Consider the following 123,092-nt stretch of genomic DNA (forward strand, 5'->3'; position numbering starts at 1 on the left):
GAATCAGGAATCGGGAGTGGTGGCCATGGGTGTGGCAAAAGTGCACAGACAAGCAAAGAGAAACTGAGTGCATGCAGAACTGCCAAGGCCAAAAGCTGCTGTTAGACATAAATTTCCCTTGGCATCCCCATCCGAAGCCACAAACGCAGGATTCTGTCTCTGCTCTAACACCTAACCATGGTGGTGACCACAGCTAGCAAGAAAAAGGCCAGCTGCCAGCTAAGGCTCACATAAAAGTGGTCAGCCCTGAGGGCTATTGCTACTGAGAACTATTTTCAGTCCCACCCAAACCAGAGCTCTGTCTTTAACACCTATGATCACTATCAGCCTGTTGAAAGGCTACAAAGTCAAGATGAAGAACCTAAATGCACCATGACACTCTGCAGCTCTCCCCAAGTACTGATCCAAAATTGAAAATATCTGGCAAGTGCTCCCACAGAAAGATGCCAGAAAGGTCCTACTGGCTTTCACCTTTCCCCCTGTAGCTTTTCAGCAGCAGCACCAACACTGCAGGCTATATGCTTGCCTAGCCAGCTAAGTGTACAGTCACACTCCCAGAGTTTAACAGAGATAGAGCTCCAAAACTGAAAATGCCTAGCGACTGCTCCAACACAAAAGGTGCCAGAGCAAAAAGCTGTTCCTGGCCTTATCCTTCCCCATGTAACCTTTCAACAGTGCATCCAGATGGGAATATGAACTTGTCTAGGCAGCTAAATGCACCGCCACAGTAAAATAAGCTCAGATACTCAGAACACCTGATGACGACTCCAAAACAATAGGTGACAGAGCAGAAAGGTGTTGTTGGCCTTTACCTTCTTGCTGTAGCCTATTCTTTCCCTGTGCATCCTACAAATTGCAGCACTGGCACTGGGGCTATGCACTTGCCTTCCCAATTTAAGTGTACAATCACATTTTTTTCACTGTTTCAAATGGCTCATGGTACTGGATGTGTTCACCGGGGATCTTAGCCTGTGCTGGTAGTGCAGTTTACCAAAAATTATAGCAGTTTACAGGCTGCAATAGGAGAGTGAAGGCCAGCAAGAGTTTTCTGTCCTGGCACTTTTCTGTTGGAGCAATCCACGAATGTTTACTGTTTTCAAGCTTAGTTGCTGGCTATTAAAAAAACAGGATTGCACTTTTAAGTGAGAAGGAAAGCACATAGCCTCACTGTTTCTGATGTAGTTTACAGCCTGCATGAGGAAAGAAAAAGCATGCAACAGCTTTGTGGCCTGGCACCTTTTCTTTGGGAACAGACTCTGGACATTTTCAATTCTGGAGCTAGAATCTGATGCGAGTAAATAATGTTATGTACATTTAGGTGGGAAGGAGAACACATAGGGCCAGAGTTGGTGGAGCAGTTTATCGGCTGCGATGGGAAAGTGAAGGTCTGCACTGCGTTCTGCCTGGATGTTTTCTGCGGAAGCAACGTGTGATGTGTTCAGTTTTGGAGCTGCCCTTGGGGTCCATGCGGGAACATCACGGTGTTTTGAGTTTGTTAGGTGAGTGCCTTGCCCCATCTGGTGGTTATGTCGAGCGGCGCCGAGGGAAAGAGAAAAGCCAGCAACAGCTTTCCATCCTGCTGCAGTTCGTGGGGCTGCGCTGCAGTTCCTGAACACAATAGCAGCGGAGGCACCAGGGACACCAAGAACGCCTGGCAAAGGCAGGGTTTCCATTCTCACTCAAGCAGCTACTATAGCTGCTAGGACAGTACAGGTAGCTGTACAAGACCTTCCAGTGTCTTCCAGTACCTAAAAGGGACTTCCAAGAAGGCTGAAGAGAGACTTTTCACAAGGGCAAATACTGATGGGACAAGCGGAAGTGGTCTTAAGCTGAAGGAGGGTAGGTTCAGATTACATTACATTCCCCACCTGCCCTAAACCTTCTCACTGAACCTTTTTGGGAAATTCTGCCAAAATCTGGGGTAAATTCAGAGATGAATGAGATAATACTCATTTTCCCATTTCAGTTCCTGTAGTACATAATCATAGAATCAGAATCACAGGATGGTTTGGGTTGAAAGGGACCCTAAAGATGGTCTAGTTCCAACCCCTTGCCTTTGGTAGGCATGCCACTCACTAGACTACATTGCTTGAACCCCCATCTGACCTGGCCTTAAACATTTCCAGGGATAAAACAGACACAGCTTCTCTCAGAGACACATGCCAGTGCCTCACCACCCTCATAGGAAAGAATTTATTGCTGATACCTAATCTAAACCTTCTCTCTGTCAGTCTGAAGCTGATGCCCCTTGTCCTGTCACTCCATGTCCTTGTCAAAAACCCCATGCCAACACTCTTGGAGCCCCCTTAGGTACTCAAAGGGTCTCTAAGGTCTCCCTGGAGCTTTCTCTTCTCCAGGCTGAACAACCCCAACTCTCTCAGCCTGTCTCTATAGCAGAGGTGCTCCAGCCCTCTGATCATCTTCATGCCCTCCTCCAGCAGGTCCATGTCCTTCTCATGATGGGGGCACCAGAACTGAACAGATCAGTTTTATGTGATTCTTAGAGTATCACATCTTCTTGTGCAGTTCAGAACAAGGTAAGTCCTTCCCAAGATCTATGATGAGTGTTTTGGAGGAACTTCTCTTTTCAAATCTCCTGTCCTTTGCAAAGATTTTTTTTGTACAGATATAAGATTGATCCTATCACAGACTGGTGTGCTCCCTGATGGTGTCAAGAGCTATTTTTTTGTTTCCTCTCTCTGACTGCAGCTCTGTGTTTCTAACAAACGAGCTATTATAATTCACACAGGTTTATTCAGCACACTGTCAGACCTGAGTGCTGTCAGGCTTGTTTATTTTTTTATGTCTTTCAGGCCTTTTGTAGGAAGGCACAAAGAGCCTCACTTTCAGCACGTACACCTCTTGTATCAACAAAGTGCTGAGTAACACTGTTGTCCTTCCTCTGGCTGATGGCTTGTTAAATAAAACTCATGTCTTGCTCTTGTTTCTGAAGAATTGGTTTTACCTCCATAGATGAGGAAGACCCAGACAAGCTGACACATTTCTATAATATGTTCAATGCTAAAATATGTTAATTTGCATGGTATTTCTCAAATTTGGGTAAGCAGAGAATCAACAAAAAGTGATTTGTAAAGAAAAAGTTTTCTATATAGCCTTTTAAAATTTTTCCTGCTAGTCAAGTGTTTACTCTGTTTGAGTAAATTCTTCTGAGGAATTTCAGTAATCGCTTCAGCTTTTGAGTGTTGCTCTTTCTTGAAATAGGCAGTGTTGAGATAAAATAAAGATTTATTTTCTCAGCGGGCCTGCAGGGCCTTTCCTGAGGCTTACAGCCAGATTTGTGCAGCTCCTTGATCTAAAGTGGAAACACACTCCTCACCCCTGCACAAGTCCTCCCATCACTTGCAGTGGTGACCTTTGAAAAGTGAGTTTGAAGAAGGACAGTTTGGAGGTTTGGCAGCACATCTCTGCTGACCTTTACCGAAATGCTTCTTGCTGTCGAGCTGTCATCACCGTGCATGTTCCTGCTCTCAGTGTACCTCAACTGCGCTGGGAGATGCTTGTGCTTAAATCTCTCCTCCGCCGCTCGTGTCAAAGTGGAGTTGTGCTCTTGCACATTAAGAACGTGCACAAACCAAGTACCAGAGCTCAGCTGACAAGCTGTAACTTCTTAACCACCCACTTGAATATATATAGCTGTTTGCCTAAGGGCTTTCATTTAGGTTTTGACCCCCTGTGCTTGTGAAAGTATTCATGCACTTATTTAACTTTGTGTACACAAGTGTCTGGTGTCAATTAGCCCACTCTGATAAATGAAGTGTAGAATATATGTAAATGTTTGCAGGAAGAAGCTTAGATCCTGTTTATATCTTTCATATCTGTAAAGGAAAATAATCTATTGCCTCGTAAATCAGTCTCTATGAAAAACTCGTTGCATCATTTTACTATTGTGCAACAATATTGCTGTTGCTGTGGCAAGAGGACACAGTCTGAGGGCTTGAACCAGCCAGTCCTCAGTAGAATTCATTCCACAACATTTAAAACTGGGTCAAAAATGTCCAGAGTGAGGAAAAAGTTTCCTAAGTTCAGACACTGGGGAAAACTTCAGTGCCATTCAAATTAAAACTTAGCAATGCCAGAATTTTACCGCTGCATTTGGTTTTGAGCCTGCTAGAAAAATATATGTCAAGTTGCAAACGTTGTGTAGAGTTAATATGTCATCATACGTAGAAATGAGGTGGAATAGGGGTTAGATTTCTTCTTGAACTGTGTTGAAATGCTCTTCCTAGAAATGTCTGGGATTTGTAACCCAAGAGGTACCATGAACCTGAAACTGTGGTCACTCATTTTCTGATGGGTCTGACATGGTCCATCCCTGCTCCTTTTGCAGTGGCCCATTTAGCATAATGTTGTGAAGAACAGAGAGAGAAGTATTTTGCTGTATTAATCCCTGATCTGGCATTTTGGCGAGTGGGTCAGGGTTATAATTCCTTTTCCATACACATAGGGAGAAATCTTTGCCTTCTCCAAAGACTAATTCTATGAATTGCTTAGACTTTTATGTGCTGCACTTGTTTATCCATTCAACTTCATTGTAACAATATGGTAGAAGGGGATCGTCAATTGATTTTTAAATTCATTCTACCTTAAAATTCAAATAAAGTTGCTTTCGTCCCACTAGTTTATTAACTACTGTCTGTCAAAGCCAGATCACAACTATTCTCACTGCTATGAATTTCCATTTTGACGGAGGGCATACATGGAATTCTCTCCTGGGGCAGCTTGAAGAAGCCCTTATGTGATTTATAGTCACATAAGATTCTGAAGAATGTGTAATCTTCAGTTCTACATTATCATCCTGCCCTCACACCTTCCACCTACTCAGTGCTAATCATCTTCTTGCTAAAACATCTGGTCTCTAGACACCCAGAAATTGTACTGAAATATAAACTGTGAGGTTGCTCTTCAACCTCTCACATTATCACTCAATAACAGATATCAGAGAGACTTTACGTTAAGTATTGTATGCATTGCAATGGCTTTGGAAATCTTTGTCCTTTGCTAGGAAGTAGGAGATACCCAGCTGCAATATCAAAACTGTAAATATTTGAGACTAAATTGCACAAGATGTGCTTTCTATTTGAACCATAATGTTGGGATTTGCCAGATTAAATATAAAAGTATTTGATGGTGATGTTTGTGTCTGAGCTCACTTTTTTTTTGCTACTGGAGAGAAAGAGGCACTTTTAGAGACTGTTTGTAGAGGACTCTGATCCAGCAATTGATCTTTATTCCATACAATATAGAGGTGCAGGCTGGGAAGATCTGGAAGAGGTTACCTGAGCCTCCATTCAGTCTCCTAGGCTGAATCAAGCGCTCCTGGACCTTCCTTTGAAAAAGTATGTCTGAGCTGTTACTAATAAAAGGGAAAGACCAGGTTCTGGGTTGACTTCAGTAGAAAAGACATGCACAGATGGCCTCAAAACCTGATGATTATTTGTATCTAACACTTCATTTCAGCTTCTGTAAAGTTATGTACCTGCTTGAAGTTGTTCTACTATTGGCCATGGAGAGAGAAAAGAATCTCTGAAGATCATCCTTTCTGCCCCAAAATATGTAAAATCATTTCTTGGTGATGTGACTCCTCTGGAGGTACCTCTGTCTCTCTGTTGGTTTTAGATCAACACCTCAAATCATCTGCCCATCTTTAAGCAAGAGGGAGTGAGATGCGATTAATTTGAACATTATCAGGGCAGAACTCAAAGCTGGTATCTGAAAAAAGATTTTCATAAGATGATCCTGAAAATGATCAGATTCCAGACTTAATTTGTGACCAGTTAAAAAAAAAAAAAAAAAAAGAAAGAAAAAGAAAGTAGCCTCTACCAAAATAAAGACTTAAAACATGCTCCTGGACAATGTGAGCCCATGTACCTTAGGTGGAAGAGATTATCTATATATAAGAAAAAATGCCTGCCAGTGACAAGCTAAGATCAGATCTCCTTAAATGGCTAATTTGATTCAAAATTGACATAAAAATTCTTGCAAGGTAGAGACCAAATGGGAAGAGCTAAATGACCAGAAGATAACCAGTCTTCTCTCCCACCTGCTATTATTATTTTTCCATCAGAGCCTGATGGATAAAGTGCATCTTAAAAATTCAGCACTCCACTCTGATGGCAATAGGAAGAATTTTTCTGTCGTTGGCAGTGTACACCAGGATATTACCTTGACTCTCAGGATTGTAAATGCTGCTGCTGTCATATCACAGCTTTAATGGGCAGTTAAAGGCACTACTTGGGTAAGCTGAATTCTGTGTTTGAAAGGCCCTTCTGAGTTCTGGTTATGTCACTAACTATGCAAAATGCATAAGAAAGTAAATATTGTGGAAAGGAGTAAGAGGGCAACCATTGTGCAAATAAGGGAATTCCTTATGTGTCTAGAACAGGATTTCAGATGACTGATTGTTAAGCATTACATTATTATGCAATTTCTATATAACATTAACAGTCTCCCTTTGTAATCTGCATATTTTTCTAATATAAGATTCCTTTGATGATAGTCCATTTTATTATGCTTGGTGATTTGTCTAATTACCAGAGTCAGTGCATCATTATTTTTGCTGTTATTACACTCATTAATGATCTGTGAAGATTTTTTCCTTTTGGATGTTTTCCCCAGCACAACACAACACATTGCTGTAATGGGAAGTATTATTTTGAGAACAAAACTAATTTTCCCAATAACTGTTTCCTGATTATTTCCCATTTTCTGGTGAAGCCCAGACACAAGTTTGTAGTCTCTCTTGGTGTCAGAAGGCTGTTTACATGGTCTGGAAATGCTGAGACCAAACACATTCTCCAATAGCAGTGGTGCAATGATTTATACTGGATCCTTTTAAGACTGACTCTTGGTGCTTTTCATGTGCTTAACCAGTTGTACTTGAGCTTGGGTGAGTCCCAGGTCTCCTTGATATCTCAAGCAACGATTTAGAAGTAAATGAGATACTTCAAGTATAAAATGGCGCATCTTGAGACTGGAATACCAAAACTAGAATGCAATAAATCTGAATTCATTCAGGAAAATATCTGCTAGGAGTCAAAACTGAGAACAAACATTCCCAAGCACAGACAATAAGAGAAAAGAGAAGAGATTATAAGGAACAATGAGTATGGATTTTACATTGTTGTCCTGGGTTGCAGTGTATTCTATTACCATCCTCACGAGCTGTTGAAACCAGGAAGGGCAGTGTTTCCTTGCCTCCTCCCCCCGGACTATCTTCTGTTAATGGCCCATCAATGCCATGCCGCATGAGTCATTATCCCATTGTGAGATGCTCCACCCAGAGGGAGGAACCAAGCATCCCATCCTGGATATAAGCTGAGATTCTGAACACCACAGACCCCCTTTCCACTGGATTCTCAGAGGACAAGAGCTACACAGCCACCACTGGACCCTCTGAGGAAGAGCAGACCCTTTTTCTACAGGATCACCTCTTCAGGAGGACTGCAGCCACCATTCTACCAGACTGCTACCACCACCCTGACTAACAGGGTGTCAGGTTGTAGCCTGACTCTGTCAGTTTAACCCAGTGTTATCCGCCTTTTTTTTTTTTCCCTCTTTTTATTTCCCTATTAAATTGTTATTCTGACTTGGTGTCTCCCACTAGTTTGTTTTCAAACCAGTACAATTGTTTATAAGAAAACAAGTCCAAATATAATGCTTTGGATACGTCCTTTATGAAAGAAGCACAAACCAAGTTTGGAAGCACAGATCCACTCTCAGTTCAGTCTTTGAAATATGGATCAAAGTTGTCTGCTCCATGGAGGCGTCAGTCAGCTCTGCTCTGCTTATGTTTCTTGAAGGCATCTGCTTTGTATCTCATTGGACTACTGCATAATTGTTTTCTGCTGTAAATTTTGAGTAACTTTTTTTTACCCCTGAAAATGAAAGACATAAGTGGCATCTTACTAGGAAATCAATACTTCCTGGGTCCGGCTAAGGCTGTGTGTGCTGCTCTGAAGTGTGACTGCCTCTGTCTAGAATAGAGCTGGTGGAGCTGTGGTTGATAAACATTAATCCCATCACACATATTGCTGGTTCAATTACCAAACTAGAAACTAAGCAGATAAGTTATATCAACTTGAAATGAAATTTTTAAGCCATTTTCTGTTGAGGTAGACAAATAAAATAGTTGGGTTGAACTGTACAATTTGATCTATATAGATCAGAAAGCAGCAGAAACCAAGGCAAGGATTATGTGCCATTCATGAAATGGAAGATTAGGAACAGGTCAATATCAGCCCCAGGGAAAAAGAATATCTCTGGGATAGAGAACAATGATTCAAATACCTCCAAGTCGCTCCAAAGTTTCGGATGTGTCCTCAGTGCTGAGTGCCATTCACTGCACTGAGCTGGATGGAGGACACAGGCAGCACCACAATCTCTTCCCCATCAGTTAACCATGGTTAAGAGGTTCATGGGTTAAGTGCCTCTGGAATTCAAGTACAGCTCCAAGGTTTAAATATTATTTGTGTGTCCTGTTTTTGCTTCATAAGCCTCCTTCAGAGATCTTTTCCTCAGGATCATCCTTCTTCTTCCCTGGTGTGCACAGCAGTCTGGGTTCATGCTTGGAGATGAGAGATGGGCATCAAGATGCTGTGTCTGACTTCCTGTGCCCTCCTTTGGCATGAGATCTGGATCCCTGGACCAGGCTGCCCCATGACAGTACATCCATCAGTAGCATCTGGAAAGCTGTCAAGTGAGTCATCATCAGTCATCAGTGATATCAGCAGCGTCCTGCTGGTTTCCTACTGTTATTCATGCAAATTTTCATGTTGAAATTTGGCAGGACATGCAGCAGAGGTGCAGCCATGGTTTCAAGGCAACGTGATGTGTTTTTTTAGAAAAAAAATAAGGTCTCTTCAACCATGTGTCTGTGCAGTGAGGCTCCTCAAGTCCACAAACTGTGTGATCAAAGCTACATTCTGCTCCCTCTTGTCCCAGCTGAGTGGGATAATGTACAGTGACCTTTCCCTTGATTTTGCTGAATGACACACATGTGAAGCCACATAAGTGGTTCTGGGATCATGCTGGCACATTGGGTTAAGTCAGTGGAACTGAGGACTGAGGCTGTTATTTCTCCTCATCTCCATGGCAACCTCTCACAAACTGCTATTTTACTCCTATGCAAACGCTTAACAAAGAGCATATGCTCTTTAGTAGTATAGGATGTTATGTTAAAAAACCTCCTATGCAATAAAATGCTGTTCCACTGTAAACTACACTCCACAGCTGGAGTTCAGGCTGATAAGCTTTTGAAATCTTTTAAAACTGTAATTTTCTATCTCAGGTGAAATGGGCTAAAAATATCTATCTGTTTCCCCTGGTTTCCATAACAGCTTGTCAACACACTGGAGGAAAGGGATGTCATCCTGGTCAGATTGAAGAGGTGGACCTTTGTGAGCCTCGTGAATTCAACAAGGCCAAGTGCAAGGTCCTGGGCCTGGGTGGGGGCAATTCCGTAGCACAAACACAGGCTAGGTAGAAAATGGATTGGGAGCAGCCCTGAGGAGAAGGACTTGGTGGCACTGATGAACAAGAAGCATGACATGAGCCAGCAATATGCATTCACAGCACAGAAAGCCAAGCACATCCTGGTCTGCATCCAAAGGGAGGGGATTCTGCCCCTCTACTCTGCCCTCATGACACCCCACCTGGAGAGCTGCATCCAGCTCTGGGGTTCCCAGCACAAGGATGTGGACATGCTGAAGCAAGTCCAGAGGAGGGCACGAAGATGTTCAGAGGGCTGGAGCACCTCTATTACAAAGGCTCAGAAAGCTGGAATTGTTGAGCCTGGAGAAGGGAAGCCTCTGGGGAGACCTTAGAGCTCTTTCCAATGCCTAAAGGGGCTGCAAGAGAGCTGGAGAGGGACTTCTGAGAAAGGCATGGAGTGACAGGACAAGGGACAATGACTTAATATTGAAAGAGGGAAAGTTTAGATTAGAAATTAGGAAGAAATTCTTTCATTGTGAAGGTGGTGAGGGACTGGCACATGTCTCTCAAAGAAACTGTGTCTGGTCCATCTCTGGAAGTGTTTAAGGACAGTTTGGATGGGGCTTTGAACAACCTGGTCTAGTGGAACGTGTTGAAACTTTAAGGTCTTTAAGGTCTCTTTCAACCCAAAACATTCTATGATGTATTTTTGTGCCTTATCAGAGATCTTAAGTATTGTGTGTGTGCAAGCACTCTTCTTCCCCCTTCTGCAGCAATAGCGTTCTATTGTCTGGTTTTAATTTGTAGTTCCCTTTGAGCTCCTTTAGGTTCCTCAATGAGTTCTCAAATTTCCTGTCTTGGCAGTGGTGCCCTGGCTGGAGTCTTGCCACCCTCTGCCAACCAAAACCCTGCATGGCCCTTTTTTGGTTATGCCATCAGTTAACCTTGTCATGAAAAGCAACCTCTCCAACAAGCAGAACCTTTCAAACTCGGGATGTCAGGTAACTGCTAGTTGTAGGTATTGGTTTGTCATTAGGCTATTTACTTCTCTGATGTTAATAGTAGATTGCTGTTTATTTCTACTGGCCTGGCTAAAGCTGCCAGTTTTCAGAAACTGAAGGTCTGAAAACAGTACAAGCAGTGCAAACAATACAGGGAAACAAGAAATTGACTGTGACTCACAGCTTCTACATTCAGTTTCCACCTACACTGCTACAGTCAATTAACTCATTCATGGCTCAGTTTCAATACTCTACAAGAGCCCAGTAGTGACACAGGAGTGTGATGGTCTGGGCAACCTTAAAAGAAAGGGGCTTAGATATTCAGACACTGATAATTAATTTAAATACTGTAAATAAATGAAAAATGTTGATTAGCTGTTGATTTCTATTCTTACCTAGTGATGACAACTGCTTGCTCTCCTCCAGACCTCTGCCCTCCCAGCAATACAATTCGTGTGAACTGTGATTCAAGCCAGAATTTATGGGAAAAATTTACAAAGGCTATCTCTGCAGTGAGAGCCACCTGAATGGGTGAGCAAGGACACAGGAGAAGGGAAGCTATGCCAGAAGGAAGGGTGTTTAGTTTACCTTGCAATCACTGCAAATGAATGTGTAGAGAAAAAAATGGTGACAACAGAAAAAAAAATAAACAAAATGTCCTGTGCCCTCTGTCCACATGCACCCCAGTCTGCACTGCCTGGAACTTTTCAAGTAGAGGCTGAAGACCTAAAGCTATCCCAGGAAAAGAGAGTCTCCTACCTTACATGATCTTTGGCTGTACTCCAGCCAGTTTCTCATGCCCATTTGGGCATTTTCCAAGCCACCCCAATAGGGACAATCCTCCCACTGTGAGAAAAATGTAATATTTGGCTTGTTAAATTGACTATTACTTCTGCAGCTGATAATCAGGGAACTACTTATCTGTTAATCATCCCAGTCAGGATCAGGCAGCCAAATATTCTGCATGAGTTACATTGCTGAATCAGGCAAAAAACCCCTCCTCTGGGCTGCTCTATGGCCCCTTTTCACCCCTCCCAGCCTATCTTCCCTCTCCAGGACAGAGCAAAGGGCTTTGTTCTGCTCCCAGGGTCTGCTTAAACCTATCCCGTCTATCTCTGCGCTTTGCCGGAGTCTAACCACGATGTTGCAGAGACAACAAAAAGCCTGGTGAGGCCTGGGTAACTCTTTCTCACTGGGAAGGAATGGACTGCACCTAACACAGTCCTTAGCCTGCAAAACTACTTCCATCCTTACTTGATTCTTCATCCTCAGGCACCAAATATAGCTCTCTCCAGAGCACTGCTATCCTGCAAGTGCCACAGCTTTCTCCAGAGCCCCAAAAATGGGGCTGCTTGTGTTGACTAATCATGGGTGATATATAACAAGTCCTTATCTCTCACATCCCAGGGGCCCATCAGCCCAGCTATCCTGGTTTTGTGACGTTAGCAGCAATCTTGGGACCATTTTGCAAACCACATGTTGTGAGACGTTCTAGCACACTGTGCTGCCCTTACTGGGACAGCTTCCTTACACTGGATAAAAGCAGCACTGGCCATCAGAGATACTGTCTGGCTACTGAGTCATTGCTGCCAGCCCAAGGGGACCAAGTGGCTGGATAGCTAATTCCTAATTTAATAGAGTGGAGTGCCGTAGGACAGCTTCATCACCTCCTGGCTCTTCAGCCTTTGACTTCACTTTGAGCTTCTCGATGTAGAGACTCGGTAGGGCAAGAGCTGACCCTGGCTGGGGCTGTGCCCATGACAGCTGTGAGCTTTCAGTTCCTTGGTGAAAGCTGTAAGCTCAGGCACATGAAGCCCTGCAGATCCCAAACAGAGCTGGCATAAGGCCGACCAGCTCAGCACCAGGGCAGAGCAGATATACAGCTCTCTGCACCCATCCGGGCGGGGTACCATCGGGGAGGTCAAAGGGAACTGCTGGCAAGGGTTGTCCAATGCCTTTTCCCAGAAGCATTTTCCCCAGCACAAGATTTGTCTGGAGTGACCCTCCCCAAGGGGCTGTTTCCTTAATGGAGGAATGTACTCATGGCCTGATGAAATGTTGAGTTACAAAGACATGATTTATGACACATTTTGCTGCATGAAAGGAAAACAGTAGCACCAAGTAGGCGGGGTCTGGGGAGAGCATGGTTTATTCCCTACAACTGTACCCAAAAGCATCCCTAAGAGGCAGCAAGTCTGCTGATAAGCCCCTGGGTAAGTTTTCACTGCTCCCCCCCTCTCTCCTTCCCTCCATGGCAATGGGGAGCTGCACTTCAGCGTTACATAGGTATTGCTAAACAATGGAAAGCTGCTTTCTCTCACAACCTCCTAGGGTCCAGCTCTCTTCTGGCAGCAACATGTGTGCTTTCCCAACCTAAAGGAGGGAGGAAGGAAACCAACCATCTGGACAGCAGAACAATATGGGGAAGCCTCATTCCACTGAGCTCTGGACAAGATTGTTGGTTTGGTTCCTAAACTGGAAGCCTCAAGTTTAGCTTCTACTCCAGGAGATCTCAAGAGATGAGGAATGGCTGTTAAAAGGAAACTCAGTAAAAGTGCGTTGAGATTGGTGCAGAGCCCCTGCCTTGTACACAATTGCATCCTTGGCCAGTGCCAAATGCATTTTGTTGCAAATACAGTGTGTGAGCTACTGATGCACACTGCAGGGTGGGAACTGTGTGCAAGCCGATATTTACTGCACATGGATGCTCCAAATGGAGTCACCTGGTGCAGTTTCTCTGTGTCCTTGGAAACACTTATTCAGGTCCTCCCCGTGTGTGAGAGTGCTCCTCTCCAGCCATTTTTGGTTGAGTTTGATTGGAAGCTTTTCAGACATGTTTTGATACACAGGACAGTCCTTATTCCTGCAGTCAGTGGGACTGTAAGGTGGAAAGGTTCTCACTTCAAGAATGCAAAAAAATTATTCTTCTTTCTCTACCTAGGTTCAAAGGGTGCACTGATTTATAAGTGAATTTTATGTAGGTTCTGTTGAAAAATCCTCCTTAAAAGGAAGTTCACAGGTTTATAAGTAATCTTTGCTGCTTTGAAGTCCTTTACATGTGCTATGGATAACACACTCCGCCACACGTTGGATGTAAAAATGCTTTCAGCTATGCTTGGTAATCCAGACCCCTACACTGTAGAAATCAACTGGGTCAGGAGAACATATTACAAAAGGGAAAAAAAACTCCCATGAAGATTTGACCTTCTACCTTTTCAGTAGGACTGTGGTGGTTATGCCTACACTATGAACAGTTAAGACCAGACACCATTTTCCCTTGGTCAGAAGTTTTTGAGAACAGCTGCATTTTTGACACAGTGCCAGCCCACAATTCATGTTTGCCTGCACCCTTTGCAGCACAGACTTGGTTGGTACTATGGTATTTTGACACATTGAACAGACTGTTCCATTTAGAGTAGATTTGTTTCTAGTCAATAATATTATTTCCAAAAATGTAAATGTTCTAGAAATAATAAACAAGGAAGAGAGGTCTCACTCCTTGATGAAATATGGGTGCACGAATTCCCCTGACCTAATTTCCGGTACACTCAAATATGATACAGTTCAAAAGTTCAGCTTGGGTTTAAATTTTGTTGAGTTTATGTTCTGTTTGAGACAGATGGCCTGAAATAGACAGGAGGAGCCCAGTGAAGAGCAGAGGGAGAGGAGGTCACTGGTCAGGGTGGAGTTTACAGAACAGCTGGGGAAGAAAAAGCAAGAAATGCATTAAAAGAATGAATATTTTGTACAAAGCCTCACTTTTGATGGGGTTTTCACCTTGGTATCACCAGCTTTCACCTCGGTTGTCCTCTGAGCACAGTTCAAGAAGTTGCTGGATACATGGAACCTGATGAGCACCACCTGATGTCATCAGCTGTCCCATGCATGTTGTTGGTAAACCAAAAAGTGGGCACCAGTGGCAGCAGGGCCTTCACTGGTGTGACTGAAGCTGTCTTGCCGAAGGGTTTCCCCCGGTCAGGAACCTGGATACGCTGGTTTAATTGTTCTGGGACAATTTTCATTCACTGAACAAGAAGGATTCAGGCACTCAGGCTGGTATGAAAACCATCCAAGGCAATTAGAGTTGTCATAGAAGTCCTGAATAATTTACATTTCAACATCTCTAAGTCCAAACTGATGAGAAAGCACCCACTCCTTTCCCCATGCAAAAAGCCTCTTCCAGGAGGCAGACTCTGCTGCATTCCCCAGGTTCAGGATTGACCCCAACATACATTTACATCTATGCCACCACTGAGACTGTTAAACTCCACCCAACATTTGACTTACATTTTCTGTATGTTTCTTCCTTCTTCCCCTCTGATTCAGAATTTCCCTTTCTGTTTATGCACTTTAATTGTCTCCCTTCCTCTGGGAATCAGCTCTCACAACCTTTTTGTAAAGGTCCCATTTTTCAAACCTTTCCCAGTTGCTCCTGGATCCTCTCTGAACTCTCTCAGAGTGTCTGGCTGGAAAACTTTGCCAAGATTTTTAACCTTATTCTTGAGACCATGGTTCTTGAGGAGCAAACCTGGGAGCTCTGCAAAGCCAGACAGCACAAGGCAGATACGAGCAGCTGCGACAGAGTTGTGTCCTAAGAAATTATCCCTAATCAGGATGTTAATGAATCTGCAGATGGTCTTAGCCTGTCCCATTTGTCAAGTAAAACATGAAAATGTTTTAAACTACTTCACAAGCAAGGAGAGGTGTAGAGAACTGTGAGGTCTTGGCTGGTAAACAGATTGTAACTTGACCTCATTCATTTACAGGTGAGACATCTTCAAAAACTGCGCTGGTTTAACCAGAAAAATAATTTTCATGACTTCCCAATGAGGATAGCATGTTGTTGCAAATACAGTGTGTGAGCACTAACTTGTGGGATGTCTGAAACAGCACAGTGGAAGAGCAAGAGACGTTTGGATGTTTTTGTAGGAAACTCAGCTATGTGCTAGGCATGTCTTTTAGGCTTTATTAATTGAATAAAGCATTTTTTTTATTATTGGAGGAGAAAAGAGAAGATCTGCTCATTTTATTTAATCCAAATAAAGCAAGATCTTTCTTTGAGATAAGAGTTTATTCCCATAACAACTCTTGCACTAGACCAAAATCACAACAAGCAAGTTGTGAAAGAAGTGGTAAGAAAAAAACACCCTTTGGTCTACGAGATGCTGACAGCATTTCTCCACAGACAGCAGTCAGTGATTTGTTTAAATGTGCATCAGCTGGATACTCTGATAGGAAACATCAGAGAATGCTTTGTGTGGGTGAATCAAGAGGCCTACTGAAAAGCAGTTGGAAGTACGTGCTGCAAACCAAATGCAGTGACACATTGTCTAGTGCACAAACATGTGATGTCATTGCACTTCTATTGCATCTACCGGAAAGTCTCCTCATGAGCAGTCTAAGGAAGCAGGAGGCTGGAAAAGTAAACAAAGAAGACAACATGACATTGGGTGTGCACAGGCAGAGAGCTGTGCAAAACTTTCCTTGATGAAAGTTTATCCTGATTTCTAGTTTTGCTTACTTTTTAAGAGAATAAGCTGACATTAGACTTCAGAGATCAGGTTTAACATACCAACATGTTAAGGCAGACCACTTGGAGCCTCTGGTTTTTGAACTAATTCTGACTTCTTATCCAACAGTGAGCTTGACTGGATACCCACAAACGGGGGTTCAGTTGCCTTTCAGATACCCTGGGGTATGCTGATGTCATACTCCTTCATGGTGGCACCATTGTTTTATCCTTCCCCAGTGACTTAAATGCCTCAGTATCTGGGCTAGAGAGGGAGACAAAACTGGTGGTTCACATCCATAGACCTCCCACATGAAACACCATGACTGAAAGTTGTGGTGACTTTTCTTTCCCTTCTGTCATACAGCCTGGTGTTCAGAGCACCATGCAGAGTATGGCACACTGTGGCTCAGTGTTCCTGCAGAAGGGAATTGCTTTAAGTAGTACATCAAGAAATATGGGAGGATGCTACTTTCCAACAGTCTTACTCTGGCTCTTCCCCTCTGCTTCTGCAGTCCCAGTGGCCAATTTGTTGTGTTCAGTTCTCCAGAGATTACTTAAATGCCATTTAAGGAGCATAACGTTCTATAAATGGAGACAAAAATGAGGATAAATTGATAGTGTTCCCCAAGGACTGCCAAGGAAGGCACCACTTGGGGAATAGAAAATACCCATCAGGGTAGGAAAGAGAATTGGTTTGGTCACCTAGGCATGGAGTTATCGTGGCAGGTCTATTTCCAGCTGCACTTCATTCAGAGCTTTTTCCAACAGTGATGCTTTGGCAACGTTTATCTGCTTAGGAGATGTGGTACAAGGATGCTCAACATGACAGCCCTGTTGGGGCTTGCACAGATACAAATGGTTCTGTGCTGTTTGTGGCATTTCTGAATGTGCCAATGAACAGACTGTGAAATTCATAGGTAATTTCAACATTAAACACAGTCCTCTGCAGACTTTAGGCACCAGATGGAAGAAACAGCAACTGTAGAAGGACAGTAAAGATGTATATTTTGGACTTCTATATCTAGAGAGGCAATTAAAGCACCTGGAACCTCACCTGACTGGGCATCATTCCCTTCAAACAGGAAAGGAGTTCGACTAAGGTGTGATTGGTCCAGTTCAGCAATGCAATAACTAGCTTGATGTCTATTATGAAACACAAGGGGCAGATTAGAGGAAACATATGGCCTTGAATCACATATGTAAGGCAAGAAACATATGCTAAAGTCTGTTACAAGCAGCTTTTTCCAAGAGTAAACAACAATTAATGAAGCTGAAGGTTTGAAATTCCTCAATATATGACTCTTGCCAGAAGTTTTTGTAGCAACATTTTAAAGTGAAAGGCAATGGAGTCATAAAACTTGTAAATATTATAAAAAGCACAAATTACAATGTAAGTACTCATGATGGAAAGAAGTTTTACAGCAAAAAACGTTTTTAAACTAAAATCTTACCTGACTGATTTCTTCTGGAATTTCATAAGTTTACTACCATTATTTTATTTTATGCTCTTCCTGGGTCCCAGCACAATTGAAGTGTAACAATATGAAAACATTTACATAGTTTCAAGAGCCTAATATATTTTTTTTACTTTGTTTTGTTTTATTTTGCTTTTTTTTGTTTTAGTGATAGCTGGGAGGGATGTTATTTAGGATTAGCTGATTGAGACATTTCCTCATCTACTCTTGAACAAAGATAGTAAAAGCAAACAATGTTGCAATGATTATTTTATGATAGGAGAATGTGCTTGCTAGAGTAGGAGTATCTGAATTCAAACTGAAGCTCTGGCCTTACAAAGGACACATTTCCCAATCTCACTTTTTTCAGAATTTTCATGGAAAATTTTGAAAATATTAATTTTGAGCCACAAAAAAATGAAAACAAACAAATAAAAAAGAACGATGTGAACACAGACTTCAATAATCTGACCAGCTCTGCCCACATGTGACATCATCAACCACTTCTGCTATCTCTCTGGACACTTCTACTGTCAAACCCCTTTTACTGCATTGATACAGGGAGCAGATGCTGCTTGCAGGCTGTTGCTCCAAAGTTTCTCTGCTACTCTGTTCCTCGCCTAAGTCCATGACCCACATCTGTTTTGCAAAGATTTGGAGAATAACTAAAATTGAAGGAGCCTCTGGAAAACCCAGTCCAACTTCCTGATAAAAGCAGGGCCAACTTCACTGTCAGAGTTGGTTGTTCAGGGCTTTGCGCTGAGGAGTTTTGAATGTCTGCAAGGATTTTGCAGAGTTCAGACTCTTAGTGTTAAGGATTTTTTTCCTTATGTTTAATGGGATCTTTTGCAGTTGCAACTTGTCCTTCAACCGAATCCTCCTGGGAGAAGCTGATGCTGTCTTCCTTGTAACTGCCCATTCAGTCTCCTTCTCTGGAAATATTCTAGGTGAACCTGCTCTAGCAGAGGGGCTGGACTAGATGATCTGCAGAGGTCGCTTTCAGCCAGAACCATTCTGTGATTCTGTGATTTGTATTCCAAAATCCTGGTTTAGTTATCCTTACTCCTCTTCTGCTCTCCTCATGCCACACCTCCTACCCTGCTGTCTGTCCCAAACTTTCTTCTCTTTGTTGGGTTTCCTATCTGAAAATGAAATCCTCTTCTTCTCTGGTCTTGTCTCCAGCACCCTGGACTCCCTTCTCCCCTCCATTTTTTGGGAAAGTCTGGAACTCCTCTCTAGCCACTTCCCAGAATGTTTCTTCACAAAGTATACTGCTTATGAAATGGAAAATCATAGAATTACAGAATGCTTTGGACTGGAAGAGATATTAAAGATCATCTAGTTCCAATCCCCCTGACACAGGCAGGGATGCTACCCACTAGGTCAGATTGCTCAAAGTCCCATCCAACCTGGTTTTCATAGATGGGGCATCTACACCTTCTTGGCAACTTGTGCCAATGCCTCACCTCTCCACAGGAAAGAATTTCTTCCTCATGTCTAATCCAAATCTCACCTCTTTTAGTGTAAAACTGTTCCTTCATGTCCTGCTTGAATAGCCCATTTAAAAAGATGCTCTCTTTTTTAATAAAATCCCTTTAAGTACTGAAAGGCTACAATAAAGTCTCCCATGTGTCTCCCAAACATGTGTCTTTGATGCAATGACTGCTAGACATGGACAGGAGGAGGAAATCTGTGGAACTAGCTTGGCTCTGCAATGCAGCAGGACTGCCATGAACAATAGCTTGGGAGAAAAGTGACTCTCCCAGTGTTGCAGGACTGTTCCCTCATATTTGCCAAAATTTTCATTAGTATCACGTTGCATCAGCCTCCAAATATCTTTCCTTGTGAAAGAGTGTTGCACAGTCTGACAGACCCTCCTCAGAAAATTCTTCTGTCTCTTTTTCCTCCCATTTCAGCTTCATCCCATTTCCATGTCTACTTTACACTTCTCTTTTCCACCCTGCATGAACTGATGTCCTCCTCTGTTTTCGTGCATCACACACTTGTAAGCATGTTGTCTAACCTGTGTCTCCTCCTGCTCTGCACAGCTCAGCTCTAGCTACCTTTTTGCAAAGCTTTTCCTATCTCTCTCTCTTTGATGCTCTTCAGTTTCCTGTTACACTTCTCTGTTACCCATCATGAAGACATGAATTGTACTAAAACTCTATTCTCCATTTCCCTTTCATCTTTCAGTTCTTCTATCATCCTTCATTTCTGTTCCATTATTATCTGTCTCCTAAGCTCTCTTCTTACCTTTCTTCTACAAGAGATGGGGTGAAGCTTCGCTTATCTTCTCTAAACTCTTGGGGAGAGGTGGGTAAGTACCTACCACTGCCAGTTCCTCTAGAGTATTTTCACGTCTTCACTTCTCAGAGGGAATTACACCAACACTGTTTTCTCCTTTTCCCATCACTCACTCTGAGCACTTTGATGGCTCTAAACTCCTCTCATTCCTCATTCCTCTTTTTTCTTGGCAAAATATATTTGGACCCTCACCAATCCAGGACCTGTGGGACCAAAATCTGCCCTGGCTGCATAGTTGCAGACACTACACTTAATTTTTGTTCTTTTCTTATGACTATTTTTCCTTTTTTCACTCAAACTTACCCACAACAATAGCTGAGGATGGGAGTGAATATGGAGGGATAGTTAACTTGGGTTAATATGGTCCTTGTGAGAGCAGATTACAGGGCAGAGGAAGTGTTGACAGCAGTTTTGCTGTTTTTCAGCTCTTCAGATGCTCCAAACAACTCTGGCAGAGCAGAAACTATCATTAGAAATCTCTAAGTGAAATAATTATATGTACATCTGGACGACCTCTTTTTTCCTGGGGCTTGTATAAGACATACCGCAGAGCCTTGGTTTTGAGAGGAAATGAACCCAATTTTCTGGAAAATGTGACTTGTTTCAGGGTTGGCAAGATGCAGGCTGCAAACTTAGGCATCTGAAATGAATCAGTGATCACTTTTGAAAATCTTGATCAAAATGTTTCACATGGACAGGCATGAAATAGGAATCCACAGGCAGCAGCACCACAGGCTGTTTGTTATTACAGATGATCATTTAGCACAGGCTGTTCTAATTTAGGTTAAACAAAGCTAATCCCGAAATGATCTATTTCTTGAACTAGCCTGTATGTGTCTGTGCCTTTGCACATGTGTGCACAAACAGAATATGTAACTGTTTATGGAAAATAATATGGCCAGAGGATACCTTGCATGGTTTTCTTTCTCCTGGAGATACAGGGGATCCAAGTTGTTGTGTCAGTTTTTTTCTCCCCAGGAAAGTAAGAGGGTACTGAATGACATGGGGATTAGATAGGAATAGGAAAACAAACGCTTCGGGCCCCCGAAATATTAGGAGGCATCTACTGTGTTGTATACTAACCTACTGTGGCTAGTTTAGGACTGAGTAGAGTCCCTGTAGGGATGTCTGTAGCCAGAGACCCCAGTACTCTGTTAGGGTACTGTCTTCTCTTTGCTAGAAAAGAAGCCAGTGCTTCTGGAAACTGAGACTTGATTTTCCACGGATGGCTAACATGAGTCATGACTTGATGAACTTTTAGGGCCTCTCTCTGTTTCTAGTTTTTCTAGTGTTTCTACTGTTTCCAGTACCTATATCTACCTGGTGCCAGGCATGTTTAGACTAGATGTTGTGAAGAAATTCCTTACACAGAGGGTGGTGAAACACTGGAACAGGTTGCCCCATCCCTGTGAAGTGTTCAAGACCAGGTTGGATGGGGCTCTGAGCAATCTGGTATAGTGGAAGGTGTCCCTGTCCATGGCAGGAGGGCTGGAACTAGATGGTCTTTAAGGTCCTTGACCATTCTGCGATTCTAGGTTTCTACTGTCCTATATCATGCAAACACCTGCAGACAGGAAGGCACTTGTTGCATGAAGCAATTAAAGAAACCCCAAAACATTGCATTGGCTGCGTGAGTCCCAAAGGCTTTATTACATATCCCAGAATTCAAGGATGATATTCCTGGCTTAGCAATATGAGCTTTCATTGCATCAACAAAGTCTCTTGCAAAGACTTTATGAAAAAGCAGTGAATGAGGGCGTAAATTCTTGCTTGCAAAATTCCAGTCAAAACAGCCTGTATCGTGCCTACTATCCTGGTGTCAGCTGGGACAGGGTTAATTTTCTTCTTCATTAAACCATGACACCAACCTATTAGGAAAATGGGGCTGACAGGTGGGAAGATGTGTAATGTGTGAGTAAGGTCCATGTTTGATACAGGATCAGGTACTTTGGCATTTGGGCTTCTTGCAGACACAGTAACAGACGAGAGGTGAGAGCTGGGCCTGTCAGCTACACACCCCTATTTTGTGATGAATAATATAATGCAGGGCTCACAATTCTCCCTGTTTTTCCTCTCTGCTCTTTTATTCATGTTGTGGTTTTTTTTTTTCCCTCTTGCTCCTCACCCCATCCAGAATAACAGAGTTGGCTACTTGGAGGAGCAGGGTCGTGTCACTTCTTGGTTGATTATGCTGTTAACAGAAAAATCCAAACAAGCCATGTTGCATTTTACTCCTGAGGCTTATTCTTGAGAAAACTTTCTGCTCCCAGGGAAGTCAAAGGAAACCTAATTAGTCCCAGATGTTTAGTAATAACAAGCACTTCCTTTTGGGAGAGCCAAACAAAAGCAGTGTGAAAAGTATTAATTAAATGGGTTTGACTCTGTCATCAGGTTATTAACTAATTCCAGCCATGCTAGTCAAGTTAATACTGGCTCTGAGAAGGAGATTGCCATGCTTCACACAAAAGCCATAAATTCAGAGTGTGGCAAATTAACCTGTGTCTGGACACACAACTCAGCTTGCCTTCACACCAAGGGAAAAGCTCAGTGACTTCAACATTGGACTTCCAGCTAGTTCCTGGGACTGCTGCTTGCACAATCTACTAGACTAGAGACTAGAGACTAAACACTAGACTTTATTTCCCTACTTGAATAAAGACTTGAGCCGATGATGGACTCAAGCATGGGCTTTTGTAGGTCTTAGATCAGGCCCCATTGCTGCTGATGGTTTGTACAAATTTGTAGAATCATTTAATCACAGAATGGTTTGGGTTGGAAAGGACTTGGAAGATCATTTATTTCCAACCCCATTTCCATGGGCAGGGACACCTTCCGCTAGACCAGGTTGCTCAAAGCACCATCTAACCTGGCCTTGGACACTTCCAGGGATGGGACATCCACAAGTTCTCTGAAGAACCTATTCCAAATTTTTGCCTACCGCTTCAGTAGATGTCCCTGGTCTCCAGTGGTTGCACTCTAAGGAGCAGCTGTCCTGTCTTCAGGACTGAAGGTAGAGGTCCAAGGTGGAGTCTGAACACCATAGAAAAATGGGAAAGCTTTTCTTTTCATCTGTGGAGCATTTCAAACTGGTGCTTTAATGTATTCACGACCCTGTGCTTTTTACAGAATCCAAAGATGTTTTTTATTTTACAAAATTCCACAGTGAAATCCACCAGCCAGTTTCTTTCATAGCTGCTTTTAAAAAAGAATTGTACACCTTTTTGTAGTGCGTTAATTTTTACATTCACTAGCTTGAAGAAACAGAAATGAAGCAGCAATTTGACTCTGAGTTATTTACCTGGACGGGTTTTGGTTTGACCTCTATTTCTCTTATATGCCTTAGTGCACAGTTTCTGGCATTAACAGAAGACCTGATATAGTTCCTTTTGAAGCCATTGAACCCCCTCAGCAGGTCAGGCTCACACTCTTGGTGAGCTTTTCTTCACTTCAAAAGGGTGAATTTTCTGTCAGGGTACAGAACAAAGTATCTGTCAGTGTCAACTTTCAGCATGCTAGCCATGTTAAACCCATCACAAAATGAGGATCTACATGACTTTTCTTACAGCCTATCCTCTAGACTATAATATCTTTTTAGGGTGACACAGTGAACACCTGATCTAAATAATGGCACAGGACTAGGTTCCCTGTGTATAATGACACAATGGTATCTTTCTGCAGCCTAACCTTCCATGACCTTTAAAAATAGATATATTATTCTTTTGCACTGAAATGCAACTGTATGCTGTGAATTTCCCACCATTCTCCTTAGAAACGTAAGCATTTCAGTCCAATGCTGGCTGGTTGAAATTCATTCTCCAAGATTTTTCTTTTGAAAAGTATTCACCCCAGAGATTAATTTCTTCACATTATATCCAGTTAAATAGTATTGCACATGAGAGGCAAATTTTTCCTCTTTTAGTTAAACTGTGGACCTGTGACCTTCTGAGCAGATCTGGGTAACATCAGCAGTTGTTTCATGCTTGAGATTTCTTTTACATCCCTCGTGGGTACCAAGTGCCAGAACTAATTGACCTCATCTACCTTTCATGTCTTGCCCCAGTGACTGGAGCAACAACCTAACACATAAAAGAGGTATCCAAAGAGCTTCCTACCACATGCTCTTTGGTCTCCATAGTCAGCTGTGGATTTTCTAAATAGTAGTCAGGAGCACAATGAACACTAATTATAATTTCCATTTGTGGTTTTTTTTGGTTTTAGGTTTTTTTTCTTGTTTGTTTTTTTTTTGTTTGTTTTGGTTTGTTTTTTTTGTTTTTTTGGTTTTTTTTAAGCTAAATTCTCATTGTTTTGGAACTCAAGGGGAATTTCAACCAACTACACTGAGTGAAGGTTGTGTTTTGACCCACTCTGCTATATCTTTTTATGATTTCAGTTTAAGAAGGGTTAGGAGCTAACCAGCTAGGGAAAAGCAAAGCTCAGACCAAATCAAAACATCTTGTGGAGGCACATAACTTTGGGAAGGGATTTCCTAATTGCTTGATGTCATCATCTGAGCTTAGTGAAAAGTCTCGGGTCTCAAGACCTTAGAGCTGGTTTTCTTCTGAGCTGGTTTGAATTACACATCTCTCAAAACAACAGCAGCACTTTACAGTGGCTTCTTCTAACACTGTGTAGTCTTTTAAGCAGATCTGCATGTGAATGAAGCAAGTACAAAATGGAGCAAATTCTCCTTCCAGTGCCTGCAACCCAGACCACTACAGTGGTGCAGTTCAGGGGCACTTCAAAACCATCTTAAAATCCACAGTTAAAACTCAAAGATGAGAATTTTATCCTTCATTTCTACACAGTGCCAGGGTAGCACCTGATTTCTTCAGTTTTCAAGGCATTTTGTGTTCCTATGCTTTAAACTGATGGCTAAAGTTTTGCCTGCGGAAGCAAAGAAATGAACCCACACCAATGATGAGCACAGATAAAACTAATACAAATGTTAATATAATGAGGAGGTTGATTTTCTTCAGATCCTCTTTTTCACAGTCTTCTGGTCTAATGTTCCCAATGTGCATTTCTTCCCGATACCCAAAGTTCTGAATGTACTGGCACGTTAAGTGCTCCACGTTGGGGATCTGGACATTCTTGTTCTGGATGATTGATGAAAGCCAGATGTTTCCACAGCAGTTGAGTGGGTTCCCAGAGAGATACAGGTTTTTAAGTGAATTTTCTAATGCTAAAATATTGCTGTCCTCTAATGTACTGAACCTATTGTTCCGTAGGTCTAGAACTTCTAGTGGAGAGTCACTACCCCACTTAGGCAGCCAGTTCAGCTGATTTTCGGAGAGGTTTAAATGTTTAAGGTGACTAAAACAAGGCAAGTCAATATTTAACTCTATCAGGCTATTACCATGTAAATGCAAGTATTCCAGAGACTTTTCCAGTCCTGATAGTGCTTTAAGTTCTATTTTCAGTCCAGGATTCATGGAGAGATCCAAGACAACCAGAGGAGTCTTGTAGAAGGTGTGTCCTGGTAGGATGTTCAGCATGTTGTCAGCTAGGTACAAGTACTGAAGAGTAGGAGAATTGACAAATGACACGCAGCCACTTCCCTCTGCAGCAAGTCTTTGCTTAGAGTACGTGTGGCAAAGGCTGATATTATTGCTCTGTAGATTAAGCAGTCTGAGTCTAGGAAGACTAGAAAAGATGTCGAATTGCAGGGTCTGAAGGTTGTTGTTTTGAATATGAAACTCCTTCAAATTTGGCAAAGCACCAGCATCAAGGAGAAGGCTCTGCAAAGCATTGTAGCTCAAGTCAAGGACAGTTAGGGAGATCAATGCACTGTCATACCTTACTGCAAACGCCTGAAGACAGTTTTTGCTGATATTAAGGGTCTGAAGGGACAACATTGACTCAAAGAACCCATCTGGAATGGATTTGATGTCATTATAACTTAAGTCTAAATATACAAGCTGGGACAAGTAAAGAGAACTTATATTTCTACTTCGCTTCTGATCAAGAAGATGAAAAGAAGCATCTAGCCATTCGTTATCCCTGTAGTCCATTTTATTATAAGGGGATTCAGCAGTGAGTTGGATTAAATTATTTGATAAATTCAGAGTTACCAGCTTATTTACCTGAGGGAAGACTGGGAAGTGAAGCAATTTGTTTTCACTAAGATCCAGACATCTTAAGCTGTATTCGTCATCTGACTTTGTGATACGGAAAGTCTCAATGCTGTTCCTGCTAAGGTCAAGTATCTCCAACTGCTTGAGATTGAAATCAGAGATGCAAGTAATTGAATTTGTGGAGAGATTGAGTTTGGAAAGGTTCACTAGAGTCTCAAAAGCACCTTCTTCTATGTCCATTATGATATTTCTCTGAAGATCTATCTCCATAAGACTGGGAGATCCCTGAAACATCTTGTGTGATATCATTACAAGACTGTTGTCTGCCAAGGAAAGGTACCGCAGTGTTGGAGCTTGCTTAATGAAATACTCAGCCATCCCATTGTAGAGATTGTTGTGGGACAAGTCCATTATTTCCACCTTGGGTAAAAGGCCAATCCCCTCTGTCCCATTCTGAGCAAGCTCATATAGGTTATTATTGGCTAAATTTATTTCCAGCAAACTCGTCATGTGTGCAAATACTCCAGATGTGATGAAGCTTATCTGGTTGGAGCTTAAATCCAGACACTGGAGGGAAGCGTAAAATGATAATGGCATTTCAGGGATGCTTTGAATCAGATTTCCAGACAGATCTATTTTGTTTACATTGGGATGGAGCTCATGAGGGATTTGGTGGAGGTCTTTGTTGTGGCAAAATGCCTGTGAGTTTGCCTGCCAGAAAAAGAGAGAAAAGGGGTCATCACATGACAAATGGAAAACATTTTTGCATGATATATAAGGAAAATAACATTCAACATCCAGGCAGAACCTCCTCCTGAAACACTGATCACACTACTTTCTCTGACCACTCAGACAGCTAGAGCAACAGTCCTAACACTCATTTGCAGCTAACAGCACTCTTTTCATTTTAAAGACATCTCTGACTTACAACAGTAGAGTTTTATCTCTGTATGCTACATACTAAATATTCTCCTTTTTGTACCTTTCTCCTGGACTGTTTTTAATAGTCCCAAGTGAAGGAGTTTTGTCCTTTTTCCATTGCAATCAAGCACCATTTATTCATTTTTCTTCTGATGTTTAGTTTTCTCACTTTCATCTCTGTATCAGATTTTTCAAACTCAGCTTGCAAGAGTAAGTGGTACTTGAAAATGTTTCACTCTGTTGGCAGTGTGGGTGCCAAAGCAAGGAGGTGGAAAAATATGTAAGGATCATATATCATAAAACCTGTCTCTCCTTCATGGTCACACCCTCAGATATTTGATCACGTCTTCCTTTAGCCACAGCTTAGTTTAGTAATGCACCTTTATCCAAAATGGGTCGTTTAACAACTGAAACATTTCTGATGTAAATCTTCAAACTCTTCCTGCTTTTACTATCCATGTTTACATGTTTATCCTTTTCCTAAGGTAACAGTTCCCTTCTTCTTGCATGGGGAGAGCACCTTTTGAAACTGCTCCAACAAAACACAAGTGACACAACATGGAAAAGACAAATTCTGCAGTTCCAGCTCTTGAGAGAGAAAAAAGCTTTGAGATGCAGTGAAGGTCATACTTTTTCAGGCCAGTTCTCAGCAGCAGGTAGAGAAAAAACCAAATGTCAAAATCAAATCCATCTTCCAGGTGCAAGTCTGTTTAATTGCAGCTAGGATTGAGTCTGTGTCCAGACCAAGATTTGGAGTGTGTGTTCATAAAGAAGATCAGGAACAGGAACATGAGCATCCTTGCATAAATATCAAGCTATATTTTGTTAATAAAGACAACATACAGCAGTGTGAGGAAGTGGAATGTGAAAGGTTTAGGCACCATTTAATTTACTGGAGGAAAACTCTTGTCATGAGTGTATTTGGGTGTCTGGGCCATATGATGTTTGTAGAAAGATCAGAAAGGAAATAAATAAAGAAAATATCTGTTGAATCTTAATTTTTGTGGAGAAGCAGAATCCAGATTCCATGACACAAAGCTTTTCAGATATTAAAGAAACATAAAAAGTAAAAAATATTAAAACCCATATGTCTCATGTGAAATTTGAGGTGAATGAAATGGCAGGTCTGTTTTGGAGAAGTGTGGCATTAGTCTTTCGTGAATCTCTTTTGCATCATCTGAATTTTGGAGACCACACAAAAATGTGTCATAGAAGTATAAGTGCTCATCCAAGCTCTAGATGTAGTCACATTGCTCCACAGTCCTTCCTATAATACATCTTTCCCAAAGATCCCAAGTAAATTGACTAGTAAGACCTGAACACCATTTTTTTCCCCCCTCCAATTCACTTAAATCTCCCCCAGCTAAAAATATTAGGGAGAAAGAAAGAAATTTCCTGCCTTCTTCCTGACGTTATTTTTTTCCTGCAAAGACATCGTAGAATTGCTCATTTTGAGCTAAAATATGCCTAAAGTTGGGCTTAGCTCCAAGTCATGAGAAGGAAGCCTTTTTTATTTGGTTTGTAGAAGAGGAGAAGCCAGAAGGATAAAAAAAATCCAGAGCGAAAAAGCAGCAGGTGCTTCACAGCCTAAGGCAGATGCCAGGTTTCTTCACACACTTTCAGCCAAATCTCAACAAGTGTAGAGCCCCCTCCACTCCTTCTGGCAGAAAGCATCTTAGGAAAGTCCTCATCTAACTCCTGTCCAAGCTAGCCAGCCAGTTTTCACTGAAGTCAGTGGGTGAGAGGTCCGTCCCCGATGACCATGTATCTTGCAGAATTTGGCCTTTAATCTGCATCCACAGGGGTAAAAGGGACAAATAAAATCTATACTTCCCACTGTCTGCCATTTGCTCCTATAACACTTCCCCTCCCATTTTTCTTTTTAAACTTTCATTCCTTTTCACTGACTATGTTGATCCTCACCATATTTCCTATCTTCTGCACCTTCTTTTCTCTCCTGAGGCTCAAACTGCATGCATTTCATCCTCATCAGGAATAGGAAGAAAAGATGAAGCACATCTCAGTGGGATGGAGCAAACAGCATCTGTTAGGTGTATCTCCCCTCCTCCCACCTCTTAGCCCAATGGCTTGGTAGCCTGAAACTGGAAAAGATAGTTTTGCCAGTCTCATGTTCTGACTTCATCTTTTTTGCCAGTGCTGCTATCAGTTTATTTCAAGTCCATTGTCAAGAAGTACTGCAGGGTGAGGAGCACTTGGTCCCTTCAGTGCCTGGTCCTATTCATGTGCTGGCAAAAAAATGATCCAACAGCTCAAAACCTGAGCATTATTAAGATTCTGATTTCAGTTCTTCACTGCTCAGCACTGGGAGGAAGTTGTCATCCATGTTCGTAGGAGCCCTACAAAAAAAGCACCTGGATCCAAGCCTCCACTCATGTTCTTCTTCTTCAGCTCATGAACATTTGAAACAAAGATTTTGGGCTGGGGCCAATTGGCACTGACCTGCACTAGTGTGGTGTCCATGGCCATTCTTAGAAGAGCTGCCCAGGTGGAGTCTCAGCTACACAGCCAAACCTCAGCAATTTTCCCAGGCACCCCACTTCAGCTAACCTGTGATAACTGGTTGTGCACACGTTCTTGCACCACCTCAATGCAAGGTGAGACAGAATTTCCTAAAACTCTTTCACTTCTGTAAATTATTTCAAAGCTTATCATTTGCCAGGCAACATGAATTAGCATAAATATCTTTCTTTGGGAGGTAGAACATGATCTACTTGAAGCCTTGCCTGTTCTTGGTAGGCAGCATGAGTTAGAAAGAACCTCTCAACTTTTAATCTGTACCTTGTTTTCTTGCAAATAAGTAGGTGTACCATAACTTGTATAATCAGTGCAGCTCACTCCTGTGTCAAGGGTCTGGCAGGGACTGCTTACATCCTAAAACACATCTTAGGGCTCTAGTTCAATGACAGGAGTCATTGAACTCACCAGTGGTGAGTCAGAGATGGGCACAAGCTTCTGACTCATGCCTGCTCCAGGAGACTTGGGATGGAAGTATTAATTTCTGAGTTTTAGAACTAAAGGTGTCACCACAGGGAAAATACCATGTTAAACAGTGAGGCTGTGATGAAAAATAGTAATGCAGGACTTCAGTGGACCCAGCAGCTAATCCAGTAGATCCGTCTTTCTTTACACGGTGTTTGGATTTACACGCGCCTTCCGTTGGAGCAAACATCCAGTGATCAACATCGACATCTGCAATGCTGAGTTGTTAATTTATCCGAGAGGAGCATCCCAGCCCCTGACTGCAGTTTTTGGTCAGAGCTAAATTTATCTCCACTAGCTGCTTAGAGCCTTGAGTCATTGACTTGATGAAAGCAGTTTACAGTGGAGTGCTGAAAACAAGCAAGTGTTTACTTCTCAGCAGTCAGCCCAGCCTGTGACCCATCCAAAAAGTGGGATGGGACTAATCTTCTTGGATTATTGTGTGTCTTGCCCAGCCTTTACTTGACTGTGATACATGGGACCCAAGCTTCATCAGTCTTCTCTCCAGCCAATGAGCTGAGCTACTCAGGCACCTTCCCAAGATCGTTCTATATAAACTAGGTTTTAATTTCTTTGGAATTCAGGAAGTGCAGCAACACAGCAGGGTGGGCAGGAATGGAATGAGTCCCATAAGGGAATTGTGTACAGCTAGCAAATATTTTTTTCCTATTTTGGAAATTCTTGAAGGTTTGTGCTGAGAAACTTCAATATTCAGGGAAAAAAATGCTATTTTTAAAAGCCTGTTACAGTCAGAAACACTTTGGTAGGGAAGAGAGAAAGTTCAGCTGTGAATAAAATTTATAATATTGTACCAGGTGTTTGCAAAAATCCAAGGAGAAAATTTTGTACTAGAGCAAGAGGCTTTGTCACATTTTTTTTCCTCCAGCAGAAGTCAGGTGCCACTTCCCTGGCAGCAATGCTGTGTCAGGGCAGAGGAGGTCAGTCTCCTTGCTATTACAAAAGTGCTGGTATAGATATATTTCACAGAAGATTCTTTATTTAAAGCACAAAGAACTTAGGCCTGATAGAAATGAGTTGATTTTAGGTCTAAGTCTTTTCTCTGTCTCAGTCCCAAAACCCCTCTACGGTCTTAGGGAAATCAGGTCAAATGTCTTTTACCAGCTCCCCTTTAGAAAAAAACTGAGATAATGACCCTTCTTCCCACCTCACCCCTCCTCCACCTCTTTAATATGCTGTCACTACAAAAAGGACGTAGCCTGAGAACAATCTTCTACCCATCCCATAACCCTGCAAATCCCATAACCTCTGCCACCACAGAAAGTCTGGTCCTGGGGTATTTCCCTTTTCAGGGACTACGGCTCTTTGCACAGTGCCTGTAACCAGGGGGTCCCAGACTCATTCCAGATCCCAAAGGGCCTGAGCAGAGATCCTGCCTTACCATTTCACAGGATGTTCCCTCTGTGGGGTGATAGTTAGAGGTTCCTGTGTTCACCACTGCCAGCAAGAAGACGATGTTCAGTTTCATGGTTCTGAAGGTAAAAGCAGTTATGGTCAGATTTCAAACGGAACACAGAAGTCAACACATGCAAAAGCTGGCACCAGATCATCATCTAATATGGAGATGGACACAAGCAGGGCCATAAATTAACCCATCTCTGAGCTTACTATGCTTATGACCTACCTGTGTAGCTTTACATTCCTTTGAGGCTGGTGGGAAAAGGAAGATGCAAGGCATTTAATGGGTTTGTGTGGTTCCAGCTGCTGCCTAGATGATATCCAGGCCACCCAATGAAGTCCTGGGTTCATGCTGGGCAGTGTGTCTGGCATCATGTAGAAAGAGCCCTCAAATGGAAATGGTTTCTGTTTAGATCCAATGAATTAAGCTGAAGATATTAGCCACAACAGGACAGCAGGCTGATGGACATGCTTCTGTCATGCAGAAGATGATTTCAGACGGCTTGTGAGTTCAGGATTTTACTTTACTATTTTGTGCTGCCGTCTAGGGCTGAAGCAACTGTCTAAATGCTGCTTTCCTCACTTCCTTCTGCTAATTAAGTACTGCTGCTGGAAAACTCACCTTTACACAGATTTCCCCATTGCTTTCTCACAGAGCCACAGGCCTGAACTGTTGCAATGCAGTTCCCCCATGGTTGAAATAATATGCCAAAGAGCTGGGCTCCTAACACCTCATTTGCTTTGCAATGCACCCTGAAATGAGAGGCATAAATCCCAGAATCATAGAATCACAGAATGGCTTGAGTTGGAAGGGACCTTAAAGACCCTCTGGCTCCAACACCTCTTGCACAGTTAGGGACACCTTCCTCCAGACCAGGTTGCTGGTCTAGCCATGAAAATGCTATGAAAAGATAACAAGGCAGGGCATGATTAGGTGCAATGGATAGAAAAATCTATGTTAATCTTCCAAGAACACAGTCTGTCAGTGGGATTATCACAACCCCAGATATGTTCCCCTTGACTGGGCTCTCGTCAGGTCAGACTTCTTTTGATCATCTTCCCTCAAGCACATTGTGTCTTGAGCTTCCCTTGGCCGGAGGTGGCTGCAGTGCTGATTTTGGCATGCTTCCTGGAGTCAAGCTCTCTATCTGCAACCCCCTTGGGGTGAGCAGGGAACTCATGATGAAGCTGGGGACTGCTGTGGTGTCCAGAGGTTTAAATTCCTTTTGGATGCTCTGTGTTTAGAATTTGCCTTGTCAGCAGTGTGCAATAGCACTTGCAATGCACAGACACTTTCACAAGGAAAACCTCAACCATTTGAAGCCTCCATGAGAAAACAAATATTTTTTAAAAAAGGATAATTTGATTTAATTTAGAGATGGAGTACTAATATCATGCCTGTAAGGAAGAGCAACAAGTGGCCAGGATGACTGCAGCTTCGCATTTTCTACACATGGATGTTCAGAGCACTTCGGGAAGTTTGGATTTGCAGGGATAAAAATAGCAGAGATTTTTTTGGTTGTGCTTTTTAAAAAGCCAGCTCAGTTCCTCAAGCTGTTTTACCAAGTGACCAAACAGTTGTGCCAGGTGAACTGTGAAGAAGAGCCTGGGCAGAAACAAATGCCAAAGCAGGAGGGAAGGGCATGCACTGATTCTGCTGCTCAGGACTTTGCTTCATTAAAATCACAGCCAAGTCAACTCTGCATACAAAAATAAGGACTCCTACATCTCCTGTGAACCCAACATGGCTTTTCTCCTGTCTTTTGAAGCTGTTGCCTTCCTCATTTCTCTCTCTGCCCTCTCTCCATTCTCACCTGTATCAGGTGTTTAGCCAACAACATTTCCCCACCAAAAATTAACATTTTCAATTAACTGGATACGTGGGGTTAGCCAAATTCCCTATTTATTCACCTTTTATTTTCTACTCCTCTCTCCAGGAAAGAAAAAGAAAATAAAATGACAATAGCATGAAATCCACCAGCCTGGAGACTTGCTGAGTGAGGGGGTGCATGAAGGGACAGTAGGAGGTGGGAAAATGCAAACACTTATATCAGCAGAAAGTGACATTTGCAGATTGAACTATCTGACCATGAAAGCAAACTATCTCCCTGGAAAACAAAGTTCCTGGGGAAATTCAAATTCAGGAACTAAAACATAATAATTTCTCGTATTATCTTAGTGCAGCAAAAAGAGAGAAAAATAGACTTTTAATTCAGCAATTTGTTTAAGTTGACAGTGGAGAAAAGGGAAAAGGTCTATCTGGGAAAAGGTCTATTCAATTTATGTGATTCTACAGAAGAAAAAATGAGGTGAGGATAGTTATTTCTGATAGATCTGATTGCATGATACTGATACCCCCCCCTTTGAATCCATCCATCATTATATTAGTAAAAGGTAAAGCACTGATACAGTCACTGAAATGTAAATATCTGCTTTAAAAAGAGATTACGTCTGGTGAATTTCTATTATTGAAAATTAAAGGACTTCAGCATTTTAGAGTAATAAGTTGATTTTAAAGTTGAAATGATTACATCTTAGTAAAAAAACCCAATCAAACAAACAAAAACCCCCACAAAACATATCCACTGTTGTGGAAAACCTAACTTTTGATTCTGTTTAAAGGAAACATATCTGCACTTTCATAAAAATACTTTTATCAAAATACAACAGGATTTGGCTTTATAAATTTATCTGTGACTTTTATATAAATTAGGATTTTCTAAAACTTTGTCAGTTCCAAATAATGTCTAAATGTTAATCCCCATGGTAACAGCCCAGATGCAGCAGAACCCTCTCAGTAAGTCATTGTTCACCCAAGGTGACATTCAAGCTGTCAGGATCTTAAGAGTGGCAAAATATCGCTGCCATCTCACGCCTCGTGCTCCAACAGGGAGAGCTCAATGACAGTGCTGATGGTGAGAAGAGCAGAGGAGCCAAACAGCCTTTTGCCCATTTTACCCGGGGCTGTGGGATTTGCCCAAGGCTGTGTTAAGATTCAGGGTCGGGGAGCTCGGCGAGTGGCATTTAATCAGTGAAGGCTGATCTCTGCAGCACTCCTGGTTCAGAGCACAATAATGCAGCAATTCCACAAACAAAGTCCCGTAAAGAAAGAAAAAATACCCAGACATGTCCCCATCTTCCATTACTGTAAGCAGAGAGAATAATAACGAACCCGGCGTGTGACAACTGCATTGTTGTAAACTAATCAGTGCCTCCTTAACATAAGGGATCTGACTCGCTGCAGTGCAAGTCCCTGATGGATTAAATATACAGCTGTGAGGGTAGAGCCATCTACACAGTGTGCTTAGCCACTTCCTCAGCCTATCCATAAACACGGTATATTTTATTTATACAGTACCTTCCTCATCCGCGTTACTTTTAAAGGCTGCAGCACTAAGTAACCAGAGCCCCCATCTCTCCCGCAGTCAAAAGCTCAACTTTCCAGCACACTGCCAGGTTCGCATGCATCTCCACGTACCTGCTGTGGCTGGAGGAGAAGGAGGAGCAGGATTCACCTCTGCTTGCAGCCTTCTGTCTCACAGACTCTCCCGGCAGCTTTTCCAGGGCAAGTCGAGGCAGAGTTTCCTTAGGGAAGTCGTACCTCTATCGCATGCCAGCTGACTCGAACTCTGTGAGCTCCGAGAGAAGTTTGAAGTCACAGGGAAAAAAAATGCTCCCCATAGACTGGTCCGTGAATTCATTCCTTTGCAGTCACGATCTCTTATGTATTCCCAGGCTCCCATGAGCATGTGAATACATACCTCCGTAATTGTTTTAAAATGTGTGTGTCCTCTGCGCTTCTCTTTATTTTCCATTTCGTTCATTCAGTCTTGGCTTATTTCCTGCAGTTTCTCAGCTGGTAATTACGCTCCTCTCATATTGACACATGAAATAGTCTGTAAATTCCACAAAAAGATCCCCTCTGCAGGCTTTGAGGACACATGCTTGTCTCTCTGCCTGTCCCACAGCTGTCAGCTTGCAGATTCCCAGGGGATGGAGTAAATCAGGGGCACTGAGCTAGCTGCAAACCCTAGACTCCAAGTCCATGCAGGATGGGATGCATAGCAAAAGGGTAGATGGGAGGGAAGTTTCGCAGTAGGGAGAACATATGTATTTGGCTTCCCAACAACTCAGTTGTGTCTCTGTGGCACAGCAGTGGGATGACCAAACACACCCTTGGGGGAAAGGATAAATTCAATTTAATGCTTGAATGGGAAATAATGTAAACACCTTCTAGAAAGGGCAGTGGGATGGATTTTTCTTTTTTCTCCATGGATGCGAAGCTCTCTTTTATTTCAGAAGCAATACTCTTGTGTAAACCAGTGGGGTACCTGTGCATTGCTTATGTTGTCCTTTTCTGCTTAGATGTGCCCTGGTACCTGGGCAGGGGTGCATTGGCCTCTGCATGACAATTTGCAGCAGTGCAAACCTCTGAGAGCGTTTGGCAAGCTCTTCAGTGGGTGTCTCAGGACCAAGCTGAATGTTGGGTTCAACAGCCAAGACAAGCCCTGCCTGGGCCACCCCATCAGGGAGCTCCTGCAAGCATCAGAAACCAAAGCAAACCTCCCAGGGACCACTGCAGACACCCTACCCTCTTCCCTGGATGCATGAAGAGTATGTCCACCAAGTGAACTCCTGCCTGGAGGAGATTTTTGCCTTCAGCATTGTGTGTTTTCCCCTCTTTGCACTGACATCTGCTATTACAAACAAGGATTTTGGATGGACCAAAAAACCGGGGGGGTGGGGGGGGGGGGGTACTGACTCCCTTCTCCTGGACAGCATCAATTCTGTCCAACTTTCCTGGACCTGTTTGTTAAAATCAGATAAAAACCATGTCCTTTAACACCATGGGCCAAACAGCTTTGTGGATTCTGCTAAACATATGCTGGCTCCAGGATTTGCCCTCTGCGACAGGTTACTGTTCATTCTCTTTAGCACACCAGCTCCTCACAAGGTTACTTCAGATCTGCACCATACTGGGACATTCAAGATGAAAATGTCTACAGATGTGAAAGATTTGGTTTGTTAAATGTCACAGTAAGTACATTTGTATGTGTTACTGCAATAAGAATGTAACAAGGATAATCAATTTAAAAGTAATGTGTACATTATGGCAAAGAAGTAAACAATAGTGATACATGTTTGTAATTGTATCATGTATGATAATGAACATGTATAGCTGTATATGCATATTTTTTAAAGGCCAAATGATTTAACAATTAGTAAGTGAACTATTTGTCATTGACTTGTCTTGGCAACAGAAGCAGATCTGGAGGAGTTCACTTGTGTACAGCAGCTCCAAAACCTTATTGAGGACCTGAGAATAGCACTTACACAGGACATAGGTGGTCCAAAAAATACAGCACACTATCAACGAGTGAGAATGTGGTCTGAAAACTCCAACAACCCTGTACTGTGCCTAAACTAGCAGTCCACTCTAGCTCTATCTTGTGGCACCGTACCTCATGACTATGGCCATGCTATTTGGTTTGGCATCAGCTCAACACTGATGTGTTGATGTACATCTTCCACCCAAGCTGCACCTCCCCTCAGGTGGGACTGACAGAGGGAGGTCACCAAAGAGATATTGTCTCCCCTCCTGTAATCACACCAGGGCAACCTGATGGCCAACTCGATGTCACAGCAGCCAAGCCTGGAGGATGTCTGCATCCATGCTGCTTGGAGACAGGGGCCAGTTGTATTTTCCAGGTGGTGCATGGCTAGATAAAGGAAAATAGCCTGTCACAGAAAGGATAGGAACTCTCCTGACAATGAGTTTCAGATTTATATGGAAGCAGAAGAAATTATTCACCCAGATGCTGCTGTTGTTACATCTCTATCTCTGGTGTGGGGGCTGCAGAATCCTGGGTCAACCATTGGCTGATAACCAGTGACACCTGAGTGCTGATGCTTCTCCAGTTAACATCTCTCCCACTAAAGGTATCTCTCCCAGGGAGTGATCCCTGGCTGGATCCATACAGACCTGTCCCTTCTCTAGAGCAAGTTGACTACTTCCAGGTGTGTATTACTCAGATATCTAACTCTGGGTGGTTCCCCCACAACCCTGAATTTGTTTTTTCACTGCTAGCTTTCTTTCAGAATACCTTGAATACTGTGGGGACAGCGTCCAAATCTGCTGCGGAATAGTGTGGGAGGACTGTGTGGAGCAGCAGCGACCAAAACTGATGCAGGCCCTGAAGGAAACCTCAGAACTACACCCAGCTTGGAGGGAACAAGCTGGTTTTGTGGGAAAAGGTAGCCTTGGGAGAGCTAACCCTCAGTGGGATTGAGTCTGGGCAGCTGGGTTATGTGACAGCATCGATGCACCCAAGCGTACCCCATGAAAGAACCTGAGGTTATGAGGAGGGACACCACACCCTGAACACTTGTAGGATCTTGCCACCAAAGCTGCTTACAAGCACCAGTCCTGTGACAATCTGTGCTGGTACCTGCCATGCAGAAATCCTACATGCCTCCATACTGAGGCAGCAGGATGTGGCAACCAGCAGGATGTGGCAACCAACTTTTTTTAAGTGTGTCCCACTTAAAAAAAAGTGCCACAGGTTCAGTTCTGGTCACCCAAAGTCAACCCTGGGCCCTCTCCTTCCCTTGTAAGTGTCACGCGATTCCCACTCTTCTGTGGGAGAGGGGAACAGGCTTGGTTGGTGGGGCTGGCATGGGGACAAGCAGTAGTGCAGGAACAGAAAGAAAAATTCCCAGCTCCCTAGGTGCTCCAAGACACCACTGCCAGTAAAAGCATCATTATCTTGAGCCTTATTATTATTGAGCATTATCTAGACCTTAGCCCTGTTGCTTTTTTAGAAATTACACTTAAAAAAAAAAAAAAGGAAACCAGCCAGGAAGAGAAGAACTGGCTGGTTTTAATAACTTGCAAAAGATTAGAAGTTGACCATGTGCTCACCTCACAGTTAAAATAAGTCATGTCTTGTCAACAAGATGTCCATCTTTAATTATAAATTGTATTTTCCCAGCCTGAACAAAGTTTGATATTTATGCTCCATTTCCTCCAGCTTTGATTATAGTCCCTTCTTTTTAAAAAACAGATGAGGAACTAGAGCTTTGCTCTGGCTGCTCTTTTTGTGTTTCTGCTGCTGTTGAGGGAAGTTTGTTGCTCAGATGATGCTTCACGCACTGGTGCTGATGCTGGTGGTGAGCAGAAGAGTGAAGTTGTCCTGATCACCAGGTCAGCTGTGACTCCTGTTCCAACTCAGCCCTCATCATATGGTGCCTGCAAGTCTCAGGAACTGTGACATTTTTGAACTCAAAGAAGATGTTGCTCTTGGCGTTTCCCCAGACTGGATTTGTGTCAGTCCCCTTTGGTACCAACCATAACCTTCCTCAGGACCACACGGCAGGGTGAAAATACGTGTCCAGTTCTGCTGGGACACTCCACACTCACCAAGCCAGATGTGACCAGCCACGAAGGATTTAGCTGCGACCGTGTTATGACACAGTGATCTGAAGGATGGACAAAGTTCTGGCTCATCTGGTTAATCTTGGGTGCCAGGGTCCTCAAGCACTTCTTGATATCTAGACAGACAGTGCCAGAACATTGAACAAGAAAGCAAAATGCACATAATGGTGCAAAAAGGCATTAATGGAACCCTTGAGAGATGTTATACATCACTTGGAGTCGCAGATATTGTGGAAACTCCCAGCATAAGCAGGTATCGCCACAGGATATAGATGGGGTGACTTTGGTGATAAGGGTTTTCTGCAGAGTCTTCTGAGAGAAGGTAGCACAAGTAAGTTGGGGAGAAAACAATGCTTGTTGGGGGGGAGCTGCTGGGGCTCATGGTAGTGAGGCAGTAGGAGAAAAAAGAGAGGGAAACCATGTGGGGAAACTCCAAGACAAGTAAACTGATATGACAGGAGCTACAGAGTCTCAAAATTTTGGGGGGTTAAAATGGTGCAAATAGAATTTGTGTTTATGTTATGGTGGGCCAAAACAATCTCTGGCTTTATTTTCCAGACCCCATGGTCCTCAGACATGCACCATTGTTCAGTGAGACTTTGAGGCATGGCTTGCAAGCAAAGTCAATAGGTGGCCATCTCGAGAAGACAGAAATAAAGGCAGAGACTTTCTGCCTTGCACTTGCCCTGCCAGCTCTGGTGTCTGAAGGGAGCCGGCATCCTACCCTGATTTATGAAGTGTCTCTGGGTTTTTCTTGCTGTCTGCTAACTTCTCCAGGGACATCTTCTAGCCTGTGTTTGAAACATCCCAAAGCTTTACCAACAGGTTCAGGAAACTGTGCTGCATGTGACAAATCTGATTTATCTTGAATTGCAAACCAAATGAGATTGATGTGGTTTTTCTTGCAAATATTTCCTTTATCTCTGCTCTACCACTACAAAAGCAGAACAATCTATGAATCAGGTGGTGTGGAACAAGCTTCAGAACAGTTTGCTCTGTCTTCTGTGCTAATGAGGCTAAAGATCGTGTTTCTCTCTAAATCTCCTGCTTAATTTAAAATGTGTAATAGCATCCATTCTTCTTCCTTCTCCTTGTTTTCTTTTGGTTGGAGGAATGATGAAAGCTGGTCTCTCTCCCCAGCATTTTCAGTGTCTACTATTGAATCAGACCTTACAAAAATGACCCTTATCTGTCAACCACCATTTAAATAATCAATTTTCACTTTTTGTTGTCCCTTCTTTCCACCTCTTTACTGTGTTTACTTTGGATAGGTGGTAGGTGGTGTTCTACTGTAGGGAAGCTATAATGAATGGATTACTGGCATTATCTCTGTAAGGCCTTGGAACTGATCGTGATACAGCTGATCATGATACTTTTCAGCTCTTGCAGAAAAGTATTTCACAACAGTTAATGGAGAGTATGGTCTACTCTGTGTTTTGCTCCTCCTATACTGTTTTTTAGGCAAATGCTGAAAAAAAAGAAGGTTGGAATCATAATCATAGAGAGAGAAGAAATGAGTTAGAAATGCTCTATTTTTGTCATGTTCCTTAAACCCTTTGATCCTTCCCACAGCCCCTTGATCCATCACTACGTCATCACTTACTGAAATCATGGAGGTTTTTTATAGCCTGCAGTGGGATTCTGGGTTATTTCCAAAACATCTTTGCTTACTGCTCACTGTGTTGGCTTTTCTTGAATAATCTAACTCCCACCCCCAATGATATGACTTGGACTTCTTTTTTGCATGAAGAAAAAATATTGAAACCCTTACTTAATTCCTTTGTGGCAATTGCTGAGCTACAATCATACATCATGAGAGTTCCTGTGTGCAGTGTTTTAGGTGGAACATACTGCTGGAGGAGAAAGGTACGTGTATCATCTAACAATCCCTCTGAACTAAATGATGAAGCAAGGGATACACTGGGAGACACAGACAGATATTGAAGTTATTTCAGTGGAGACAGAAAGAAGACATAAGGCAGCAATCGAAAGGAAAAAATCCTGCTCATCTATTTCTTTGATTTTTCAAAACACTGTACATGTAATTTGCTTCTGAGCATCTCCTTCTAGATTTCAGAAGTATGGTGCACCTCAGATAAAACTTTGAATCCTGTGTGTGGGCTACATTTCCAGAAAGTTTAGTGCATTGAATGGTGAAATATGGGGAACACAGAAGCACAGACAATTATGCTCAAACATGTATCACCTGCCTCCTGCCAAGCCCAGGTAGAAGTAGTGATGGCATTGAAGAGCTGAGTAAACTCCTGGTCTCCTTTTCCTCATAAAAACTTGTAACTCCAGAATGATGTCATAGGTGAAAAAGATGAGCTATATTCCATCAAACATAGACAGCTGGGACCTATCAAATGAGCCACTGATCTTGATATCCTCCACAGCTCAGGGAGGGAAATGAAAGCCTGTCTTGCTCATGATTCATCTAATTGTCCAGCAGATGAGTCACCTTCACAAGCTCTGACTTTCTCTTGTGAGGACGAAGGGACTGGTGCGTGACTACTGCAGACATAGATTCAGAATTAAGGGAAATGAATCCCTCCTGTCATCAGGAAACAGAGAACTGGTTTCTTCTGATGGTTGTGACTATACATCCTGCTGGTATAAATCCCAGTTTTCCAGCCCAGGCTGGACATAGCAATCCCCCTAAAATACTTTCCAGATTTCCTTGAGTGAAGACACTTGGGGATGGTATTACAGGATGTGCTACAAACATTATAAGTGATTCTGCCATTCTGTTGTTGCTTTGAGGGTCTGGCATCCATTATCCCATTGAACAAAGCCCTGAACAGGATTCCTTCCCTGAGGGGCCTCTCTACCCCCATAAACTTTCATCTGCTTGTACACAATTGTAGAGATCTTTGTTAAGAAATTGGGATGAAGCTTCTGAGTAAGACTGTATGCCTCCTTTCCTCCTCAGGTCAAGGGCACTGGGTTTTAGACAACGATCCTTATGGATCTCATGACCCATCGTATCTAGGAAGTCTGTCTGTGCCATATCAAAAGAGGTATATGCTTCTAAGGATTTGCTCTCTGGCATCAAGAGTTAGGTATTTTTATCCTCTCCATAGCTTGAGTGAAAAGAGAAGCCCTTCTTTGCTCATTGCACCTTTCCAAAAGGTCCTAGGACTTAGTACTGTGAGAGTAGATACACTGGTTCATATCAACATTGCTAGATTTAGATCTCAGTTAAACAAACAAAACAAAAACTAGCCATCACACTGTGAAATATGAAGTAGTTGTAAGGGTTGACATTCAGGGCAAAAACATTTTAGCAGGGCCTGTTGCAGTAGAACAAGGGGAAATGGTTTTAAACTAAAAGGTGGTAGGTTTAGGTATTAGGAGGGAGTTTTTTACGAGGAAGGTGGTGAAACACTGTCACAGGTTGCCCAGAAAAGTCCTGGAAACATTCAAGGCCAGGCTGGACAGGGCTCTGAGCCACCAGATGCAGCTGAAAATGTCCCTGCTAATTGCAGGAGGAGTGGACTAGATGACTTGGAATGGTTTCTTCCAGCCCAAACTGTTCTATGATTCCATGATTCTATGATAAGAAAGTCATTGGAGATGGTCAAAGAAAACATTGGTGATATCTTTCTGGCCGCTGAGCAATTTGTTCATTGACATGCGCAGGGACGCACAGGACAATTGATATTCATACTCTTTGCCTGCCCTCTGGTGGTGAACGGCTGCTGCTTAATTGTATGCATACGAATATATTTCTATATACATGTAAGCTCATATGCATTGACATATACAGAATAAAATGCTTGCATCTGAATTGAACCTTGAATTTGAATGTTACAGATGCAAGCAGTAGTTAACTATTGCCATTGGCTGTGGCTGATCTTCTTAATGCTGAAGATTTTCCTGTGATTGTGCTAAAATTTAATTCAATTAGAGTATTTCAGAATGAAAATAATACGAGTTAGAGTGGAATATTTTCTCCAGCTCAAGAGACCAGCAAGGTCTTCATGTGTCCTTTTCCTCTCTATAAATACTCTGCAGAAACTGTGTGAGCTGTACAAAATCAAGAGCAAAAGGTTTTTCCAGGACCAGTTCTTATAGCAAATAAGGGACAACAAAAAAGATAACTGCCACAGTATGGATGTTCCTTTTCCTACACAATGCCAATCTGAGATAGCAGGAGGTCACGGAGAGAATGGCAAAAACTCAGAAGACATGTAGTCACAGAATCACAAAATATTTGGAGTTGGAAAGAGTCCAGAAGGCCATTGAGTCTGATTCAGGGATCAAACCCACAGCCTTGGCATTATTAGCACCATGCACTAACCACCTGATCTAATCTCAGTACTCCTTCACCTTTTGTGAGGTTTCTTTAGGTTTAGCAAGGATTCATCGTATTTCCACTCATTTTCCCTTGTAGCTGCAAAGAGCAGAAGGGTTTGCCATGCAGCCCTTCACAGCTCCTAGAAATCTGTCCAGCACCTGGACATGAGATGGTGAGGATAAATGCATTCAGCACTGCAACTTTCAGGACTTACAAAAAATACAAGAGGTATTGGCTGAACGCAGTGTTCCAGCCTTTTCTCTTTGGATGACCTATTGCAGTGGGAAGGGCAGCAAAGGGGATATTCATATTGATGGGCTTTGTATATGTCCAGATGGAAGTGAAACAGAAAAACTTCCCATTAACTCCTTAATTCACCACTCAGTGCTTCCAAGTGAAACTACAGATTTCTCCTCAGAGGAAGGGAGAACAGCCTTCAGTCCTTGGAGCCCTTGAGATCTGCAAGACCTTCTACAGATTATGATAATGATGATGATGATTATACATTTGCCTTGGAATTTGTTTTGAAGTTATGTGCATGGATGGGCACACTATGTCTCTGGATCCCTGTAGCATTAGGCAACATAGGTATGATGTCCACAGTCACAGGCTCCCCAGGGATGTGGCCACAGCATCCCCTGGTCCTTTTCTGCTGGGCAGTTTTCCAGCCACTCTTCCCGCAGCCTTTAGCACTGCCTGGAGCTGCTGCAATCAAAGTGCAGGACCTGGCACTTGGCCTTGTTGAACATCATGCAATTGGCCTTGACCCATGGATCCAGCCAGTCCAGACCGCTCTGCACAGCCCTCCTGCCCTCCAGCAGATCAACACTCCCACCCAACTTTGCGTCATCTGTGAACTTACTGAGGGCGCCCTCGATCCCCTTGCCCAGAATATTGATATAGATATTAAGAGGGACTGACCCAAATACTGAGCCTTGGGAAACACCATCTGTGACCAGCTGCGTTTAACTCCATTCACCACCACACTCTGGGCTTGGCCAGCCAGCCAGTTTTCCACAGAGAGATGAGTACATCTGTCCAAGCCATGAGCAGCCGGTTTCGCCAGGGGAATGTTCTGTAAAACAGTGTCAATTGCTTTACTGAAACCTAGATAGACAATGCAAAGCTGGTTCTTCTTAATGCTTAAGGCCTCCCATTATTCCAGGTATGGGGAATGATTTGGTAGAGGTCTCACAGGATATGAAAACTACTGCCCTAGCAGAGCTGGTGGACTCCCCATCTGGGGAGATTCTTCACTCAGTTCCTTTCCACCTGCCCACCTTCTGCTGGTTGGTTCCTCTCCACAAACACCAGTGTTGGAGAGTCTGTACCCATCCCAGTATCAGCCACAAGGACAAAAGTATAGGAGGAGGGATGGAGAGGAGAAGGTTTTCAGGCTGATCCCTCTCCTCCATAGCTTGAGAAGTGGAGCTCCCTCTGTCACCCTGCAGATTGGACTCAAGCCTTGGACCCACCATGAGTCAGGTCATATTTTCCTTTTGTCCTGACTGTGTTGCAGTCCTGACAGATGCAGTCAGGCAGAGGAACCTTGATGACACAAATAAATGAATAAACTTTGAATCAACTTTGAATCAACTTTGAATCCATGAATAAACTTTGGCACCTTATTTGGATAACAACCTGCGGTTGTTCCCTCCAGTGCTTTCTATTTGCTGATGGTGTTTGGGGAGCCAAGAGTTACAGATTTGGCTGGGCAGGCAGTCACCTCCTCAGGGAGCCCACACAAGTAGGTTAAACAAAAGCTTTATTTCCATACAGTGCCAAGATTATACAGACAGCTCAACACAAGGATTGGAAAGGAATGCTGTGCTCCTGTCACGCTTTTTTATTGCAAACAGCCCTGAGTCACAAAATACATGCTCAGAGCAGAGCTTGGCCTTCCTTTAAAATCGGAAGTGTTCAGATTAAGAGTTTTTAGATTTTTCCTTTAAAGCAATAATGAACCAAAGCAGAGATTACATGCAGGGGAAGTAAAAGCAATTTTTTACAGCACCAGACTCTCCATCCATGAGACAGCAGAAGAAATGTTCAGTAAGCCATGGTTATTAAAGCAGTTAATTGCAGCACATCTGCCATCAGATATTATTCTGTGATGTTCAGACAGTGCATTTCTTCTGGTGAGAAAATACCTCAAGGCCGGACATTTAGGCCTGCAGAGTCTTTTTGCTTGCCTTCTTTTCCTGCCCACGTTTTTCTGACTAGTGTGGAGAAGGGTCAGTATGTTTCCTGCAGGATTTCAATATTTTGAAATGCTATTTCTGTTCCAGCTTTTGAGCAGAAAAAAACAAAAATAAAGGAGGAAATTGTATGTGGAGATTGGAGCTGAGACACTTGCCTCCAGGGTTGCTTTGGAATCAATAGCCCAGCAGATGGGCAGCTGAGGTGTCTGGCGAACAAACTGTCTGAAAACCAGACCATTTTCCACTTGAAAACTGCAGAATGTTTTCAATTTGACAAATTTTAGCAACAATAGAAAAAAAAGGCTCCAGCTCTTAATAAATGCCTTCTGTTCAAGGCCAGCTGGGATTTCACACATGGTTTTGCAGTTTTCATCTGGGCATCAGGCCTGTGTGGATTTAACATATTTCAGCATTAGTCCTTGGCCCAGAATCACTTTATCCTGAGCTTCTCTGCATATGTTATTGAACATGTTTCAGACACCTAGTTTTGTGAAAATGAGTGTATTTACTTTCATCATCTGTTTTTTTTTTACTGTGCCTGAAGTCTGTGCTATCAAGTCTGGGTCCTGGACAGCCCCAAGTTGAGAAGAGAAAATGGCAAAAGGGGGGTTTAATTCCTTTGAATAAAATAACTATAATGTGTCAATGAAAACGGTCGATAAAAGAGAACCATCTGATAAAATTTTTCTTGACTAAAGAGGTCCTGTGCAGGAAAGGATGATGCTTTGCACCAAGTAATGAGAGTGAAGGGGAAATGTCATGGATCAGGACAGGTGTGGAGTAAGGAAACAAAGCAAAGAATTGCTTTATCAGGATGCATTGTGTGACAATTTTGGGGGTGGTTCTCGAAGTCCCTCCACTGGGTCCTGTGCTGTTTAGCAGAATTTAGGGATGCTCAGGGAAGGAAGGAGAGCCATGGGATGCTGACATCTGCAAATATTGTGAAGTCGGGCTTCTGAAGAATTGTGAGAAACTCTAGTGAATGAGGAAAAAGCTGGTAGATGAAATTTAACACCAACAGCTGTAAAGTAATGAGCATCAGAGGAAAAGCATTATGTGCTTCTTACACTGCACAGAACATGGATTCTGGTTTCTTCAGGTCAGGGAACACTCTCCTGTGGTCATTTCAGGAAGGCTAGAGGAGTACCCTGGTATGGGATGAATACAGAAAAGCTTCCCCTGCTCACCTGTCTCAGTAGTTGCTGGCCTAGGAGCACTGTGTGTTGCAGCACACCCTGCAGCTGCAGGAGGCTGGAGGAGAGGACTGCAATCACTCAGGGTCTGGAAATAATCCTTAGTGCAATGACTCTCTTCATTTTGGGAGGTCTGTTTCAACTCTATGTGCTAACCCAACTTCCCTGTACATCAAACTCTCTGTCTCCTGCAGCTGACCTAGCAATCTTGTAGCACTTCATCAGACTGGGTTTTACCTGTAAGGGCTTTCTCTAACACCACCATTTCACACAGCTTCAGTTTGTGCATGAAGAGCTGCAGTACCTCTGCCTTCTCCCATGTATTCTTTTACTCTGATCACTCTCTACAACTACTTCAAAGGAAGCTGTATCCAGCTGGGGGTCAACCTTTTTTCCCAGATAAAAAGCAATAGGACAAGAGGAAATGGCATCAAGTTGCACTAGGAGAGGTTCAGATAGGGTATTAGGAAATAATCCTTCACTGAAAGGGTTGTCAAACATTGGAATAGGGAAGTGTGGAGTCACCATCCCTGGAGGTATTTCAAAGACATGTAGACGTGGCTCTTGAGGACATGGTCTAGTGTGGTCTTGGCAGTGTTGGGTTAATGTTTGGATTTGATGACCTTAGAGGTCTTTTCCAACCTAAATGATTCTATGATGAAATTCCATGACATAATTCAAGCCATTATTTTTAACACAGGTGAGGCAAGTGATGAGGGCCACACTAGGGCTTTCAGGCATGGCTGAAGGGGAATGAAAGGGTGTGTGGCTACAGCAGTAGGTAATCCTTATCCCTCCTTCACCAGTGATGCATCCATCTGATGACCACTGTGTGTGAGTAGGTAGATAAAGGGGTAGGAGTCTGCCTGTGCACAGGACCTTGCCAGACCATGTTCATTGTATGGATAGAAAGGCACAAGTTGATGTGATGTCTCTCATGCATTTATTTGATTCATTGCTGGTGAGAGGATGGAATCCAGGATCACAGAATTATCGAGGGATTACTTACCCTCAGCTCTACTCCTGCATTCACATGGCTGTATTTCTAAGCCCCAGAGAAGCATCTTCATATTTTTTAATGAGAAATGTGCTGTGGGGAATGATATTGCCCCCTCCTCCCATTAACATCTGTTATGGGAAACTTTCCCAGACCTGGGCCATTGCAGCTGTTTGGGCACTCATCCACGCTGTGGTTGCTCCCTATTTTTCTTGGATTCTTCTGCATCTTCTCTGTCTGACTGTCTTGCCACTGGCTTGTGTATCTTGAGACCTGTTTTTAAATTATTGTGTAATCCAGTGAATATGTGAACAGGGGTCTCCATATGTGCCTTATCTTCAAAAGGAGATGAAAAGTAAGCTGAGAAGTCAGCTGAAGGTAAATATACAAACTAGAATGAGATTTTCAGGTGGAGGGATAGGTCTTCAATGATCTTTATTGTCTTACATTGTACATTGACTGCTAAAAATACTCCATGAAATACAAACTATATTCAGATAGTGTTTATGTTATGTAAATACATCATCTACATCTCTCAGTGGATTTGCATGATTACATGAAAATTCGCTCTATAACATTAGTGGTAAAACTTCCAGCCATCGTGTGGTAGGTTCTTGTTGATAATGGTTACTACAATGTGTGCTTCCCTATCCAAAAATCCACCAAATGCCTTGTCCACAATCACCCGAGAAGCCTGATGTGGAGTTACAAAAATTTACATTTGCTGCTTCCAGCCCACATCTTCCTCATTACAACATACTAGCACTAGTTTTAGGAGCAAAGTAATAACATAAAAGAGCATGATACAGTAATCTTAGTTTGTATGGGAAGAAATCTCATGAGTGAACCTAAATCTGTCTACACAGAACAATACCAGGAAAATATAAATATATTTTATGTATTTCTAACAGTAGCTGTAATCACACTCAGGGATGAGTCCTTGGCCTCTTCCTGTTGAAACTAAGAGGAAAAATTACCACTGGCTTCAAAGAGAATAAAGAATTATCCTGGGATTACTAAAGTCATGCTTCTCTGCTACCCTTTCCCACAGATTTACTATCTTAATTTTTAAAAGGAATTCAAAGAATGTTGTTTATTTTAGAAGACTAGAGGCTGAAGAAAGAATTCAAAACCATGTGCAGAAGTGTGGGTGGAAATCTCGTTTCAATCATTTTCATGGAAAATTCAGGTTGACTTAACCCACTCTGCTTTGTAACAGGACAGCAATGATAAATGTTTTCCTTTTTACATGGGAAAATAGTGGAAAATACATGAATTATGCAGATTTTTTTTGATTTTAAACTCATGTTTGCACAGACCAATCCAGATAACGTCCCTCTCTGGAAACGTATGTTGAGGTGTATTGTGTCAGAATTACCTACCCCATGTCTCTTCCATAGGACTTTATTTCTGAATGAAATTTTAAACAGAGGGTGAGCACAGGGAAGAAAGTGAAGGCTTCCCTAATCCCTGTTTGACAGCTCAGGTGTTGTATGTGCCTTTTGACAGATGTCCTTCAAGGGCCAACTTCTCCCACATGGAATATCAACTCACCACTAAAAAAACAAAACCAGGTGCCACAGAGTAAAAGCTCATTATTAAAGAGCATTAAGGAATTTCCCTTCTGTTTTTGCTTTTCAGATGTTTATACTCCAAACAGATCTTACTTTGACAGTGCATGTTTTATACTTGATACAGTGAATTAGTTGTGCAAATGCTGTGTTCCTTAGCTTTGTGAAGCCAGACTCACCTTGTTTCATAAAGGTATTTGCAGTATTGAATGAAAATTTGCCAAATGGTTGTTGACTCTTATTTATTATCTGAATGGTAAAAATCTGTTTTGATTGGTCTGATGACAACAGTTCAAATTGAGCTTGAGAAAGGCCTCAGTGTTCTCAATTAACACCTTCTGGTGGTAATATTGATTAAATTACCATACTTGCTCTTCTCTTCAGCCTTGCAGAAGAGACAACAATTCCCAGAAGGTTGTTAGAAGCCAGATGTTGGGGATAAAAATCTTGGAAGAAGAAGGGCCCAACACCAAAATTATTTGGCTTTGAGGAAGTGTGCTCTGGTGGAAGTACCTACAGGCCAGATATTTACCATTATAGAAAACTTTTCACCCATGGGGAGGCTTACTTTATAGACAAGTGCCTTAGAGACCACTTGGAGATTGGAAAGGAAAAAGAGTGACGGGGTTTAGGCTTTGCATTGCTTTAATGATGTTCTCTTAATTCCCTCAGCCACACTTTTGCAGGGAAAAAAAATTCATATTTTATTAGTATTTCTCAGCTAATCGAACTACACCTCAGTTTTGCAATATCTTGGTATTCCATTTTCATCTTGTTTTAGGATGAAAAGCATAAAATATCTTAGATATCCTGTATATGTGTGTGTGTGTAAAGCAAAAAAAAAAGTTCTTGCTATTCAGATCTGGATTTGTAATATGACACATTTTGACATTTTGAGCAGAATCTCATTTTGGAATTTGAAACAAATATTGATTCATACCAAACTGTTTCAATTCAAAACTGTCATTTCATTTTGAAAATACCATTAAATTCGCATTTGCAGCTGAAATGTCAATTTGAAAGAAAATGTTTCAGCTTAAGTTGACATATAGGAATAAAATATTTGGATTCAAAATTTCTCTCTGTGGGAGAGTAAAAATATTTTTTGTTGTTGTCCAAAACACTTTCTTCTCAATTGCACTCATTTTCATGAAACCAGAGCTTCCCACAATACCAACAGGAAAACAACTAGTTAATGTGGAACAGTTAAACCATTTTAGCACTTGGCATTGTTGTTTGAATCCAGGCCCAAGGGCAGCTGGACTTGTTAGTGCTGCCATGCAGACCTAACTAAAATATTCTTCGAGCTCATCCTTGTGACCGTTGTGCTCATGAAGAGCTGGAACTACCATTGTCATCACCATCACTTTCCTCCCCAGTGCACCTCTCCCAAAAGCACACACATACAGCTCTGAGATGGTGCCCAGTTTCACAAGAGATGATGGTAAGGATTCATCCTCCTGCTCTGGTTCACCCTCTGCAAGAGCTAAGAGGCTTCATTAGTTATACTGCTTTGGGCTGTCTGGGGTCTAAATGGAGAGTGTGAGCTCTGTTGGACTGGCTTCAAGGTGTCCCTCCCGATCTTACTAGCTCTTTGCTGTGCTTGTCTCAGATTTCATCCTCTTCGGAACTTATTCCAGCCTCCTTCATGCTTCCCATCTCTTTAAAGTTTGCTTTTCTTAGTGTCCTCTTTGTGTTTCTCAGGACAGATTTGAATTTCCTGGTCAGTACATCTGGCCAATTGTGACTGCAAAAAAGAGAAGAGAAGAGAAGAGAAGAGAAGAGAAGAGAAGAGAAGAGAAGAGAAGAGAAGAGAAGAGAAGAGAAGAGAAGAGAAGAGAAGAGAAGAGAAGAGAAAAGAGGTTAGCAACTCTCCTCACCAAGGAATTGATGCCATGAAGATTTTTTGCCTTTTCTTTTATACCCCTGTTATATTTTTTTACAACTTCTGTATTCTTAGTGCTTTTTGCCTACATTCTTGGACTTGATTTTGTCAAGCTAGGAGACTAAATATTTTAGAAGCTTCATAGTTAGGGATCAGTGTGCCCCAGACCCCAAGGTCCTCTCCAGAACACATTTGTAAACTAAGATAGAACCATCCAGGGGAAGGTTCCTTGGGGAGGGGGGGCTCACTTGAGCCTCTCATTGGGGAATCTTTGATACATATGCTAATTAGTAAGACCTATAATGTTATACCTGATCTTTTGGGGCATATACTCAACAGGGTGCATCTCAATGCATATGATCTGGACGTGTGCACCTAAGGATCCTTAAAATAAATACCAAGGTAAAATCCCTTTTCCCTTTCAAACCATGTATGACTCTTGATTTTAAGACCAGGAAAAGGCATCAGTTTCTGGTGACCACGAAGGGACCCTAAAGACCTTGAAACTCGCAGTCTTGGGTTGGAACACATCTTGCTTTGCCCCTCTCTTTGCTGGCAAATTACAGAGGGGCCGGAGCCACTTTTCATTTAGCATCATTTTGTGTCAGCCAAAGCAGAAATGTTAAATGGTGGAGTTGAAGTGGATCTTTTGCTACAATACTTCAAGTGTTCACAAAGCCCAGGTTCTGAGCCACCATCTGTTGGTGAGTGCAAATTTATTATCATATAATGGGGTTCTCAGAGACAAAACAAACATTAAGGATTTGTAAGAGGTTAGAAGCTCAGCAAATGGCAGGGCTTTAGGAAGGTCTCAAATCTGCAGCTGCTCTGTCATACATAAAGCATCATATGGAATAAGATTTACTGTGTATAATAGAAGAAAATATCATTCCAGCTGTTGTAAACTAAAAAGAACAAAATACTAATCCCTACTAATTGCTATTATATAGAGATTAGAAAGAAATAGGTAAGAAATAGTTGTGTATATACATAAATCTATGTTTAAACTGTACACACCACCACTGTGTGCAATTAACATGCAATTACTTTAGAATAGAAATACTTGTTAAAATCTGACTACATGAAGCAGGTATTCTGTAGAAATAAAACAAACGGTAATGTTTTTAAACTCAAAGAGGATAGATTTAGACTAGACATAAGGAAGAAATTTTTTGTGATGAGGATGGTGAGGCACCAGTACAGGTTGCCCAGAAAAGCTGTGGATGCCTCATGCCTGGGAGCATTCAAGGCCAGGGAGGATGGGACTGAGCGACCTGGCCTAGTGAAACATGTATCTGCTCATTGCAAGAGAGGCTGGACAGAATGACCTTGAAAGGTCCCTTCCAACCCAAGCTATTCTATGATTGTTTGATCTTATCTGCTGGTCAACTGCACCTTGTTAGCCTATGGTTTGGCAAGCAAGCTGCAATTATTTGGATATTTACTGTATTTCCTGGACAAGAAAGAATCTCAAGGGATCTCCTGTCACTAAGCTGAGTTCACAGGAGGAAGAGTTGGAATACAAGGAGAGCCAAATCCTTGAGGAACAGGAGAAAAAAAAAGAGAAAATAATTTGAAAAATTGAACCTCAGTACTTTTGGGCAATCCCAGGCTAGCGCAGGATACACCACCTCTATGCTTATCTATCTAAAGGTCAGCAGAGAGCAGTACAGATTGTACTAAGATTCACCTGCAATGGGTCCCTCCATAAATACAGCCACTCCCAATCACGCCAGGGTGAAATCTCACCCCTGAGAACTCCACAATGAATTCTGACTGACTTGCGTGGGGTCTAAGTCTCACCTACAAACTGAGACCAACCCACGGATCCTAGGGAGTCACTGACCACTCTTGTGATATAGTTCTCTCTCGTGTTTTGAAGTTAAAGAGAGAAATCCCTTCCTCCATATCAGAAGCATTTTAAGATGCTGTGGGGAGGATTCATCTGCCTGAGGATATTGCCCAGCAGCATTCAATGCCATGGTTTATCCTACATGGTCTCCAGCTGTTGTTTTATCTACCAGCCTTACACAAGTGTCTCTGACAGACATGGTGCTCTGGGCTGAATCCCACTTGCATGAGTGGGTTAGAAGGTCCAGGTCCTACCACAGGACAAAGGATAATTGTCACTAGTGATACAGCCATGAGGTTTATCTTCATGTAACTGGGGGTGCACTCTGGCGTTCCTCGCGCTTTGCTGAGTGTTTTTATCAAGATCCAGCCAGAACCATCACTCCTCTTTGAAATCAAGAATCCACCAAGGACAGCAGAGTCCACAGCCACTCTTTCAAGGTTAAAGGATTGACTCCTGAGCATGAGAAGCAGAGTCTTGACCTTCCTCTAGACTCCAGGCCAGATGAATACTCCAAAATACATAATTCCTCCAAGATGGGGATCCCTATCATACTGCAGCAAGAACCCTGTGGGACTGTTAGCAGTTTAGGCTCAAGACTAATAGGACCATAAATTGGGGAATGGACTATAGATGATGACATCTGAGATCCTTGTGTTCCTTTATTGCTATCAAGGAAAAACAAGGTTATTGGCAGTATAGTCCCTTTCATCAGAAGCATCTAAAATAGATTAGCTGGAAACATCACTAAATCACCAAGCAGGCATGTGGGAATAAGTGGCTGTTGAGGACTCAAGTGCCTCCATTGAAAGCTTCCTGAACACAAGAAGGATTGAACTAGGACCATTGGAAAGATTCAGGTGTGAATGTCTTATGGATTTTCCTGCTATTTCCCGCAGATTAAGCCAAGTTGGCTAATAAGGACCTTCTGTTCTCCATAATATACTGCTGATCAGCCTTGCTTCAGTGTCAAAGTCTATGTCTGTGGGTGATATATGTACTAAATACTGATATATGTGCAGGTTTTGTCAAGCAGGGCTAACCGAAGTGTGAGATCCTCTTCGTCTCTGGCCTTGGAGGATTAGCTGGTACTCTTAGGTGTAAATCAGCAGGGTGGTCTTCTGTGCCTCAGAGCTTGTATTTAGCAGCAGGTATTCACATATGGTAGTGCTTATGCAGGTCTCTGCAGATTGTGTCTCATATTTAAAATATTTTATTTTATTTTTTTAATGAAGATTTTCTGCCTTTAGGTCCTCGATAGGGAAAACTTCAGACAAAAATTTAAATATCTCTTCAGGGAGATAAACCAGCCTGGTAACACACCCTGAATCTTTAAAAGATGTGTTTGGGAAAGAGGAACACAGCCAAAAGTTGCCTGCTGGATTTTATCCTTGTAAGAAAATTGGAGGGAGCTTTAGTCTTCATAGTAATCTACCAGCCTGATATGGTGTGTCTTAGGGGTTTGTAACCAGCCTATACCTAGGCACTCTGGGCTTTCATCCACCCCTCCTTTTTTAGGGAAGTGGAAATGAAATACACATTAGTCCAGAGGAATTGAGCAGAAGAATCACTGCTCTTTTCAGAGATATTATTGAAAAAAACCCATTCATACATCATTTTCAGGGGACACCACATGTGCACATGTGGCTGTGCATGCTTCTGTGCCAGCCTTGCTCTGATAACACCTTCTTGATCAGTTCACGCTGTCATATTCCATGTGACTTCCAAATTCCACCAAAACCATAAATCCATTATCTTGTGTACCCATAGCTACAATAATGATGAATATCAAAGCTGCATCCTCTTTCTGTCATGAGGTATGTAATTACACTAGGCAGGAGATATGCATTACGCAAAAGCAACAATAGGCAATTTGGATTTTTCCAAGCTCGAACTCCAGTTTTATCGCTGTGCTTGCCATGTACTGGGCTCTTCCTGGCACAGTGAACATTAACATAGAGTGGACTGATGGTACACTGCAGCTAAACACAGTAATACTGTATGTCTTTCAGGAATTAACATGATACTAGGTCATAAATTCACTAGGAAAACACCCAACAAGGCTACTACTGTCTGCAAACAGCTTTGCTGCTGTTCCAAGCACCTTTGGAATGAGACATGTTGAAATAATAACACATATTAAAAAGAAAAAAGAAAGAAAAAGAGGAATAAAAAAAAGGGAAAAAATAGAAGGAAAGGGGAAAAAAAAAGACATTAAAACCAGCAAAGTGCAGACAAATAACACACAAGCAGACACTAAACAGCAGAGCTACATGGGACTGTCCTACAGCTACTACCTCAGATCTAGGCCCTTTTGCCAAGGAGTTTTTCAGCTTTCCTCCTTTTGAACTCTGCAATTTCTTCCGGGAGTAACCCATGAGCTCTATACCTGCAGTGAACAGGTAGGCCATTAGAGAAAGAACCAGTTCAGTTTCATCTGAAATAAAGAACAGACTGTAATGGAGACTGAGGGAAAGGTAAGTGTCTTCTGGTGAGAAAAAGGAAAATAAATATGGGTCCTGGTTCTGGCTTTTATTTATTCCCCTCTTGTACCACTCAACTTACTGCAAAGGATGAGGTCAGCTAATTAAATTTTAAGTGTCCAGAGAGCTGTTGTCACTCTTAGACCCTTCTGCCAGGACAAGACGACTGACTTTGTTGATTGAGGAGTACAAACTATATCTCTATTATGACTGTTTCTGGAATCTATTAGATAAGATGAATCCTGGGAGAATGATTCCATTATTCCACTGATCCTTTCCCTCATTCATTAAAGGGAAGAAGAGAACAAAACAGCAGTGAAGATCTTGCCTTTGGTTAGTTCAACTCCTGCCTCAGTGCCTTTTGGTCTTCCAGGGATGGTGCTTTCAGAAGCTCTCAGCTCCCTAAGCTGTGGGCACATTTCCTGGTGGAAATACTATTTAGCTGTCCCTAGAGAAATCCAGTCGTCCCACTAATTTAACAGCCTTTCCTGAGGGAGATCAGAGCCGAGTTTCAGCTCTTTTGCCAATTCTGCTCTACAAATGGAAATGCCTAGACAAGTTGTCCTCCCAAGCCTCATCTAAATCCTCAGCTCTGGGAACATCTTTCTCCTCTTTAGAAATATTGATCCCTGTTTATAAACTTCCTCAGGAGTGATGGTGCCTTTAGGGCTGGGTCCCAAGGACAGGGAAACCAGGAGGATATAACCCTGATGGGTTCAATGAGTAATGACTTCTTCTGGGAATCTACAACTCAGGTGAGATTTAGCTCCCTGATATTTTTTTTATCTGCAATAGAGATGTCTCCATCTAAGCCAAATTTCTTGGTCTCTATTCTGAGCCAGTGAAGGGAAGATGGCACTGCTGGACCACAGCAGGAGTTTATCCCAAAGCAGAAGAAGACCAACACAAGAAATGTCTGTTTCTCCGCACTGACTCTTAAAAGACATGCAAGGTGACCAGATCAGGTGGAGGTAAATAATTTTTAATAAGATTAAATCCTGCCTGTTGGAGAAAGAAGAGGAATTTTGTGTCTAGAACTTTATGGAAGCAGTAACAAAATTCAGCCACACATGGGTGAGCATGAGGGGTTTATTCTTTGAGTCCACCCAGCAGGACCCACAGGGAAGTGGAGGAGGTTGCTGCCTGTGTCTGCACAATAGGGCAGCAGGTTGTGGCCCACAGAAGGTGGAGGCCTGACCAGGGTATCTGGGGATCAAGCATGGTGTTAGACTGCCTGAGGTCCACCTCCAGACATTGCTCACACAAGTATCAATAACTTTTTGGTAATGAGTTGATTTTCATCCACTGCACGACAGCAAAAAAATGATCTGGTGTAAATCAAACTCACTAATGTCTGAGCAACTGGAGAGAGTCTGGTTCTGCATCATCCATCCCAGCCTCGGGCAAAACACCTCTTTTTGGAGACAGCTGTTATTTTTCCAAGGTCCTTCCTTCCCATTGTCTTGTTTGCAAAGCCAGCAGGAGAAAAATCTGTGAAGTTCTGACTTTTCTTCCTTTCTGAACACTGCATTTAGGGTTTCTTGCTATTAGCACCAATTCTGTAATATTCCAGTCAATTCTCCCAGAAACTTCAGCTTGCTCAGAAAGAGCTTGTTTAAATATAAAAGCTGGTGCAATCACATCGCAAGTCAAACAGTCTTGTTCAAAAGGAGATGAGTCACCTACTTTTATTCCCATTCTCATTCTCCATCAGATTTCAGAGAAAAATTCTTCTTTCTCACTGTGATTATGCCACAGCCATGATCAGAATAGTTTTTTGTCTTCATTTTGCTGTTGTGTTAGGTGGTCAGAAACAATTTGAAAAGAAGGGATCGAGTGTGAAGCAAAAAGCAGCTGTCCTGACATTGCATGATCAAGCCTATGAGACAGAGGATGCTTTGATTTCCCCAAATAGCTCTTGTTAAATGCTATATAAAGTTTATTTAGGAAATATTTCTATGCTGTTGTATAATTCCAGCTATGGAAGGACAACAAGAGTTTTTCACTGCTGTTTGGTCCACAAGCTCTTTTATTTCTGATTTAAAAGTGCATTTGACAGACTTCAAATAGGAGCCCAGGAGGAAATGCTTTCACTTTTCTCCTCAGAAAGACACATCAGCAGCAACAGCAACACTAGAGACTCTCTATGGATCCATCCTATTAGGGTGCTCCAACACAGACAAAGCAATGAGAACCTTCTACTGGGTGGAAGAAGAAACCTTGCTGTCCTAATGGGTGTCTTTTTCCTGGCTCATAAGAAGGTGTTTCTCACTTGGGGTTGGGAGATGTGTTCTTTGATCATCCTTCACTGTTTCTCACCCATTTATCTTCAAACAAGGATCCCAGTGATTTCTCCAGGGTTGATCCTCATGCACGTGAGGACGAGAGAGCCCCAAAACTCTCACCTATTCCTAGCTTCATCTTCAGTTTTCAGTGATGTCTCACATCCTTCTGGACTTAAGGTTTACTGCATGAATTCATACAAGGTAAAGGATCTGTGTTCATGCTAAAAATGTTCTTTACCTCAGCATTGGGTTAATGGTTGAAAACCTTTGAGATGATCAACAATCTGTATCTTTCTTTGCTGAATTGTATTAATTTTTTTCCTGCACTTAACTTTCCATAAATAATTTAAAGGGAAAGTTTTTGAATAAAACTACCTGCTGGGATAGAGTACTTCTGATGCTTTCAAACAATGTGTTCATTACCAGAGCAAAGAATTTTTGAACCAGGATGGTAAATGTTGGAAATTCAGAAGAGCAAGAATGTCACTCATCCCTTTGAACGGCAAATGAGTCATCCTGGCTCTAAGTTTTGTACTGGTTTTGGTGGGGTTTTTTGTTTGTTTGTTTATTTTGGGGTTGGTTTGGTTTTGGTTTTTTTCATTTTTTTTGGATTTTTTTTTGCTTGTTTGGGGTTTTTTTGTTTTTTTGGTTTTTTTTTTTTGTTTCGGTCTGGTTTGGTTTTTTAGTTTGTTTTGTTTTGTTTTGTTTCTAAATTTCATTAGCCATTGAATTTTTCCCAGTGTTAGATTTTTTTTTCAGTGCTTAGCAAAATGCATCTGAGATTTAGTCCAGGTCAGGCTTGTGTCTGCTAGTTTTGCATAAACTAATATCTTTTCTGCTTTTTTGAACAAGGTGACTGCTCCACCGGAGTTGACAAGGTGCTGCCTGTCCCAAAGCATAACAGGATGCCAACTTCAAATATCACACATTTATGTACTTGCTTCTTCCATGTCTGAAACACCCCAGCTACTCATCTGGAGTACCCTCAAAGAAACTTCACAGCCTTCCTTTAAACCCATCTGACTGAAATCTCTAAACAGGTAGTCTGCTGCTTGACTGCTTGGCAAGCTTGGTTTTGTGGTCTCTTAATTTTGTTACGCCTTCTCTATGTCCAATCTGCCACTATTTCCTGTGGCAGTACAAGGTGTACGTGCAGAAATCTGCCTTGAAGCAAGGAAATATCTAGAGAGGTTATGGAACTGTCCTGCCTTGTTCTATGTCAGGCAAAGTTAACCTAAAGCTTCTGTGAAAACCAGGTAAAACTGAGATTTGACCTAGAAAGAAGGACTTATCCTTTGAATAGGAACTTCAAAAACTTCCATCCCTAGGATCTGACCCTTAAATCCATGGCGCAAGGGTTTGCAACATGGACATAAGACCAAGCACCTTCACTTAGCAAGAAATACCTCTCAGCATGGCCACCACAACTGCCCACCTGCAGATGTTTAGGCCACCCAAGTCACAAGATAAAGCACAAGATAAAAACAAGTGCTCATAGACCTCATGGTAAGGAAATACCGAAGAGAAGATAAGTTGCCTCAGGACAGAATGAAAAAAAATGAGTAGAAGAGGAATTTGTACAGTATTTCCTTTTTCAGCTCAAAAGCCTACAAATGAGGAAATCCCTATGGAATTATATGAGGCAGTGACTTGAAACCATCATATTAGCCAACTAGACAGAAACAACTTTCAACCTCTTGGTCTTGTGCCAAAACCTGAACCATCAAAATAAGGCCAGAAAACAGGACACGATGTCTGATCCCTATCTGGCAACAGAACAATCTATGCATGAGGCAGTTATCCAAATATTTGCTTTGCTTGAACATCCAGTTACTTCTTCCTGGCACTTGACATTTGATTTCTATGGGGTACAAGTTTCATTTTGCCCCCTCACTAGGACAAACATGGTTTTGTCCTAGGACTTTTTTCCTCTGAATACTGTCACAATTATTCAACCACTGCATGATCTATGGGGACAGAGGTGCTGCAAAGGAACAGTGAAGATCTGGGCTTTGGGATAAGAGTAGATCACCTCTGTCTCTACAGTGTTATGGGTAGACTCTTCAGAGGTTACACATGGATGCTGAAGAGCCTCTGATCCTGAGTATGTGGGGAAATGGGGAAATTTTTTTACTCCTCTTATTGTCTACTTGGACTGATTAATTTTCTACCATTTACAATCTCTGTTTAGAAACAGCTCAGCCTTTCTAAATCTGACTTTGGTTCACACGGCCAGAGGACAGGATCTTTGAGAATGGTAGAAAGAACCTCGACAGTCAACAGAGGCTTAAACCATGACTTTCAGATAGTAAAACCAGGGTGAGAAGCATCTACTCTCAAAGTAGAGTAGAACTCTAAGTACTTCCTCAGTTGCACGGTAAGCTAGCCCACCTTGATAAGATAGCAAAATTCCTCCAAGTTTCGTATTTCCTGTGAATAATAATGCATCTTTGATATCAACACACATCACTCAATAGCTCATTTCCATCAAGTAGTAGATAAAATACCTTCAAGCCTAAAAAATATCATCTCTCAAAATTATCTTCCAATAAACTTCTATTTTCCACCCCGATTGACACCCAAATAACTTTAAAGTTATGTCCCAATACACTGTAAGTTCCACCCTACTCCAAAAAAGCTCTGGGATGTTTCTCAGCAAAAGGACTGCTCTGTATGCTACTGCCCAGGTAGTTGACCACTCTCTGCAGAAGGAGGTAAAAAAAGGTCCTTCTTTACTAAGAGGGAATGAGGCCATACATAGAACAAGATTGATCAGAAGTCAGAACTACATTAAAACAGACCTTGTTTGCTGCCAGACATTGATCTCTGAGGTAGTCACTGTAGGACACCTCAACAAAACAGGCATCTTGCGAGGGCCAATCGAACCAGACCCCTTAGCAAGTATTTCTCTTTATTGTCAATAAAGGGAGTCAGGGCTGACTGCTTTTAATGTGGGTGATCACACTGTTCTTGTCAAACAAATCCAACTCCTGGGTTTTATGGCCTGACCACAACATCCTTTCCAGGCATACAGCAGGTTACAGCTGAACAGGGAGTACTCTGTTTGCAGAGTCAGGCATTTCAAAGCTAGAAAATGACTTAATGAATTTTGAGTGCTCAATCTTTGCTCACCACCACCATATGTGGCAACACCACTAAGTCTTTAATTACCTAACAGTGCCATAAATTTGTAACACAAAGTCTTCTTATTCTTCTATTAGAATGAAAGGGAAAAAATGTGTTTATATGTTGAATGAGGTTGGTGTTTTCTGCAGGAATTTGATGGATGGGGAGAAAAATCTGAGTGTCTCTCATAGACTGATGACACCAGAGACCCGAAAGTGTCCCTATCCATGCGTCTCCTATATGCACACAGAGCAGGAAGGAGATTCAGGGAGGAATTCCCCGGTGTTCAGTCTCCAAGGGAGTATCGGGGAGAAGCAGCAAGTTTCCATGTCACTTCTTGGGAACTGCGAATAAGGAGAGGTGTTGAAGAAACCACAACACTTCTGAGTCCCAGTACCATGCCAGAACATGCAAGTCACCTAAGGAAAATGATGTTGGCTTTGGAAACAGATAACATGGAAAGATGGATATTCAGCCTGTGAGCTCCAAAAAAGACCTTTTAATGAATGTCTTGAACAATGATGAAGTCACACTTACCCTGGCTTTATTTCAGGAGGTTTAGGTAAGGGCTTCAGAAAGCCTTTTTTCCCAACCAGCCAATATGTTTCTTCTACTCCTTTACCCTAAAAAAACCCAAAAATTCAAATAAGAAGCAGTTTTCTGACTGCCCTCTCCTCAACATGTAATTTCCTCACTAGGTTTCTCTGGTTTCATACATATCCAGAGACACACCATGTCTGGAAACCTTGGGCTATCCTTCAGAATAGCTCAGGGATTATTTGAATTTCATTTTCGTGAAAGAGGATGTTCATTATCCTTGATCCAACTGTCATTTACAAATTACCCTCATTGATCTGGGTCATTGAAACTACACAGCTGGACAGAAGTTGGAAACTACAGGATCACTAATCATCTTATTTGGCAGCACTAGCATTATTAATTAAGAGATTTTACAACTCATTCTGAAGTTAGTATCAGAATAATAACTTCTTCTCCCACCACTGATGATTTAGCTTTTATGGTGTGATGCATCTGATGAACTGTAGGCATCTATATGAGAGTCAATCACTCTTGACTGAAGAAGGGGTGGAAAACAGACATTCATCTTCACATAAACTAGACTCTGAAAGCACTTCAGGTTAATAATTTCCTAAAGGGCCAATTTATCCCCACTAACTGTGTAAAGGTTTCTTTCCATTGACTAAACCTGGAATAATTATCCCAGATCTCCACTTGGAGACATATGAACTTGGATGATTCCCCTTGTCATGCAAGATGGGACCTGAGGCCATATTCAGATCTTTTATTCTAGGTATTTAAGGCAAGCAAAGTTCCTACTTCTGTCTATTGATTATGTAAGGGTAGAAATGATGTTTGAATTATTTTGTACTGTCTCATTTGGACACTAAAAATAGCAGTTTCTGTCAAGGGTGGGCTAAATAGACTACTATATAAATACTTATATCCAGCACATACAGCTGATTGCTCAATCCCACAGTCCTTCAATAACCACCTCATGTACGAAAACAACTGAGAGGAACAATTTTGGAAGGATTCAGCTAAAGGTTGGTGTATGAAGGCCAAAAAATATCATAATATGAAAATTCCTTAAGCAAAAAGACTCCCCTGTGAAGTGCTACACACAGCCCTGGTCTTCTTACCTTCAGCTCTGTTTTACCCCTGGGTATGATTTCATAGCCTTCATTCAGAGTCCGAAGCGTATCCACTGTACTTTGGCTGACATGAATTCTGTAAGCTGGGAACAGAAGGCAAAGCAGTTGGATCATTGTACTGCACACATGCTGTGAATTCCCCACTGCTTCATCCTGACAAGGAGAAGTGCTCCAAAGCAGGAGTGCTCCAATGCAGATGTGTGGCTGGTGAAGCTGTGTGGTGCTCCTCTATGTACAGTTCAATGCTGACTGAAGGGTTCTTCCAGCCAGGGCTGTAAAGAGCACAGGGGGAGAGGAGATCTACTCTGGGGGCTTCCTGGAGAAGGATACCAAACACACTAAGTGTAGAAGTCCAGCTCTCAATAAAGATGGTAAGTGGTTTTCCAGTAACATTGTCAGCTGGCTTGCTGTTTTATCTATTGCCACAGTATAACTAGGGATTTAGAAAGAAATGAAAAATAACCTACTGTCCTGCTTCAGACACCCAGCATAATTTGGAAGCTGGGATGAAGAGCAGAGAGATGGAGTTTGCAAGGGAACATAAAGAAAATATGGCTATGCTTCTAGATCTGTCTAGATTTTTAGTAATTGATGCCACCCAGAGCTGCCATTTAGTGCATGAACAAAAAGGGCAAAGGTGGAGAGCTTTATTGAATTCCCTTCTCCCCCATATTTTTTACAGTCATTGCTGAAACTCACTGAAATTTGTTATCTGCTGGTGTGAACGAGCCAAGAAATATTTCTAAAACCTTTCCCTCAAAAATAGATTTCTTTGTTGTTTTTTATTTTTGAGCTTTTATTTCAATTTTATCAATCACATTCCCTTCCTCTTTGAAAGATGGGGGGTGAGCTGATTATTTTTTTTTCCCATAATAATAAGAAAGAAGAACATCAGTTTGAGTATGTAGAGGAAGATCACAGAGCTATGAGCTACATTTCCTGAGAGACTAACCTACAATTTTCCTATTTATCTATATGCATTTCTATTAATGTGTGACAGTTCTCTTGTACTTGCAGTGCTCCTGCTGTCCCCAGCCTCAGTGGGACTTTGTATGAGCAAGGGTATGATGGAAGCAGTGCCCACATGTGCTTCAACCCTTGCTTTCTACTGATCATGAAAGGTAAATGCATCATTTTACTGTGCAAGAACAGCCCTGAATTAAGGGTTCTGAGCACTGACTGAAAGTAAAATCCAAACCATATTGGAGAAAAGTAGGGCAAGATTCATGTTGATTTTGGTTGATGGGATTCGAGTCAGAGGACTGCAGCTGGAAGGCAGGGTCCTAAAGGCTGACCTACAATGGCAAAGCTGGTGTCCTCTCCTTTAGGCTGCCTTGAATTCTGTCATTTGACTTGCCCCTTTCTTTAACTGTCCCAATACTCACGCAGGCCCGTGGACTCCATCCGTGAGGCCGTGTTCACAGTGTCTCCAAAGAGGCAGTACCGAGGCATGGTCAGCCCCACCACGCCTGCCACGCAAGGCCCTGAAAGACACGTCAGCTGCGTAACCACGATGGTCCTGCATGGATCTAGGGGCTCACTGATGAACAAATCTCATCTGCTACTCTAATATTCAAGAAACTGCTTGGGAATACAGAAGAAGGTTTTCTAAAGATCTCATTGACCTTGGTGCTTGCTACAAGCAGTCAAAAGTTAAGCATTGCTCTGGATTGCACGCTGGTGTTCTATGTCTGAGGAGGTCATGTGTGGTAGGCCCTCAGTTCACCACCATCTGGGAGAAATTTGTTCAGAGTTCATGGAAACTCAAGGACTACTATAATCTCATTTTAAAAAGACCTTTTCCCATGTAAGAAAACTAAAGTTCAGCTCTTGTGACATGCCCTGTAACCCACTGAAACAGGATTAAAATTCAGCCTTGGAAGTCCAGAGGTGCCGGCAGCATTCTGGACCACCCTGTGTCCCCCTCCCTGGAACAGAAGACATCGTTAGCTTGCCTGTCTAGTCAAGACCTGTTTTTTCCCTCTTTCTCATTCTTTATACAAGATCCATTCACTTCCTAAGTATCTTCCAAAGAATTGTAGCCAAGTTGTCAGGGAGAGATATGTGTGAAGGATCCACATGCACACGCACAGACTGGGAGATAAAATGTGTGGCAGCAAAATAGCACAGACAATTTTCATCTGGGGCATTTGGCTTAGTAAATGTTTAGACTACAGTCTGAAAGAGATGTTAAATTTCATTGCCCACAATAGAAAATATCAGGCCTGCAAAATAAATGAAAAAGAAATTATATATAAAGCAATGTAATGAGGTAGGGCTTCCTGCAGAGAAAAGACAGGAATCTCTGTATTTTACATCAGATGTATTTATGAGATATGCCTTTTCAGGCTTTGCCTTTTCAATGTTATGATCCTTCTGACTTAAGATTTAGTATAACTGATATCTAGGAAATCTTTTCCCATGCAAGAGTACAAGAGATGGGAACATTGTACATCACCAACAGTCCCTGAAATGATGCTGTAGATAAGGGTTTTCATAATATAAAAAGGTTAGAGGTTAAAATGTTTGGTCTAAAACCGTAATAAGAATAATAGTAACAATTGTAGCCTAACTTAGAAGTGGCAGTTACTTAGTTTATTACAGTGTAATTGTATGGTGATTTTAGCCTTATTTACAAAAACTGATCCTTCACATAGTTTTCAGATATATCTTAAGGACAATGAAACTCCATAGCTGAAAGCTATGGGGAACTTCACAAGAACTCCTCTTGCTGTGACCTCCTGTGACCCCCTGAAAAGTTGTTGCTGCCCAAAGTTGCTGGATTTTAATGTACTTCATGAGGATGCAAAGTGAGACGCAAGACAGATTTTAACTCCTGCCTGATGAAGCATTGCTTGATAAAAGATTTAAAAAAAGAGAGATGAAGAATGGTTCATACAAATAATGTTACAAGGACTTGAAGAGAATGGATCAAACTGGATGAAACACAGCAGACAGAGACTGCTGGAGATCATGAAAACCTAATTTGACTTTTTTTTCAATTGTCAGAGTACCTTGGGCAAAACACTGTTCTGGAGAATCTCTTACAAGTTAATTCCCATCCTTATCAGTACTCTCTAATTTGTTTCAAGCTTTTCAGGAGAGGAACTATATCCACTAGAGGAAGATTTATTCAGGTTTTCATCTATAGGCACTTTTGTAATACAACTGTAAAGACACAGTTGATAGTCTGAGCCAAGGACGTTATGGTTCCCTAACTGGTCTTTATTGTGTGCATGCTAATGTGACATATGCACAAAAAAAAGGTCTTTTGGAGACTTCTTAATTCATGCTTCAATAACAGCTTTCCCTGAGAAGACACTCTCTCATAAAACATTACCTCTCTTCTTTTTGTGGTGATAACATGACAGCAGCAGTCAGAAATCTCAGTAAGGACAAAAGCTCCTTCTGTAATAGGTGTTGCAAGGACACAAAAAGGTGGTTCCTGTCAAAAAAACAGCCCTCATTGAGGAGGAATAGAGCTCCATTGGTTAGAGCATGGTGCTAATAACAACAGGGTCGTGGGGTTGATCCCTGTACGGGCCATTCACTTGAGAGTTGGAGTTCATGATCCCTGTGGGTGCCTTGCAACTAAGAGTATTCTATGATTCTGTGATTCTATTTTACGAAGCACAAATAAAGAGCTTCTGCTGAAGTCAGTGGAGGCCAAGTCAATGTGGTCAACTGAGCCGTAAGAGCTTTTCTACTCCTGCAACTGAACAACTTTACAGGGTTCATTTACATGTCCTCAGAATGAGTGCAGGCTCTCTAAAACTCCTGGAAACACCTCTATGTGGGTGCCTGAATTCAGGTTCCCTACTCGGTGCAATCATCCAGCCATTTCTGCAAAGCTCACAACATAGGAGAGGCAAGATTTTTAGGGCAAGATGTTCTCTTTCCAGAGTACTGCTTTTAAGCCTGTCCCGTTGCAGAAAGTTCTTAGTTCAAAACCAACCCTACCATATAAGCACTCCTAAAATTACACATTCTCTGTGTTGAAAACATCTAAGACTTAATTCACTCACTCACTTCCTTCACCTCCTGTGTGTGTTCCCCCTTTTCCAAACAGCTTCAGCAAAAGGCTAAGAAAAATTTCCAGTGGTAAATCTCCCGCAGTTACAAGTTTCAGGGCAAACCAGACACCCTGTGAGGAGGACATGATGGCCAAGCTGTTTAATTACACAGGTTCACAGGTTTGCTTTGAAGTGTCTCTTTGCCAGGGCTTGCAAGGGTCAGTTAATGGGAGGCTCTGGCTGGGACTCTGCGAGAACCATCAGCAGTGCTGCAGAGTTTAATAGTCAAGATCAAAGTGCAGGGCTGACTGCCAGAGAGCCTGACTGATACACAAATCTTCTTCCACCTCCGTGGAAAAACTTATCTTCTCACCACTGCTCTCGTCGACTGTCCTGCTCCAGGCCAGACAGGGATAGCAGGGAAACAGCTGAGTAGGCTGAGTTATCCTGGACCTGCAGTGAAGTCAAGAGAGGACAGCCAGGATTCCAGAATGTGTTTAAAGCAGGGGAGGAAATGCAGACCAAACACTGGTCATCTTGTCCTCTTTGCCTTACCCACGCACTGCCACAAGCTGACCATGGGCATGGGCCAGCAGTTCCCAGAGATGCAGCTTTCCCTTGGGGTAGAAAAGGCACGGGCAGCCTATGCCCAAACAGCATTTATTCCTTTTCCTGAGAGGGCATCATGAGCTCTTCTTGGCACCAGTTTCCAGAGAGCAGTTGAAGCACATGACTGGGGGTCACACCCTTTCTCCATCCTTTCCAGTACAGCGAAAGTGTCAGCCAAGCTCTCCTCTCCCCCAACAGCTTCCCCAAGGCTTTCATGATGCAGATCATTCCCTCTTCATGCGTCTTTTCTTAGGAGAAACAGGGTCTAGGGTTAATCAAACTCTGCTGTGAGCTCAGTGGCTCAGAGAGATGGTTTGCTTTGGAACATGTTTGTGGCTGCTCCCATGACAGTATGATGCTGCCAGATCTGTGCAAAACAAGATCTGCAGAGTCCTCCCCCCTCTTCCTCTCACACCCAGTACAACTGTTCATAGTAATTCTGCTTTCCAGATACCCAGAGTTCAGAAAAACAAAAAAAAAAATGTTACTACCCCCTGTAGACATCACCTAGGGATAGATTTTTTGGCCAACTGCATGGGAGATACACTGCAGAACTGATGTCAACAGGCAGCAGCAGATGTTGCACAGCAAATTCCTATCTTTCCATGTTGAAAATACGCTGCTGGTGTTCCAGAGACTCCTGCTCTGGGCAAGACAATCTGCAGTCATTAGTCTCATCTAATTTCTGACGGAGTGTAAAACACAGTGCTCCCACAATCATTCCTTAATGCTTTACACTTCTATGAAGGGTCAGCTAAGGCTCACAAACTTCAAAGAAAACAGTAGGGAGATGTGTTTTAGAGATAACTTCAAAAGAGGATCTTATAAGGTCCAGGAGATATGAAATATTGATTTTAACTCTTCTCAAGTCGCAGCTCTGTTCTTGGGATATTCTGGGTGAGATACTTCCTTTACTCTGCTTCTGTCTCCCAACATGTACATTAGGGACAAGGATACTGACATCTGCAAAATGCTTGCATGTCAAAGCTGCAGAAGTGTGGATATTATCAGGCAAGCAGAAGGATAAATTCCCTGTAATATTAGGTCAGGCTCCTGGGCATTCTTAGGCATTGTTTGGCTTTCCACAATGGGCAATACTCCTGTACTTTAGAGGAAGAGGTGGGAAATCTGGTGACAAACAGCTGGGAAGAATCTATTAATGGTTGAGTAAAAAATGTGTAAAATTATGAAGGTTCATATCTCTCATGCAAATACTGATTCATGATAATAGCAGATGTATTTTCCTACATTTAAAATACTTTCACCTATATAACTGCAGTTCTACTGTTTTGGAGTTCTTTTATTTTGGAGTTTAATTACATCTGGTGTGTATATATATATATATATATACACATATATATATATGGAACTTCCTCCTTTCTTTTTAGACAAGCCACTTTTCTGTTGATTGAATACATTATGACTTCTACATCAGAGATAATGTTTTCTTTATAACATAACTTTTTCTTAAGAGCCGTATCACATTTTTCTTCCAGTATATCCTATCTATAATAAATCTCTCACTTTATATGCCAGTGTTTCTGTGCTTTTTCATTTCAGAACAGAGCTGCAAAGACATCACTGGGTGTCTTGATATCCCACCTCTTAAGGCCCTATGGCACATCAAAGAGCTATCCATACAATGAAACACTTGTGGCTAACATGCCAGATGTAGTTCCTGGCTGGGACAGAATACACTATCTCTCCTTAAAATGATACTGAGCCACCTTCCTCCACAAACCCTCCCTGGGTTTTGTTTTTTCCATTTTAACACCCTTGCTGAAATGGAAGACTTTAAAGTTTCTTGTAAGAGTGGTTTTTGTGGATCAGGCATGAAGAAAGCGTTCAAAGTTGGAAATGCAGTTGAAAAGGAGTTCTCTGATGTCCAGGTGCAGGCAGGTGCTGCTGCCTACCTGTGTGCAGCCCGATGCGTATCCTGAGGGGAATGTCTGGCATGTGCCTCATTTTGAATGTTCCAACGGAACTGAGGATGTCCAAGGACATGTTGGCTATTTCAGCTGCGTGCTTGTTTCCATTCCGTTTTGGGAGCCCTGAAGCAACCATGTAGGCATCACCAATTGTCTCCACCTAGAAAACACCATTACATTAAGAAATAAATATATAAATCAAAAAGGATAGAAAGAAAACACAGAATAAAATTATTCCTCACCTTGTAAACATCATGGTTTCCAAGAACAGCGTCAAACAGTGAGTAAAGGTCATTCAGAAGGTCAACTACCTCAATGGGTTCACTGAGGGCTGAAATGGATGTGAAGCCCACAATGTCACTGAAGTAGATGGTCACCTGGTCAAAATACTCTGGCTCCACAGTGCCACCAGTCTTGAGGGCTTCTGCTACTGATCTGAAATAGCAACACAAGCAAAGATGGCAGGGAACAAATCCTTGTCTAGTGCATGCCCAAGAGCTCAGACTCCTGTTTTTCTGTGTTCATATCTCCCTCTAAATAGAAAGTCCTATATGGCTGTAACGAGCATTGATTAAAGTGTCTTTCTTTGCTTTGAAGGTGCTTGCCAAAATTGATGGTCAGGTCTACAATATTGCTCACTTCTGGGGAAGAGTGTTGTCCAGAGTAGCTGTGGGTCATTTGGTTTGGGATATTTTGGTTTGGTTGGGGATTTTTTACCACCTGAAGTGCCAGTACTTACGGTGGAAGCATTTGTGACAGCAGTTTTTCTGTCTTCTGCTTTTCAACCTCTAGCTCTTCAGTCCGCTCGCTGATTAAATCTTCCAGGTTGCTTGAGTACTGCTCAAGCATCCTGAGCATAGAGTCAATGATATTGGTCTTTTTCCCTTTGTTGATGGTTTTGAACTGGAAAATCAAACTGGAGAGTTATTTGTCTGTCTCATTACACCACTGCAGCACTCCGAGCTTGGAAAGGAACAAAAAGCAGACATTTATTTTGAAAGGTCAGTGCTAAAGACTGGCTTTATCAATGGCAAGAATTCAAAGATAAAGGAAAAAGGTGAATAGGAAGGTGAATTTGCATCAAACAGTGAGAGTTAGGTGAAACATCACCTTGCACTAGTTGGCAACAGGTACATGGCTATGGAGTCTTGTCATGCTGCACGTTTGCAACCCCCCTTACCCCATGAACAACCTTTAGGGTATCTTGCAAAACTTTACATTCAGAGGCACAAATCTCGTGGTGTTAGCAACACTTACAACCTGTTTACATGTTACCAGACTTAAATCCATCTTTGCACACTGACATGTATGTGAACTGCCACCTCCATTCCCAATTCTTCATTGAGTTGTGCTTTCTCTTCCTGACCTAAAGTTGAGGCTCTGAACTTTTGGATACTTTGTGGCTTTAGAGGCTGCCAACAGTGGAGTCACTGGATCTAAAACTGTTCGCAGCTTCATAGAACCAAAAGGTAAAAATTACGGCTATTTGTTCACCTGGTTTGAGGAAATGTCCTGAAGTTGTGTCAGGGAAGGTTTAACTTGGATACTGAGAATTTTTTTCACAGGAAGGGTTTGTAAAGCATTGGAACAGACTGCTCAGGGAAATGGTGGAGTGACAATCCCTGGTAGTGTTCAAGAAACATGTGGATGTGGCACTTGGGGACATGGTTTAACAGTGAACATGGTGGTGGTACTGGGTTGATGATTGATGATCTTAAAGGTCTTTTCCAACCTTAGTGAGTCTATGATTCTATGACCTTATAAGAACACAGGAACTTCACTGCTTGATCAAAAAGGCGGGTTATTTTGCCAGTACCTGTCCACGAGACTGGCCAGTAACAGATATCTGGGAAAGCTGTTTAAATAGGCCTCAGGCACACTCATATTTCCCTGGGATACTCTCCAAGCTTCCACCAACCTGGAATTGAGAGACCTCCTATGCCAAATGTTATATCTTTGTCTTTAACAGTCTTTGGCGAATTTTCCTTATAGTCACCATTTAAATGTTCAGAAGATTAAAAAAAAATTGATCGGAAGGTGCAAAATTTACAAATATTTCATGTCCATGAGACCAACTGTGCAGGTACACTGCAAATGTGAAGACATCAAGCCCATGTCCAGGCTGCTTCACCACTCCTAAGTCAGGACAAGTAACTTTTTCCTTCTTTAATAACTCAGTTAAAGCAAAAAAAACCTCAAACAACAAAACACTCTCCTGCCAAGAACAAACAAAGGAATTACACCAGCTGCTTTATTCACTGACCTTATGAAATACCTCCTCAAATGTTGGACGTCGTTCAGGGGCTTCAGCCCAGCATTGCTTCATTACCTGGAGACATGTCAGGGGGGCTACCTCAGGAGCTATGTTTGGGCGGCACAGGGGAGGGGGCTTCTTCACTTTCTTTATAATTTCTATGGCAAAGAGAAGAATAGGAAGCACACTGTAAGATGGAGGGCCTTGATAAGGGCAAAGGACATGGAGCTTTTCATGTGTCCCTAGCTTGCATCTTCAGCTGTCACTCTTACTCCTTAGCATGCACTGCCTGTGCCAAATGAAGCTGGAGGTTTCTGCTTTTCTCTGTCAGGAGTCTCATGAAGGATTTAAAGAAGATTCATCTGCCTTCTTGTCCCTGGAGAACCAGGTTATGAGTAATAAAGTGGCTGGATGGGGGAAGGATGTGTGACAGATGGATGTCTGAGCCTGCAGGCTTGTATTTAATGAAATTGCCTCTGACTCTCTCCACTAGGACCTACAGTCTTCTAAGAGAGCAGAGGTTTATGGCTGAGCCCAGACAGGAAGGATATGAGCCTCTGACGCTTCATCGTGAACTGGGAACCAGGACGTAGGAGGCTGATGGGAGTGGATACAGTGGAAAGTATGTTGAGGGGGAGAGTTTGAGTTCAAAACAATGTCTGGGAAATTACTTCCTGTCTAGAGCTCCCTTCCTAGAAATGAGGCTTGTAAGGAACTGGGCTTGGGTTTTCAAACCCTGAGAAGTCAGTCCTTTAACACCCACCAAAGTTATTGTACTTGAAAGTCTTATTTTGCTCAGTGCAGAGCAGTCAAACAGCATGAAAACCTCTTTCCCTGGCAGGAGTCCTGCTGTTGCTGTGAGTATCCAAAGCTTTTCAGCATTGACAGTTTACTTTAAAGATCTTTGGCTCATCCCACCAGACTCCGCCAAATGAACTAATCAAAACATCTGGCCCCAATACTTCCAGGGGCAGCCAAAGGAAAATGCCTTCCCCAGACTGTTTTAAAGTTCACACCAAAAGTGAAAGCTCTTTAGGATTGAGACACAATGGCTAGAAATTCATGATTTTATCAGGTTAGAAAACAGGACTGAGCTGCGTTCAACATTTGCTGGAGGTTCTGCAGGTTGACAAGGTGGGGGAAACCTGCTAATTGCATCATGGTCTACATCATAGGTCCAGCTCTGATTTACAGAGGATACAGAGGATTTACAGGATACATCATTAACATCATTGTCATTGCATTGTGACAGCATCTTCAGGCACAGAAAGGCCAGCGCCCCATTTTTCCAGATGACCTGGCAGATACTGAATTGTCATACCCCACTTGGTGATTGTCCAGATTAAAACATGTTGAGAATGGGCTGTCAATGAAATCAGCTGATTGTAGATTGCTGTCACTCCCTCCTTGTTCAAGTGCTTGTGACCTGACCCTGACTGCAGTGAGTTTGTTCTTCCCATGGATGTACAACATGGTTGCACCATGAGCAGCTCCTAAGGAGTTCACCTGTTTGCTGTTTCTGATATATATGAGCAAAATGATGCATCACTTCGACCTCTGTTGGAGAGAGAGTTTCTTTAAAAAAAAGGAAAGGATTAAGGAAAAATAGATGGGCAGATGAACAAAATAGGATGCTGGCAAGGGGTCCAGCTCAAAAAACTTTAGCCCCCATGATGCACAAAAAAGGGCAGATGAGTGGGAAGCAAAGGAGTTTCTAAGCTACGGGAAATTCTGCCATTAGATTTCACCCCATACTATGATGAAAAGTCAGAGTTTGTACAGGGAACTGGAGGTGCTGCAGTGGTCTGAAGCATCCTGGTGGGCACCCAGAGCCCCAATCTCAGTGAAAGCATTGATGAGGCGTGTACCAAGGCTGTGGTGAGAACTACACATTGATGTTTATTACAAATGTTTTGTTGAAAACAGACTTCTGCCACTGAGAAAGGTCATGAGACTAATATATGATTGCCTTATTAATAAGGGGACTTGGCCAGATCTCTTATGAGTGCTCTGCACAAAGCCTTAAAAATATATTGTAATAGTTGCCTACCTTCGGCTGAGAGTTGTGATGTGCAATAAGGTGGACCCCGAGCAAACACTTCTTGTAGGATGATTGCAAAGCTGTAAATGTCCCCTTTGAATGTGCCTTTTCTGCACATGTCTGGGTCCCTCAGTAACTCAGGAGCTGTCCAGAGCAATTCTAAAAAAATTCCAGAGCATCACATTTCTCATACTTGAACTCAGACTGTTGCGAAGTAAGTGCTTAAATGAATACCTTATTCCAGTCATTTGAGGAAATGTTGGAAAATACTTCATTATTTACTGAATCAAATCTTTTACTTCTAGTGATGTGTTAGAAATACTAAACTTCCATGCCAACAACAAAAAAAAGAATTTTCCAAGTTTTACTCTGTGGTTTTTTTTAAAAAAAGTTGCCATACCAACAATTTGTATCATATAATACCAGCCATGAACTTCAACATAAGAAGTCATCTCACCACTGCCAGAAGCTTTAACACCTTTTTTTTTGACTGAAAATGTTCCTGAGAAAAAATGTTGGCACCAAATCTTGAATTTATTTTTACTGTTGTTGCTCTTTTACAAAGCCACAATTAACAACATATTTTCTGTAGTTCTTTTTAAATGAAAGTAGTTTCTGTAAAAGCAGTTTGTGACAATCTGGCGTACAGTCTTTATAATCCAATAGTTCAAGAGACAAAAGACACAGTTGTAAAACATATCCAGCCTTATCAAGAACTGTGAATCTTCAAACTGTGATATTGTTACCCTGGTAACTGTGCATTCTGAGTAATGGGAATATGGAACATTTCTGCCACTGCAAATGTATTTATCTTCTGTAAGGGAGGAGAAGAAAGTCTTCTGTCAGACAACTGCCCTGTCTGAGACACTGGAAAAGTGAAGGCATCAAATCCCATGACTGATGGATTAAAACACTACATACTACTTGAAGCCAGGTTTCAAAAATAAGCTGGGATACCACAGGAACCCCGAGGCAATGGCCAAGTGAAAGAAATCCTGTCAAAGTCTCTAAACCTGATCCATGAGACACTGCTCCTAAGTGGTGGGAATCTCAAGTAGCAGCCTTTGGTGATTGGCATGTAGAGGACCTATTTCAAAGAGACCTACAGCATTTTGTGTTTTGGATTACTTATTTTAACAAAAAAAGTGTCTTTGCATTTGGGTTAGCATAAAACTCCAAATACAGTGTTGAGTCTAAGGATGCAAAGCCAATTCTACTGGTCACAGAGATTCAGTACTGATTCGATTTCAGGGACAATTCAGTCCTTCTCCAACTGTGACAAGCTGACGTTCTGTCACTGCTTACAGTAAAAGATGTTTTTTTTACCATGTTGCTCTGCTATTTGTTTCACTTTCAGGTAGCCTGAAAAAACCCTTTGCTTACCCTTTCTTATAACAATGCATGGTATAGAGGAAAACACATGTAGTGGGATTGAGCATGTAAATCCTTGCGTGACCACTGGCCTGAAGTTATGTTGGGGAAAATATCTGTTAAATCAACGGACAAATATTTAAAAAAAAAATAAATTCCTCATCACACCCACCTTCTGGGGCAGGCTGAATATAGGGGCATTTCTGTGCCTCTAAGATCTCGTTATAACCATAGTCAGTGATCTTTAGGACAAACCGGCCATCCACAACACAGTTACGAGACTTGAGACGTCCATGGGCGAAATCTTGGTGATGCAAATATCTGATTCCCTATGAAACAGAAAAAAATCCAGGTTGATCCTTAAGAATTATCTTATCCATCAACACTCAGAGACACCAAGACAATATGTCACCTTAGATGGCATCAGATGCAGGATTGACTCCATGTCAAATGCAGTAATGATCGAAACAATAAACTATGGGAGAGGTTCAAAAATGGATTAGGAATATGAAATAGGTTTATCTGCACCCTAAAGTAATATTGGAAAGGTCTGACAACTTTAGGAAGAGTCAGATGCCTCCCTCTGTAGCCCTATGTTTCACTGCACCCAGAAGTTCTGCTTTTAGACAAGGATAAGAAAGTGGACACAAGTGTTACCAAATAGTTAGGTCAAAAGATGTTATGAAGAGCTGGCTGCCCCATCCCAGCTCCTTCAAGGAGGTTCAGAAGGTGGACCACAGACTGAAAGAATGGTTCTGGCAGTCTACCCTCTGGAATCTACCTGTCCCAAATTAGTAGTTCACTAGTAAGGTGTGAAAACGTGGGACATGACTGGAAATGTGAACACTGCTAAAGGCACCGTATGTGCAGCCATCCTGTGGCAGGAGATGGATGCTCTTTGGTTCTATGGTGGATGCATTTCTGATTTACGACAAGAAAGGGCCTTTGCAAAGAATGAACTTGTCACAAACTTCTATTGCTCTAGGTGAACAGTTGCAGCCTTATGTGTAGTTTTAACCTCTTGTCCTGCTGCGTGGTTGTAGTTCTATTGCCCTAAATGGTGCTTCTCTCGGATGGCAACAAAATAAGGATAAGAGGTATCCATTAAAGACTGATACAATTATATTCATGTTTGTTTTCCCGGTGTTATTATAAAAATCCCAAAGTTCTGATTGAAATAGCTTAGTCATCATAAAAGTCCCATGCAGATCATGCCTCAGCAGAAGCAATGGATTTACTTTAATTAGATCCATCACAAGAGAGGACTTGAACATCCAGTCCAGTTTCATATCCTCATTTCTCAGCAAGTCCTCCAGGCTGCCTCGTGAGCAGTACTCCGTCACTATGGCAAAAATGCCACAGTCAGAGAAAAAGCCCAGGAACAGATTCACATTTTCATGACGCAGATCTTTCATCTGAAACAAGACAGTGAATCTCAGTGAGACCAGGTCAGCCAGACATCTGCTTAGTAACTTCTTGATATCACTAGATGCCCTTATCACATTTGTACTCCCAAACAGCCTTCCATAGAAGGATGGTGAAGCAAAAAATCTGTTTGGTGCTTATTTTTGGCTACTCAACACTCTTTTCAAGCTTTGCTTTCCTTTGTCTATCCATTAAGACAAAGCAAGATAGCAAAAGCAAATTAAACAGAAATTTGTGTTTTGTTTAGACAAACTGGATTGAATCTTTCACTAGGCCGAAATGGCTTTGCTGACGTAGATTGAGTTCAGCATGTGGATCTTGCTCTGAACTGGAAAGCAATACCATACCTAGAGAGTCCAAAGTCATCCATCAATGGTGCCTTTGGAGACATGCCCTGGTAAATTTGTTGCTTTTACATGCATAAAAATGCCACTGCTGTGTTAGCAATAGCTGTCAACAACTAATGGCCTTGAATATGGAAAACAAGTATGTTTTCTTGTCATTTGTAATAATGAAATTGAAGACTAAAATTAAGCTTCTGAGAGGCATCTTAGATGGAAGCACAAAGCAAACCCCAGAGAAACGCACGACTGTGTCTGTGTCGCACTGTCAACATATAATACATGAAAATATCTACCAGTGCCTCACGCTGTGCAGGGATGAGCTCCCCAAACCACTCTGCCTTTGCAGGCAAGGTCACATGAAGGATTCATTGTACATTTAACACCGCACCAGCTTTGAAGTGGCAGGTCCAGGGTGGGTTTTACAAGCTGCTGACTCTGACGTGGATCTATGGTAAATTTGTCAGATGCAGTCTTGCATGGTCCATTCTACCACATTTCACCAGACAAGACTCATTAACAACCACAATGTGTGATTTAATGGATAAACATGAGACAAAGACAACAAAAACACCCTGAAATCACAAACATCCCCTGAGAAACCTTCCTTCTACGTCATCATCCTCTATTCCTACCTTCCTTAAGATGTTGGTGGAGCTTTGCCGCAGATTGTGAACTTCTCCCATCTCAAATTTTTTCAGCCACACCCAGTCTCCCTGTCCACAATCACAGAATCAGAGAACAGTTAAGGTTGGAAGAAACCAGTGATGGACCATCTGGTCCAACCTCCCTGCTTAAGCAAGGTCATCCTAGAGCACATAGCACAGGATTGTGTCCAGACACTTCTTGAATATCTCCAGTGAGGGAGTCTCCACACCCTTTCTGGACAATCTTTTCCAGTGTTTGGCCACCAACATAGCAAGAAGTTATTCTTCACATTCAGGTGGAACTTCCTGTGCATCAGTTTCTGCCTTTTGCCTCTTGTCCTATTGCTCAGTACCACTGAGAAGAGCCTCTTGACACTCTCCCTTCAGATATTTATAGACATCAATTACGTGCCCTCTCAGTTGTCTCTTCTTGAGGCTGAGAAGGCCCAACCTCCTCCACCTTTCCTCTAAAGAGAGATGTTCCAGGCCCCTAATCCCAATACAGGTGACTGTCAGAGCAAATCTCTGAGCAACAGCTAGCATTGGGATCCAGATCTGAATTTCAGATCCTTGATTTTGAAAGTGGCTGGGGATTTTTAATGTCCGTGGCAATAGATTCTTTATATACTGAACCCAAATAAGAATATCCACAGCAAATCCTCGAAAAAAGGAGTGAGGCAGGACCTTCACCTGGATCCGAATTTCATGCCTGGAAAGTGTGTTAGTATTTGATGAACAATAATAAATTTATTAAAAAGAAAAATAACTGGCCAGAACTTTTCTCTGGCATTAATGATAAATCCAATTTATTTTCCTCCTCTTCAGGAGAAGTTACCACGCCATTTTTTTCAAAAAGCTGCATTTTCAGGAAATAGCCAATGGATGGGGTGAATTTTCTTGGCCGTTGCCTCTGTTTAAGCTCCTTACAGTCCTATTGCCACAAAGGGGAATTTGAGCTTCCATTTGTGTATTTGGATCCTGTCTTGCAAGAAAGTTCCTTTTCAGAGATGTCACCAGCTAAAGACTGTCTTGCAAGAAAGGTTTGTCATGGTGCCTTTAGGTGGTGACTGCCTTAACAGCGACCAGACCTGGCAATGTTACATATGGGTGTTGAATATCACCATCCCACATGACTCCAAGTGTCAGTGTGAGGGTTGGAGCAGAGTCACCTTAAACACTGCTTTGTCCATACTTGGGAGTAATTTATTTTCATACTTAGGGTGTGTTCACAGTATCTCCATCCTGGGACCTACAGTACTACAGCCAAAAACTTTTCCCCCTTGAGCAGTGCAGTGAACAGAAGCAGCGGGAGAAGGCTGCACAAGGTCCCTACCTACCTCATACAAGGCCACATTGGAGGTTTCATGGGTGGCAACTGTGCTTTTCAGGGAACCGGAGCCGGTTATGGATTTCAGGCTTCTGCTCTTGACTGCTATGCTGTTTGCATCAGTCAGACTGTCCAAGGTTAGCCTCTGGAAGACAAGGAAACAGGTGCAAGACAGCTACCACCTTTGGGTGTAAACCTCCACTCCAGCTCTGCCTTGCAGCACAGACTTCTGGGTAAGGAAATCATGGGATTGTCCCCCAGTGCATCATCAGCTCTGGGTAGCAGCCAGAGTGGGCCAGGAACATTTCCCAATATATTTGAATGCAGACACTTTGTTTTAGAGGGTAATATGGTTTATCTATATGGACATGTCCTACAGTGCACCATCCAACCTCAAGAACAAGGAATAAGCCCTAGCACCTAGAAGAAACACAATCCAGGCTACTAGTTTACATCATCATAAAAGCTCTGACATCTAATCTGAAACTCAAAGCCACTCAGCATATGGGCAGTTTTCTGATACGCAGGGGAAAATGACATGAAAAAGTGAAATGACCTTTCCAGAGCTTCATGAGTATGAAAATACCACACAGCAAATCTTTTTTAGTGTTCCACCAGATTCCTTTCACGAGTTGAAGGACTCACCTTTCTGTGTAGCTCTGGGTTGATGAAGATGAGGTCATCCAAGGTCAGTATTATCTTGTTTGGACCCCTGAAAAGCTGGTTGTTCAAGATACTCTGCCTGCATGAGTTGGAGAGTCACGGTTATCAATTTTAGGTAGGTAGCCAGTTCACAACACCTCTGAATTCCTCACATCTGGCTTCCCTGCACTATTAGACCCTGCCTGCAGTGCTGGATCCACCTCTGGGGCCCCTGACTTACAAAGGTCATGGACCTGTTGGAGCGGGTCCTGAGAAGGCCATGAAGATGATCGGGGGCTGGAGCCCTTCTGCTATGGAGACGGGCTGAGAGAGCTGGGGTTGTTCAGCCTGGAGAAGAGAAGGCTTCGGGGATTCCTTAGAGCACCTCCAGTGCCTAAGGACAGGGGCTACAGAGAGCTGGAGAGGGACTTATGACAGGGGCATGGAGTGATGGGACAAGGGGGAATGGCTTCCAGCTGAAAGAGTGCAGGCTTAGATTAGATATTGGGAAGAAATTCTTTTCTGTGAAGGTGCTAAGACTCTGTCACAGGTTACCCAGAGAAGCTGTGACAGCCACATCCCTTGAAGTGTTCAAAGCCATGTTGGATGGGACTCTGAGCAACCTGGTCTAGTTGAAGGTGTCCTTGCCCATGGCAGAGGGGTTGGAACTAGATGATCTTTAAGGTCAAAAATGGTGTGGGAGGGCGGATGGATGTTGGTGAAAGCAGTGGACAAATCACAGTGCCTTGGCTCGGACTCAAATTCCCTCAGTCAAGAGTTGTTCATTTCACAGACAACAAAAGCTATCATCTCAAAGGATCTCATCACAAATAGACAACTGGATTTAATCTGCTTACAAATATTAATTGGATGTGTATGCAATGCATATTTTATTTTGCCTGCTTTTATTTGTCATATCACAAATCATTCTCTATTAGGAGACAAAACCAGGTTTTATTAGTTCCAGACATGCCCCTCCCTAATATAAATCATTGTCTGAGTCATGCTGGACTTTTACTTCCCTTGCAGATGTCCACGCATCTTTACTCATGACCAAGCCTTCCCAAGCACAGCCTGGTGCTTGTGGAAGAGCTTACAAATAGAGTTGGCAGAAATATTGTCTGTCATTTACTTAATTGTAGAGGCTGGTGGCCAGGGAACAGAGCAGGGTTTCAAAGTGTGGGCGGATGGAGGCAACCTCCTCAGTGTCTGCAGTTCTATCAGAAGCAGCTGTGTGCTGAAAGTGTGGGAGCTGTTTGGGGTGTTGCTTGCTGGGAGGCCTTATATCTGAGTTTGGAGGGATAGTTCAGGAGTGGAGACAAAACATGTTGGAATTATTTGAGAGGCAAAGCTGGACGGAACAGTCTAGGAACTCTGCTCTGCTTAACAGTATTATCTTGTTCGGACCCCTGAGAAGTTGGTTGTTCAAGATACTCTGCCTGCAAGAGTTGGAGAGTCTTTAGGTAGGTAGCCAGTTCACAACACCCCTGAATTCCTCACATCTGGCTTCCCTGTACTATTAGACCCTGCCTGCAGTGCTGGATCCACCTCTGGGGCCCCTGACTTAAAAAGGTCATGGACCTGTTGAAGTGGGTCCCGAGAAGGGACTGCTGAACTCATTACTGCTGAGTAAATATGCCTTCTAATTTCATTCTATTTTCACTCCAGCTGCAGTCATGTGGACATCAGTAACTAGATACAAACTACTCCAGGGGGCTATAGTGACCTTACCAATAGCAGTCCATAGCTCCTGGACCAACCAATCCATTCTGGCACATTTCTACCTTGGATATAGAGTTGGGACATAGACGTGACATGTAATTATTGGAAAGTATTCCTTCCCTGGAATACTATTGCATTTTTTCCAAAGATCCCATGCCCAGACCAATACACATATAATGGGAATGACCAGGGAGCTGAATCCCAGCTCAAAACAGGGAGTGAATCAACTTGATAATAAAGATGTATGCTAAATAATTGCTCCAAATTCTCTCCAGAGGTATTTTCTTTCTCTTTAGTACATGGAGAAAATACAGAGGGTCAGCCTCACATGTTTCATAGGAAACATGATTATATTAAGGACAGAAATCCAGGCAAGGATGATCTGGAGTAAGAAAAAGGCTTGGTTTCAACCCTCATGTTCTCATAACAGATTCCTGTCTTTAGTTTATATGTCATCCTTTGCACTTCCAAAGTGATAACCAGCTTCCTAATGCTTCAGAAACATCCAGCAACAGACTGCTGGAGCAGGGGAAGGGTGTGAAGAGCCCTTCCCATCAGGAGGAAGGAGCAGCAGAAGCAATGTGTGATGAACTGACTGCAGTCCCCATTCCCTGGCCCCTATATTACTACTGGGGAGGAAGTAGAGAATCTGGGAGTAAGTTAAGCTTGGGAAGAAGGGAGAGATGGGAAGAAGGTGTTTGTAAGATTTTATTTTATTTCTCATTATCTTACTCTGATTTGATTGGCAATAAATTTAATTTTCCCACAACAAGTCCATTTTGGCTGTTGTAGTAATTGGTGAATGATCTCTTCCTGACCCCATCTTGACCCATGAGCCTTTTGTTGTATTTTCTCTCCCTGTCCAGGAAAAAGGGAGAGATAGAGTGGCTTTGGTGGACGCCTGGCATGCAGCCAGGGCCAACACACCACAAATGTGAAGAGATATGTGGCTGGAGAGCCAAGAGCAAAATCAGACCTTCTATGTGTGCATAGTCTAAACTGCTGGCTAAAGCACAAGAAGCTAAAAGTGTCACCAACTCCATTCTCACCTGATGAGAGAAGCCAGGCCCACAGCACACAACACCAGGACAAATAACAGCATTACTCCCAGCATAATGACTGAAGGCTCAATCCCTGTGCGGAGATGGGAAAAGAATCAGTGAATTAGAAAATCATTTTGATTTAGGCAATAATATTAAAAATATCAATATCAGGCCATCGGATTACAAAGTCAAATATTCAGCCAGGAGAATGCTGGAAGACAATTTTTTTGCAATGTTCATTTGTGAATACACAAATACTTGCTAACTTGGTTTACATGAGACTTCAACTATGCTAATTATTCATTTCCATGCCCTTTTTTTTCTAAACCAGATCTAGAGCCCTAGATCAGTGGAAAAATAGTTTTTCTTCAAATAAATAAATAGGCTCACAGGGAAGTATTAAGTTTTAGAGGAAGCTTCTGTAAAGTTCATAACTTTTTAACATTTGACCCTTTTCTCTTGAAGGATTGAAATGCTGAAAAATCTTTATCATGTGGTACCAAACTGACAGCCTGTGTGAGTCACTGGCCCATCTGGGATTTTTCATTCTCTGCTGCATATTTCTAATGCTGAAAAGAGAAGAAGAGGATGAGCAGCAGAAGGTTGATGTTCTCCTCAACACATTTATCAACAGAAAGTACTGGAGACAGATACTTTGCTGATGAGTGTGTTTGGAAGCTGACATGATTGCATGAGCTAAATTCCAGTAGGAACTGTTTGCTGTGTCTGTCTCTTCTGTTTTCTGATTTTTCTATTTTATTCTGTTTGTATCCAGAGGTCTATACACACAAATATGGAGAAATTTGGGTTGACAAAAGGTTCATGACTGTGTCACACTTGCACCTATCTGCAAGCACTGAGACTTAGAGCTTTCCAGTAAAAGCTGAAGGCATTTTTGAAAATTGGTATTCATTTCAGGAAAAGACAGAGCATTTTAGCTGAAATTTTACTGCTTCAGTCTAGGGCTCTTGTCCCTGATTGACACAGGAAGAGGTTGCCAACGGAAGCTGTGTCTGCCCCATTGCTGGCAGTGTTCAAAATCAGGCTCCCTGGGGCTTTAAGCAACTTGGTCTAGTGTGGAGTTGGAATAGATGGCCTTGAAAGGTCCCTCCCAAGTCATACTATACTTTACAACTAACCAGAAGAGAAAGTAAGCTGATTATGAGCTTATGAGAGAGACCAAACTTACAGCATACTTGAGGGAACTTATGGGATTGTGTTAAAGTCATTAGGAGATGCTAAAGGGAACTGTGGGGAAAACTTCTTACAGGTTCTTTAGGGGAAAGGGTAAACATGGGTAAAGGGAGAGGTAGAATGGGTCAGGAATGCTCAAGTATGTGAGAGGATGCTGATGCATAGCTATGTTGTGCATTTTTTCCAGGCAAACCCTGCACTTGATCAGTGCAGTCATTCCTACCTCTGAATCCCTACTACTTTTTCCCCAGGTAACAGTGCTCTCTGACTGCATATGATGTTTACAGACTCACCATTAACCTAACTAACAGGGAAGGTAAGTCCTGGAGCCTTCAGCCCATGAGAGATCACAAGTCTGGAATCAGCTCCTGCAGAGACCGAAGGGTTTGAGAGCTGGCTGTGGCGGAATTTGGGTTTGGACCATCCGTCAGAGGATGCATTTGTGAGTCTGCAGGAGTTGAGGCTGTGAGATCTGGTAACAAGACTGGAGCCTAATAATGAGGTGCACGAGAGCAGGATCAGGCCATTTCTGATGTCCATGTCCCAGCAGTGCTGGTTGTGGGTAGTGGTGTCTGTAAAGATATAACTCTCCTGTATGTGTTACGCTGTCAGCGACTGGCTATGTCTGCAGTGTGTGTGTGTTCGTGTACTGGGAACACCAGCTCAGCCCTGCTCCTGGTGAACCTGGAGTTAGGAACTACAGCAGCCTGACAACTTCACATCCAACCACCCTCCAAGCCTAACTTCATACAAAAGCTAGAGTGAGGCTTGTATTTAATTCTAGCCATAAAGTTCAGTCTCTGAAATTCTAGCAATCATAATAAATTACTGTTTTATTGACAGATGCCCAGAGCTTTCTGCTTTTGTAAAGGCATGAACATAAAATCTGATCTCTCTAAAATCAGTGGAATTTTTCCATAGACTGCAATGAGACGCTAAATCGCTATGTTGTTCCTAGGGGCAATGCAAAATTAGATATATGACAGTATTATACTTACCTCTTCTACTGCTTGCCAGTTGCTGTAAGATCAGTATACATCCAGTTTTCATAGAGTGACACTGATTCATGTGTCAGCTCAGTTATGGCTAAGGCAAGGGGAAGAGTTTTCTCAGCTACTGAATGAAATATTTCATAGATGTGGTTAATTTCATCTGTTTAAGTCACATCCTGGGTCAATAGGTGCAAATGCTTAGTATTGTAAGTAAATATGTCAAGAGGAGATTGAGTACCCTACCCTGGCATTTTGGCTTCCCTGTGAACTTTAAAACTGCACCACAGTTGCCTCAAATTAAAAACAATAAGTAAACCCAGTGCCCAGACTCTTGAACCTAGGAAGCAGCACAGATATCTCTGCCCCCAAGCTTTCAATTACTATCTCTGTCATCTACAGTAACTCAAATCATTTTGAGTAACGATTATCCTTTTTTCTCAATGAGGTGAGCTCTGATGGTCCTTCACACCTCGTTGCTACCTGGATAAAGAAGCAGGGGTTAACAGGCAGGATGCTGAGACCATCTGCTGCTGTGCAGCTCTCTTAGGCTGTCTTCAAGGCAAATCCTCTTAGTGCCCCATGCCCCAGAAGGATGAAAACAGTGCTGGGTGGAGCCTCTGTTATGTAATGGTTGCTATTAAAATTGGCAGATGTTGAGTGTTAGACCCAGAAAATCCTTTCAAGCACATAACAGTAGCAACAACCTTATTGGCCATGGGGATTAGTGGGATTTATGGCCCTGGAATTGTTGAAAAAAGTGTGTAGTTGTGGTGTTTAGGGCCATGGCTTAGTGGTGGGCCTGGCAGCGTTAAGATAAGGGTTGGATTCGATGATCCTAGAGGTCTTTTCCAACTGTAATGATTCTATTATTCCATGACCTAACAAGCAATAAGAGAGTATTGTGGATCAATGGTGTTACCCCTGCACAGGACTCCCATTACAAACAGCATGATGATTGGGCATTTTAATATTAGATTCTTGAATTTAGACTTTTCTGGTTGGGGAGTTCTAATTTAAAGGGGTAACCACTTGGAGTGAAAGAAAAGATGAAAGAAATGAGAATCATGAACTTAATGCCACTTCACCCTATTTTTGGTTAGTTTATTCTTTGTTACCTTCAGTGCAGAGAACATCTGGATCAAACCAACAGCTGGAGTCTGGTTTGGGTGGAACTTCATTAGGAAAGTGGATGGCCTGGCCTAGGGACCGCACAGAGCCTGAAGACATGTCCAGCAGGTGGGTTGGGAAAAGCTGGTTTGCATGACCATCTGTGTCCAGTATCACATAGTTGTTCAGCCCTTTCCCACAGCTGTCTGTCTCTACCCAGTGAGTAAATCCAGGGAAACTGAAGTTTTTTGTGTGCTCAGCTATGTTGGCTCCTGGGGCTTTGACTCCTTTCCTCCGGGCATTGTCCATAGCCATTGCCATGAAATAAATGGCATCATAGATTGTTCCAAAGAGTGGAGAAACCTAAAAATACAGGAGAAATTGAGGTCAGGATAAACTGCTCCTAACCTTCAGTTTGAGATTGATGGCAAAAACATTGTCCCCTTGGCTAAGTTGTAAACTCAAATACTGAGACACCAGAACATTAAGGCTCACAGAGTAATGGGTTTGAAGAATCTTAGGCTGAAGGTAGACCCAATATATGCATGACTTTGAATATCTGTCTTTTCTTATGGTTGATTCCCAAAATGCAACTTCAAAATATTTTTAAAACCATGCAAAATTGCATTATTTTGGTAAAAGGCAAGATTCTGAGCATGATGTTTGGCTGAAATTTATCATGAATTTATTCTGCCTCAAAACATTACACTAAAACATCTTCTACAAATAGAAGATCAAAGTCAGAGACTCCATACCAAGACAGGAAAAGTGTCATGCACAAAGAATTGGTCTTCTCTGTCAGAATATTATTTATCCCAAAGATGCAAATATCCCAAAGCAGAGCCATAGCAAACTTGTTCTGTGGGGTACCAGAGCATTTTCTGTTTGCATTTCTCCCTTCCATGCCAGCCTTGATTTAGGAACCTTTAACACAAATGGTGACTTTTGCAATCACATGGTAGGTGAAGCGAGATTATAGCCATGCACCTGTGAGAAAAAAATAAGGAGTGCTCTTGGGACCCACAGAATCTGACATTTGTGGTGGGATGAATTGATCATATGTAGATATCTGCAGTGAGAACCTGACACTCAGTATAGTTAACCTGGGCTCTCACTGAAGTGAAGGAAAAGAAATTAATGCTTTCAAGACATGATTCATCTCCTTCTAAAGTAGCTCCATGCAGCTCTGATAATTTATGCCTTAAAAGTACTTGTAATTTTTTGAAATGTCATAGGGAGATTTGAAGATTAGCTCAGTTGAATTCTGTATCTCTTCACCAGTATAAGATTCTCCAATTCTTCTTGTAAATGTCCACAAGGTAACAACTGATTTGGTTTTTAATAGGTTACCAGTGACTTTCAGATAATTGTGCTGACAAAGAATAACTTTGACGATAGTGCTGAGAAGAATGAAACAGCAGTGGTCTTCAACATTTCCCTCTAGAAGCATCCAGTATTTCTTTAGTGTGTCTCATTCCCTCAAATTCTCAGTCATATGGACTTCTTATTTGGATTCCCTACAAACTCCATGGACTTCATCCACATTAAGAGATACCTCTTCAACTCAAGTCTATTGCAGTTAGCATATAGCAAACCAAACCTGGGAGCCTCAGAGACAGTCCCTTTCTCTTGAATTCCCATCATGGTCCTGCAGTTGAACCAAGTGAGTTATACTGCCAAACATCTGGGAAAAATGGTCTTTCCAGATGAGTGCAGACCTTATTGAAATTTCTCCTTATTTTTCTCAAAATGAAAGTGTCCAGGCTGGGTTGGCTCTTCCCCGTACTTTCTCTATAACCATTGCTTATGTCTCCTATTGACAGGTCCCAGAAAATCCCAAGAGAAAGAATATTTACCTGTGTGGCTTCCAAATCCCTGATTATTTCACCACTTTCTTTAGCTTGTCTGAATGCATCATAGAAAGTCCTTTCTCCAGACTCCAGTGTGATGGTCAGCACAGCATCATAAGCTTCCCGGAGTTTGTTGTCATTATCAAAGACACTGAATGAGTTGTTTTGATAAGGAAGACTGTACAGCAAAGTGTCATATGGAACAAAGATGTATCTTCCATCTGCTAGTCCCATTTCCAGAGCTTTGGTGAGTAAGGCGGCCTGTTCCTGCCCTCCGATGAGAACAGAATGCATGCACAGGAGTATAACTGGAACACAAGGACAGTGGAGAGTGTTATTAATCTGTTTGGGGTTTTCAACACAAAATAGATCCTTCCCCCCCCCCTCCCCCCAGTAAAAGAGCTGTCTGAACTACTCTATCAGGTCAGATTCTGATGTCACATGCTGAGGAAGCTGAGTCACACCCATTTTGTTCAACCTCTGGAGGTCTGTAACGCCTAGTAAAGGAGGCTGTGAGTATTAACAACTTCTGGAGCTGTAAAGGAGAAGGAATGGAGAGAAATTTTGATGGTGATGAGGCACAGGTTAACATGATGGGCAGTTGTGGCTGTTGTTGTCATTGATCAAGACTTGAGCTTTCCCTCTGTGTGCTCTGAGACACCACACAGCTGTAAGCAGTGCCCAACCACTCACGCACTCGCCCTGTCACCAAATATACAGATTTTAGGTTGGACACTGTGTTGTGTTTAAACATCTGGTTTATGCTTGACTGCCCCAAAGTCTGTGCCTTTTCCTGCAAAATGCCATGGGGCCAAGGTCTGGTGGGAAGATCTGAAACACAGGACATGGCATCAAAGTGAGATTTTTGGTATTGATACTGATTTTTGACATTCCACAATACAAATCACCATTAATATAAAACCTATGTATGAAATCCTCTTTACACTAGCCAAGCACAGAGAACCATCTACTAAATATTACTTTTTTCAGATAAGCTGGACCCAATCTTTCAGGGTGTAGTAGATTATTTTGCTCTATCTTCATCACATACAAAATGTCCAGCATTCTTTTATGTGAAGCCCTGTCTGCATTAAGACCAGAGATAAAATTCTCCTTGACTTAAACCACTTTAAGTTTTCATTCTCTAAAGTATGTCCATTGGTCCTGCCCTGGCAAAAAAAAAAAAAAAAAATTAAAAAGGAATGAGACTCAAAGCACTTACTTTTGATGTCATTAACTTCTTTAATCTTGTTCCAAGTGTCTTCAATGCCTTTTTCTCCCTTATGCACAGATGTAACAATGCCTACAGGTAGCCCGTGGTTCCTGAGCACTGTTGCTAACTCCTTGGCTGTGTACATCCAAATATCCTGATTGGATGCAATGATGCCAACATGAGCCCACTTAAAATATTTCATTATTGTAAACAAAACTTGGGTTGGAGAGGGCAGAGTCCTTGCAAATGCAGGATGACGGATGATGGAATCCAGCTTATAATTGATGCACATCCATGAGAAGATGGCTTTATTCCAGTTTTCCCCTAAATGTGTAGCCACCTCACAGAAGCCAGGGTTCAGAGGGCCTATGAAAGCTGAGGAAAGCTTTCCAAAGTCAATGAATCTAACCAGAGCTCTTGGTGTCTCACATTCTTCTTGCAGGATCACATAATCCAGCCTGTGGCCAAGATCTAGTGAAGGGTCTCTGCTTATTCGTCCCACAGCTAACCTGGCAGCCACATGGGGAAAGGCTTTGGAAAAGAAGGGGTCACAGTTCCAGGGTCCAAGCAGTCCAATTTTAAAGACAGAGCAATGTGCTGGAGAGCAAAGTAGGATTATTCCAAGGAGCAACCACCGGCAAGCCCGGAAAAATGTTTTGAATGAATTTCCAGTGTTAAAGTGATGCAATCTGACGTGCCTTGACAGCACCCAGAAGAAGCTGTTAGGACACCACAGGAGAAATGACATGGTTTTACAGGTAAGTAGATCTGCACCAAGTTCTTCAGGAAGCCAGGCAGAGCATCACCAGACACTGGAAGGAAAGTAGATTATGTTTGCCTTTCGTCATAGGTATTTGTTCCGTGCACATAGGTACAGATGAGTCAGCCCAAACTGCACAACAGCTCTCAAGGCACAAGTCTCTGAGGAGCCAAACCCATGCACAGACACATGGACACACAGCATGCAAGCCACCTCAGCATGCAGAAGATTGTCCAGCCAGTATTGGATGTGCCATAACCCGTAAATGCATGCTTACATGACCATTTTAATATGCTTTGCAATGTATTCTGAAACCAGGCAGTGAAGAATGAGTCTGCTTTGTTTGCAGCAGTAAGTACAACCTATGGGTACACTGTGCTTCTGGTTCCTAAGAAAGGTAATTTCAAAGTCACGCAGAAAAACACCCATGTAAGAAGATAAAAAGGTGAAATGCACTAGGCCATCAGCTTCCCTCAAAAATCCTCAGTGGGTTGTGAATGTGAATCAGAGCTCATACAAAGACAAAGATACACATATCTAGACCCATATATTCATATAGTTAGGGATATGCACGTATGTGCATACAGCTTTAAAATTTCCTGGGAAAATTTTTCAAGGACAACTCATAGCAGAGTCTCTTAAACCAGGCAAATTGAAAGGTGGATAAACAGATAATCAGAAAATTAGGGAAAAGGAGGATTATGATTTGAATTTAGATAAAGAACTGCTAAATAACTGTCAGGTCAAAAGCTGTGTGTACACTCTTGGCTTAAAATATTTTTGGTTGAATACTAGGAGGCATAGGGTTGTTTAGGTTTTTTTTTTTTTGAATAACAATTTCCCCTTTCACAGCCAAGCACAGAAATAGCAAAGCCATAGCATCTCCCCTCCATCACCCCATGGCTTAGAAAACTGCTGATCCCAGCAAGTTTGTGCTCTAAAAATAACAGGCCCCTTACTCCAGCTTACCTGTTCATTACTGGAAAAGTATTTTTATCCTGGATGGTCAGCTACCGGGACACACCGTGCAGAGCGCCGCAGTGCAGTGTGTGCTGTAAACACACACAGGTCCTCTGCCTGATGGAGGGAGACCTCCAGAAGGAGCCACCCACAGCAGGGCAGCTTCTCTCCAATGTCAGTGGTTGTCCTTGCATGTGGGCACCACCACGAGGATAGGCAATGCACGGTCAGCTTCCCCTGCTTTGGTGCCCACCTCCTTCAACTTCTTGTGTGCACAGGCCATTCCAGCGGGGTGGGTGCTCCAGGATCCTCTGTGCCTTGTCAAAAGCTTCCTATGTCCCTTTCGGTAAGGGCCATTCCTCTCCTGAGGGTTTCACAGCTTGGCCTACAAACTCCCAAGCCCTTAGTTTCTTGAAGGTCTTGCAGAGGTCCAAGTCTGCCTCACACTGAACTGTCTCAGTACAGAGCTGTACTCCAATCTAACCTAGTAGTTTAGGGATGGCATCTTAAGGCTCTGCCCTTGGATTAGTGGGATTTAGCTCCTGGGATCGGCCCCTGCAGAACAGCTCTTTAAGTCTCTCTGCATCACAGCAGAGATGACTCCTCTTCTGCCCTATAAGCAACTGAGACAAGAGCTATTTAGGTTTGGGGTATGCAGAATATTTGGGTTTGGCTTTACCATTCTGCTGATGTCCTATGTTCCCCTTTTCTCTGTTTTTTGGGGTTTTTTGTACCCATCATGACACACACAGAGCTTTTTACACTTGCATCAAAGTCTTCTTGGGAGTTGGACTAGATGACCTTTAACGGTTTCTTCCAATACAAACTATTCCATTATTTTATCATTCTTGGTTATTTCTCTGGGTCCTGCAGATACCTCCCTAGAGCTGAGCCCTCCAGTAAACCTTTCCCAGGCACCTTCCCCCTGGACCTGGCAATACAACTATCATCCTGGAAAAATCTCAAATGTGTCCATGCCTGTCCCAGCTTGGAAGCCCTTTGCAATAGTTTAGCTGCAGTCAGAGGTCCACCATTTGTGGTCTAGAGGGAATAATTTGTAATTCAACCTTTTAGCAGTATTAACTTCAACTACTTCATATAAATTATACACATCTCACTGGCATGAGTTCAGGAGCAGCTCCTCATGACTAATGATTGAGGGAAGCCACAGAGTCTTTCAGATGCAGTGGAGAGAGCAGATCTTTCTGTTAATTCCATTCATTTTCCTCCCATTCATTAATTTCCTTGCACAGTCCAGATCCAGGGAGGCTCCTGGGCATGTGTTTCATTGAAGACTATTACAGCTCAACATAGTTATCAGGGATTATAAAATAGTTCATAATCGGAAAGTGCCTAAGACACACTCTAATGTCAAGCCTGAACTCAGAACACTGCTTTGTATGCTACCTGTGCATTAGGTTTTGACACCGGGTTTTACTCAAAACATAGCATTAAATGAAGTTTTTCAGTTGAGAGTCTTAATTTTTTTTTTTTATTTGAACTTACAAGTTTGATTTATCCACATACAGATATATCTATATCTCTATCCATATACCATATGCTCACTGCTATCTCATTTTTTTCTGTATCAACAGTGGGGCTGCACAGTTTAATTCCACTTCAGGTCAGCAGACTCAAAGTCTCCTGGAGTAGCTTCAAAAGTCCAGTGACTCACTTCTAAGGGATGTTTGTTTATAGCATTCAAATCTCAGCAATGAAAGATTAAAAAATAACCTTGGCAGTCTATTCATTAGCATAATTACTCTACCCTTAACAATTCATATATTTCCATAGCCAGATGATTTGAAAACTTTATCACTGTCCTCATTTTCTTCTCCTTTTGTTTGCAGATGTAACGACCCTCCTTCCATTAGGTATTAGCTGTGGCAGTAATCCATCCTCCATAGGAAAAGCTGATTATCCCAAACGGTTCTAGCACATCTCTCCCAAGCTCAGGGTATCCAAGTCAAGGGATAGCACCCCTACTCCTGCAAAACAAGCTCATGTCCTGGCACTGCCTGATTGGTTTCACTAATAAACAAACATGGTAAATCAAGCAGCTGAGGCAAAACCACCCCAAATATTTATGTAAATCATCTGGCTGAAATAAACATTGAAGTTTAAAACCCTGCCTGTAGCTCCAAACCTTGCTTTTTTTCTCCCATCTACAGCTTGTCTTTACTGCCACAACCAGAAAGCAAAGATTTCTTTGCAATCCTGTGTTTTTTGCATATCAGATTAATTCCCAACACTCTTCAGTGCTCACTGAAGTGTGTAAGTGACAAAACATTTCCCTTGGGACAGTTAAGCCACAGTTGTATCACTCTGCTTTTAATTTTTAGAGCAGGAGAGGGTGCTCTAATCACTCAGTCTGACCTCCCACATCAGCCTGGCCAAGCAGCCTCCCAGGAGCTGCGGCTGCTCTGAGCTCTTCCAGCATCCTGGATATAAAATGTGTTTTTTAATGAATTATACCAGTGGGTGCTGCTGAATAAAGCTGATTTCTCTGGAAAAACCTCTGCTGTCAGCAGAGAGATAGGGAAAAGGCTTGATTCGTGTTCTGCTCTCCCTGAAGAAAAGTCTCATATCTCAACTGATTGTAGAGGAAATTGAGGGAGAGCAGCACGGCAACACTCACATTAGGCTTTCTTCACGTCCTCTGAGCCCTAATTAAAAACGCCAACCTTGGAGGATCTACTGCATTCCTATGTCTGTTATTCCAAGAGCTAATTACCCTCAACATTAAAAATACCCATTTAACATCTAAGGTATCTGGCTTCAGCTTCCTGCAGCTGGCTCTCACTCTACTTTTGCCTGAGAAAAAAACCCCAGGAAGCAAAATAAATATCACCTCCCTGTAGACATTTGCACACTGTAATTAGCTCACATCCTAGTCATTCCCTGGACAAAATAAATAAACAGCTCATTAATACTTTTGCCACAGAGCATGCTTTCAGGATTCCACCCTTGCAATGCTCTTTTGACATTCATTTTTAATTTTCTTTCTTTTGGCTAAATTAAAAACAGTATCAATTAGTGAGGTTCACTCTTTAATGCTGAATATAGGAGTCATGGCATTTTTTATCACCTATTCGATTTTTCTCTACTTTAATTTTATTAAGTTAGGATGTACAAAGTTGCAGAACCACTGTTTTTAAGCCCTTCTCTGCTCTCCTAACCCAAACATCTGCCTTGGAAGTGTGGTATAAATTTTTATTCCCAGATGTTTACCAATCCATCTGGTTTAGTAGGTGCTTTTCTAATACTTCAATTTAATCAGAGGTCCGGGCCAATTTGCAAGTTATATGAATAACAATTTTTCTCTCTCTTCCAGATAATATAGTAGCATTATTGAACAGCACTGGGGGGAAAAGAAGTCACATCCCAGAGGCTCCACTAGAAAACACTAACAAAGGAGCGTCCTCATCTACTGCTTTATGTAAAAATAGCAATTAATATTTTTTTCCCTATGATGCAGACACATTGACTATGTAACACTAATTTTCTCTTCAATATCAGCTTTCAGTAGGATGACAGCTCATAGATATTCAGGAATAAACACCACTTGACCTTACATGCCAGAATTGTGACTTAATTACAAAAATTATGTAAAATTGGACAGACAAGATTTATTTTCAGTCCAGCCTCATGGTCTGGCATTAGTAAACCTCCACCCTTTCATTCCTTAGAAGTTCCTCTCCACTTTGTCCTTTCCATGACTTTGAGTTTGCATGACGTCAACCCAACCTGAGCTCACTTTCTTGACTCTTCAGCACAGGAAGTATTTGATATCCCATGGTTTAGGTGAGACTGGGATTTTTGGGAAGTATTGTCCCGCTGTGGCATATTATCCTGTTTGCAAGATGCAGTCAAGCATTTTGAAAGTGTTTTTTCCCAGATTATCTGATTTGCATCAGAGCACCAACAGGTCATCCCTGTGTCCTGCAGTCAAGTTCAAGTGAGTCCACTTCTTTCCCAAAATGGCTAGATTTATTTGATTTTCTTGGAAACTTTTTTTGTAGCCTGTGAAATTTCATGTCTCTGGCACTGGCATTAGTGGAATATATGATGTTGCAGGTTTAGATAGTTAATATTAGAGCTGGCAGGAAAGAGTCTCATAACACCGGATGAGATATTTATACATGTATTTATTTAGGCATCAAAACCTGAGTATTTAATTTGACAGCCTTGTTTCCAGAAGCTCATTATACAGCAATACACAGAGGAACACACCTCTTCAGGGGACATTTCCAAACCTCTTAGCATACAGCTATACAGCTATGATTCAACCTAAGAAGTGGCTACTGTTCATATTATTTTTTTACATGAGGCTTAGCCAGGCTGGGCTTTTAATGGGCAAGTTAAAGCCAGCTACTGAAGGAGGTGTCTTCCCATGGACAGGCAGGTGCTCAGCCATCTCCAGGAGAGCAGGGCCCCATCACAGGTAGACAATCACTTGGGAAGACAAATGTCATCATTCCAAATGGCCCTCCTTCCCCCTTCTTCCTCTGCTTTATACACTGACCATGATGTCACACCATCTGGAATATCCCTTTGGTCAGTTGGGGTCACCTGTACAGGCTGTACAGGTCACCTCCCACCCTCCCAGGCACTCGCAACTTCCCCACAAGCATGACAGTATGAAAAGCAGCAAAGGCCTTGGCTCTGTGCAAACCCTGCTCAGCAACAACAAAAACAGCTCTATATTATCAACTCTGTGTTCAGCACAAATCCAAAATAATCCCATACCAGCCACAGGAAAGAAAGCTAACTCTATCCCACCATAAACGAACACACTCAGAGACAACTGCAATTTTATCAGTGGCCTCAACAGAAAACCTCAGGGAAACAGCAAAACCACACAGCAATTGCAGAGTTTGGGAAGCTTGTCATTCCATGGATATTTTAAAAGTAAATTGCTTAAATGAAGTGCAGCAAAAAAAGACCCAACACCAAACCAACAAAACAAAAAAAATCACCATAAATCATATGGCAGACAAAGAATGATGGACTTATGCCAAGCCTGCACACAGTGAATGATAACAGGACTTCTTAATATGTCAATGGACTCATGAATTGCTGACATTTTGCATGATGCCTTAACCTAACCCTAACCCTAAGCCAAAGTAGAGCCAGGAATCTGGCATTGGGCTGAGGCAAGTGCAAGGCAGAAAGAAGAGGTGAGAGCAAGACTGGGAAAGCGTCATGCTCTCCTAGGCATGCCTTTCCATAGTCAGTGTCCCTGGAGGTCTGGGCTTGGTGGGTTTCTAAACCCTAACCCTAGGCATAACCCTAACCCTCACCATAACCACAGTCAGAGCTGGACAAATGGCATTAGGTGGAGACGAGTGCCAAGAAAACAACAAGCAAGGCTAGGGAAGCGACGTGCTCTGCCAAACATTCCATTTGCATTATCAGTCTGCCTGGAGCTCTGGGATTTATGGTTTCGTGAACCCTAAACTTAGGCATCACTCGAAACCCAGCCCTAACCCTAGACCTAGGCGCAGCCAAAGAAACAGCATTGGGCTGAGACAAGTTCCGATGAGGAAGAAATGAATGCTGGAAGGCTGGGGCAGTACCGCGCTCTCCTTGGCATGCCTTTCCCATTGTCAGTGACTCTGGAGATCTGGGCTTTGTGGTTTTCTGAACCCTTACCCTAGGCGTAACCCTAACCCTAGCCCTAGGCGTAGTCTAAGAAACAGCATTGGGTGGAGACAAGTTCCAGTGAGGAGGAAACAAATGTTGCAATGTTGGGGCAGGGCCGTGCTCCATTTGGCATGCCCTTTGCATTATCACTGTCCCTGGAGCTCTGGGCTTTTGGATTTCTGAACCCTGACCCTAACCCTAACCCTAGCCCAAGGCACAGCCTAAGAAACAGCACTGGGCTGAGGTGGGATTCCAATGAGGAAGACATTTAAAGGCTGCAATGTTGGGGCAGTGCCGCGTTCCCCTTAACATGCCTTTCGCGTTGTCAGTGTCCCTGGAGCTCTGGGCTTTGCCGTTTTCTGAACCCTAATGTCGGGGTCCCTTCCCCCCACCATGTAGTCCTGGGAGAGGGGCCCTGAGGGGAGGCATGGGGTTTCCTAGCCCCTGGTCAAACTCGTTCACAATTGGTTGTTTTGTGTTCCCCTGCGCGGGCAAGGACCCTCTGGTCCCGTGACTGTAGGAGTTCCTCGGCAGAGCTCCAGCCATGCGGCTGGAGAAATAAACATCTCTGAAACATCTATCAAGAATCAGTCCATATATATTTCTTTTCCACGGGCTGCCTTGTTTGTTATGCGTGTTACAGTAATCCCCACTGTAGCAAATGGTGGAGAATGCAGGCAAGACACCGATCCCTAAGGACAGAAAATTCATGAGTAAAAACCACTCTAGATCTCTCTCTTCTCACCTTGGTTTGGATATTCTCTCTGGACTGTGGAAGAATCATGGGAAAGGCGGCTCTCTGAACCACAGAAAGAAATGTATCTAGAAGTTAAAGGAATCCTTGAACAATAAAACAAGAAAGTATTTGTTCCGGGAGATCTAAAACATTTTTTTAACTGGCTTTTCTAAAATTTCTTCTGTATTTCTCGAGGCTTACTTTTTGATATTGATCTTCCTGGAACTAGTCAGGGGTGCTTTTGGTACGAGATCTGGGATAAGATAAGGGATCAAACAAAACATGGACTAGCAACAGAAGCTCTCAGTGGATTAATTGTAATCAGTGAAGCTCTTGAGGAGCATTCGTATGGTCCTATTACTCCTAGAGCAGAGGATGGCCATAATCCCTGGCCATCCCAGGAGCGCGTGACTGCAGCCGTGCCGGCGGAGGTGCCTGCACTGGATGCGCCCAGCCCCCTTGGGAGCGCACGCCTTAGTGCGGACCCCATCCCTGTCTCGGGGTCCCCTGCCACGCGACTGCGAGTGAGGGAGCGATGCCGCCGGCACCGCGGGTGCCGTGGGCCACAGGCAGCCAGGAACTGGGGGTCGGCGTGGAAGCCTGCTCTGAGCACAGGGCTCGGAGAGGTCTATGGAGGGAGAAACGGCGGTTTCCACAGCGACATGAGAAGCCACGCAGCACAGCGCCGAGCCAAAACGGGGCCGCTCTCAGAGCAGCGTGGAGTTTGCGTAGCGGAACCGCTCACAGGGCGTGGGGCCAGCGGCGATGGCAATGTGGGGCCGCACAGAGCCCAGACACGCGCTGGAGCAGCGCCGCGCGGAGCAGCCACAACGCAGGGGCCCAACCGAGACGTTGGAGTCAGCGAGGCAGCGGCCACGCGGGACCAGCAGCCACGACAAACACGCAAGGACGTGATAGGAGAAGTTGTAGCCACAAAAATCACAGAAACTGTGAAATGGTACAATGTCAAAAACAACTATGGATTTACAACATGAGATGATACGGGGGAAGATTTATTCATCCATAGAACTGCCATTAAAAGGAATAACCCTAAAAATTACCTGCAAAGTGTAGGAGATGGGGAAGTTGTACAATTTGGTGTAGTACAAGGAAAGAAGGGTTTACAAGCAGCGAATGTTACTGGGCCTGGGGGTATTCCAGTCAAAGGCAGCCGTTACACACAAAATTATAAAAAATATCCATCCCAGCAACTTCCCTACCCACAACCTACTTTCCCCTTTTACCGTATACCCAATATGAACCCCTTCCTAAGTTTACCCCATCCCCAGTTTATTCCTAATCTGTTTTTCACCCCATGGCTTCCCTATACAATTCCCTTTCCCTACAACTCCTCTCCAATGCCAACGGGGGGATGAAAAGGGGGAGGGAAGAAATTAAACCCTCTCCTGCCTCAGTTTCCCCACAAAGCATGCTCAGAGAGTCCTGTCTCCCTTCTGACATCCTTAAGATGTTCCAGAGAATCACTTTGGACATTTAAAGGCTCAGGAGGGTGGCTTGTTTTGTTTTAAAACTGTTCTTGTTATGTTTACCCAGTTGTTTTCATTCTCCTTTTATTAAAATAAAACGGGTGAAATGTCGGGGTCCCTTCCCCCCACCATGTATTCCTGGGAGAGGGGCCCTGAGGGGAGGCACAGGGTTTCCAGAGCCCCTGGTCAGACTCATTCCCCATTGGTTGTTTTGTGTTCCCCTGCACGGGCAAGGACCCTCTGGTCCCATGACTGTAAGAGTTCCTCGGCAGAGCTCTGGCCATGCGGCTGGAGAAATAAACATCTCTGAAATGTCTATCAAGAATCAGCCTATATATATTTCTTTTCCATGGGCTGCCTTGTTTGTTATGCGTGTTACAGTAATCCCCACTGTAGCACCCTAACCCTAGGCGCAACCCTAACCCTAATCCTAACCCTAGCCCAAGGCGCAGCCTAAGAAACAACTTTGGGCAGAGGAGGGTTCCAATGAGGAAGTCACTGAGGCTGCAATGTTGGGGCAGTGTCGAACTCCCCTTGGGATGCCTTTCGCATTGTCAGTGTCCCTGGAGCTCTGGGCTTTGCAGTTTTCTGAACCCTAAGCCTAGGTGGAACCCTAACCCTAGCCCTAGGCACAGCCTAAGACACAGCATTGGGCTAAGGTGGGTTCCAGTGAGGAGGGCACCGGGGCTGCAATGTTGGGGCAGTGCCGTGCTTCCCTTGGCATGCCTTTTGCATTATCACTGTCCCTGGAGCTCTGGGCTTTCTGGTTTCCTGAACCCTAACCCTAGGCCTAACCCTAGCCCTAACCCTAACCCTAACCCTAATCCTAGGCACAGCCAAAGAAACAGCACGGGGCTGAGCTGAGTTCCAGTCAGGAAGACACAGTAGCTGCAATGTTGGGGCAGTGCTGCGCTCCCCTTGGCATGCCTTTCGCATTGTCAGTGTCCCTGGAGCTCTGGGCTTTGGGGTTTTCTGAACCCTAACCCTAGGCATTACCATAACCCTAACCCTTAGAACTATGCTATATTGCAAACTGTCCCATAACCACATAATCTCTCTGGAGCCTTCATCACATCCTGCCTGATCTGTTAACTTGTATTTATCCCTAAAAGAAAACCTGGAAATTATAGTGAGTTGCATTTTCATTGCACGATATCTTTACAAACCCTATAGAGGAAATTGCACTAAAACTTGTTCTATCTCAATCGGTCTTTCCCAGACTCTGGCATCTTTGGCAGCTTGAAGAAAATACCATTTTTACAATCTTATCTAAATATCTGATCTTTCAAATGTCTGCTGGACAGACTTTATCTTGGATACTGTACCACAGCACAGGCCACCCAGTATTGGTCTTACACCTTCCTCCAGCTTTCACCTTGCCTATGAGGAAATTTGTTCTCTGTTATCATGATACCCAGATGTCTTGGCATAATTAGGAGCTACAGAAAATTCATAAATCAATGAATTAACTGGTTATTTACTATGGAGCATGAGCTAGGTGTGAACTTCCCTGGGTAGATGGAAGGTCTCAGTAGGCAGCAGCCTCCAGCAACCTGATGTCTTCATCTCTTCTGCTTCAGCTACATATATAGATATATACATACATATCTTCAGTTCACAGAGCCGTAGAATCACAGAACAGTTTGAGTTGGAAGGGACCTTCAAGACCATCTAGTTCCAGCTCCCCTGCCATGGGCAGAGACACCTTCCACTAGACCAGGTTGCTTAAAGCCCCATCCAACCTGGCCTTGAACACTTTCACAGCTTCTCTGGCTAGCCTATGCCAGTACCTCCCCACCCTCACAAGGGAAAACTGCCTGACCAATATCTAATCTCACCTTGCCCTCCATCAGTTTGAAGCCATTCCCCCTTGTCCTATCAGTCACTCCATGTCCTTGTTAGAAGTCCCTCTCCAGCTCTCTTGTAGCCCCCTTATGTACTGGAAGGGGCTCTAAAGGATCCCCAAAGCCATTCCTTCTCGAGGTTGAACAACTCTAGTTCTCTCAGCCTGTCTCCATAGCAGAGGTGCTCCAGCCCTCTGTGCACCTTTATGGCTTCCTCTGGACTCACTCCAACAGGTCTACATCCTTCTTATGTGTATGTATATATGTATGTATAACATATATATGTATATATATCCCCTGGGCTGCTCTGGCAGTGTCTGGCAACAGCTTTGCATTGCATTGTGGCAGGACAGTCACTGCCTTTCTGCAGCCTGCCTCTGTTGACTCCCTGCAAAGCCCTCTTCCATGAAAAGCCTATGCTCTGCTCCAGCCGTCCCACTAATCCCCTCTGTATCCACAGGGTTGGACCACTGCCTGCTCAATTCGCTGGAATTTAACTAGCCCTATTTCAGACTGACAGAAAAGCTAATCTGAAGGATTACTGGCATTTTTAAAAACTGTATTTAAAGCCTTTCTGACAACCTTGCCTCTCTAAAGGAAATACTTTCATCATTTCCAGAGCCAGGACAAAACTTAATGAGGGTCAAAGTACCTGGTTTCAGAGCACACCTACATTTTGGTGTCTGTTAATTATCATTTATAAAGGCAACTCTTGACATGACTGTTTCCAAGGGACATTTAAACCACATGGATGGTTGCAGATGGTTATTTTGTAGAGCTGCTCAAACTCAATTAACCCATCTAGAGTAACATATTTGTTAAACACATGCTTTAACTCTTCAGCAAGACCAGAGAAAACAGAGTGAAACACACCCCAGGTTCACTTTTTCTTTGCCTTCTGGGGCTATAGAAGTAATCAGTCCTAACTGCCACCCAAACAGCAATACCTGCAATTCAACTAACCACAGAAGGGAGAGAAAAATGAAATAATCAATTTCTCTTATCCACCTTCATGCCAACAGTGTGACTTTTTTTAGTGGAATTACAATTTAATCAAGATATTGACAGAAGCAAGACAAAGAATAAAGCTTGCCATGTTTCAAACCTGCTGTCTGCAGGATTCCCAAGTGAGCCCCCAGGTATTAATCCCTTCATCTGAAACACACACATCCAGGCTAACACGTCACTAAGTCCCCATTAGCTGCTGCTGCACAGCATGGAATGCTACAGCAGGGCAAGTGAGGAATGCCCTCAGAGAGAAGGAGAGGAAAACAGATCAAAACTGCCAGTGGAAATAAGCATTGACCCAGAAGAGAGACAGGCATTTTAAAATACCAGCAGCCTGCTGTGTCCTGGTATAGCTTTTCCATGTGGCCATCATGAATGGTGCCTTCCAGAGCAGTGAGAGAAATACACAGCATGTTCCTCATGGAAAAGAGAAGCCTTCAGAGAAAGTTGACTTTCTAAGGACATCTGTGGCTGAAAAACCAGGGCATTAACAGTTGGGGATCAGCATGGCATCACTGCATTTCGTGGAACAATTTATTTCGGACAGGATGAAGAAAGGAAGAGTCCCAAGAGCTGCAGCTCATCTCTTCTGGTGTCCATTTAAGAGAATTGATAATATCTTTGTCTCTTTGGATGTGAAAGTGTCTCTGCTGATTAAAATTCCCTGATGACCTACCTACATCTCCTAAGCTGATAATGATAAGCCTCTCAGGCTGACAGTGTGTTGCTCTGATACCTCCAGCGCTGCTGTGGATGGGGAGCAGACACGAGGCACAGGCAGTCACTGCTGAGAGCTCTGCAAACCAGAAGGGAAATCTTGAATGCTCAGAGCCATGGGAGAAAAAGAGAAACATCCAGATCTGGGAAAGCAGGAAAACTGCTGCCCTAGGAACCACTGGGATTGCCTATGGGCAGATGCAGTGGCACAAATGTCTGTGGGTGTCTGTACAGAGAACTGCAAGGAGATTTATCAGAGGAGGGTCAGAAAAGCCCTGTCCTAAAGTGCCACAACTCTCATGGGCTGTTTCTGACTTTCCATGGTTCCAGCTTCATTGGCCTTTGCTTCCCATTGGAGACCAAGAGGTTCCACATGGATCTGAGCCCAGACTCCAACCCTTGCCAGGGCAGTCTTCATTTGTCCTTTCAAACCACATCAGAGAGTCTGACACAGTGCACGAGTTGAGGGGTGGAAAGAGCGCTGCGTCCGTCCCGATCGCGTCCCTGTCGGAGCAGCTCTGGGGGTGCCGTGTGAACGTGCTCGGACACCCCCTGACACACCGGAGCTGGTGGGTACTCACAGCTACTCACACACACAGAGCCGGACAGCTCCTGCAGCATCGCCAGAGACAAAGAGGCTGGAGGGGTCCTTTGTATGGAGTTCCAAGGGGTTTATTGGAGTCCCCGCTTGAAGGGACCCAGGGACAAAGAACACAGAACACTGAGGGGCCCAGGGTTTTATCTGGAGCTGCACTGGGGGAGCGCAGAACATCAGAACCTGGCATTTGGGAGCCAGGGGGTGGAGAGGATGTGGGGTGACAGGACAGTGACCACTGGGGAAGGCAAGGGGTGGAACAAGGGACCCGGGAACCAGTGGGGTATCAAGGAAAGGAGAGCTATCTAGAACATGGACTTAAAAAGAGTAAAACGGGGTGGTCTTAGACCTCTGAGCCTGCTTACCAGCGGACCTCCACTGTTTTGGGGCTCTGTGGCTCCTTGGTCATTCCTGCAGTGGACTCAACCACTGTAACAAGAGTCTTTGCGAGGCTTGCAGTGCTCAAAAGTGAGCAAAACAGAGCAGTCTGGTGAGAAACCACCTCCCCAGGTTCTAGGACTGCCTCCTCAGATGGATTTAGTAGGAGCAAGGCACAGAGGAGGACAGCTTGCCTTCTCCTACTAGCACTGCCAGCATCACACTGTGAAATAGGGACACAGTCCTTGCCTCCTTTCTTCTATCTATTTACGTTTTGCAGCTGTCTCTAAAGAAGAACGTGTGGTCTTGTACAATAAAGCACTGCAACCTGGATTACCTTTTCCTGTGTTTTAAAGAGCACAAAACATGCCTGAGCCTGCTCCTGGATCAACATCACTCTGAGTGACTGAAATACCAAGTGCATAATGCAGCAGGTGCAGCAAAGAGCTATCACTTCTGCTTCTTCCCTAAGACCGTAGGCGTATGTGCAAGCCATGTTTTACTCCGTCCTGAGTAATTTATGCTGCTTTTCCTGAGCAGTAGACTGTTTAGATGAGGATCTGCCAAATGATTTCCTATCTGGTTGACTGGGAGGAGGGGTGTTGAGAACCAATGTAAATATGCCATCAGTACTCCATCTGTATAATATATATGGTATCTATGTAATATATAAATAATGTATATCAGTGTAAATATTCCGTCAGCTTCCAGATGATGAGGAGTGACGATGTTCATCTACAGCTGTATCAAACTCTGGTTCTGCTCCTATTGAAACATAGACTTAAAAGAAACATAAAGATTTTAGTTATAGGCTAGCTGTGTTGAAATTAGTTAGAATAAGAAAGAATTTGAGCTCGGCTAGAGTTAATTAAAATAGTTAGGAGAGCTAGACCTGAAACAGTTTTTAAGATGTTAGTAATTGATTACTAAATAATTGATGATCTGTCATTTGTATGCTTGTTTAGCTGTGCTTAGAATGAGGTACAGAAACATTGATAAGTTGGTCTAGGGAACAAGGACAATTACCAATTTCCTCCCTCTGTGAAAACCTATTCAAAAGTCATGAAAGAGGAAATTTGGAGGTCACTAAAGTAATTAGGATTATTAAAGTTCAGAAAGGTGAAAAAGGTCAAAATCAGGGAGATGAGCTTACTTCATCTATCTGGGACCACTGACCCAATTTGAGACCATCGACTCAATTCAGAGCACACACTATGCATGCTTAATGACATTAAAGCTAATTTCCATATGAAGCGGAGAATAGGAGGGGTCATTGTTATAAATATGCATTTGTATTTTGGATATTCATAACTTTTGTGGATAAATAAACTCTGTAACCATTCATACCTTGACACTGTGTATTAGGAAGCTATCCCACGCAGAGCCTGGTGCCAATAAAATATACACTTTCTAACTCTAAACTGTTAGAGAGTTTTTGTCCGTCTCAGTTGGATATGGATATTAGATCGATATTCATATCTCGGTAAATCACTATCCCAACCTCTGAGTGTTATCCTCCGAGTGGGAAGTCCAAGGAGAAATTCTCCTGTGCCAGAAGGAATCTCAATACAGTAAAATATGTAAGCATACTACAGTGAAGTATGTGAGGATATGCTTAACTGTAAGAATCAGCATTTTGCACATTAGCTCAGCTCCATGTATTGGAGCTGGGCTGGGAAAGGCTCTAGTTGTCTTTCTGAGGTTTTCTGGTGGCTATTTCCCAGGTAACAAGATGCAGGGCAAGAGGAAATGGCCTCAATTTGTACCTGGGAAGGTTTAGACTGGATATCAGGAAAAAATTCTTCCCTGAAAGAGTTGTCAAGTGCTGGAGCAGGCTGCCCAGGGAAGTGGTGGAGTCACCATCCCTGGAAATGTTCAAATGCATGTAGTTGTGGCACTTGGGTACATGGTGTGCTTGGCAGTACCAGGTTAATGGTTGGACTTGATGCCCTTTGAGGGCTTTTATAACCTTAACAATTCTGTGATTCTATTCTAGTTTCTGAAAGGTCCTGGGCCATGAGATGCAGCAGAGATGGGTATGTGTGTACAGTGTGAACAGAGCTCTTCACAGTACACCAAGGCAGGTCCAAAGAGGTGGGGAGTACTCCAGGAGGTGGGACAACTTGTTTCAGGCTATTGTAAGTCACAGGCCTTTTCTAAGTCCAGAGGCAAATTATTTCACCCACCCAGCAAAGACAAGCATGGCTGTCAGCCTTGAGCAAACCATCATGTATCAATTACCAGGCTCTTCCTCTCATTCATTGTCTGTGTTTCTTCTTCCTCCTTGTGTTCACCACATTCTCACAGCTAGGGGCAGAACACCCACCTGAAATTGCCTGGTTCTGCTGCCATTCTCAGCTTCTGGCTGCTTTCCAAAGCCTCAACACAGAGGAAGTTAGAGCAAACCCAGCCCATCTGTGCCTTGTGGCGCGCTGTCCTACATGCTTCTGCAATTCACAGCCCTCAGCCAGGGGTATGTGACACGTTGGACCTTACCTTTCATCTCAGTTGGCCTCAAGCAGCACAGTGGGTGCCTAAAGTGGCTCTGGCTTTGAGGCGGGGGGGCTTATTTGTGTTCCCTCTTCCTTGGTTTTGCAATGAGAAGATCAAAACAACCTGACATCTGGTTACACTTAGCTGCTGTGCCGGTTTATGTCATGCCTTTCTTCCCCAGTCTTTATTTTCTTTATTAATCACCTCTGAGCCAACATAGCTTACACATGCTCTGCTCACACACTGCATAGCCCACAAGAGAGCGCTCCTTTGCTGGTAGACTGCATGCTTTTCCATCTGGTCATACTGGAAAGCAACTCAGCTGGGGTAGTTTGATCCCTGGGCTCCCCTCTAATCCCCTGTTCACGCTCAAATCCCACCAAAACCAGCTCCCTGGGAATCAGACATGATGCATCAGCATCTGGTCTGTCAGAGAGGGTTTTTTTTCCAGGAAAGAGATTTCTGCAGGGTACAAGCCCTTGCAAGCAAAACAGGAGAGGATGACAAGGGAGCGGATTTCTGTTATCCCAGTCACACATTTTTCTGTGTGAAAGTGCTATTTGCCAGTTCATCATCCAGACTAAACTGTCACTGGCAGGATTTTGATCCTTAGAGCAAGCAGAAAGCAGTGCTGGTAAAATATATTTCACTGTCCTTGGCCTTCCTTTTCATATTCCTGTCCAAAAGAGCCGTGGTTTTTCCACTAAGTCACTGAACATAGTTTGTTTCTCCAATTAAGCAATGAGCTGCTCTGGAGAGAAGAGTGTCAAGCCTCTCTCAGTAGTTAATTAAGTTTCCCTTGTGGTGAATGTCTGAGTATGACAAACAATTCAGAGGACTCCCTAAATGCCAAGCTTATAACCACTCCTGATTTTATGTTATTCTGAGGATTTTTCCCCACTTAGATGATGGCTGGGTCTCATCGAGCTGTGTGCGCAACAGTCCTGGTGCTAATCAGCAAGTCAGAGCTGCAGCCCCCCATCACCGCACCCTGCAGCTGCAAAGTGATGCTATAAAAACACTTAATGAAGCACGATGCCTGAAAAACACCCAGCTCATTCCTCCAGGGAGCAGGAATGCCCTCAGCCATGATTAAAGTGATGCTTGGACCTGCTGGCTGGGGGGAGGATGATTTAGTCTGCCTAGTGTGCTGTGTCTCTCACACATGCCTCTGTGTTGGACAACAGTGGAGCCTGTGGTTGATCCACCATCCTGCTGCACTGGGAAAGGGCAAGAAGGTCTGTCTTCTTCCGAGCAGTGCAGCCAGGACATTGTGGATGGCAAGGTAAGCCCCTGCTATAAAACTGGGGAAGATGAGTGGCCCAGCACCCAGCAGTGGGTCTTTGGCTAAGACCATCCTGGGCGTGGTCTCTTTGGATAAACAGCAGTGGCCATTGGTTGAGAAGCCAGGTCTTCCAAAAATGCCTGGACATTGAGTTTGTCCCTTTTTTCCCAACATCCATTGAAGTTTCTTTTCCTTCCAACACAGCCCTTTAGCTGTAAGAAATCCCCTCCTTACTGTGCCTGGTGGCAGATGTGTCCCCTGCCACAGCACTGGTGGGATTTGAACCCTCCAGCTGATGCCAGGATGTGTTTCCATGTCCACAGGGTAACTGAACTTGCAGGTAAGCAAGGGTTTTTGGAGCCAGCAGGGAGCTGGAAAGTGGCTTAGCTCTCACTAAAACATTGGAGTAGCTGGGTAGCCCTGTTCAGCTCCACTCCCAGGTATATAGTGATATATATGATGTCCTCTGGGTCTCACATATGCATGTGGTGCCAGACAGGCTTCAGGTAGAAATTACATGCTCTGCTGAGCCTTCACTGCCCTAGACCATCTTCTGTTCCATACCTGAGTGGTCTCACAAATTAGCCCTCTTTTGTTCCCTAATGCCTTCTGACCTCCCCACGGTGTCCCATCTGGTCCACCACTGACATTTCAAAAAAGCCAGCAGTCTCTCAAAGGCTGTGTCACACCTATCATCAGCACCATGCCCAGAGAAGCTGCAGATGCCCCATCCCTGGAAGTGTTCAAGGCCAGGTTGGATGGGGCTCTGAGCAACCTGGTTTAGTGGAAGGTGTCATTGCCAATGGGCAGAGGGGTTGGAACTAAATGATCTTTTACATCCCTTCCAACCCAAAGCACTCTATGATTCTACAAAGCACAGCCTTAAATGGGAAAACCAGAGAGGGATTGCTCAGCTGTGGGTGAGAGCAGATGGGACATGGCAGAGCCTCTAGGTCCCTGTGCATTGCCTGTGCTCAGCCTGCCATCCTGTCAGGGAGAGTAACCAGTTACCGTGCTCATATACCAAGACAAACACTAAAATCACAGGACCAGGGGTATAAATAAGAAGTTCCTTCTGCAAATTACAGCTGCAAGCAGCCTGTCTGTGTTTCAGAAGGATCATCTTCATATTTTACCAAAACAACTGTGGGGGGAAAAAAAAGAGGGGGGAAATGCTAATTGCTGAGTTTTTATGTCATGGGGTTCAACACTGAGGGAATTACTCTAATTTCTTATTCATACAGTGCTTCAACTTGTCCTTTCAAAGCTGAGGGCCCAGTATGTGCATGATAATTGGTGTTTGGATACTGCCCTAAGGTGAGGGACTGACATTGCTTAGCTGCCCAGAAAGAGGGGGTTTAAAAGGAAACTCCTACTGCATGCTACCTTGAGTGGATGGAGGTTGTGGAGGGATGTCACCACAAGTTAATCTCCTCGAGACAGTGGCTCCAGGTCCAAGTCTACACAGGCTTGTGGGTCCTGCTGTATCTGAGCAATCAAGGTGTAGTAGGAGGGATTGTTTGGGTCAGCATTCAACTTTGAAATCTTCCAGAGATGTCCAAACATCCTCTAGCCAAGATTTTCTGTCTCTCAGAACTCTGCTTAGACTCCCTTGAACTCATAAAACACTTTCCACTGGCAATTCCCTCCTCCTGAGCAGGGAGACATTGGGATGGGGTGCTGGTGTCTGGCTCCCTCCCTGCCACAACCCAAGGTGGGGAAATGCACCCCTTCAACTGGGTGTTAAAAGAGGGGAATTAAAACACCTCCAACCACGTCTGTAACTTGTAGACAGTATCTCCTCAACTCACATGGTTGTTGTGAAAAAAAAGACATGAAAATGATGAGATACTCCATTGCTATGGCAACAGGGGCCATTGAATTATGGGTGGATGTATTCAAGTCAAAATGGTAATGGAAATGTATTTGTGTCTCCTGCTCGCTGTTTATGCAGGTCTTTTTCCACTGGTGTTCCTGTTCTGTGCTATTCCAGGAACAGAACACAAAATGTTGTCTCCACTCCCTGGCCAGAGGGCATGGTCTCCCACAGGGCTTTTATGTGTCTTTATCAACATTCTGCGTTTCTGAGGTCTTGTAAAATACACACATCTCCCCCATGGTTTGTTTAGTGCTAGCCCCTGTTATCTCACTGTCTGGCAGAAAAGCAGATAAATAAAAGAAAGGGAACTAATTCCCGAGTGGACATCTGTGCTGATGCTGAAGGAGCTCCCAGTAAGGCATACAGAAAGAGTTGCGCTCTGCTCTAACTTTTGTAGTAGAGGAAAGGACTGTGTTAAAGGTTCTGTTTTGCACAAAACTTGTCCAAACCTCTCCCCTGGAGCTGAACCCTTCATCTGGGTGGACATCTTTATTTACAGCATCCATCTCATCACAAGGAAGCTTTGTTCCAGGGAAGAAGACATATTGTTCCAGGGAAACAAGCCCTTGGCACCAAGCAGTGACTAAGCAAAGATGAGGTGTAGTAATGAAGGAGGATAAAGTTTATTGCTAACCAGATTTCGGCTCACATGGTCACAGTGTCAAAACCTGTGTATTTATACTCAGTTATCACTTAGTTTAGTTCAGGGGCAAATGAGAACAGAGAACTGACTACATGATGAAGAAAACTAAACAGCAGCAGCCTAGAGCTCAACACTGTTGGCTTAGACTTCCATGCTGCATGAATGTGACGCATGAGGGCAAACACATCAGTCTGAGGCTTTTGGGTCTTTTTGGAGGCAAAGATTGTGGCTCAGCCTTATTAGAAACGTTGAGGTTTCCTTGGGAGCTTGAAGATGGCCCACTCTGGATGTAGGAAATAAGGGAAGAAGGAAGGAGCAGAGCTGGAAGAGGGGGAGAGGTAACTGTCCTGGCATTGCTGCCTTGGACACAGTCTGAGCAGTACTGTTTGGCCCCAGAGGTGAAGAATATTCCTTAGCAGAACAGATGAAACAACATAGTCCAAAGAGGTTGATGGAAAACCAGCAAGAAGATGGCACATCTTCCCAGAGGATTATAAAAAATTGGAAATTCAAATTCAGCAGAAAAGCCCCAACCCCACAAGAACTGGAAACTCACATTGCAAGAAGGCAGAAAGAAACAATGACATGCACGTATGTAGGAACCAGGCACTGATTATATTTTTCAATTCACCCCTTTTCCTGTATGAGTGGATGGATTTCCATTTAACATTGGTTAAAGTGGGTCACATCTCTAAAGAGCAAAGGATAAATGCCTATTCCTGGCTCTCATTGCCCTATGCTGAGAGTTGTTTTGCAGACTTTCTAAACCTCTGCAGCAATTTGTTATGAAGCAAACACTTATGCTTAACTTTTAAGCAGCATAGATCTCCATATAAGTCTATAATATATGCAGAAGATCATTAAATTTTTATTGTGCAATTCTGGTGGGGAAAAAAAAACAAACTGAAAACCAAAAAACAAGCTAGCAAGCGAAATTTTGAATATAAATGGGGTATGTTTACCTAGTGTGATATTTTTACTAGAGAGGAAACAGAGGTGTTTTGGAGCTGTTTGCCCAAAAGAAATTTAAAACGGGCTTGTGTAAGAGGAAGAAGGAGAAATCTCAGAAACCTTTGTTGACACCCTTGAAGCATAACTTTCCAGATGCTTCTAATAACCCTCAAGGTACGTAATGAATACAGTTCTGCAATAACACCATTGGCAGTGTTAGAAAGTCTCATCAGTTTTGGTCTGATGCATTTTCCTATGGACACAAGGAGGAGGAGGCACAGCATGACAGCAGCAATGAATAACAGAGTTGGAAACAGACGGCAGCAATTGGAGCTCACGTGAAATATTGAGCAATGTGAAGGTTCGGCAGGACTGGATTTGGCTTTGTGGCTTGGCCCAGTTTAAAAAAAGGGATTGTTTGCAAAGATTCAGTGTGGGATTAGATTTCCAAACTCTTCAGAGTCTGAGGGATGCTTGGATAGAAAACAAAGCTCTGGGTTATTTGCTAAATAATAATAACAGCAGCTTCTGGTTGCTATGTTTGATCCAAATATTTCCTTGGAAACAAAGCACAGTAGCAGCTTTTGCCAAATCAGATGAAGCTGGTTTGAAACCAAAATCCGAATGTAAGTAACAATAATAATTTGGAGGGGAAGGAAGTTACCAAAATCCCAGTTAGGTAATCTGCAGGGCAATTTATTTACCTGGGCTGCTCTTACCACCACAAGTGGTACAGAGAAGGGGAAGATTATTTGCTGGAGATGAACAGACTTCTGACAAAGTTCCTGGTGTCAGGTTTAAAACAAACAGGAACTCCATGCATCTTTATCACTTGGTGCACAGAAATCTGCTTCTAGATGGCATAAAAAACTCCATGTGTCTGTGGTAGCTGCACACAAAGTGTACCCCATATTCAAACTCTAGCTCAGGAGGTCTTTAAACCATTACAAAAGCTGAGAGGGTCTGTTAGGAAATGTTCCCTTTTTCTTCATCCATTACACCTTATCCTACAGCTTCTTGATCTGTCAGAGAGAGCACGATTTTACCCAGAAAAAAACTTCTTGCATTTTATTCCAAGTTTTCAAATTTCTCTCATTCCCTGATATTATCATCCAAATCACTACTATAATATGAAGAAACTAAACATGTTTAGCTGTGATAAAAACTTATGAATGATGAATGCAATGTCCTAAGAGCTGTCATTCCAGACAATATGTGTCATTCTGTGTCACAGCAGTGAATGTCTGAAAATTCTGCCAAAATGAAACACTGTGGGAAGATATGACCCTGATGGGCAACTGCCAAGACCTGGGAGGATGACTCTGTGGTTAATAGATGTAGCAATAATTTTGTTAATTATTGGCTTCCTTTATGAGTCTGGCTCCACAATGTAGTTCATACTTTTGAAAATGGTATTGTTCAAATGTACGAAAGAAATAGTGAGCAAGCCTTTCTTCAGCTGCAATTAAAAATGACGTCTTGGTGTGATTGGCAGATGACTAGTCAGGCTAGGCTCTGCTTCACTCTTCTAGACTCTCACATCCCCAAGCAAACCCACACAATTCTCACTTTTGTCTCCTTAGATAGCCTGCCAATATAGTTTTATCCTATTTTGCACACCAAGGTGTCTTGTGCTCAATTAGAAACTGGCACAATCACTGATTGTTATTAATGATGGCCATATGTTTCTATCAGGAAACAAATTATATTCTCTGCAGCAGAATGAAGCTGCTGCTTCAACATTTCTCACTCTTCCAGCTCAAGGGCTTCCACAGATGTGTTTGCAGCTGCACAATCACCGCTTCCAAGGTACATGGTGGAAATCTTGTGCCCAGGTGCAGTGTCTTTCATCTAATCACAGGACTGATGTTTTGGTGTTTCATTGAGCATCTCCTGGGCTAGGGAGAGGTCTGAGTCAGGACAGAAATGGTGAGTCCAGCTGCAATAATAAGTGCAAGGGGAAAGAATTTGCTACCAAGAGAGAAGGATTTGAACAGTCTTCTCAAGAAGGCTCCTAATACACGGAAATACTTGCAATCAAATTTTCCCATTTCAGCACATCACAGCATCATAAAGGGTTTGACACCCATCCCTTCACCACTGCTAGAGGCAAGATCTGACATGAAGCAGCACATATACTGTATCACTTGTGCTTTTCAAGGGCTCCCCGCTGGTTCTTCCAGTTAATGTGGCACTTAAACAAAATGTTCCTGCAATTCAGTAGTAAAGGAGACACTTATTTTCTGGATTTCGCTAAGGAAGACGTAGAAGTACTTGGGACACTAGATAGTTCATAGCACAAGTGATTGTAATATGTAAACTCACATGCAACAACACCAAAATACATCCCTCTGTAACATACCTGCTTTCCAAGGAACGACTGCTCATCACATCATCTGTGCTACCTTGACACCTCTGTAGCAGCTTCCCTCTACAGTGATGCTCAGCAGCTTGTGATCTGGCAAGTTGCACAGTGATTCCTGGAACTGATGTGAGTCTGTCTAGGGACAATGCTATGAAACATCACCATCTGCCCAGTCTTCATTTTTTGGCCATGAGCCTTTTTCTCCTACCCCATGAAGGTAGAGGTCTCAGTGCAAACATTGTCCTATGCATTGAGGCCATAATACAACCCTTATTGAAAGCTTAATTTGTTCTGTGCTGAAGTGAGAATAAAATTTCAGGATTTGATGGCAATTGTTAGAGTGGATTGGAAACAAATTTTTGGAAAATGTTTTCTCAGCTTCTCATTATGTTATGCATTTTATAAAACAATTTTCTAGTGTTATTGCTTGGGAAGTTTAGATAGAAATAGGTTCCCTGTTACTGAGGATTTCATCTCCTCCTGTTCAGCATCAGATGTTATGTGTGGTTACTACAGCAGCGGCTCTGATGTTTACGGATGGAAGATGGCAGTGCTCAGCAGGACATAATAAAAAGCAATGGAAATGTTGTTCGCCCTAGTTTCATAGGGAAAGGAGCACTGTGCAATCATGCTACCTTTGTGATTGCCTCCCTGTAAGTGTCTTTGCCTGCCTAACCTTCAGTCCTCTTCTTTTTTCCCCAAGTATCTTTGAATGTGCTGTAAAATTTCAGTCACTTTTGACAGAAAGTTGGATGCCTCAGTGGTACTCCAGAGCTAAAGGTTTTCTGCTCATAGTCGATGGAAGAAACCTTTACTGGTTGTCCAGAGAGAAATTCTGTAGCACAACCTGAACCCTTACTAGGCATTAGAGAATCAAGCACAAGACACAGATTCACAGGAAGGCAGATTTTGGTAACAACACATGTTGGAGTGAGCCATCACTGTAATGAATATGGCTGAAGGAAAGAAATACTATGAGTTCTTGTCTCCACTGGGAAAACGCTATGTTCAAGTGAAATCACCTCAGGCAACATTAGCAGTTTGAAGAGACAATTCCGTATTTTGTTTGGAGTTTTTGTTCTCTTGTGTGTAAGGCATTACAGAGGAGACAAGAGTGGATCTGGAGGAGTTTTAACCTTTTGATTGGTTTTTTATTGGTATTGTGGTAGTTGTAACAAAATGCTGCAATCCTAAAAGAAGGTACAAACAGAGAGCTGATAAAGTAGTCTTTGGGCAAAAAGCAAGAGATAAATATCACATGGAAGGAGGACATAAGCAGTATGCTCTCAGCCCAGAAAACCAGCTGTACCCTCAGCTGCATCAGGAGCAGCACAGCCACAGCAGGTCAAGGGAGAGGATTCTCCCCCTCTGCTCTGGTGTAAACCCACCTGCAGTATAGCTCTGGGACCCCCAACATAAGAAGGTTGGGGACGTGATGGAACGAGTCCCGAGGAGGCCATGAAGATGATCAGGGGCTTTGCTGTGGAGACGGGCTGAGAGAAGTTCAGCCTGGTGAAGGTAAGGCTCCAGGGAGACCTTATTGTGGCTTTCCAATAGCTGAAGGGGGATACAAGAGAGCTGGAGAGGGACTTTGGGCAAGGGCATAGAGTGACAGAACAAATGGGAATGGCTTCAAACTGACAGAGGGCAAGTTTAGATTAGATGTTAGGAAGAAATTCTTTACGATGAAGGTGATGAGACACTGGCGCAGGTTGTCCAGCCCCATCCCTGGAAGTGTTCAAGGTCAGGCTGGATGGGGTTTGGAGCAACCCAGTGTAGTGGAAGATGTCCCTGTCCATCGCAGGGGGGTTTGGAACAAGGTGGTCTCTAAGGTCTCTTGCAGCCCAACCCAGCCTCCCCTTCTCTGGTTTCCCTGGAGCTGCCCTGGCAAGCAGTAAGTGGGAAGGTTATTACTCCTGTGAAGTGACACTTGCTGAGAATTTGGTTTGACTTTTATAGAGCTAGTCAATGTCTACCTCCAAGGCAGAAGTAATTTCTTGTCTGCCAGTCCCAGTACATGACACGGAGACTAACTCCAGCCTTCAGGGGTTGGGGTGAGTTTTACTTGTGATAAGGCACTTGCTGGGCATGTGAGCCTCTAAAGGTGGATATTCCTATTGCATCTCTCTCTCTCGTGTCGTGTTGCTGCTCTCCTTACTCCATGCCTCAGGTCATGGATAGAAGAAATGGAGGTCACGTGGCAGAGGGGTGTCCATAGGGAGCATGCTTTCTAATAGCAATCTCTGAGCACCCATCCTGCACAGATCACCCCCTTGTCATAGCTTGTGTTGCTCTGTGACCTCACAGTCCAGTTCAACTCATCAGATAGCCCTTTATTTGTGTCCACAGCGTCTCTCATTTCTTAGGAATGTCCAAGAGATTTTTGTCAAATCCGTCCAAGAAGCTGTGAGGTCATAAAGAGCTGTGAGACATCAGAAATGGGCCATTCTAGCACTTGCATCTGCAATGCCAGCCTGAATCTTCCTTTATTAAGCCTGGCATAGCTCTGGCCCCAAATTTGTATGCCCACACAAGACATCTATTATTTAGTGTGTTGATATAGCCCTTCCCAACACAACCTCACAAGGCCTTCTGGAGGCCTTCAACAGATTCCTCCTCCAGGATAACTCAGCAATGACAAGTCCCAGCCAGGAAATAGGACCACATGTTTGAAAAGGAGGAGCTGTTCAAAAGTGCTTGATGCAATTTTAATGGGTAGCACAGGGCAAAACAACTCAAAGAAAATTCTTTCCACCCAAGAAACCTCATTCAATGTGATAGCGAAAACACAACATCAGCCTTTTAAAATTTCCTTTTCTGAGAGTTTGGAAAAGCTTGGATAAAGCTTCTCTCATCTCCCAGGCAGTCTTCTAAGAGATCCTTCGAGGAAAATGTGTGGTGCTTCTGGCCTCTGCGTTATAGCCTGTACTAGCCCTGGGCTATGATGAGGGAACTGCAGGAAGGAAGCAAAGGGACCAGGCACAAAAGTTGAAGCTGTGATTCTTTTTCTGTAGCTAGTTACACTATTCTCAGGGTGTAACTAGCCCCAGGCCATCTCCCACTTGTCAAAGCAGAGGAGCAGAGGTGCACTGTACTTCTTTGCCCATCCTTCATGCAAAGCAGATGCGGTTTTTTCAAACTCACCTCTCAGTAGAAAAAAAGTGTGTGAATGCAGGTCTTTTGAATCCAAGTTTTTTGCCCATTCCACTAACACATCCTTGCTTTAAGAGGCTCCAGGGACTCTGATCAGCAGAGCTTCTAATTTTCTGAGGTTGTGAACATCCTGGGTTTAAGGGCTCTTGACCATCTCCTGGGACACAGAAGAGATGGCACACATCAACCCACAGAGGGGATTCTCCTGCTCCCTGCAGCCTCCCACACTCAACCTCAGAGGATTCTCAGGCCCACAGTTCTCTGCAGTGGAATATGAGAGCTTCTGGGTTGAGTTTCTCTCCACCCTTATCTTGCAGCACGTCTGGTCCTAAGCAGTCATCTTCAACCTTTGTACACTGCAGAACTCCTGCAGGCCCACCAGGATTCAAGCTCATTGAAACCAGCTCCCAGGATTTTCCCAGGCTCTCATCCATGTGTCTGACAGGTTCCTTTGACAGCCAGGTATAGGGATTTGTCCCCAGGTAGACAGTTTTAGTAGAGTGCTTTGAGGAAACTGGTTTGCCATCTGTCTGTGTCTACCTGTGGCAGCTTAATGGAGAGTAATGATCCTGCATGAACCCTCTAAATGAAAGCCATTAACTGAACTGATGAGAGAAATTGAATTATTGTCTCACCCAATACTTCCAATTTACCTGCCAGCTCATCTTTTCCAAGATGTGCTGAACATGAACATAGTCTCTGTCAGTCACCAATCCGCAGGCAGAGAGAGAGATACCGCCTTGGCTCCCCAGGAAAGTAAAAGTGTGCTAGCAAAGTCCTTGGTCTATTGCTGACTGGCTTTTATAACTCACTTTCTGTCCTTCTAACCTGACCTAGTTTGAGGTTGATTTTTTTCCCTGGCGCTTTGCACTGACAGCAGGTGTGTCTCCCCCAAACCAAGTCTGCTCCTACTGAGGCTGAGACCACACAGTGGGTGCAATACCAATGGTCACAGACCTGCTGGGTGAATTCATGCTGTTTTATCAGAGGCAGCCTGACACTTTCAGAGGGACCAAATTTAGTGGCTGCACAAACATTAAACATGAAAACATCAAGACAAACGTGAATACATGACCTCCAGGATTCACATGTGCAGTGGATCCTAAGTTCTCCCAACATTCAGCATCATCTCAGTCCACTGGCAGGCAGCACAGCAGATTGGAAAGTGTTTGCCTGCAGAGTTTGCCTGCAAGTTTCCCAGTTCAAGGCAATATCTAATAAATTAGCATCCCTAAAACTGGGGTACTTGCAAATGAATTTGACATCCAGGGTACAGATGTGCCTTGTGAGCCCTTACTGCAAAACGCAGAGGACTTAAAGCAACTCAGCAATGTGTTAGAAGTCGTATAATTTTTTCTTATGCATCATGCATCCAACTATGGGCAAAGTGGACATTTTTGTCCTTGGTGATGTTTGATGAAGTAGATTTAATCAGACAGGACATTGGTAGTGTCGTGTTAGCCCATCTATTATTCAGGTTTTGTTTCTGCTGGTCCCTAGATGGATTGGTGTGTCTCCCAGATGTTCTTCCCTGTTCGTGCAATGTCTTTTTGTTTTTGTGGTTGATAACCTTGTGCCTGGTGTGTGCAAATCTAATTATATTTTGGTCTAACAGAAGATGTCAGCTTGCATATACTTCCAAGAATGATGGATATCCTATCCCTGGAAATAGCAGAGCCACAAATGGGAATTATCCACGGCTGTGAAGTTAACATAATATATTTGCAAAACAGAATAGAAATAAAGTAAAGTAAAATAGAATAAAATAAATTAAATACCCAAAGCACAACATAGTTTTGTTCTTTGCTTCTGTAAAACTGCAGCAATAAATAGAAAATGGCAGCAAAGAAGGGGATAATAGTGCATAGATGCGGTGTGCAAGGAACATAAAGATAAAATCTCTGGTTTGGCTCCTACTGTTTCTTGCTCTGTGATCTTCAGAGTTCACTTTAACCATCTCTCTTCTATGCTGGCACTTTCCTGCCTCTTCTTCATCATTCATTCTGAATTCATGCTGACCATCTCCTGTTCCTCCTAAAAATATGCAGATCCTCATCAGAAGAGACCACCAACCTTGAAGTACCATCTTTTGCACTACTGCCTGTCTCCATCAGTTGTCTGTTTTCTTAGCCCAACAAAGACCCTCTCTTGGGGCTGCCTGTGTGTTTAAAGCACATACAAAGGTTTTTGCAAAACTGGGGGCTGAGGACACCAGGAGATGCAAGGAAGACACCTCAACACTATGGACACAATGATGCCTTCAACAAGCTCTGCCTGCTTTCCCAAAAAGTGTGCAGAGCTCCCTGAATACACAATTTTGAGTAGGTTTTATTTAGAATAACTGTGATATTTTTCTATTGTGTTCTCTCTTTCTATAGATTTTCTGATACTGTGGTGGCTGGAAAGGGTCTTGGTGCTCATGTTGGAAAATGCACTGTATATAAAATGGGATATTGTTGACAAAACTTACAGAAGACTGAAGCTCATCAACAGTAGCAAACAGCTGGTGTTAGTCAAGATGCAAATTAGTTTTCCATGTTGGGAAGGAAGGCACAAATAATCATCCCAAAACTCAGCAATAAAGACCTACTTCTGTCATTTAGGATCCCATACAGCTCCAGGACATAAAGCCTCCTGAACTTATGGGAATGCCTTGCTGGAAACAACAGCTCAGCTATGGTCTCTTTGGAGTCAGGATTCCTCGCATTGATTGCCACAATTAGGATGAAGCTAAATCAGTAAAACTGAATGACTGGGGTCTATGGAGCGTGACGCTTTCCTCTGGTGGCTCAAGAGATCCTGTTCAATTTCCACTGGCCCTTTTAGTTCAGATGCCATTGGAAGGCAGTGGCGGACCCTAATAATAGACATCTGTGAGTAATGCATTTCACAGCTGTTGTACTATAATGGGTGGGGAGAAGTTCAGGCGGCAGCCAACATTTTCACGGAGTGCCGGATGCCGACTGCCGGGTCTCCACTTGGTGCAGAGCCTGTGGGTTGCAGCTGCTCAGGCTGGGAGGCAGGCAGCTCCTGGGGAAGCTCATCCCACAGGGGAGGCCAGTGCTTATAAAAAGGCCAGCTGTACCTGGAACGAGATAGTGGTCCTCATTCCCAAGGGAGGTTCATCCGACTGGGCCACAACAAACACTGTCTCCAGAAGTGGCAGGAATGTTAAGAGAAGAAATTAAGCCTGAAGTGACAAGCCAGGAGACAGAGAGAAGAATATTGCAAAAAGAAAAGACACTGGGAGTTATCCCAGGGTAGTTCTTCTGTCACCATGGTCAGACCGTGAACTCCATGAGGCAGGATTGACAGCTGGCATCATATAGAGGGAGATACTCCCTCAGTATCAGTTCAGTGATGGTCCTAAGACACCTTGTGCCCTGTCTGCCCTCTGCAGCTCTCTTTTGTGTCAGGCTTTCACTTCCTTTGTCCTCACAGATGTCACAATTCAAACATATCTGGCTCTCTAGGGACTCTGCAAGCGGCAAATAGGTCTGTGGGGTTAGAAATATGTGCCAGCTAAAAGTAGTGCGATAACAACCTGCAAATAAACTGAAGGGCTGGAGTATAATGGCAGAGGGGCTGTCACCACATGTGGGAGATGTTGCTTTCCCTGCTACTGGCAGTCCAGGAATGGCGGCTGTGAACCATCCATGGAAAGCATCCAAGTTGCCATGTGTTCAGACAGGGAAGAATTCGAGCTCAGCCCCCATTCCTCACCGCCCCTGCTATTTCTAGCTCCCTTTCATGTGTGTGTGTGTGTGTCTTAAATAGATACAATCTTTAAATAGTCATGACTTCAGATGGTAGTTTTCAAATAAATTCAAGTGATGGACTGTGATCTGACTGAGTGTCCTGGGCCAAGTTCTGTCTTCTCATCGTAGCCTTCATCCTAGGATCCAGCTGGATCAAAACCAAGACCCTCGGGATACAGTACCTGAATTACTTGATGCTGGGCTTTGTTTTGCATTGAGTGGCTGGTTACAAAGCTCTTCCAAATTTCTGCCCAGGCAGACAGCGCATCACCTGGGTGAAGCACAGCCCTGTTCCTCAGGGCACCTGGAATGCACTCAGATACAAAGTTCTGGACAGCACAGTGACTGCCTGGAGGCAATGGGCAAGGAACTGGACATAAAGCAGTGCAGAACTTGCCTACTGGCTTCAAACACAAGTGATGGATTATAGGTCTTGGTGTGTTTTACAGTTTGGATGAGGAATGTCCAGTCATCCAGCAGCTTTCACCTGGTTTTAACTGCCAGATACCATAAACCAAAAGTTCCTCTGGAGACACTTCTGCCCGCAAAAACCAATCTGTTTATAAGAGATCTGATCACATGTGTACACTTGAATTTAAACTGGGCTTGTTAAACAGACCAGGTCTGAGTCTGTTCTCAGTCAGTTTCTGCAGTTATAAAACAGGGACAAGAGACAACAAGGACCAATAGCTCCTTGTAAGCAAAACTACTTTTCTGCAAGACTTGATCTGTGAGTCACGGGACCTGTCCACTTCCCCTTGTGACCATCTTCCAACATTTTGGTCAGCCACTGAAAATACATTTGAAGCAAAAAGTCAGCTCATCCTCTCTGTTAGCTTTGCAAACTGGGTCATTGAGTGATACAGAAGCTGAATTAAAAGATGGTTGTGAGCTTTAAAAGCTGCAAAATGTTGCAGCTGTTAAAAACATCTGCAAACTGGAAGGAGGAGGATCCAGTTTTCCTGGCAAGAGCATGATGCTGACTGGTCTCAATGCAAATGTTATTACGTGGAACGCCGTCCAACATGATGATGTGCTCAGCTCCCCATGCATGAAGTGCACTGTGCATTGGCTGGTGCACCACCCTCCAATACAATCAGTCTTGACTATTTCTAGAAGTAGGATTTGGGCTAGAACAGTATCCATAAATTTTGCAGGAGTAGCTGCTTGGCTTGGTTTGGCTGTACCCCTGCAGGGCTGATTCAACAGTCTGGTGGCTCCAGACTTGGTTCAGAGCTGGGAGCTCACCGTAAGGCAAATGTCCCTGCTAGGGTGGGACAGGCACATATTTTTTACATGACAGCTATGTAAACACAGTCCTCTGGTAATTCATAAAGCAGGGATAATGCAAGAAGCCATGAAATTCTTGCCTTCTGGCAGAGATACTGGATAGCATCGTGCTGTATAACTTTATACAGCAAGTCACGCCTTGGCCCAGATTCCCTGTGGGGATAGTATTTAAGGATGGTTAGCAGCCAGGGAAGGGCACTGGGGTTCAGCACCTTTTCAGCATGAGGTCCATAAGAACAGACACATACCTGTCTAGCTGTACATTTGTTCCCCTCCACAGGCAGAGACCTGATTCGCCAGCACAGGGGGGCGATATGTGCCTGAGGCTACGATCAGGTCATTCCTGTTACACTGGCAATGAAAAGCAGGTGAAGGCAAGTTCCATCAGTTCCGCCTGTTCCTCACACAACCACCATCTAGAAAGAGTAGAAGTTTCCTTCACTTCTGGTGAAAGAATGTCCTGGGTTTAACCACTGCTTCCTGAAAATGAGCATGATTCACTTTCAGCACTTTTCGCCGATCACCTCAAACCTTCCATGACACCTAAGTGCTTCATAGAGACAGATTTCAGTGCAAATCCAAAGATGAGACTTTAACCCCCAACCTGCTGATCTCGGGAGAACTTCATAGCTCCTCAGAGCTCACTTGCTCAGGAACAGGCCCAGTGCACATCAGACCTTTCCTGCCTGACATTTGCTTCCAGCCACAACACTCTCCAATAAGGCCTGACTCATGAGGCTGAAGGGGTTTGCAGCTCAGGAGTAGGACTAGGTGCCCTAAACACATAAAGGTGATTTATGGGCTGCCTCCCGAGTCACACCCTCAGGGGACCATGTTCTGCCCATGCATCTTTGTGCATTCCCATCAGACAATCTTCTCAACACAGACTACAGTTCTGAAGTCACCACAGGTGCACCCTCCTCATCACTAGATTATCAATGCCTCAAGGAGCATGCAGATGTGGTGCTTAGGGACATGGGATAGTGGTGGACATGGCAGTGTCTGGTTAGTGGTTGGACTCAATGGTCTTCTGTTTTTTCCAACCTTGATGGTACTGTGATTCATCAGCTGTTGGGCAGCCCTGACCCAAAACCCGCACATACAGTGCTGTGCCATAGCATGAGAGAAAAAGATCAGGGACATGATCCAGCTGTAGAGCCCAAGCCCTGCTCTGATCTGGTCCTTCTTGTGTGCACTCTGCATGGGCAGTGACTTCATCCCTGTTTCCACACACCACATAGATACACCCAGAGGCACTAATTAAGGTCTAAGTAAGGAGAGGAGGGTAAAAGTTTTCTTTCTGGTATGCTTTCATCTCTTCAGTCTCTGATTTCTTTTCAGTCAAATTGGGAATAAATCATCCTTCCATCTTCCATTGGAGGACTGCAAAGGATTCATAAGGCAGCATGTGTAGGACGTGTCAAAGCTTTCAGCAGGAAATCTTCTCTCACCGATCCCATAGAGCTGCACCCCTGCTCTGCAGACACATGATGGGGAGCTGCTTTACTCTGCAGAAATGGAGGCATCAGGCCCACAGAATGAGATAGTGTTGGAACTCCTTGTCCTGAGCTAGCTCAGACAGCTTTTCCTGGAGGAGAATACCAACTCCTCTCAGTTAAATAACTCCTGTTACTTTATGCTTCAGAGATTTGAAAGCCCCCACCACCACACTTCCTCCTCCTCAGGTCCTGTGTTTCTGGGGACCTCTCGGGTGTTTCATTAGGTTTCCTTTATTAAGGAATGTGGGACTTTGTAGTGAAGTGACAGCGGGCAGCCAGTTCATGTGGGACCCTTTGTCTCAGGTTTTGTAAGAGCTGCTATTGTGAAAGCACTTGACAGGCCCACCAACACAAATATAAAGACAATTTAATGACTTATTACTTTTAATTGGGGGTGTGGAGAAAGAAAATAAAGAAGAAAGTGCCTGGCTGAATTGGTGCCAGAGGGCTCAGGTGGGAATTTATTGTAGCAGCTCCTAAGATTGCCAATTGCCCGTAGCAATGTATTGTGCAGGAACACAGCCTCTACCACAGAGGTGATTAAAGGTCCAGAGATGGAGGCAGAAGAGTGGTTGAATGAGTTAGAGTGCGAACAACAACTCCAGGTGGGCTCAAATCCACACAAGAAGCTTTTAGGGGAATTCTGTAGGAAATCAGGACAGGTTATGGAGGGGAAGAGATTTCCATGCTCCCTCAGTGAATGCTTGGTCTGCAAAAAGTATTTAGCAGCTGTCTTTAAAACATAGGTCTGTTCCAACTGTACAAAGCCCAGCACAAAGCCACCACTGATCTTATTTTGGCAACACACAAGGAGCCAAAAGCTGTGAATTCAGCTCTTGACTTTGGTTATGCTCTGGCTGTAGTGGAAGTTTAAGGCTCAGGATGGGGAACATGGGATATAATTTGGAAAATCCATTTTGATACTCAGAATCCCCTCTTCCAGCCCTAAAAACTGTGGTGCTGTGGGTCACTGAGAACCATGGTGGCCTCTCAGAGGCAGAGCAGCAGGCAGAGGAGAATTGTCTCATAACATGCAAAAAAAGCACAGCCTTACTTCAAGGCAGCTCTTGCAATGATGATTTTCGAGGGATAGGAAGTGGTAGTGTATGGACATTTCCCGGAAAACAAGCATGTCTCTCCCCAGTGATTCTTGAAACAGAGGTGGTTGATAGGTGTGAAATATATTTACTTGCCTAAAAGCAAATATGAAGTGCATTGGATGAGGCAATGAAAAATAAAATTATTTAATGCCTGCTTCCCCTCCCTTCATCCAAAAAAAAAAAAACCAAAAAAACAAAAAACCAAAAAAACCCAAACCAAAAAAAGAGATGTTTCCTGTGACTTCACTTCATGCCTGGGAAGAGAAAAAACTTTAAAACAATCTTCCTGGGAGGTCCTGATGAAACAGGGCTGTCAGAGACAGTAGTCGGTTGCCTTTCTGATTTGAAATCCAGCTAATTAGCTCTGAAGCATGGTTCCTCAGATCTGAGCGGGGCATGAAGCTGCTGAGTTTGATATTTCCAGCCTGTCAGCCCATGCATTAAAATAGAAATGAGCTCCATGGGGTGAGGGAGCAGCAGGCTTAATAAGGCACCCTGGGGCAATTTGGCAGAGCTGGAAAAGGGACTGACCGCTTTGATGGCAAAGCCCTCCTCACAGGGCCTTCTGATGGGAGCCTGGGGTGCAGAGTGGTGTTAGTTCCTCCTCCTGAGGCCCCTACAGGGACTCACAAAGGCTGGGACCAAAGGCAACACCAAAAAGGAGAGGGAGCTGTGCTCTGAAGGAGCACAGCT

The 123,092-nt window shown here is 43.1% G+C and overlaps 2 protein-coding genes and 1 long non-coding RNA gene across 6 annotated transcripts; 1 reads left to right on the forward strand and 2 right to left on the reverse strand.

Moving 5' to 3' along the window:
• Positions 1 to 21,348: 21,348 nt before the first annotated feature.
• Positions 21,349 to 35,107, reverse strand: LOC116439440 (transforming growth factor beta activator LRRC32-like). Its single transcript, XM_032098953.1, has 3 exons — positions 34,611 to 35,107; positions 31,116 to 31,206; positions 21,349 to 26,506 (listed from the first exon to the last, which is right to left on the reverse strand). The coding sequence occupies exons 2-3, from the start codon at positions 31,200 to 31,202 to the stop codon at positions 24,575 to 24,577; spliced, it is 2,019 nt and encodes a 672-aa protein (XP_031954844.1). The 5' UTR covers positions 31,203 to 31,206; positions 34,611 to 35,107; the 3' UTR covers positions 21,349 to 24,574.
• A 12,561-nt stretch (positions 35,108 to 47,668) lies between these two features.
• Positions 47,669 to 90,061, reverse strand: GUCY2F (guanylate cyclase 2F, retinal). 4 transcript variants are annotated; one of them, XM_032098955.1, is made up of 20 exons: positions 89,582 to 90,061; positions 87,862 to 88,664; positions 86,646 to 86,947; positions 84,798 to 85,152; positions 81,503 to 81,587; positions 78,735 to 78,831; positions 78,100 to 78,234; positions 76,751 to 76,831; positions 75,588 to 75,764; positions 74,522 to 74,678; positions 72,988 to 73,137; positions 70,947 to 71,095; positions 69,423 to 69,586; positions 68,926 to 69,118; positions 68,669 to 68,843; positions 63,519 to 63,617; positions 62,122 to 62,216; positions 60,998 to 61,083; positions 54,864 to 54,955; positions 50,489 to 50,576 (listed from the first exon to the last, which is right to left on the reverse strand). In XM_032098955.1, exons 2-19 carry the CDS (start codon positions 88,598 to 88,600, stop codon positions 54,871 to 54,873), a joined length of 3,324 nt encoding a protein of 1,107 aa, XP_031954846.1. In that variant the 5' UTR covers positions 88,601 to 88,664; positions 89,582 to 90,061; the 3' UTR covers positions 50,489 to 50,576; positions 54,864 to 54,870. The 4 variants fall into 4 exon arrangements, with proteins under 4 accessions (XP_031954845.1, XP_031954847.1, XP_031954846.1 ...); XM_032098954.1 differs by lacking the exon at positions 54,864 to 54,955 and having other exon boundaries at positions 47,669 to 50,576; XM_032098956.1 differs by lacking the exons at positions 54,864 to 54,955; positions 63,519 to 63,617 and having other exon boundaries at positions 47,669 to 50,576.
• A 12,895-nt stretch (positions 90,062 to 102,956) lies between these two features.
• On the forward strand, positions 102,957 to 114,767 carry LOC116436366. The gene is made up of 3 exons (XR_004236989.1): positions 102,957 to 103,299; positions 103,827 to 103,830; positions 114,754 to 114,767. It is a non-coding gene; the product is annotated as an uncharacterized LOC116436366 (long non-coding RNA).
• Positions 114,768 to 123,092: the final 8,325 nt, after the last annotated feature.

The sequence above is a fragment of the Corvus moneduloides genome, chromosome 2 (genome assembly GCF_009650955.1).
Source record: "Corvus moneduloides isolate bCorMon1 chromosome 2, bCorMon1.pri, whole genome shotgun sequence".
Lineage (NCBI taxonomy): Eukaryota > Metazoa > Chordata > Aves > Passeriformes > Corvidae > Corvus > Corvus moneduloides.

Bases quoted from the DNA above. Each gene is read 5' to 3' on its own strand.
- LOC116439440 (XM_032098953.1), bottom strand. From the start codon at position 31,202: ATGAAACTGAACATCGTCTTCTTGCTGGCAGTGGTGAACACAGGAACC. The intron at 26,507-31,115 runs GTAAGGCAGGAT...TTTTTCTGGCAG, and splicing joins AGGGAACATCCTGTGAAATG to GCAAACTCACAGGCATTTTG.
- GUCY2F (XM_032098954.1), bottom strand. From the start codon at position 88,600: ATGTCATTTCTCCTGTGGTGTCCTAACAGCTTCTTCTGGGTGCTGTCA. The intron at 85,153-86,645 runs GTAAATATTCTT...CTGTATTTTTAG, and splicing joins GGGATTTGGAAGCCACACAG to GTTTCTCCACTCTTTGGAAC. The intron at 69,587-70,946 runs GTCAGTGAATAA...TTGATTTTCCAG, and splicing joins TTGAGGAGGTATTTCATAAG to TTCAAAACCATCAACAAAGG.